Source organism: Spea bombifrons, chromosome 5 (genome assembly GCF_027358695.1).
Source record: "Spea bombifrons isolate aSpeBom1 chromosome 5, aSpeBom1.2.pri, whole genome shotgun sequence".
Taxonomy (NCBI): Eukaryota; Metazoa; Chordata; class Amphibia; order Anura; family Pelobatidae; genus Spea; species Spea bombifrons.
Genome location: NC_071091.1, coordinates 87,514,522 through 87,658,700, shown reverse-complemented (window position 1 = coordinate 87,658,700; position 144,179 = coordinate 87,514,522). Strand labels below are relative to the sequence as shown.

At 40.5% G+C, this 144,179-nt stretch overlaps 3 protein-coding genes and 1 long non-coding RNA gene across 6 annotated transcripts; 3 read left to right on the top strand and 1 right to left on the bottom strand.

The window, feature by feature from the left end:
- Window positions 1–38,993: 38,993 nt before the first annotated feature.
- On the top strand, window positions 38,994–80,558 carry PDE7A (phosphodiesterase 7A). Of its 2 annotated transcripts, none has more exons than XM_053468370.1 (13): window positions 38,994–39,830; window positions 70,553–70,613; window positions 73,829–73,912; window positions 74,379–74,530; window positions 75,300–75,363; window positions 75,775–75,870; window positions 76,358–76,458; window positions 76,770–76,901; window positions 77,102–77,193; window positions 77,569–77,713; window positions 78,055–78,151; window positions 78,839–78,919; window positions 79,966–80,558. In XM_053468370.1, exons 1-13 carry the CDS (start codon window positions 39,693–39,695, stop codon window positions 80,139–80,141), a joined length of 1,419 nt encoding a protein of 472 aa, XP_053324345.1. In that variant the 5' UTR covers window positions 38,994–39,692; the 3' UTR covers window positions 80,142–80,558. The 2 variants fall into 2 exon arrangements, with proteins under 2 accessions (XP_053324345.1, XP_053324346.1); XM_053468371.1 differs by lacking the exon at window positions 38,994–39,830 and adding an exon at window positions 65,498–65,590.
- On the top strand, window positions 41,545–41,918 carry LOC128498086 (uncharacterized). The gene is made up of 2 exons (XR_008354386.1): window positions 41,545–41,586; window positions 41,634–41,918. It is a non-coding gene; the product is annotated as an uncharacterized LOC128498086 (long non-coding RNA).
- A 19,372-nt stretch (window positions 80,559–99,930) lies between the features above and the next one.
- MTFR1 (mitochondrial fission regulator 1) lies at window positions 99,931–114,234 on the bottom strand. Its single transcript, XM_053468372.1, has 9 exons — window positions 114,126–114,234; window positions 111,035–111,103; window positions 109,594–109,739; window positions 107,712–107,810; window positions 104,701–104,813; window positions 103,133–103,368; window positions 102,636–102,921; window positions 101,757–101,925; window positions 99,931–100,639 (listed from the first exon to the last, which is right to left on the bottom strand). Exons 3-9 carry the CDS (start codon window positions 109,657–109,659, stop codon window positions 100,574–100,576), a joined length of 1,035 nt encoding a protein of 344 aa, XP_053324347.1. The 5' UTR covers window positions 109,660–109,739; window positions 111,035–111,103; window positions 114,126–114,234; the 3' UTR covers window positions 99,931–100,573.
- Window positions 114,235–116,490: 2,256 nt separating this feature from the next.
- ARMC1 (armadillo repeat containing 1) lies at window positions 116,491–128,610 on the top strand. Of its 2 annotated transcripts, XM_053468374.1 has the most exons (8): window positions 116,491–116,553; window positions 119,118–119,320; window positions 119,632–119,723; window positions 120,778–120,813; window positions 125,486–125,675; window positions 127,373–127,489; window positions 127,999–128,073; window positions 128,338–128,610. In XM_053468374.1, the coding sequence occupies exons 2-8, from the start codon at window positions 119,159–119,161 to the stop codon at window positions 128,527–128,529; spliced, it is 864 nt and encodes a 287-aa protein (XP_053324349.1). In that variant the 5' UTR covers window positions 116,491–116,553; window positions 119,118–119,158; the 3' UTR covers window positions 128,530–128,610. The 2 variants fall into 2 exon arrangements, with proteins under 2 accessions (XP_053324349.1, XP_053324350.1); XM_053468375.1 differs by lacking the exon at window positions 120,778–120,813.
- Window positions 128,611–144,179: the final 15,569 nt, after the last annotated feature.

Below are 144,179 nucleotides of genomic sequence, written 5' to 3'. Positions count from 1 at the left end.
AAACATGGTCGGTTAGACTTGGATGGGGCAGATGCTACCTTAACTAAGGCTTCAGGCATGGTAAAGGTAGGTAAGATGTGATGATGTTAAGGTGTAATGGAATTAATATGTTTACGTAAGAGGGTGTTTTAGAGGTAATGTGTATGTGTGTGTTAAATTGCTGACATGTTGACTTGTTCAGGTATCTTTTTAATGATGGGGAGGAGAGCGGAGGACAGGAAATTGATTACCAATCTCACACAATTAGTGTGTGTGTGATTCTGCCCAAATGCTTCATCTGCATTTGAGTTCCCCTCTACTCACATTTTCTATTTTGCAAAGTACCCTGGAACACCGGAGGGGCGATTCAGGGTGGTGAAATCCCAGCAGATGCTTATATACATTGCTCCTGGCATATAAAATCTTTTTCACACCAAGACTGGGAAACAAATCAAACCAGCATATATTTTTGCTCTCTCAATATTGTGTCCATCACATTGTCTTCATCTTCATCACACACATCATAACCACCAGCAATAAAATATCTCCACCCCCCCAAAATGTTAAAATATAGATTTAACTTTGTCACACAGACACAAACTCAAATATTCTCCCCATTCTCAGCCACACTGATGTCCACCCAAATACACATACCATTCTCTATATGAAAGCACACAGCGCCGCTGATGCAACTCTAAAAACAAGAAACGTTGATATGACTCCCTTTGGATTGGTAAGAGTCCTCTATAACACAACGCCTAAGAGGCAGCTCCTATTGGGTCCACAAAGACATAGAGACACAGTCAAGAGGAAGAAGTAAGTGTAATTAATGAGAGTTCTGATGGTGCAGAAGACCATGTACGTTACTGTTTTCCTACATTTTATAATTTGACTATGTGTAATTATTTCATTTATGACAAAAAAACAGTGTTTTAAAAAAATGTATTAGACATATAAATATACTACCTAGATCATGTGTGCATGCTGCATCTGCTTATAGCACATTGGAACCACAATGGAACGATAGGGCAGGTGTTTAGCAATCAGTGCATGGAACACCAGTGACAAGTACATTAAACAACTGCACAGCCCATTAATAATGATGATAAACATTTTCTTACCGGAGCCAAAGTATTCTGGATAGATAGATAGATAGATATATTTAGCGGTTTAATCTGGGTTACATATGCTTAAGGGATACACCAGGGCTACATTCAAATAATCAATGTCCTGCAAGATCTTTTTTAAATAATGTTTCCAGTTAAAGGTTCCATCACGTCACCCTGCTTCTGACTGCTATGCATTGGTCACCATCAGGCACTGATAAGGTTAAAAGAAGCAGACAGTTGTCACATTAACACACAGTTGGCTTTGAGAGCAATGTTTCTGTTACAGTACTCCTTAAGAAATTCTTCTAGCTAAATAAAGCATGAGCGACCATAATAAAACACACATAATTATTGGTGATAAAGTTCATTACTCATTTCCTTTCTTTTTTATGATCTATTAGTCTCTTTCCAGCTTAAACTGTTTTACATCAATTCAATTTGGGCTGTAAATTTTTATTCATGGTAATAAATCCCTGAGCCAAATCACTTGCGCTGTTCCACACATACAGATATGGACACTTTGTTCACATTCGAAAAACGAACATGTTTAGTTTGTTATTTTTATAAATATTTAAAAAAACTTTGTGGCATTTTGATCTATGTTCAGAAGCAAAACAAAATGGATCACAGCAAGGGTCTCCTTCAGTCTTATTAGTGAAGCATCAGCATACAATGGCTATGCCAAAAAAAACCATGTTGAGGCCAAGAGTCAAGGGGACCACAAAAATTAGGTGTGCTATTATTATTATTATTGTTGTTATTAATATTTATTGTTTTATATAGTGCCATCATATTCCATAGCTCTGCCTTTGCTTAGTAGGAAACAATGTAAAGTGGTAAAACACTGATACTACATAATCCAGATTATAATATTGGGTTCACGTTTAATGGTGACATAAAATAAGTTTCTTTTTGACAATCCCAAATCAGAGTTGTAGTTAGTTTTAAACATTACCTAGAATGTGTCTTTTTTTGTTGGAATGCATTCTGTGACTATCTCACGTTTTGTTGTTCTTTGTTTTCTGTTGTCAGAAACTTGATCTATTAAGCAGTAATTCATAATTGATTAACGACTGGTACTCAGCTACCACACAATAAGATATTGGTACTGTGTGGGGTTTTATTTCGGAGATGCCAACCGATGCACAAAAACAGCCACACAAAAATAAACAACCTAAAAATCATAAAAAGCATAAAAATTCATAAATATTCTGCTAGAATAATAATCAAGTAATTTAAAGCCTTTTCTAGACACCATTAATGAGGCACCTGTGTGGTAGGTGGGCTGCTCAACCCTAAGGTTTGACCGGAACCTGCAAATATACACAGCACAAAAAAGTATACAAAAAAAAAGAAGGAGCACACAACCTAAAAAGCATAAAAGGCATACAAATTCGGATTCCCGAGGTATTATTATTATCTTTTATTTATATAGCGCCAACAATAGCGCTTAATACAATACATATATTTAAGGGATCTGACAAGATGAGAATTGGCAGACTAAGACAAACCGATACATTAGGTGGAAAGAGACCTGCTCGCAAGCTTACAATCTTGACTATTAAGTACACAAAACAAACCAGGAATTCCTTGCATGCCCATTGGATGCCATTAAAAACACTAAGGCCCCAAAAATATTGGGGATTCTGTCACACTATTGAATATATATTGGTATATTGGTTCAGCATAATTCTGAGCAGTATGAACAAATTATGAGACTCCATGGTCCCTGCGCAAATAGGCGAACACTGTATGTGTGTTAACCCAAGGTTCTTCAAACGTTGGGTCAAAGACACATTCTCACTCCACTAAGCTCTGTGCTGTACAATAGTCATTACAAAGCATTTCTGATTTAAGGATCAGATTCCTCTAACTGATTATGTGTTTTAAGTGTTACTGGGCCACTTGGCTGGGCTTGCCACATGGGCCAAAAATCACCCTCCCTCCTCAGTAAGGACATGTGCGGTGTTCTGAGTATATATGATATTACTGCAAAGTTAGAAGAGCCCTATATTAACGAGTCCAAAGCTCTCTTCTGCCTCTCTCTCAAGAAATGCCTTGTTAATATGGGACTTGAAATTGCCTACAGGTCTGGGGAAATATGGATTGTAAATTTGGTCCCATATAGCAACATGTTCAAAAGAAGAAAACAGTCTGTAAATTAGCCTGGAACAATTTTCCAGCAAGATGCTGGGTTTCACCATCGAACACAAATTGAATGTTTATTATTGATTGCTTTAAAATATGTTCTCTTGATAAATATGGCTGGAAGTATTATGCGATGTTGTGTTTAATCACCAGCTCCCATATGTATATATTTGTGATTTGATTTCTCCTTTATCTCCTACACATACTTTAAATGCACGCACGGAACTAAACAAAAATAGTTGGAGACATAAACTCATTTCACAATACGAAGAAGCAAAACAGGAGCGGTAAAAAAAAAAATTCTGCATGTAGCTTGTGGAAGAAAAGCTTAGCTGTAAATTCATAAAAAAATATAAATTGACAGCATTGAATAATGTCAAAAATACAAATAGAATTAGATCTTACCTGGTACTGTCCCCTGATAACGGAATACTTCTGCTTTTATTCTACCCCGTTAAGGTGGAGGGAATCGGAGGAGCAAACAGAGTCACATTACTTTTTTTGTTAATTTGAAATTCTATCCATTAACTCTCCTGAAAACCTAAGAACCTTTCAAATATTAATGTACACAGGTGGCTATTTTTAAAATCCCCTGTACAAAGGGAATCTTCTGCATTTGGTGTTTGATCTCATTATTTATCAAATAACATAAAGGGCTTGATTTAAATGTAGTAGATTGAAACCAAGAGACGGAACAAACGTGTTTCTTAACAGTAATGATCACAGGGAGAAACTACCTTAAAGATAATTCAACAGCTTTATCACTTGCTGCCAAAGTCATACTGTCGAAAATGTTTATTTATTTTGTTTTTTTTTTGTAATTAATTTGTTACGCTCCTCTCTTTTACTCATAACGATGTTGCAAGAACACGCAGATGGAGCGTAAATATGCTTCTAGTACCCTTGCCCTTTGCAGAGTTTATGATAAAAACTGCTGCAAACCCAATTGGCCCTCACCCTTTCATGATCTGGCATTCTAACCACGTTCTGTCTACAAGTTGTACTTTAGGAGATCCTAAGTTGGTCTACAGATATTTAAGATGAAGTAACTAATTATAACATAAGTACATTTGAATGGTTGACCACAATAAAACCAACTAGGGCAAGGATATATGGAAAACATTAAAGGTATTCTCAATTTGGTCACTGCAGATGAAGAAGCGGAATAACATTATGGAGTACAGAGAGACAAGATTCATTTTGTGTTATCCACTAGTCCACTCACAGTAGTTTGAGGTTGCGATTGGCCAAAGTCTGGAAATATTATTCTCTTGTATTGCTAAAGCTCGAACAATTTACGCAGTGCTTCTTACAGTGTATACATTCAAAGGGTATGACAAAACTAGAAATGAAGACAAACCAATACATTTGGTAAATAGGGCCCTTTTGTAGTCTTATAATCTAGAGGAGATGGTGCAGGAGAAAGCAAGTGAGTGCCTCACAGGTTGCGTAACTCCTACGATATCCAGAAGCAGGTTGTATAATCTGGTATAAATAAAAAAATAAGACATTCAAGCATCTATCTGTTATAGATTCTACTATGTTCTTTCTTAATGTCAGGATGTATAAACCTTGGGTGCACTTTATGACTGTGTGTGCAGGTTTCATTTAGCAGGCGCACTTGTTCTTTTTCCAGAATAGCAATAAGCTAACGTATTTTTCAATGGTTCAGCTAAAACATTTGTATATATGTTTACTGCTGCATCATAACAATTTTTACATCACATATAGAATTATTTCCTGTTCAAGATAGTCAAAGATATCAAAAATCTTTCTTTCCCTTTAACGCTGCTCATCGTATTAAGTATGCTTATAGTTCCCTCTAGTGGTGAGAACTATGTATTAGCTTTCTCACCCAACTAATCTACCCCACTCAAAATTTCAGTTCCAATCTAAGTTTTTGACCTTATAAACTATGGAATGCATTTACCTATAAACTGTGAAGCAAAGCCCATAAATTCAGGAATTCTGAGACGCCCATATTACATTATTTCATACCAGTTTCTAAACAATGCACATTAAGTTCTTTTTCTTGTTATCTATGTTTAGGATCTTAAGATGTCCCTTACATGGCAGAAAAATAGTTTTTAATATACCAAAATAATAAGATTAACTAAAAAGAACTAAAAAAAAAATAAATTACACTATAGAAGATTTCACAGACAACAATAGGAGGGATTATTTACAATAAGGACAATTAAGGTGTGGAATTCACTGCCAAAAGGGATGGTTCTATCAAATACAATAGATGTCTTCAAAAAGGATCTGGACATATTTTTTTAGAAAAGCAGAACATACAGGGCTGTAACTAATACAATAAACATTAATATTTTAGACCGTCTTGATTTTGGGAAAAATTGCCTTTTGGAGTCATATAATTTTTACCTCTAAATCGCAAAATTTAAAAAAAAAAATCATAATCAGGAAGGATAGGTAGAAGGGTTGAACTTGATGGACTATCTATGTAACTTTGTTACTATGTAAGTGTCGAAATGGTGATTTTTTTTAATTCACAATATATATATATACAAGGCCAATTTACGTGACCACACAGTAGTAACAGGTAATTTGCACTGTGATAGCTGCCGTGAAGAGAGGAACAGCCTCCATGTGTGTTTGGGTTTAAGTGCGTGTTACAGTTTGTGTGTTAGTGTTTTTGTGTGTAAGTGTGTTAGTGTTTATGCTAGAAGGTGCCGAGCCTCCCCCAGTCTTCATAGCAGCAACCTAATAGGGCCTGAAAGCCTGCAGTGCAGAATAGCAAAGATGGCTTCTTATGCCATCAACCAATGAAGTGCTTGTGCACTTCATTGGTTGATGGCAGACAAGCCCCCTGCTGGCGACCAATAGAGTCGCTGGTACAGACTTTTAAAATCCTGGTGCCGCAACTTGGCACCAATAGAGTCGCTTGTACGGACCTTTAACTCTTGGAGCGGGGAGACCGTGGTCACCGTCAGGAGTTAAAGGACTCTATTGGTCGCCTGCAGGGGCCTCCTCTGGCATCAAAAGTGAACCGGCATTCACTTTCCCTCTTGTTTTTTTCAAAGTGTCTTTGAGGCCTTTGAGTCGCTAGTCTCTTGCTGGGCTTTTGCCCTTTAGGAGCCTGTGATCAGAGGTCAGGGTAGTGACATCAATGGAAATTTTGCCATGAGGAACAGATCTGACTTTAACTAACATTTCCAGCCATAAAAAGCAGAAGATATTATAAACATCACAGGGAGAAGATCTTAATTCTTCAGAAATAGTTTTTGGCCTAAATTTAATGAACTTACGTAAAACCATTATAAATGCATGCTCTGGCTATGCATTCTCTAGATTAACCTGTGGTAGCTGATTAAGCAATTTATTATACCTAATTATGTAATTAATGAAAATACATAATATCAAATAAATCAAGGGACCATTGGGGAGGGCAAAATATTCTCCCTGCCTTTCCCCTCTCCCACCCCTATTAGGATGATAAATGTAAAACACAGCAAAATCTGATTTTTGTTATTAACCACAAGATTCCTTGAATACAACAGTTCCTCTAATGCATTTTCCCTTTTAGCTTCTTCAGAGGGGTTAATAATACGAATGTGTAATGCTCCTATAGCAGTTCGCTTGAAGCTCAAATGAGGCCCAGGGTGATGGCTCTCCTTCAATTTGAATTCATTCGTTGCAGGTAATGTGTGAAGGAATTACCAGTAAGGATATAGTTTTCACTTGTTTTCACTGACCGCTCTGCTGTATGTCTCAAAATTTGGACCTATTTATAATTTACTGTATTGTTAGTATTTTATTTTCAAGAATATATTTACACCAATATATCTTTTATTTATACATTAAGAAATTTGTATTTTTTTGCAGTTTGGTATATATGGTTAGTAAATATGTATTAAAAGTTCCATTTCATTGAGAAACAATAAAAAAAGAGATGTCTGACATGTATAGAAGTAGCCAGTGATTGTGAAGATACTGAAAAATGTGCTGGCAAAAATAAAGTATAACTTTGATGCAAAGCACTCGTCAAAGTAAGTGTCCCTGAATGGCAGTTAGGAAATGTGGTCACCCTAACACCAATACCTCTTTACCTCCTCCCTATGTCCTACCTTTGTTGGCTCATGAAGTTCAGCCTGCAATATGGCAGCTGAGTATTATTGTACTAGCTACAATACGTATATGAAAAAAATTACCTTGTGCGTGCAGCATGCAAACTGTGTCTCTTCCCATACGTGGACTCTGTGTCTGTAGCAATAGGGGTATCCTTTATTACGGTTATTCCATTAGTAAATCAGTCCAGATTTTGCCACTTTATCCTGCTGTTCAATCAAGCTGCTTTTCTGGACAGAGGTAGAGCTTAGGGGAATTTGGAACTGTAATAGCTTGATCCCGATTTCATTTTCCGGCTTCTGGGACACCAGAGTATGCATACTGCACATTTGTGCACTTACCTCCTAAGCTTCACTTGGGTGTCCCAAATTGCCAGGGGGTGGAAGTTTGGATGCTCTGGCACCACGCCTCACCATGTCCGCACCTGTCCCCTGCCACGGCCCGATCCGTCTCTAATCGCAGTCCACCAAACAATGTCGGAGGTGTGAAGTTCTGTACAGCAATACAACAGTGTAATAGTTTGCTGTGGTTAGCAAGAAGGCTATGGTGGTTTAATTGAATCTATGTACAGATGTAGACCTCCTTGAGAACAATTTAGTTGCTGAAAAAAATCCTGTATAAAGTAAAGAAAAATATATCTATAAGTAAATGTGATTTGCTTATGTAATTACCATCATAAGATAACTTTTGACTAATGATTTTGTTTCCCATCAGTCTTTCATGTTAGGTATTCCCAATTAACCCACTGCTATTTAAAAATATGGTTTTTTCATGACATGACCAACCACAAATGTACTTCCAGATTTTGCCACACAGAGGCATTGTTTTCTCTCTAAATAAATCACCATTCTTAGATGTATTTTTATTTACAAGTAAAGTGGTTATAATAAAATAAAAAAGGAGTTTTGAAGTGACTTATCCATGCATTATACAGGCTCAGCTCTTCTTTCAGGAGATGACTACAATGTTGCCCCTTCTTAATGATTACAATGGTTATGTTTTTAGGATAGCCCCAGGGACATGCTAAGGTGAGTACATGCACACTGGCACCCTAGTAGCGGGGAAGCAGCAGAGTCATGTAACGTGTTAGAGTGAGTTTGTGTGTTCGTATGTGTGTGTGTGTTAGTTACATGCGGGGGGCAGGTGCCTGGGTAGGTGCTAAAGAATGACTGCACCCAGTATACACTAGGCTTACCCCTGTATAACGCCATCATATTTCACAGCATTGTATAACACTTAAGCAGGACGTACCAAGTAGGACTTACATCACATAACACTTAATAGAAACAAAAATGGCCTTACAATCTAAAGTAGGTTGTGATATTTTACACAACAGTGTGCAAATGTTTGAGGTGGACTGTATCTCTGTATACACATTGTTTCAATAAATAATATTGCTAAACTTATCTACAATGTTACTTTAAGAGGATATGGTGGGAGAACAAGATTTTGGCTAGGAAAGTTGAGGCAGTGGTAGGTGGGAGGAGGGCAAGCAGTGAGTGGGACATTGCAAAGTACAGTGGCAGTCCTTAAGACCTCTTGTACACCAACATGAGAGGTAGAGATGCTAGCAGAGAACAGGTGATGATCATTGTATGCGGGGGGAGAGTAGGTGTATATTTTCCATTTAATTTAAAAGTGTATAGGCAGACAGTGAAGAGACTAACTGGCGGGAGAAGTGTTATCAGTAAGAAAAATGAGCCTGGCTGCTGCATTCATAGATTGTAAGGGATCAAGAAGGTATTAGTGAGATCATCTAAGACATAGTTGTAGTAGTCAAGATAGGAAATAATGAGTACACAAACATGAGCTTTAGTGGCATATTTTGTTATAAGGAGGCAAATACAAGCAATGTATGAATAATACATTACGGTATTTGTAGTAGTTTTAGGAAAAAGACGGAGTGGTGAATTATAAGATGTCAATGATGACACAGAGGCTACAAGCATGTGTCATGGCTTGCCGGGGAACCAGGTGGTCCTTTTTGACAGGAAAAAAACGAACACTTAGAAGTCAGGCGAGGTAACAAAGGGTTAAATCCAAAGGCAATGTAAGCAGAGGTCGAGGCAGGCTGCAAGAATCACTGGTCAAAATCACAGAAACGGATCTGGTACACGGGTAGTCAAAACTCCAAACAAATGTTTAGATTATGGGGGAAACCCTGTCGATACCCGAGCAAAGGATATAGGGAGGTCAGGGTTTAAATAAGCTGTGAATTTGGCACCACTGTGATGTCTCCGCAAGAGACGCGTGCCATAGTAACGCTGGATTGCGTTCCTCTCCTTACCGGCCTCCGTCAGCAACGCAGAGGACACGTTGTCAAGGAAACCCTGCTCGCTTCCGTGTCAGCAAGCAGGGGAGGAGAGGAGATGCGTAGTGGCTCCATGACAGCATGAGGGGTGGTGATGATGGTTGCACTATTAGACCTTGAAAGAGAGTGAGGGAAAATTCCTATCACTTGAGTTTTAGAAATCCTGCAAACGTTAGGTAGGATAAAGAGATGAGGCAATAAGAGGAGAGGATCAAGGGAAGTAAGTCAGATCTGAATGACATCACTATACCAGTGTTACTGTAAATCAAATTAGGAAATTACAATATGAATATAAAGGGTCCTAGAACTGAAAAAGAGACCAAGAGAGGAAAGTGAGAGGATGAATTACTGGAAAAGGGGACAGTGAAATCATACATGTTAAGTGAAAACCAAGAAAATTGTCATGGAGAGTGGAGACCAAGATTGCAAAGGCTGTAGAGGGTGGTCAACAGCCTGAAAAATAGAATGTGGCGACCCTTAGATTTAGCTGTTAGTAAATCATTGGTCGCTTTAACAAGAGTGCGTCCCAGTAGAAAGTCAGCAGTTGGTTAGTAGACTTGTGCATTCGGATGCATTGTGCATTAATGAAAAATCGCCAGTGTCTAACATTTGTATGAATCTCCGATAATGAGGCGGGACCGAACAAAACAAACAAAAATTACGTTTTGTAGATTTGTTTGCTTGCTATAGATGAGTCATCTCTCCCTCTTACACATTTTTGCCTGCAATTATAAGATGTTGCTTTATCTGGTGTCATACTGGCTTAAACAAGCTATGATTAGCATTTTGGCAGCATTACCAGATATTGTGGTTAACCATTCAGAGCCCAATAAATCTTACAGGTGCTTCTTATTAAGTGTTAGCAAATGCAAACTCCACAGGAAACAATCAAGGATATGCAAAAGATTACCTACAGCAAAAGAAAAAAGGCTATAGAGGCAATGCCAGAAATATCTATACTGAAAAAGTGATTTCAGATCGCTCCAAAATTAGGCTTTCAATAATATCTTTTAAAATCTAAACCAAAACACCGACTTATATTGGAGATGTGTAAGATGAGAAAGAGAAAAATACAGATCTTAAGAGATTCTGAGGACCTTATTTTGCTGGGTGACTGTTCCATCACCCTCTTATTAAAGTAAGTCTTCCTTATATTAAGTGAGACATTACATTAAATAAGAGTAAAAATCTTAGAGTAAAAAAAAGAGTAAAAATCTCCATAATTAATATGCAAATGACAATTAATCATTTCAGTGATTAATTTACCTCTACAGACAAGCAAGGATTATACTCTACACGCTTTCTCCTGTCTCTTTTTTCTATGCAGCAGGACACAGTGTTACATGCTGACCCCCTCCTCCCGCTTCCTTTCAGCATGGTCTCTGCATCTGCAAAGAGATCAGAGGAGATAAGAAAACAGTAAAGGTAAGTGAGCAGATGGAGGGGCAGATACAAGGCAGGGGGAGGGTGCACAGACCGGACTGGGGACAGAGAGAGAGATTTTATTTTGGTAACAAATTTTATTTCTGAATACAAATTCCCCCCAATATCGTCCCACTCAAAAGGCAGGAAACAAAATTTGTTGTCCATAAACGAATGAGCCAAAAGCGCATCAAAACATTTGTTTGAAATTATTTTGGTCCCCATGCACAAGGCTATTGGTTAGGTATATATAAGCTGTGGAGGTGAAAGGAAGTAGAGCTATAGGGTGGTAATTTGACAATCAAGAAGGGTCCAGGGACGGCTTTTTCAATATAAAAACATAGAATGTGTCAGAAGTAAGAACCATTCAGCCCATCTAGTCTCCCCAATAAAGATGTGAGTTGCCCCCCTGCTACAAGTTTATGGTAAAGAATGGCATAATCTGGTATATTTATAAAGAACAAAAGTTTGAAAAGTTGTTTTATAGGCCAGAGACATGTTTAAATCGTCTACTTATCAGGTGACAGGTGCAGGTCATTAATACTAAGTGGCTGCAGGTGGTAAACTGTTCTGGAGAGCAGGCGGGTAACTGTAGTAAAAGACAAGCAACATGCAGGCAAGACTGAGAACCTTCTTATATCTGTATGGTTCTAAGTTTAATTCAAATGGCAGGCTTGACCCCCTTCAATCTGTCTACAGGTCTGTAATGTGGGCTGGGGCATTAAGGGACGCTGCAGAAAAAGAATGGCAGCTCCCACAGAGAGTGTAAGCTGCACTGAAAATGGGAGAGGAAGAGTGTGTGTTGAGTAAATGAAAGGTAGTAGAGTGAGGGTCAGCATATGGTATTGTAATGTGTGTATGGCAGTCTGTAGTGTTAGCATGAGTGTGTGTTAGTATTTACTGTATTTAGAGTATTTAGAGTATATGTGTGTTAGTGGATATTACTGTATGTCACGTCTGCCATCACAAAGGAGCATTTACCGTGGAAATTCTCTGACCTAGCAAGGGTTTGAGCCTCAACATAAGATGACAGGGACTTTGTTGACCCCAACTGTGTGAAAGTTCTGGTATAGGCAGGTATAAATAGGCACTGAGTAGAGTAGAAATATCAGGATATCTGTATAGGTAAAACTGCAGGTAGATCCCCTGAGCAGGTACATGTACAGAAAAGATAGTCAGACAGAGCCGGGTTTGTTACACTAAGCAGGTAGCCAGGCAAGCCAATGTCGATACACGAAGCAGGCAGTCAGACAGGCCAGGTATGGTACACAGATTAGGATAGTAAGGTACAAAATCACTAGGCAGAGAATGTTCAGGGATCAGTACACCAGATACACAGGACCACACCTGGGTGCCCCCGCATAGCAGTTCCGGATTTTTAAACGCCACTTGCTGGGTGTCACGTGCACTCTCCTGCTGCACGCCACAGGCTTCTCTGCCTTTCTGTTGGGACAGCACAACAGACGACCGGCGGGTAAATACCGTATTTGCTCGATTATAAGACGACCCTGATTATAAGACGACCCCCCAAAATCTGAATATTAACTTAAGAAAAAAAGAAAAAGCCTGAATATAAGACGACCCCAAAGGAAAAAAGTTTTCCCAGTAAATGTTAATTCATGTAAACTATTTTTTTTAATAAAAGCTATGATTGAGAAAAAGATTTTTTTTGTTTTTATTTCTTGTATTTTCCAACCTGCCCCCCTGTTACGCACATCTGCCCCCAGGCTTGCCACTCCAATATGGCACTGTGGCCCATGATATGCCTTTTAACCCTCTATATGCCACTGTGCCCCATGGTATGCCTTTTGACCCCCTATGTGCCACTCTGCCTCCAGAAATGCCTTATACCCCTATATCCCATTCTGGCATTTAGGGGGTTAAAATGCATATTATGGGGCAGAGTGGCATATAGGGAGGTATAAGGCATTCCAGGAGGCATAGTGGCATTAAGGGAGTTAAAAGGCATTGTATAGAGCACTCTGCCTACAGAAATGCCTTATACCCCTATATGCCACTCTGCCATTTAGGGGGTTAAAAGTCATATTATGGGGCAGAGTGGCATATAGGGAGGTATAAGGCATTTCAGGAGGCAGAGTGCACTATTAAATGCCCCCTTAACGCCACTCCAGAAATGCCCTATGCCCCCATTTAACACACACACACACCCTATACCCCCATTTAACTAACACACACACACACACACTCTCTCATCCCCCTTCCCCCGCTCTCCCCCCTCTCTTACCGGTGCTTCCAGCCGGGGCAGCGGGTTGACGTCGCCTTCTGCTGCAGCCGGAAGGAGGTGTGGCTAGCAGCGGGGGTTTGTATGCGTCCGTCGCGTATACTTTCCCCGGCTGTCAGAGATCAGCTCTCTGATCTCTGACAGTCGGGGAAGGTCTATGCGACGGACGCAGACAACCCCGCTGCTAGCCACACCTCCTTCCGGCTGCAGCGGACGTTGTCTACGCGGATCGTGTAGACGTCAACCCGCTGCCCCGGCAACACAGAGGAAGCAAGGAAGCACCGGTAAGTGTGTGTATGATGGGGGGGGGGGTCGGGTGAGACAGGAGGATCCAGGTCCCCTGCAGCGGTGCGGGGGATCTGGATCTCAGTCTCCTAATCAGACCTCTATTTGAGGTCTGATTAGAAGACGACCCCGATTAGAAGACGAGGGGTATTTTTCAGAGCATTTGCTCTGAAAAAAACCTCGTCTTATAATCGAGCAAATACGGTATATGCCGCATAGAAACCTTGCACCAGTTAGCGTGTCTCAGCAGCAAGACATTGTGGCGATTCTCCCTTTCTGGTAAACTCAAAGCGTGATCTTATGAATGCTATTTTGAAACTGAATATGAAGAATGGTTTCGTGGACCAAAATGTGGATGTATAACCAAACCATATTACCTGGACTTACTGTACTATAGTAAACAATTTCTAACCATTATAATAATAAATATAATAATAATATCAATGTTAACCCCTTAATGACAATGCATTGTGAGACCGGACATGTTTCAAAAGCCACTTATGATATAGTCACTTTAGGGATAGCATTGTTTCTACTGAGACAAGATTGTTTTGTAACACCTAAACGATGAGAATGTCTATGTGCTTATCCAGACACACTCCTTTAGTCAGAAAACTCATTCATATCATAATTGAGGCGTACTATTTCAAAACTGTACATTGCATTAAGACATGATTAACAGACAGATGTAGTCAAGGGGTCTGTTGTTACTCATAGCATTCAAACTTAGTCATTTGACTCATTGCTTAGCAGTTGAATCAACTTCTGGTTATTGGCTCTTGGGTTGTCTATGGTTTTGTAACATACTTCCTGTCATGACCTCATGCTTAGTTACAGGATTCTGACTTACGCCTTGGCCTCATGCACTGTGGCCCTTGTATCAGAGTCTCAAGTCAGTTAACTGACAAGTTTCCTGATATGTTTGTATCCTGAAAAATTCTTCTGATTTTTTCTGATATTCTGATAATTTTTATTGTAAAAACATTTACCATTTTAGCAGCACTTCTGGAAATTAGATTTGACCAGAAATCTGTAAAATCATTATGGTCCCCCATCTGGAGATAGGAATATAAAGTTTCTCAAATTAAGAGTATATAATAAAAATATTGTGATGCTCATCATGTTTTATGACATCACTGCGTTACTATGGATTTTATTTTTTTTAATAATATAATAATATTCCACTGACAAGCACCTACATTTTCAAGTTTTGAGGGTTGTTGACTAATAGCAGCCTAAGTCACCCCTACACAGCTTCTTTAATGTTCTTTTTAGGTATCAACATGTTATGGTGCTAGTGGTTGTCCTATTCCGTAATCTCTGATAAGTAGGAAATTGCACATACCTTTCATTACCCTTTTGTTTAATGTTGGCAAACTCATCAAATAATTATATGGCCTCTTAAACAAAATGTTCAAATTGTACTTTCGGCAACACCAGGAGCTGACAACTATACCCCTGGACCAAAATGGTACAAAACCTAATTTTTCATTGTTGGTTAGTTATAAAGATTGTTCAGAGGTTGTGACGCATTCCCTCGCCCTTCTACGAGCTCTCATCAACACAACAACAATGGAAAACACGTAGACAGCCCAGAAAATGCTTTCATGTAAATTGAGAACCCATGCTGGCAAAATAAAGCAACCTGATCCTGAAATTCTACCGGGCAACACGTCTTTGCTATTAGCTAGTTACGACATTTATACATTAATTTTAACAAGCTGGTTCCAAAGTCCAAGACCGTAGAAGATGACTGAGTTCTATAGTAGATCAATCCAGGGTAATTTTTCAAATTGATGTATTCTTTACATAAAACTCTTTTCACTCTTCTATTTCTCATTGATAACCAAAATTAATGTACACTACAGCAGCCAACATTAACATATGCCCATTCACACTAACACATGCACATAGGCATTCACACTAACACACACATGGATGCTCAAACACTAACACACATAAACCCAGACACACACCCACACACTAACATATCCAGACACACAGATACCCAGACTAACACACACAAACCCAGACACTCACTAACACATAGACACACAGAGACTCTAACACACTCATCCAGAGACCCACAGTAACACATCCACCCAGTCACTCGCACTAATACATATACCCACACATACAGACACTCATACTAACACATACTCACCTAGATATTCACACAAACACAACCAGAAACATTAACACACACATGTGACACTAACAAAACTGGACACACACAGACACTTACACACACACATAGTAACACAAGCACCCACACTAACAAACACACACACTAAGATGTCCACACACCCACACTTACATACCCACACATATATACATACACACCAGCACACTCAGATGCACTAACATACCTAGACACACACGCTAACATACCCAGACACGCACTAACTTACAGAGACAAACATAGACACCTTCTCGAAATTAGGGAAATAAAGATGTACTCGGGGCTTTCTTCTTTATGCCTATGACTGGAACGTACTGCCTCCTTTCTCAGTAGGGGCAATTGCCCCATTGCTCTCCCCTGGACATGCCCATACGTTACTATCTACGGGTCTTTAAAGACATAAATCTCTACCAAGATGGTTTTGTCAGAAAAGGTAAGCAACTTTCCCATGTAAAATTAACAATCAACAATTGCAATAGCAATTTCCAAGGAAATGTACTAGTATAGCAAGAATTCAGTTACAAACCACCTTACATGATTGGTTAGTTCAAGTATTGCAACAATCTTTTGGATCAAGAATAGGAAGGTTAGGTAGAAGGGTTTTTCAACCTTATGAACTATGTAACTATGTAATAAAATATTACAGAGGAATGTTGGACAATATGATTACCGTATTTGCTCGATTATAAGACGACCCTGATTATAAGACGACCCCCCAAAATCTGAATATTAATATTAATAGACAACTTTCCGCTTGAGTGGAAGTTGTCTATGCGATTCGCGTAGAGCTCTACACGCTGCCCAGACTAAGCACCGGGGACTCGGATGCACCGGTAAGTTGGGGGGGGCATAACACAGGAGGCTCCAGGTCCCCTGCATCGCTGCGGGGGATCTGGATCTTAGTCTCATAATCAGACCTATTTGAGGTCTGATTATAAGACGACCCCGATTATAAGACGAGGGGTATTTTTCAGAGCATTTGCTCTGGAAAAAACCTTGTCTTATAATCGAGCAAATACGGTACTACTCCTAGAATTAAAAAACTAAGATACAATGAAATTGGATACTGTATCTGAAATCAAAATGGAGTGAAATTTGCTAGAGATATGGGTATAAACTTCTGAACTTAGCTCTGTTCAATTTAAAAGTTTTAATAGTTGTGTTTCTTTCGCTGTGATTTCTTTGCACAAAATTTGGCTTAGTGCCAGAAGCATTCAATATTTCTGAAATTCCATGATTTATAGCAAAGTATATTAAGTCCAAAACATTTGCTAAAAGATGAGGCTTTGGGGGATATGTCTAAAAGCACATCAAACATCTTTCGCCACCAATGGGAAACTGGTGAGCTAAGAATATAAATTTAAAAAGAGTGCCCAGACCTCTATAATATATAATTTGTTCATGTAGTGCTCGTCTGGTGTTTTATTTATTTAGGATCAGATAAAGTTCTTGAATGATCTGACAATAACACAGGATAGAGGAAGCCATTTTACCTAAGCAAACATAATAAGCAAATCGAATTACATCAGTACTGAAATATAAATGAAAGTGTCCAAATTCAAACCCCATTGCCTGACATATCAAATGAACGAGGGCTAATGAAAATCAAAATGAATGTATCTTCATAATATAAATCATACATTGGAAGGAGATTAAACTAACTAGCACATCAAAGTTCTCGGGGCAGCCAAGGAGCGTAACAATGATGGCTTTGTTCTGCTGCATACATGCGTATCTTTGGTTCTTGCCTTAGGTCTTGTAACCTTATCTTAGTTTTTTTGATAATTAATTAATTCTGATTCGTTCGACAGGACCTATATTGTTTTCATTTATTTATTTTTTTGATTTGTATTCTGGTGACCCCAAAGCACCCTAGGTGAAATTCACGATTCCTCATTTTAACATTATACATATTCTTTCAAAGAAAGACGTATCATGGTTGATTAGGCTTATGGCGGCAGGTCCAGGTGGTGCCAATCACCCTACTGGATTATCCTCTTCCGTGATCAGGGCCACCTGGAGTCCCGCTGCTCAATGAGCTGGTTACAGGATCTCCCCAACGGGCCCATTTACACTATGAAGGTTACAAGCATTGGTATTTAAAATGGGTGGAAGTCATACTTTAACCCCTTTGCGTATTTGATATACATAGCATATACCTAGTTTCAAATTCAAAAAGTATAAAATGTCATATTTCACCATGGAGGTAATAAAGCACATTGACTGGCAAATATATGAAACATAGCATAATTATATGTTCAATAATTTTTTGTTTATTAAAAATATGTCATCATAATAATGTGGATGATGTTACAGAGGTGACATCATGAGGCACCCATAATGTACTGCACTAGAAGCATGCTTCAAAATTATTATTTCCTAAGATTTTTAGATTTATATGGGATGGGGATAAGGGATGGGCTCCAGGTAGTCAGAGCCACAAAATTCCCAGGTATGTTGGTAGCCCCTCTGATGCATGACAGAGAGTTGGGGGATCAGGCTCCCTATAACACCACTAGTCAATAGGCTGGTTAAAAGAGAGATCACTGATCTCCCCAACCAGCCCATTTACTCTATGCGCTCCATAGGCAGAGTCCTCCATGGTCTCCTTCCATGCTTTGTTTAAAAGTGGAGATCCGGAATATCATGTCATATTCACTAGATACCCACTAGACATGTAGAGAAGGCAGGCGCTGCTGCCTAGGGTTGTGCCAAAGGTAAATATGCCACTGCCCAAATCCCTTTCCTATCGCTGTCAGCACAGTATCCTAAAACTGTTTTTGGAGTTTCACCATTTTCCATTGTTTATGGATTAACTGCATCTGCCCCACTCCCCCCCATTTTTCCAACTTATTTAAATCATTCGCTATTTGGCTTATTCCGCTAATAATGTCTACCATGTTATTTACAAAAGGTCATACTTTTGAGACCATTTTTGTTGCTTCTCCTTTGTACACTTTGTAGAGAAATTCCATGTCTGCCTTTGATTGCTCTAAAATGTTGCTTTTCTTATCATTGAGGCATTTCTTACATTTATTAACGGAATACACTTTGAGGAGTTGAGGACACATTGTTGGCAGCCTTCTGTATCTTTTTTCCATAAACATGTTCTTCTTAACTAATGTGTCCTTGAGGCATATATTCCAATAATTATTTCACCATTACCTTTGTAAAAACTAAAAAGGATGCCAAAATAAGTTATTTTTAATAAAGTTAATTAAATTAGTATGGTGCACAAATATTGAGGTGTATTAACCTATAAAGTGAATTTGCAGTGTTTGATTTGCTGATTTAACTATTATAAAGGGCCAACCATGGCGAGCTACTCCTGCAAAAAAAAAAGGACTAAATTTATCCTTTACAATGCATAGGCACGTAGGACAAACCTCACTGATTTACCTATACATTATGCAAGTCAACAGTCCTGAATTTGTCTGGACAGTCTTGACAACTAGGCTTACTGCTTTAACAAAATTTAGAAACCTGGCAAAAGGTTCGGTGCCAGGATAACATAAGACATAAACAACATTTTTATGATTGCTCAACAATGTCTAAAGAATAACAAACTTCATGAGGGTGATGGAAACTTTAACTACGAGTATCCAAGGAGCTATGGGTGCTATGAGGCCAAGGTGACACCCAGCCAAATTTACTATGAACGTAACAGCCCAAAACACCTAGTAGACAGCATGCTCACTATCCAGTGACAGCCCAAGATCTTTACGTGACAGTAGCCTTCGGGGCTAATCGCCCTCTCTGCCACCTTGCCAGACATTCCCTAACCATAGTGAAGAATATGTAAAGAAAAAAAAAACACAAGAATTATTATTACAGCAGTGAGCCTGGGATAAGATTAAATATCCTAATAACATTAAAAACCCTTATGGTTTGTTTCATTGCATAATTAGATTTTTTGGAGCAGTGTGTGACAGTTTAGGAAGCTTTGTGGTTTAACTGACAGGAAACTGTACTTACTTATGAAAAGTAGTGACGTCAATGTCCTCACTTTCAAACCACTTCTCCCTTTCTAAAAGTCAAATAACTAGACACAGAGTAGGAATAAAGTGAGATGGCTTTTGTCTCTAATAAATATTATATTAGATTTAATTTCATAGATCTGATTTTAGCTTAAGATAATTATTTTAATCAGAACCCAGGATTGTTCTGGAACAAGCATGAATATTATTACTACTGAAACTCAGGCTAAGGCTGCACAATATGTTTTTATGCTCATGGAGCCTGTGGCAGAGCATATCAGCCATTGGCCACACGTTACAGCCCCCGCTGGAGAAACAGATCGGGTGAGTGTGAGGCACCGTCAGCCGGCGGTCCACCAAGCATTTGCCTTTCGGGCCAGTCCAGGCCTGCTTAAAGGGATAGCTTACGGTCCATGACAGCCCCACTAAAAGAGAATGCAGAGATGCGATTTCCCTCCTTCTCCATGGTCCGATGATTCTTGCCACTGATTGGCTGCTGGAAGCTTAAATGAAATCAATGGGATCGCTTTCCGTACATACGCACGGGGCACTCCGTAAACCCCTGCAGCATTTGCTGAGCCAGTGCTGGAGTTGTGTGGGATGTATAGATTCATGGAAGGCAACCAATTAGTCAATTATACCGCATACTGCAGGTCCTGGGAAACATGGCCGATGTGTTCTCAACACATCTTCTGTATGGGAAATAGGCGGAAGGGGCAAGTGCATATATATAGGGACTCAGAAATCCCCCAGTGCATTTGCAAGGGACATATCATGCACATTTAAAGCAACCTCTCAGCTATCTTTGGCATTAAACATCTTGAGTACAATTACGACGGCTGGAATGTATCTTTAATACACAGCCCTTTATAGCATCAAACTAAAACATTGCTAAAATAACCTCACTGAGTTTAAATGAAATTTTTGTGTACATTTTGTACCAATCAACATTATTGTGGTATAACTATCCTTGCTGTCAAGGGAGCCTGTGGCTCATTGTTTTAAAAACAAACAAAAACGGTCAATGGGCTAAGGATTAATCCCTGGAGGCAACTTAAATTACTGATAGCAGCAATTAGCAATTGGAAAAACCCAACTAATTAGTGACTCAAGTCTTTCTTTTTTTTTTAGAATGTCATTTTTGCCAGTACTAACACCCTATTTAGCATTTTGAAAAATGTTTGTATGGGTAACCAAGTGACAACTGCTGCCACATATATATATATATATATATATATACAGTCATAGAGTGTATTGTAACAGTGTATATGGAAGGGTAGTAGAGGGTCAGTTCTTAGGACCTAGGGTCCTCCATAGCCTCAACCCCCTCACCTGTGACTAATAAAAAGCCTACTTTAAATCCCAGGCTGCAACGTGTTAAAGGGGTATCTGTTTGATAGAGGAGGGGAGGGCGGGCAGAAAGAAAGAAAGGAATAAAGAAATCCCACAAAGTGTGTTTTTCTGTATTTGAGTTACTCAAGAACAATGTACAAACAGATTGAAATACAAGAGGAGTATAATTCACATACTTAAGTAGCATACATTTGCATGCACACAATGGCAATTTTCCACCTCCATCAACAAAAACATGTTGTCCATGCCCTCGTTTTTCTCATGTCTTGACCCGTCTTGCCCCTTTACAATCCATCATGAACACTGCTGCTAAACTTACTTTGGTCTTCCATTGTTTTACTAACACCTGTTCACTCTGCCAACCTCACTGGTTGCCTGTACGCTCCAGGATTCATTTCATGATCCCTACTCTTACCTTTGTAGCTCATCATAGGGGTTCCCCTACTTACATCTCCCCATTCTCTCCTCTCATCCGATAATGTTCATCTGTCCTTTGCTCCCATCGTCTGGAATGCGTATATGTCTTTCCCCCTGCCTTTGAACCTTAAAAAAAAATCCCGAAGACCCAATTCTTTAGGGACTCATATGAACTTACTAGTTAACACCCTTCCTTTCATTAGACTTGCGCATTAGACATTTGGATTCATAGGAATTGGAAATTTATCAAAATGTGCTGATTTTGTCAATTTGTATGACTCTCCGAAAAGGAGGCTAGATCCCCACGAAACGGACAATAATGAATCGAAAAAGCTATGATTTTTCATCCAAAATACGCAGGCTCTTTCCCTCCCACTCTCTTTATGTGAACTGCTTCCATTTCTCGCAGCTCCACTTCTTCTCTCTTTATTTTTCTCTCTTCTTTCTTCGTTTGCATCTCCGCGGACATAACCTCACAGCCAACTTCTGTCAAAAGGGTTGGGTTAGAGGACGTCACTTCCAATGCCAGAACTTCCGATGACATCTGCTCCCCAGTTCCTCCAATCTTGGAGGGGACGGCACAGAAATCCCCACCATTTTTGCAGGGTTATTTTAGGACAAAATGGCAGAGCTTCTGGAGATGTGCACAAAGAATGAAGAATGAAGAAAGAAAAAGGAGATTGGAGAGAGGAGAAATAAGAACAAAAAGCTGCAGAACAAGATGATGCAAGACACGAAAGCAGAGCCACGAGACACGGAAACGGTTGGTAGAGAAGGTGATGAGACATTCAGACAGCATGAGAGAGTGAACGAAACTGAGAGTGAGTGTCTGAGAGAGTGAATGAGCGTAAATGTGGGTATTGGACAATTAATTTTGATCCCAGAAATAAAATGGCCTCTGATTTTCTTCTGAAACAGACAAGAAACAGAATGGGTCAAAAAAGAATAAAAAGGTGTGTTTAAATTGTTTTTGACCCATTTGCACGTGTCTACTTCCCATATTCCTTTACCTCACACTTCCTAGTCCCTCCCCTGCTTTACGAGACTACTTAAATGCAATAATATTATTAAATTTAACTTAATTGGCATTTTTACCTTTTGTGTAATATACTCAAACTCCTTCTAGATCGATTTGCCCATTGTACAGCACAGTGGAATATGGCACTATATAAAACAATAAATAATAATAATAATAATAATATGCAGGCTCTTCTCATTGGGCATTGTGTATATTATAATGTTAACAAAGATATGTTCATCATATCAGTGCTATAGTCTTTGATGTGGTTGAGCCACGTGTTGTTAACACAAACATGATTATAAAAATATGCTTGACCTTATAAGTTTCACATTGAAGTTGAGGTCATTTACAGTTTTTTCAAAGATTCAAAGGAATCTTTCAACCCAACTGTAAGGTCCATCAACTCCAACTATTTCGCTTCATACAATAGTACATTTGATGATTTTTTTTCTTCCATGTATCATTAGAGAGTATTTGGAAAATTGAACCTTTTTGTAACAATGTGCCAAACAATATTGATGCTATTTATTTTTAATGAATATACATACATTGGGGTGTGCAGCTAATACAGTAATTGTGAAGTTGGGAATGTTTTGTTAAAGGGATATTCCAGCCAACATATGCACTTGAATGCATATAATAGTGTTCCCTTTAAATTACCCCCCCCTGCAAATGTTTGGATGGATTAAAACCCCCCTATGCATTTGGCCAACCACATCTCCTGCTTGCCAGTGTGTATGTGCGCTATACTCTCTATCAGCCAGCTCCAACACTGGCTCACGTCTAAATTCTCATGCATTTGCAGAAAGGACTCCTTGCCCCCCTCCAGTAACTAACATACATACTAGCACACACACACACATACTTACACTAACACACACATACTAACACACAGTTACATACTCCAGCCCCCTGCTCCACCTCTGATAAATACATAACATTGACACCTGAATTATATTTCCTATGTCATATTTTCCTATGCACCTTATATTTGTTCTTCTGTTTTTTTTTGCTTTTAAAAATTCTAGCAATTTTATATTACAATCTATGCAGACAATTGTCTACATTGCTTGCGGGGTGTGGTTAGGGTTAGTGGTGCCTGGGTGCATTACCCCATAACCAGGGGAGGGCTGGCAGCCTAAGGCCTGGGGGGCAAGTCAAGTGAAGTGGCTCCACCCCCTCGCACTCACCTTTCACCCCTCACGCTGCTCCCATCACTATGCGGCCATCAGACTGCTGGAAAACTTATCTAAACAGCCGCTGGGTGCTGATGCCACCGGCCGGAGCTACTTTAATCCTTTTTTTTATTTATTTAATATGCCGGATCGGTTTGCCATATTAAAAATAAATAAATAAAGTATTAAAGTAGCGCCGGCCGGCAGCATCAGAACCCAGCGGCCGTTTAGATAAGTTTTCAAGCAGTCTGATGGCCGCATAGTGATGGGAACAGCGTGAGGGGTGAAAGGTGAGTGCGAGGGGGCGGAGCTTTCACCCCTCACGCTGCTCCCATCACTTGGCGGCCATCGCATACGGCCGCTGGGTGCTGATGCCGCCGGCCGGCACTGCTCTAATACTATTTTTTTTTCATTTAAGAGCCGATCCGGCTTGCCATATTAAATTTTAAAAAAAAGTATTAAAGTAGCGCCGGCCGGCGGCATCAGCACCCAGCGGCCGTTTAGATTAGATTTCGGGCGGCCTGGGGGGCAATTGCCCCCCGGCCCAGCCCGCCCCTGCCCATAACTAAACACATGCATATACTAACATGCAAAACACCTACACACACACACTATTTCCCTCCTCATTGCTTGCAGGGTATGGTTAGGGTTAGTGGTGCCTGGGTGCATTACCCCATAATTAAAACACATGCATATGCTAACATGCAAAACACCAACACACACACACACTATTTCCCTCCTCACCCTCAGAGAAGGCCTGACAGTACCTTCTCACACACTTTCTTACGTTAACACCATACACTCACACATATGTGCTGCTCACTCACTAACACATGCACACGCAAATGTCATACAGTAACAAACACTCATGTTAACCCCATACACTCACACACACATATATTAACAGCATACACTAAGTCAAAGAGATGGTATAATGGCAGGAGCACGCCCACCAATTAATAATGCATATTAAAGTACCTAATAAGTAAATTAATATGTCATTTATTTTTTGAGGGAACAAAAATGTTTGGGCTGCTTAAAAGTGCATGCACACAGTGGGGTCTGCATGAAAGCACAAAAGCACTGGTAGTGACTGGTAGTGAGTATAGCCCTTGTGCACATTCGGTTGAAACTAGCATTTGGGTTTGTTTCATTGACCCCTTTTTTGAGTGAATGCAAGAGTATTGTTAGTCACAAATGTTGTTCATGTACTTGGCAGCTGCACGCCGACAATAGTGCTGGCGGTACCATCAGGTATCTAAATATATGTGCAGGCCCAGGCTGGCCTTCTGGGATACTGATCGAATGCCCTGTGGGCCAGAGCCAGATGGTATGGGTCATTATGTGTGTTCATGTATGTTTGTGTGTGCTTAAGTATTATAAATGTGTATGTGTGTTTCAATAAGTATGTTAGTGTCTGTGTATGTTACCTTGTGTTAGTGTGTGTAAATGTGTTACTGTGTATCTGTGTAAATATATTACTATACTGTATATTAGTAAGTATATTAGTGCATAAGTAAATATGTTAGCCGGGTGTAAGTATGATACCGTGGCAAAAGGGGGTCCAACCTGTACGTAATAACGTGCCCAGTGAGTGTATATACCGCGTATGTACGTATAATACATTTTTGTTACACCACTGCTCAAGATTGGTATGATCTATTTACATCTTTTAATTAAATAAGAATAAAAAAAGTGACATACATTCTGAGGTCCTATAAAGATACAGGCATTGGGGTGATATAGGGACTGTTCATCCTAAAAATGGGAAACTTGGAAGATGTATGCACAGCTAAATTTAGACTAGTTTATTTATACATAAATATGTGTGTATGCCTATCAATATACCAGTATTATACTTACCAAAATCTCCCTGATGTGTTAATCAGTTGTAAATTCACATACTATATACTACAAAATGTATGAACTTGTGATCTTATTGACCCTAAAAGATTAAACACTGGTATAGCCTTCATACATGACACTCTAGAATACAAGACATATTTACATAGTATTGTGTAAAGCAAGGCCTTGAATGATGCCAGTGTAAACTATGATAGGTAATATTTACATATAAGCTCATTAAATAGATTCAGATGTTGTTTCCCAGTCCATTTGACAAAGATGAACAAACAAAGCCAATTCAGCATATCGTATAAACAGGTGTGACACCAGTGAACACCTTTTGCTGTCCAATGCATGTTCCTTTCTACTTTCATTTCTTTTCCACAAAGGTCATTACAAACCAGGCAACTATAGGTCACGGAGCAGTTCATTACACTGTCATTGTAACTGTAAAAAAGGCCTTGATGAGGGCAGGTTTGGACTCTTGTTAGTTCAAAACTCTCTTCTTCAGGATAAGTGCAGCAACTTCTTTAGGATTTAGGTAGATACTGTTCTAACACAGTTAGTATCTGCCCATGCTGTACCTTTACCAATGCATTAAATAAATGTATTTATTTATTTATTATGAAATTCGTCCAAGGCTTATAAGACAGCATTCTTCAGACCTTATTGTAACTCCACAAAAGCATATTGGGATCCGGGACCCAATTGAGCTATTCTTTGAATTTTGCCACTTGGGGGGGGGTTATTTCTTGACTCCAAAAGACAATCAGATTTCTTCTTGGATCAAGAAGCTCTTTAATATCCTTAAAGAATATCTTCCTTCATAGTCTATGAAATCTTCACTCTTGCAGTCTCAGAGGATGACCGCTGTACATCTCTGTTAATGAACAGGTTCCTGGAGAGCCCCTTATATTGGCCCTGCATATATTTATGCAATGCTATAATATCCCCTACAAGACATTGTTTTTCTAGCATACATAGATGCAACATTTTTAGTCTCTCTTCATAACAAAGATCTTTCAATCCCCTTATTAACTTTGTAGCCCTCCTTTGCACCTTTTGTTGTGAGGTCTCACCATTGACTTGTAAAGAGGCAAGATTATATCCTCCTCAATACCCCCTTTTATACATGCCAATATCTTATTGGCCTTTGCAGCTACTGACTGGCATTGCATACTGTTGCTTAGTCTGTTGTATATAATTATTCCTAAAGTATAATCATTAGTAGTTTTTGCCAGGGAGATGCCATTATTTTTCCCCTAACGTATTACTTTACATTGATCTGTATTAAACTTCATTTTTCAATTGCCTGCCCAGTCTGTCTAAATTCCTTCTTCAGAGAATAAACATCAAGGTTAGACTGTTTGTACAGTAACCGTTTGTGTGGAATCATATCAAATACCTTAGTCCAAATAGATCACATCTCCTGCCAATTTACTGGCAATATAAGATCTACCAAGCACGTTAGAGCATGCTGATAAGAAATGGGGTCAGCAAAGAAATCATTATTCTGCACATCATAGAGGTGTGGCAAGGTTCCTATCAACTAAAATCAACGGAGAAGGGTAGGAAAAAGTTGAGTAGAGCCATGAATACATTTGGGGGGTTCAACCTGATTTGCACTCAAGATGCAGGACCTTTATATGGATGATTGGGACCACCTATCAGACACCTAGTCAGATCTTTTTAACAATGGCTTCCATGAATGATTGAAGAGGTGCCTGAAGCCTTTACAGTGAGTTGCAGTTTTGCAGTGGTAATGCGGTCTCCCCTTCTCCCTTGGCAACCAACAACTCGTTTGGTTTTTGTGAAGGCCAAAGCTGGGCACAGATTGTCAAAACTGTTGCGTGGCAATGACGTTAATACATCGGCTGTGGCCTTTCCATCCCACATTGGCGTCTGTGTTTTATTTGGGTGGTTAATTTGGGCATGGTATAGCCCATGAGTCGAGGCTACTCCTGTCAAGATTAAAAAGTTTCTAAGGACGATAACAGTAATTGTTGAGAAAGGGTCATTATAGAATCAAGAGCCAATACCAATACCAGAGTTTTAATTCAGGTCTCTGACAAGTATAAAGCATCTACACAGACAGGTCTAGACTGGCCAATGGGCATAAAGGGCATACTCTTCTTGTACTGCTGGGTCAGGGGTAATTTTTGCCTTACCCCGGGCAAGTCAGTTTGGAGATTATTATAGTTTATATACAGAGTGCCAGCAGATTTTTTAGTGCTTCTTCAATGACGGAAGAATGAATACAAGATCAACAATTTAAACAAACATAAGTCACACTGGCACAAAAGAAGAGATTCCACAGCTCCGCCGTGTAGGTCTTCCTTGTCAAGAATTCATTAGGTTGCAATTATAGCTGTCATTCACCCGGTCATTACCGAGACACAGTGTAAGGTGAGAAACAGACTCTTGCACACCTGTATTTATACACACAGAACTTGGTGAAATACAATATCTTTCACTCCCCGGTCTCACCCAGGGCAACTACTTTATTTGTCTGCCTGGCACTCCTCTCACGGCACCCTGCTGTCCCGGTGAACAAAAAACAGGGTTCTCCCGTGTCCCCCCATATGTCCCTAGATGCCTCTCACAATTGCCTCCCTGCTCCCAAAATAGCTTTATGGGGGAGCGGCAACCGCTCAATGTTTTAGTGGACCACAGCAGATCTTGGTTTGTCCCAGTCAGGTGCATAGAGACCTCATAGCAGGTTAGTCTGTAGAAGTCTGGATTGGACAGGCCAGACTGGGTTTCCTGTTCCCCGTGTGCTCCCCCATACATACAGGGGAACTTAGACACAAGTGTGACAGAATGACCTGTCATACAGGGCTCCAAGGTAGTCAGAGATGGCCAGACAAAGACAGCACAGGCAGGAACTCCATTGTGTAAATTAACCCCATTAATAAGATTGCTGCCAGGGGGAGATTGAGTAGCTAAAGGGGATTAAAAATTGGGCTGTCTACATATACCTGTTTATCAATGTTAATGTAATTATGTGGATATATAAGGCTATGTTTTACAACAATACAATGTTCAATTTGTTCTTCACAATCATGGTGGTCGTGACTACTTTTGTGATGTAAGACAAAGATCCATCTATTAGCCTCCTGAGGCTGGAGACTATCCTGAGGGACAAACAAAGGGTTCATAGGGTATCTATAGCCCTAACTAAGCAATCCGTTTAAGCATACCTAGGAACACTCTGGGTTAACCTCTTTAATGGACGCGATGTCAGCGGGAATACTGCCGACTTCAGCGGCAATGCCCCTGACGTCAGTGGGTAGCTGGATCCTAGAAGTTCCTAGGTATGGACATAAATGGGGACTTGGAAGCTGAAAAATGAGCTTCTCCGTGAATCTGCCATGGCCCCCTGCCACGCCAAAGGCATGAGTTGGTCTTTCCAGGCATTTGGCAAGCAAAGGGTTAAGCTCATTGTGTATATATTTTGTAGTCTATGATCCAGGATTTTCTTATATCAGTCCTCGGCAAAGTGTTAACACCAGGCCTGGGTCATAAATTCAATGCGCCGATAGCATCACCCGAGTGGATGTCAAAGAATCCACTGGATCATCTGCTCTGGGGTGGGTTATACAGGGGACAGTAACATAACAATCATGGAGGATATGTCTTGTTAGACACATATTCAGAAACCCCAGAATTATAAGATAGAAAATGTCAAATCATGATAGTTTAGGACCATATACTAACTCCCCACAATTAATAATCACCTAAACAGAAAAATTATCTATCCAAAACACATGTGCAAGAAATCCCAGAAAACTGAAAGGTAGATTTAGAATGTTCGATTGAGATCACTCCATTCTGGTGCAGGAAGGCAGAAGGGGTACTAAAGGAAAACTCCACTCTTGCTTATGCCACCTACAGTATTTTACTCAATATATAGGTGTTTTACCCATTCCCTACTTCTCATCAATGCCCTTCTCAAAATGCTCATTATTACTGTTATTACCATTAATATAATATTATATGAGGGGCACGAGTATTCTTTGTGCCTTAGGGTACTGCTGTACATCCTTCATGAGCCATCCCTAGTCATTGCCATCTAAAATATTCAACTAAGAGGCTCCTTTCTACTGAATTGAAAACCAAACAGGAAGACAATTTGAAAAACATGCAAGAAAATAATGACATAGCGTCCTTTTCCAAATTAGCAAACGTCTTACACCTGATACTTATAAAGTACTGGAAGTGAAGCACGTGAACAAAGTAAAGTAAACAAAGTCCATTCATGTGATCAAACAAACAACTCGCTGTACTCCAAGTAGCGGTGTGTGTAGTAAAAACAATGGTCTTTTCTCTCTTATTCTGTCTTCAATACAGGGTCACAGATGATCAGCTGCTTTCACTCTCAGTCGACTGACAGCATGGAAAAGTTAATGGATTTGATTACATTGCAGCCTACATCATTACTAGAAATATAGGCAGCACACAAGGCCTGGAGGTTCATTTCCTCAACCCAGGACAAACATTCTGCAAAAGAGTCATTGTTTATAGTTTAATGACCACACAGGCAACACAGAACCACGTCCTTCTGTCCTCGGGGAAATTGGGTTAAATGCCTCGTAATTCTTTCAACACAAAAGATAGTAAATTAAAAAATTTGAAATATACAACGTGAACTCTGGGTTTACAGAGGTAAAACATGAATACAATGAGTTAAGTAGTTGCAAAGCTATCAAGTTTATGGTGAAGCATACACACTGGAGAACGCTTAAGCCATTTTGCTAATCATATATGGTGTTTTTTTAATATAAATAGTAAAATGGACATAGCTACATACTCTACGGCTTTAATTGTATTTAGGTACAGTAGATCGTATTTACAAATAAATAACTGTGACTATCCTATAAACATTCCCCAATTTAGGGGTGTCAGGGGTGTGGCAAGGGGTAGAAGGGCTTGACTGTTTTTTTTTCACAGCTCTCTGGGCCAGTCAGGAGAGATCAGAAGACCTCCGCAACCAGCCCATGATACCACTGCCCGAAAACCAGTACTGTCCCACCTATAGTATCAAAGGTGACAATACCAACTCACAAAGGACAATGTATTGCAGTCGGAGTGTTTATGACCCTCAATTACCTAGATTTGTACACAAAAAACTACAAAACCACAGAATCTGAGATATTATAGTATATAATACTTGGCTTCACTGGATCACTCATCCCGGCATCTCTGCAATGTTTTAGTAGCTATTGTTGATTTGGGTTTTCTCCCATTTACCTGGAGAGGAGAAGATACCTGGCCAGTCTGACTGTGCTCATTATGCTATAACTAAGCATAATCCCAGTTTATGGTTCAGTAATTATAGCTGCCTATAGCCTCTGTATTTTTTGTCAATGTCAGTCTAATTGTTTTGCAGGTATTTAGTTTAACAGTTCATCTAGTTGAAATTGACATCTGTGTCTCAGAGCTGCAGGGCCAACATTATCTGATCAATTCCCTGTCCTGAAGTCTTTAGATGAAAGCCAGTCCCGTCATCAGCATGCAGCTACATAAACAGTACAGAATCTTTTATTTCTTAAAATATACTGCATTTACTCTCATCAAAATGACGTGTTTAAAGGAACCTAACACCAAACATTACATTAGATATTCTGTTTCTTTTTAGATTTAAGAGGTAACATAAGCAGCTGCTTAGGGCACTAAGTCAGTGGGGGGTGCAGGCATCTGGTTCTTCTCTGGGTTATAAAAAACAGAGGATGAAGAAGGGGGCATCAGAAACCCGAGGACTGGACCTGGATTCAAGGTTTATTTCCTTTACAAATATGGCTTCACAAAGTATTTGGCAGTGATAGAATAGGTTATGTCCAAAAAGTCCTAAATGCAACATGTAATAACAAAATAAGCACAAATAATACAACACAATAGAGGCTGTTACATGAAAACAAGTTGATTGAGGAGGTGTGCGGCACACAGTGTTCATTGTTTCCTACTAGGACTGGACATACAAAAGAACATTGTAGCCAACACAACGAGCTGTTGCAAATATTTATGTTTTTGTCATAATTGGACAAAGAGAGTTGGTTTGTTGCTAAGTACTGATAGGACTTAAATAGGTCATTATCACACTACTATTGGATTTTAGCTGCCCACCATATAGTATTGTAGTTCAACAGTAGTAATTGTGCAGAAAGTCAGGGAGATTATCAGTTTAATGGATAATAGGCCAAAAACCAGTCAGACCAGTTTAACATTTTAAGATATAGCAAATATTAACACCAGTAAATTAGGTTGCCCACAAGGAAACTAATAATACTGAACAGGAAACAGCTGTAGGGGTCTCAACACTATTCTAACCCTCATATAGGGGACTGAAAGCTCAAAATAGGACCTGTTGTGAGGAGATGACCTCTACTTGTCATGTAGAGAGCAAGAGACCCTAGACATAAAACTAATCTCACTTAACTTTCAAGTAGCTTTTTGCTCCCACTCTATCAAATATTTGGGAATAAATGAGCAATATTAGAGTGATTTTATCCAATCTTTTGCACTACTACCATACTGCCCAACTAGAGCAATGGCAAGCACACCGGTCTGCAAATGCTTGTTAGACTTAGAACATATTTTAATGTGTATGGATCTCCCATCTATTTATGTCTGGGTCACAAACGTCATTGCTCGTTACTCCTTACTTCCTGTTGCCTGAACTATTTTTTTAACTTGGCTAATAGATTAATTAGCCTTATTCTTTAACTATGATTTTTTTTCTAAACAGCAGGGCATTTCCACAGACCTATACAAATCTAGACAGAACTGGTTTATCTTATGTAATGTTAATACTACAACAATATCTTTTGAAATGTCTGCTGGTACTCAACCCCTGGGTGACTATATAGAATAAATATAAATAAAATAATATAAATACAAAAATCTGATGTATGTTGGAAACTGTGTGGGGGAAATAGGAATTATTACTCATGGTCAGGATGCCCCATGGTCTAGCAGTCCTGGTTTGAAATTACCAACCTAGCATCTCAAATGTTAGCTACCCTGCTCTTGATCCTTGAGTTTTTTCACTATACTGTCCAACAAGCTATGAAATCACATAGCCTTGGGTGGCCTGAAGGATTATGTCAGAGAACTGGGGCTACCTACATTACCTTCCTTCCAGGTAGTCTAAATTAAAATGAAATATGCTATGGGAATAGATCCCTCAATGACCAAAGTAAGGCATTTCATAAAATACAAACTCATTGGATTGGATCTGCAATGACTTTATCTTTTGCAAAAAAAAATGTCCTCTCCTTTTTTCTCTGTTTTTCCCTTGGTGGTCAGCTTTCTCTTTCCTTCAATCGGCTTTTCTGCTATATATATATGGCAGGGGGGATAGGTGGCAAATTGGGAATTTATGTTATAATTTGCCACAGTACTTATGTTTGTTCATGTGTTTTTTTTTCTGGATATGAGTTGGTTTGAAACCAAATGTATTTATATGCAAGAACCTTCTATTGCCAAAATATGACAATGTGCAAGACTTAATACGCAATTTAATCAGCAATCAGAAGCATTTCATAGAAATCTGACAGCTGATACTATCTTTTGAAAAATATATGTACTCTTTCTAATCACACTGCAATTTAGTTAATCCTTGTGTGCCTGTGGGGCATATTACTGACTTCAGTGACCTCAGCCTAGTAGTCTACTCCCAACTCTAGTTGGTTTTTGGTAGTGAGTTTCTTGCCTCTAGGTAAAGTAGGGAAGATATGATTTCATTTTACACCATGCAGCGGACTTCTGGAGTGTTTATCTGATTATTGGCACCATTAAATATTTTAATGCATTTCACCTTGTGAGTAGTAACCAAGTACATGCATTGTCTATTTAGGGGGCTTCCCTTGGCTCTAGAGTGCCCCTTTATTGAGATATTTTGGACTTAAGACAAAATATCCCAAAAGAATGTAGAACGTATAATTCAGTTACAATCTGAGGGAGGGAGTGGAACATCATGTCAGGTTACTAATTGCCAGAAAGTGCATGTTTGTTATCACATAGCTAGTTTATTCTGCAAAGCTGTCACCTTGTGTTAGTTTACCCCCCAATATAAGTACACATAACAGACTACAAAAACCTCTTATATGAAATGACATGTTCCAGAACACAGCTTGCAGGGGAACCCAGTGTTACTCCAATTACCTCCACAAGAAATACTAGTGCACATGCCCTGATATGGACATGCCCCTGCCATAAACTATGCAGATTCCATGTTGCTTCAACAGGAACTCCCATGGGTGATATGGTTGTGTAGTCAGTAGGGTACCTAGTTTTGAGAGCTTTGTAGGTTATTTGTAAGTGAAGCATTGCGCTGAAGAGCTTACCTGAGGTTTTGCATGGACGTCATACCTGGGAACTTTTAAGCTCCAGCTACCTGGAGCCTCCCTCGCAGGATGGGGCCAGGACTACCCACTGACGTCACAGGCTGTCCCACTGACGTTGAAGGACACACCGACATTTAAGGGGGAAATGGGCAGGGAGTGGGATTTTATAGGAACCCGCTGCCGCAACCCGGAGGATTCTGGTTTAGCCTGGAGAACTGGCACTTCTCTTGGAGTCTCTGGGCTAAACCCAAAGAGTTCCCAGGTATGATGGGAGCCCTTACTTCTACCTCCCCTCTGTTAATGAGCTGCTGTGTCTCTTTTTCTCACAGCATTGCCTTTGTCTGCCGGACTTCTGCTGATTTCAGACACCCCTTGTGTGAAGCTGTGTATTGCCGAAAATAGGGCCTGATTTAGTGGCCTTTTAGGTAATGCTTAGCTTTCCTGTGGTATTTACCAAGCTATTTGCATCCTATGTATTTGTGTGGTGATGTTCCATGCAACATTGTGTGCAATGTCATTTCTGCAGTCTTCCAAGCACTGGGAGACTTCCGTGTATTGAGAAGAAGACATCTATCCAGTGGATCATGGGTAGATACAGCAGAGTATTTACCTTTGGCGCTGCCTTAGGCCTCACCCAGTTCGGTGACCCCAGCTGCCCTCTCCACAGCTGCCATCTTCACTATAGGGCGGCAGGATATTACGTCATATCATGTATTAAAGGCACGCGGCCTAGGCTAGAATTCATCTCTGAGTAAGTGAGCAAATGTAACAATTTAAAACGATATATTTACTTACATGCTTGATGCTTTTAAAAAAAAAAATTAGGCAAGGTATTGGGAGTTCCCCTTTGATTTGGCACGAATGCAGGCCCTAAAAGGCTGTTGCCATAGGAACAAAAAAACACTTCTTAAGACTTTCTGTATTGTTTTTATGTGATTAAGCCTTGAAATGAAACAATAAAATTACATCTTTTATGGGTTTTTTTGGCTTAACATGTTAGAGAGCTCAATCTTTTGTCAAAATGGGACAGCACCTTTAAACAGTTGCAGCTTACATGACTCTGTCATAGTGCATAAAACATTAATATAACTAGAGATTAAATGTGAATAGAAAGTATATGCATGCATATGTAATCATACAATGTGTATATATTGTATGTCAGGATTGGTTGTTTTACATTTACTAGACCAGGACAACAAAAATAAGTGATATTTTTCCGGTTACTATGATAAGCTGCCAAGTGCAGGTTACTTTGGGGAAACATACAGGAAAAATAATAACATTTAAAGTGCAGTAGTGTCTAAGGCTGATAAGTAAGCAATTCAAGTTAGGAAATCAGGAGCCCGGACAGGACTTAGTAGGTCAAGATGCCCTCATGTCATCTGCATTAATGAATGTGCATCCAATAGTCTTTTTTTCCCAAAACATTCTATTAGATACACAGTTATCTGTACTTTTAATGGAAAAATTCAACAAACAAAATTTTTCTTCATTTTCTGTTACAACTTACATTGTAAGTGGATTTAAAAGTTATGCAAGTAATGCAACTTGTCAAGATTGGGGTACTTTGACATAGTGGTGGGCTAAGCAGTATATAACCATACCTAAGTACAATATAATAGTGTTACACACTGTCCACAGGTCTAGAATAGCATTGTACCCCTCCTTTAACAAACCCTTGATGCTTATGGCACCCTCGACAAAGCTCTTCCCTGGCTTAAGTCATACCTCTAGTGTCTCCTTAGCTGGAACTTGTTCCACTACCCTACCGCTATCTGTTGTTGTTGCCCATAGCTCAGTTCTTGAGCCTCTACTCTTCTCCATTTACACCTCTTCCCTTGGACAACTCATGTCTTCATTTGGCTTCCAATACCACTTTTGTAAATGATACCCTAATAAACATTTCCCCTCCTGATTAATCACCCTCTCTTCTAACTCGCTTCATCCACTGCCCTTCTGGAATTGCATCATAGATGGCATTGCACTACCTGAAGCTTAACATCTCAAAGACTGAGCTTATGGTTATCAGGCCATCTCCTCTGTCCAGAATTCCAGACAGAATTACTAATACTGTTGACAACTCCACTATACAACCGACAGGCCAAGTTTGCTGCATTGGTTTCATACTCGACTCTGTTCTCTCCTTCATTCCTCACATCCTGTCCCCCACCAAATCCTGCCCCTGTTCACCTGAAAACATATCTCGAACTCTACCATTCCTCGCACAAGAAACAAACAAAATATTAATCCACTCCCTTGTGATATCCCGTTCGGATAATTGCAACTCCATACTAAGTGGTCTCCCCCTCTTCCGCATTTTAATGCTCCAATCTATCCTCAACACTGCTTCTAGACTAATCTTTCTCTGTCACCGTTACTCATCTGCTGCTCCATTGGCTCCATATACCCTCCAGAACCAAATTCAAACTTCTGACCCTTACCTACAGAGCCCTTTAATATCTCTGCACCCCACCTACATGTCTATCCTTTTATCCAAATACACCCTAAATCGCCCTTACCATTTAGTGTCAGTCTTCTTCCTTGTAACCAGCCCATTGTGCACGGGGACACAGGGGGGCTTGATCACCCAAGAGGGAGATCTGTGTTTTTGGGGTTTTTTTTGTAGTAGGGGACTGCATGTCCCCTGGACCTGCCTAGGTCAGGTCACTGATCATACCTCAAAAAACTCTAATCTCAGAGGGACACTTTCCCAAGGTGTTTCAAAGTATAGCATTTGTGAGAAGAATGTGTTTATTTTCATGCCTTAGTTTAGAAACACATTTTTTCTCATTTATACACAGACACTATTGCGACTCTTAGGATTCTCTGAAATAAATAAAAGTTTGCTAAACACTTGTAAATAAACAAAATACGTTATGTTTTTTAAATCTCTCTTTATTATGTTTAAATTTATTGACACACAACTTGTGAGCCTTAAAAAGATTTAGCTGCAGAAGTTATGTTGCATATAATGTATACAATGTATAGGTAATACCTCTCAGTGACATTTTTGGTGCTTATTTGTTTTTTCACCTCCACTGATTCATCATATGGGCTTCAATTACATCTGCTATTTGAACTGTCAGACAGAAAACAGAAAGGAGTTTACTTGTGCTTTCAAAATATTTATTTATTAGTAACAAGGAGGAGAAATGTTAGGAATGGCAATCAACTAGAGAGTCAGAGGCTTACATGCAATATAAGGATGTTTTACTTTATTGAGAGGGGGTTTGATAAATGGAACAGCCTCCCATTAGTAGTGGTAGGGGCCAATACAATGAGGGAATTTAAACATACATGGGAGAGACATAAAGCTATCCTGAATCAAAGACAAGACCAAGGACTGATTAAGCGCCTTACGTCAGGAAAAATGGACAGACTAGAGGTGGCTCCTTAGGTAAGATGGGTGAATGGCTTTGCCTCCTGCACCACTTACTTCACGCCAGCTCTTACCCTCCCCACCTCTGGCCGCACACCCCGATAGAGGTGCACCGATTAGGACACCTGAAATGTTGGGGGGCCAAGCATGACCAAAATTCCTGTATGTGAGCAAGCAGTGTCATATACACAGTAGAGTACCAAAAGGGGGGCGAGGGTTGCGGTCTGCCCCGGGTGCCACTCACCAATGGCGTGCCACGACGGCCACCTAACGCGGGCCTGCAGCTCACTGCTGTGACGCCCCCGCGCACTGTGTGAGGGAAAAGAGTTTCCTCACACAGTGTGCGGCCCATAGACGCCTGCGCGGCCCCAGAGATGTTACTTTATTGTTATTTCTAAGTTAATAATTATTGTTTCATTTTTCTAGTTTTTTTCCAGTTGACGTAGTTTACAAATTTGTGAAATAAATATTCTTGCATTATTTTTGTGTGTGTGGGGGGTGCCACATGCAGGATCCGCCCTGGGTGCCAAATACTCTAGGTACACCCCTGCATGTACGCATACTTTGTGAACCCAGCAGTGTTGTCCTTCCCACCTTGACCTGTAACAATCAGCATTAATGTATCGGTAATGCTGGTGTGCCTCCGGAAAACACACCATCAATTACATTTTCCTTTATACAGCTCGCAGCCACATTCATTTCTAGGCTCCCCTCAGCTGTGTAGATGGCACCCCATCTCCCTAGGCTCCTTTTGCTCATCCTCTGTAGCAGTGTAAAAGAATGATCAGTGCTACAATGTTTAAGAATGAATATACTTTGAATTCTTGAGAAGTTAAGCACACATGATAAGTCTCCTTCACATAGTTTCAGTCTGAAGAGGCGATATCTGTGGTTCGCTGTGGTTTATGTAACCTTATATATTTTTTATCTTAATCATCGGGCCAAGTCTACTTATGTATTGTAGCAGAAGCACTAGGGGTGTATTGGTAGTGGCCTTAAATTAACACTCTGAAATTGGATGGAAGTACATTGAAATCAATGGGATTTCATGTTACATTCTTGTGAGTTGAACGGCAGCTCCTTGCAGATGTGAGTTTAACTCCCATTGCGTTCAGTGGTGCGCGTGATCTCAGCTCACACGTGTGTGAACGGCGTGATGAGCAGCAGCCACTTGCACATACGTCAGCTGAATTTACAAAAAAATAAAATAGGGAATGGAATGTTGCGTTAACTGGTTAAATCCTTAAGGGAATTTATTTTGATGATTATTTCTTGCTAAAATTTACAACTTAACTAAAAGCACTTTAAGATGTCACCATCAGATCTCCTGTCAGAGGTGAAAATATGTGTCTTCTGTTAAAGGGCACCTCTTGAAAATGTACTCAAATTCCATGCATTTGTGACTGCTGGCGATGATGTCAGAGAACTATCATTTAAGTAAAAAAAATAGTATATCTGTTCAGCATATCCTACAAACATGACTTGAAAGAGTTGAGGTGAGCACGTGCAGTGCAAAGCACGTGACTCATGTCTTAAGGGCAGGACAATCGCCTACTATGAGACAGGTCAGCATAAGGTAAAGCCCAGGGAGCTGGAATACCCCTGTTTGCGTCGAAACCTGCAAGAGGATCGCCTCGCGCATGCAGTGGACCAATCCCTATAAAGCTTACAGCTAGAAGCAGCTGCATTCACCAATCACAATCGCCCATTAGAAAGCCGGTAGGCGGCTTCTGCTCGTGTCACTTAGGGTGAAAGCGCCCCACCTCCAGCAGTAGATGCGTGCGGCCGTAGATATGAGCAGCTGCTCGCGCATATAAACACATTGTGCGCTGTGAGCCGTCACTCTTCTCTCCTGCTCTAGCTCATTGAAAGCGCTGCGCGGCCATTATTCTCCTCTGTCGGAGTCTGGTTTGTGGGCGGGGTCACGTCATTACGTCACTTCATTGGCGTCTGCGAAGCCCTGTGCGCATGGGCAGCAGGTGAAAGAAAAAAAAAAAAGAAAGGAAAAAAAAAAAGGACCCGTCCGTGCTGCGGGATCGTATGCCCGCCGCGCGGGACGCAGGGTTTATGGGGAGATCGCAGGACTGTCCCGCTCAATGCGGGGCGCCTGGCACCCTCACCTGAGTGCATGTCTCTGTATATACTCATCTATAGGGTTTTCTCGGCCAGGAAAAAGAAATCAGACACACAATCGGCGGATGATGCGCTAGAAATGCTTCCTTTATTGGACGGGAATACCACTTGTCTCTGGATTACATCCTGATTGCCGCTTTTTTGTTTTTAACCCTTTAAACGCCCGTCCTTTATTGATGCACAGGTGCGCGTTAGTGCGGCCACGCTTAGCAGATCTTTTGCCTCCTGGCCGTCTCCTCTTTGCGGTTATCGGTGGGTTGCCCCCCTGAGGCAGTGTTCAATGGAAGTATGTTACCAGCTGCCGGTGCTGCCCTTGGACAGGCCGGTACCCAAGCATGTTCTGAGCCGCAGAGGTGCCATCAGTTTCAGCTCCAGCTCTGCTCTCTTTGGATGCCCCAATCCCAGGCATCTGTCTCAGGTAAGGGGTGAGGAGGGGGCATTGTCTTTATACATGTTCAGTGCTGCTGGATGGGGGTGTATTCAGCACAGTGCTGTGGAAAGCATCGGTTTTTGACTGAAATTGTTATAATTTCAATATTTATTGGTTTATATAGCTCCATCATATTCCGCAGCGCCGTACAATGGGACTTAATAAGTAGCGCACCATGTAACAACTGGGGAGTACAGAAACAATAGGTGGCGAGGGCCCTGCATCGTGTGTATATGTATTTTTATTTATGATGTACTTCAAAGGTAGGTACGGTGTAGTCAGGAGTACGGAAGCCCGCAGGCGGTTTGATCGGGGTGTAATCGGTATGAATATAGTGCATTCTATAAAGCTTTTTACCTGTACGTTGTCACGCGTCGTCCCAGCTGCCCATGTTGGGTTTGGAACAATGTGCCTTTTGTCGAGTTGCTTATTTATTGTCAATTAGCAGCGCCCTGTCACAATCTTTATTAATTTTTTTTAATGAATTTGATCAACTGGGAGATGAATAATGTCATTAACCGGCCTGCCTCTGCCTTCCGGAGCGACTGATAAATTCTCATAAAATCTGAATTATTTAAATGCCTTTTTGATATTTTAATAGTAAACACAAACTTAATACTAGTTGGGTTTAGCTTTAGCGTTTCAAACAGGCAGCTTTTACGTATGATATTTTGGAAATGAAAATACAGCTTTACGTAAAAAAAAATAAATAAATAAAATCCCCTAAAATTATGATATTGTGAAAGTTTATTATTTGTTTACTAAAGGTTGCCCAAAGCAACGGCATGCGATCATCCTGGTTTCGGTCTAATATGATTTTGTCCCTGTGTGTTTAACATGTAAATGGGGGGGGGGGTTGGGGATATGATTTCGGCATGAATTGTCGAATTAATATCTTGTAGACCCAGCAATTGTTATGTATCAAGCTGGGCAATAATAAGACCCACTTATTGGGGATATTACTATTTTCAATCTGGTCTGTTCTGGCCATGCATGGGGAAAAAGTTAAGAAATACGTGTACATTTAAAGGGACCATGTAGCTATCGTAAGCATTTTAACTGATGGCTCGAGTGTCTCTTGAACATGGTTTTTATATGTTGGCCCAGTAAAACGTATCAATTAGTTGAGAAATATAAAATAAAATGTAGCTGATGTCACCAGCATGTCCGTATCAAAAGCCTTGATCATCCGGTCAGCCCTGGCTGGGCAAAGATATGGTTAGAATTCTGGCTCCACTTTATTAAGTCATATAAACACTTTGAGATTTTGTTCGACTTCTAACGTGTTTTCAGATAAAGGATTCCGGATGAATCTGACTGATGACCACGAATATAACCGGAACTTGGCCGGTTCTTTAGGTGACCTGGTTATGCACCTAGCAATCGGAACTGTCACAGGCTGTAAACATAGAATCATATAATTCGATGGCAGATAAGAACCATTGAACTCGTCTAGTCTGTCCATTTTTCCTGTAGTAAGACTGGGGGTTTTAATCAGTCCTTGGTCTTGTCTTAGATTTGTGATAGCTTTATGCGATTTCCTTACTTTATTAACCTCTACCACTTCACCACCTTCTTAGTGAAACTTCTATACCTCACATCTAAAACTCTCACTCTCTAGTTTGAAATAAATTTCCCCCTGTTACTTTGTTAGAGACACTTAAATACTTAAAGGGATTTATCGCATCGGCAGATATTATATGGGGGCTCATTGGAATTGGACCAGTGGAAGTGTCAACCTACCGTTATTTCCATACAGATAGAAATTTAGGTAATTTTAGCGTCTCTTAGAAGAGTGGAATCTGTTTTAGGCAGGTGTGAAAAAATACTGTAAAGTAAAAAATTTTTTGTCATTTAACAAAATACAAAGTGAGTTAACAAAAGAAAAGTCAAATCAATATTTGATGTGACCACCCTTTGCCTGCAAAACAGCATCAAGGTACACTTGCACGAAGTGAGAGATTTTGTAGGCATGTAGTTACGTGTATGAACAAACAATTTTTCCTAACGGGTGCTAATGATCATCAATTTTAATATGTAGCTTGGAACGCAATCAATCATTAACTGAAACAGAAAGAGCTGTGTAGGATAGGAACAGCCAAACTCAATAACAAGGTGAGGTTGCGATGATAGTTGGAAAAAGTCCTACACCATGGCAAGACTGAGCACAGCAACAAAACACAAGGTAGTTATACTGCATCAGCGAGGTTTCTCCCAAGCAGAAATCTTAAGGTAGGCAAGAGTTTCAGATGTTCTGCCCAAGCTCCATCGAAGATTCGGGCAATGTAGAGGACCGTGGATGAAGTGTTTGGCCGAAAACAATCAGTACAGCAGATGAAGACGCATCATGCTTACATCCCTTTGCAATCGGAAGATCTGCAGTAGTGCTGTTAGCTCACATTGATGGAAAACAGTGGGATCCTGGTACACCTATCTACTGTCTGGAGAAGTCTGGTCAGCAGTGGTCTTCATGGAAGGCTTGCGGCCATACCTAGCGTCTCGAGTATTCATGAAAATAGAGGAACTGGGGTGCCGAAAAATGGCAGCAGGTGCTCTAGACTGACAAGTCAAAATTTAAAAAAATTGGTTATAACAGAAGGCAATTTGTTCGCCAACGGACTGGAGAGGGGAATGAGTGGTGGGAACAGCGAAGCAATGTGGAGGTTCCTTGCAAGTTTGGAGCTGCATTCCTGCAAATGCAATTGGGGATTTGGTCAAAATTCTGAATGCTGACAAATACAGGCAGATATTTATCCATCATGCAATACCATCAGGGAGGCATCTGATTGGCCCCAAGTGTATTCTGCAGCATGACAATGTCCCCAAACTTACAGCCAAATTCAGTTAGAACTATCTCCAGCGTAAAGATGAACAAGGAGACCCTGGAAGTCCTTGGAATGGCCGCCACAGATCACTAATCTCAACGTTATTGGGTCTGTCTGGGATTATGTGGGGAGATAAGCAATTGAGGCTGCTTAATCCACAGAACAACTGTAGTTAGTTCTCCAAAATGTTTGGATTTACCTACCTGCTGAGTTCCTTAAACTGTGTACATAAAAAAAAAATAAAAAAAAATATATATATATAGATGCTGTTTTGAAGACAAAGGTTGTCCACACCAAATATTGATTCAGTTCACTCAGTTTTCATTTTGTTAAATTATAAAATTGAACATGTCTGTTTTTGAAAGCGTTCTCGCTCTACAGCATTTTTCACACTTGCTTAAATGTTTGCAAAGTACTGTGTGTATAATTGATATATATGTGTGTGTGTGTATGTGTATATATATATACATACATACATTTTCACTTAGATGATACTACAACTGATCCTGGATTGTTACACTAGAAGAAAATTGGGGATATCACTGTGAATATCCTCATGAAGTTTAGAACAGTCTACTGTCCCTGATGGCACCACTAAGGAAGAATACGTATTTCAGTACCCGGTCAGCACTTTAATTTGCATTCTTCAAAAACTAAAAATATTAGCCCTTGTTTGAATGAGACGTCGTGCTCTGTGGTCCAATGATTCTTGCCAGTGATTGGCTGCTTCAAGTCAGGAAAGGGGTCCTGTTGGAATTACTTTGCTGTGTGCACTTACATGGGTCCCAAAAACTACTGCCAGCCAGACATCTCTTGGACCCTATGAAAAATGTGAAGGGGACCATGCAGCTGTCCTATGCATTAAACTGAATATTCTGGCTCAGGGGGGCCTTTTTAACATCACTATGTTGACAGAGTAAAAGGTATCCACTAAAAAACATTTTCTTTTGGGCTATTATGGATATTTTTTTTCTGTGTTTACAGTTTGAGGATTATTTTTTTGTTAACCAGCTCTGCTGACACTGGACAATCTTTACTGTCCTGTTTTGTAAAATAGTTTTAGATTTATATTTACAAAAATAAATGCTAAAGAAGGACATTATGGAAGTATTGTGTACTTAAACTACACAGTCTTATTGCCTCATAATTTGTGACATCATATATACTAACAAACGGGCACACTGCTGAGAGCGGCCCCGGGGCTGCTTGGTGCAAACAGTGTTTGCTGCAGATAACTTACATAAAAAAGTGTTTGTGTTCATATCTGGATCAATTTAGTAAAAACTGTCAACTTCTGTCTACGTCAAAAAGCTTCTGAATATTATTTTAGAAAAGCAGAACATACAGCACTATAAATGATAGAATAAACGTTAATATTTAGTCTTAGCTTACTTTTTTTATTTTTTTTTTGGCCTTCTTTTGGATCAAAAGCAGGAAGGATAAGTAGAAGGGTTGACCTTGATGGACTTAAAGGAGTGCTGATTCAAACATGCACGCTGATTAGATCTGAGGCAAAGCCGGTTACACATGCATACACAGATGAAAAAGGGGCCCTAAGCAGAGCTTACATGGGGCCCCCAGTATTGTGTTGCACCTGTTTATTTGCACATACAGATATCATTCTTGAATGGCTCCACGATTCCAAATGACTTCTCCTGTAGTCACATTAATGTTCTCTTGGTTTGTTGACATTTCTAATATTTCCTAAATCCACCTTATCTTCTCTCTGCACGTAAACTATTAATCCGTTTTGTGCTTTTGCCTTTTCAGTTTGTTGCTTCCCACACCCTGTAATCTGTGCCAATTTCAGCTGCTTTAAAGGGATAGTCGGGACTCCTCGAGCCCATTGCTAAAATTTCAAGGGCTTACCTGTTATCTTTCTGCAATTGAGCTTTCTGGCTGCCGGCGATCCAAGCAACTGAGACGGACCGTTTAACCGTTTAGTTACAGTTGCCATGAAGTGGGCAGATTGTAATACGGATTGTATGAAAGGGCTCTGAAACCTCAACAGTCGCCTGAAAATAGCAGCCGATGGTATTCCCTCCCACAGCATGGCTTGGAGGGAAGGCCATGCTTTGTCGTAAAGTTTTACCGTGACCTTTGGAATTATCTGAGATAACGTTTGGAGCTCTGTTGTATATTTAGACTGTTTTTTATTACTATTGCAAGTGTGATTTCACATAGAACCTTATATAACGTTATACAATGTACAGAAGAGTGAGCAGTTGATTCAGCTGTCCCTCGTACTTTGGGGACTGCTCATCAAATACAAATTCTCAAAAATACATTTTTTTGACACCAGGACATACTGTAGGCTAACCTGTACTCTGCTAATCTAGTTTATACTTTGATCAAAATGTCCTGAATTTAGCTCTTATGGTATCTATAAGTTTATAGCCTAGGGTTTTCAAGCCTTTCACCAGGTCGCCATGACGACTAGAAACCGCTTACTGGCCAGGGCTGGCATTGTGAATCTGGCACCCTACGCGTGGACATTACGTGACCCTGTGGAGTGCCTTACTGCACCCTGCAGGAAATAGGGTGCCAGATTCACAATGGCAGAAGACAGACATCCATGTATAGTCTAGGGATGCACTGATATATCGGGCTGCTTACCTGCGTGTTGGCCCACAGTGTGCGAGCAGCATCTTGGCCAGGAAACGCAAGAACCCAGCAGATTCATGTGAATGCATGTCACATGACTCTGTTCCGTTCCTTCTCATCCTCTGGGGGCGTGCCCATAGAAGTTCGAGAGGAAGCAGCAGGGCCCCTGCAGTAGTCTGCGAGTGAGATCTGCAGTTCAGGTAATGGGGTGGGGGAGGGTGTATGAGCAAGTATGTGTAACTAAGGGAATGAATGAGTATCTCTATAAATGAATGAGTATATGTGTGTGTGAATGGGATAGGGGGCCTGTAATCACACTCCTATCATGCCCAGGTTCTTTTTTTATTTTATTTTTGTGTATTACTTTTAATAAAAATGGTTAACACACCAAAATTGGACAAAAATGCAATAACAATATTTCGGTTTCGGTCCAGAATGTCCATTTCGGTGTATCCCTATAATGTATACTGCTGGAGTCAGTGTGTGTGTGTGTGTACGCGCGCGAATGTATAGTGCCAGAGTCAGTATGTCTGTTGTAGTCATTATGTGTATGTGTGCGCATAGTGTGTATTTTTATATATGTATAGAATTGGCCAGTACATGTATGTTGGATATTTAGTACAGGTGTGGTGTTACTGTAAGGTGTTAGTGACTGTAAGGTGTTAGCGTGTGTCTGTTGCTGTATGGTGTAGTGTGTAAGGATAATAGTTAACCATGCAAGCTTGAGTCTTTATGGTGTAAAATACCTCTTGTCGTGAAGGGGTTAACTGTACGAAGAAAGTGTGTTTTCTGTCATATTGCCTTAATAAACACCCTTTAACTACAGACTAGGGGGGAATACATGAAAATAAAAACGTTGAAGAAATAATTTTTTTTTGTCTGTCTCCTAGATCCAAACCAGATTCGCCAACCCCCCGCGTTAGAGAGCGTTTTTCTAAGATCAAAGCTAAAAGGCAGTCAGAAAAATCGACACATAGTTATGTTTTAGAGTACTGTAGAGTGTTTTCTTTCTTATTTCCATTTTGCTTTAAAAGCAGCACTTAAGGGACACGGCACCATCAACAAGAATGTATACCAGACCTCCAACTTATAGGCTGCGGCAAAGCCTGGATGGCAGCATCGTTGGCAATGCTGCGCATGCCCAGTGCACTGCCCCCTCCGTGGTCTGGTCTGACATGTGGGAACACTTTCTGCATACACGTGTGGCTTGTTAAATCCCCTCGGACCTCATGGTAGTCACCATGACATGCCCTTTCAGTGAGGGGGAGATGTATTTGGCCAAACACGCTTGTACGCTAAGAAGCGTGGGGGGGTAGAATATGGAGGGGTTTCTGCAGAATCAGTCCACATGTCTGCAAAGAAGAAGACAAATGTGTAAAGGGGCCACGAATCGTACGCACGCATATGATGTCATATGTGTGTGCTGTGCCCTGTTATGAATGTATACTCGGGTGTCTCTACGGTTAATGTTTGTAAGTGAATTCTGTGTGTCTGTTATACTGACTCTTAGTAAATGAATGCCCGCATGTTTGTGACATCATAGTAAATATATAAACAGGTGGTCACAGTGAGGCATGCTACTCCTTTAAAAGCTGTGTGTTCACAGAGCTATGTATAATCTGGACGTGGGTATTTGGTGTCTACTTGAAGAATTCTTTTAGCTGAGATATATTGTTATAGCGGATCGGCCTATGAGATGTTAATAGTGTTCAAAAACATGTCAGTGTGACTTCGTCACTTTGTTGGATCAGTTGTTTGTTGGGAAGGCATACACCTGCCTGGCCTGATCACTTGGGGTATGGCATGCTGCGTTTTGCATAGATTACTGGAGATTTAATCTAATCTGTTTCCATTGCGGTTAGTCCTGCCTTATGCTATGGTGTCCATTCCTCATTGGAATTTCTTTAGTCAGAGGGTCCAGGTGGGAGGCTAAGACTGAGCCATTCTATTTTGTCTAGCCGATTGGGGTCCAGTAACAGAACTAGAACACATACATATGGCTAATATGCAGCTGCCTCAATACATAATACTTTGGGAAACCTAGAGCTGTGTTAGACACACTGCAATGTTTTGTTTATTTGTTTGTTTTTTTTAAAAAACCTATTTTTGCATCCAATGAAAATCTATTTTTTTAATCTGAAAAGTTTCCTTTTGAGGTTGTGTGTATGTCCTACTACCCCCTTTATGGAAAGATCTATTTATTTTCAAAGAATGAAAAAGCACATTTTAAAGCTAGCGTAACATAGCTAGAAGTGAAGGGCCGTCTGTAATGGGCACCACACTAAGTGATGAGTCATCCGCACAATAGGAATCTAGTTCTCTAAACTGCACAATTATCAGTATTTTACATCAAATGCCTTTTATGGTATAAAAGTGAATAACTGGACTTTGGGCCTTTTACCCCTTTGCATGTCAGGGTAATATTGTTTGGGTTAAATGCCATAGCATACCATAGAAGCAGAAATAGACGTTTGGCCAAGAATGATATGTGATTTGCCCCTCTGGTGCACCTGCTGCTTTGGAATGCATTCCCCTTGTTTTCTTTATCTTTCTGCCCAAGAATCTTGGGGCTTGGAATCCACAAAAAATCATGTACATATTCGTTTTTATGCTTTAAAGGAAATAAAATATAAATTTATATAAAAATATGTATTTTTTTTTAAGTTACTAATGGAGGGTGAAGGTTTGGCATGTGGAAGGGCACCTGTGATGTCACAATGTCAGATCCGTGCACGTTCAGAAACCTCATCTGAGAGCCTCCAGTTTTAAGTGTAAATTCTCGGCTTCAGTCTCCAGACAAGCACACGACATTATTCCGCCTCTAAATACCGTATTTGCTCGATTATAAGACGACCCTGATTATAAGACGACCCCCCAAAATCTGAATATTAACTTAGGAAAAAAAGAAAAAGCCTGAATATAAGACGACCCCAAAGGAAAAAAGTTTTACCAGTAAATGTTAATTCATGTAAACTATTTTTCCCTTGCCATTCCAGGTGGCACATGAGAAGAGAAGGCTCCGCCTACCAGGTAGGGCAGGAAATACTATAAAAAAAAAGGAGACCTCCCCCTTCCTCCCCAGTGTTGTTTCCTGCCCTACTCAGGTAGCGGTTAGGCTGAAGCTTACCTTTCCTTCCTTTTTTTGTTTTCTCGGAGCCCCGGGGGGGCGTCCTTTTCTGATACCCGGCAGCGGTCCCGTGTGGATCCAGGGTTCGTGCGGCAGCCTCGGAGGCTGCAACTCCGCGTGTATCGCGGCAACGCACACGAGGCTCAGTCCTCGTTCGGCTCTGCCCACAGCCCAGGGGGCTCACTGGGATGTATATCCCCGGGCTCCGGTTCACTCCGTCCCGGGGAATCCTCAGAGTGTGGCACGGCAGGAGGAGATCTCTAACCGGCTGTGCCGGTTTTCTCGGCACACGTTCAGATCTCCAATCGGCTTCACTTCCGGTGCAGCGACCCGGGGTCACGAGAGGTCAATTGGCTGGGAATTTCCGGATGTGAGGTTTCCGGCCCTGGGCACCTAAATGCCTCTGTATACAACGCCAGAATGGGTAAGATCTTTCCTTGCTGTTGGTTTCTGTGCTGTAGTTTTGCATCTACCTCTCTGCTATTGTGCCTGCCCGTGCCTGAGGATTGTCTACTGCCATTTCAAGTAGGTGTTGCCCTCTTTGCTTGGAAGAAGTTTTACGTTGCCTATGCCATTGTTTTCTACAGTTACAGCTTGTGTTTCTTCTCCTCAGTCATGTCAGATAAAAATCAGGATATCCCTCCTGAAGCCTCCCCACATAGGAAATATGTGGGAAAGTCAAAACACAAGCCTGTTCATCCTGCAAAAAGACCCTGCTTGACCCTTCGGTCAAAACGTGCAACTCCTGCTCTCGGCCTAAAGAAGTTTCCGCAACGGAATTTACCTCCTGGTTGAAGGGGGAACTTCAGTCTACCTTTGACTGTTTTCGAGCCATGGCAAGCCCCTCTCAGGCACCCCTGCAACAACCTTACCAGCAGGGTCCACCAAATTACCTCCCGGATAACCCGGAAGATTATTTGGCTCCTTTTTGAATATGACTACAGAAACAGGGAAACTCTACTCTGAATCTCCAGGAGGACATACCATTTGCAAAACCAGATCCTTTTCAGGGTCACTCTAGGAAACCGCAGACCTTTCCAGTCCACGATTCTCTTTCTGCCATTATCACAGAGCAGTGGAAATTTCCTGACAGGAGATTCTTCACATCCTTGAGAACCAAGAAGCTTTTTCCTTTCGATAATTAGAATTCTGAGGCCTGGGAAGTCCCCGAACCGAAAGTCGACACCGCAGTAACCAAGGCCACAAAAAAAAAAAAAAAAAAAAAAAAAAAAAAATAGCCATTCCGTTGGTAGACGCGGCCCATTTCAAAGACCCCATGGACCAGAGGGCTGAGGTCTGCCAAAAGGTCTTCTGAAGCAGCAGCGGCGAATTTCGTCCAGCGATTGCTATGGTGTCAACTTCTAGAGCCATTAAAATCTGGCTCCAACAGGCGGTGGAAGACTTTGCAGCTATTCGAGAGACTGAGCAGGTCGCTAGCAACCTGTCCGGCACCTGCTTAGCAGTTGATTTCATCTCCGATGCCTCCATTGAATCAGTCCGTACGTCTGCTAAAGCCACTGCGCTTTCAGCGGTTTCTAGGCGAGCACTCTGGCTTAAGTCATTGTCTGCTGATAATGCCTCTAAACACAAGCTGTGCAGCATTCCGTTCCAGGGGAGCCACCTCTTCGGCAGCGATCTCGACACGATCCTAGGATCCACCACGGGGGAAAAGCACTGGTTACCTCAGAGGGAAGGACCACCTTGTTTCAGATCGAGTTTTTACAGAGCTCCAAGAGAGAGAGAGTCCTACAGGCCCTGAACCTCCAATCAGGACTACCAGTCCTTTCGGGGTAGGCAGGGACAGTAAAGCAGGAAGGTTCTGATGCCAGCAGGCTTCAGGTAGAGGGCAGGTTGACCGGTTTCATTCATGCCTGGGGAGAGATCACCTCAGACCCCTGGGTCCTTCGTATCATAGAACAAGGCTATGCTCTGGAGCTTACTCACCTACCTGCCCGGAAATTCCTGCTGTCCATGCCCCCTGCAGATCCTTGGAAAGATCGGGTTTCTTCGCCACGCTCAACAACTTAATTCTCGAAAGAGCTCTGGTCCCGGTTCCTCATCAAGAGATAGGAGAGGGAACCTACTCCCAAGTCTTTGTCCAAAGCCATCTGGGAAATTCAGGCTAATAATCAACCTACAGGTGGTGAACACCTGTATCAGATACACCAGGTTCCGGATGGAATCCCTGAAGTCCGCCACAGAGATCATTTCTTCAGGGGACTTCATGGTCACCATAGATCTGCGGGATGCCTATTTACATGTTCCCATCAGACGAGACCACCAAGATTCCTCCGTCTGGCGGTTCCATTACCTCAAGCGATTCGACATTTTCAGTTTCGGGCTCTTCCGTTTGGAATTGCTTCAGCACCTCGGATCTTCACGAAGCTCATGTCGGTGGTCGTGGCCTTCCTGAGGCAAAAAGGCATAAAGGTGGTCTCATATCTGGACGATTGGCTCCTCGTAGCGGTCTCAGCAACTTTGCTCCAGTCCCATCTGGAGTTTTTTTCTCAGGACCCTCCACGACCTAGGATGGCTAGTACACAGACTCAAGTCACAGTTACTTCCAAACAGACGTCGTACCTTTCTGGGAATGATCCTCGATTCACACGTACAGAGGACGTTTCTCCCTCGGGACAAGATCCCAAGATTGAGGGAATTCACACAAGCGGTTCTAACGAACAAGTCAGTGTCCATTAGAGCCATCATGTCTTGGCTCGGCCTAATGACCTCCTCCATCTCAGCGGTTCCCTGGGCACTTGCTCATGCAAGACCTCCTCAACAGTTCCTGCTGGATCACTGGGATCGCTCCAGGATGTCCTTTCGCAAGAACGTCCAACTTTCCCCCTTCGTTCGGGAGTCACTCCGATGGTGGCTGACAGCCAGAATCTCTCACAGGGGCTCTCTTGGCAGACGAGAGTCTGGGTGGTAATTTCCACCGACGCCAGTTTGAGAGGCTGGGGTGCTGTTATGGGAAGCAATATTACCCAGGGAACTTGGTCTCCTCGGGAATCAGACCTGCACATCAAATTTCTGTTAGCGGTCTGGAGGGCTCTAAGGTTCTGGTCTACAATCCTGCGACACAGGTCCATCAGGATCCTTTCAGACAACGTCACCGTTGTAGCCTATTTGTCCAAACAAGATGGCACCAGAAGCAGGCGCCTGCAGACCCTGACCGCTCAGATCTGCCGATGGGCGGAGTTCAGTCTCTGCATTCTCTCCGCGGTTCATCTCAAGGGTTCACTGAATCAGGAGGCGGATTACCTCAGCAGGAACTCGGTACTTCCGGGAGAATGGTCCTTACACAAAAGGGTCTTCGCTTTCATCACGGAGAAATGGGGTACTCCTCAGATAGACCTGATGGCCACGCACCTAACCGAACAGGTACAGGAGTTTTTTTCTCTCTCTCCAGTTGGCCGTCCCCGAGCCCTGGAAGCACTCTCGCAGACCTGGGATTTCAATCTCGCGTATGTTTTTCCTCGGCTTTCCCTTATTTCCAGAGTGCTCCGGAAGATTCGAGAAAACCCTCAGTGTCATCCTGGTTGTTCCTTTCTGGCCTCGAAGAATCTGGTTTTCGGACCTTATCAACCTGGCCGTAGACGAGCACATGCTTCTTCCTCAGGTGAGGGATATTCTCGTTCAAGGCCCTGTTCTCCACCCAGATCCCTCCCGGCTCAACCTCTCAGCATGGCTTCTGAAGGGAGATCCTGACCTCAAGGGGATTACCTTCATCGGTAGTGGAAACGATTCTCTCCAGCCGCAAGAAAACTATGGCTGCTAAATACCAGAAGGTTTGGGAAACGTTCATCACCTGGTGCTATGGGCACGAAGTATCCTCTCCATCCATCCATGAGGTGCTACGCTTTTTACAAGACGGCTTTGATAACGGGTTACAACCTGCTACTATCAAGGTCCAGATCTCAGATCTCAGCTCTCAGCAACTGCTTGGACTCCAATCTGGCTTCCCATCCCTGGATCTCCAGATTTTCTAAGGGGATGTGCAGACTTCGCCCTAGGCTCCGTCCGTCGGTTCCACCTTGGGACCTTAACCTCGTGTTGCACCAACTCACCACATCTCCTTGAGCCTCTAGAGGATACCTCTCTAAAGCTGCTCACCTACAAGGTTGTCCTTCTAGTAGCACTCGCTTCTGCTAGGAGGGTGAGTGAGCTCCAGGCTCTCTCCAGAGTGGAACCTTTTCTCAAGATTCTGCCGGACTGCGTTATCCTCCGTTTACCACCGGAGTTTCTCCCTAAAGTTGTCTCACCTTTCCTTTCTGATCAGGAGATCGTCTTACCTACGTTATGTCCGGATCCCAAGAATCCCATGGAGTTGGAACTCCACTCGCTAGACCTGCGGAGATGTATCCTGTCTTATCTCTCGCGTACATCCGCCTGGAAGAAATCCAACGCACTATTCCTGTCCTTTGCGGGGACCCGCAGGGGCAGAGTAGTGTCCAGGGCTTCCATAAGCCGCTGGCTTAAGGACGCAATCACCTTATGTTTCATCTCCGCGGGAAGAGTGCCTCCCTCCGGCCTGAAGGCACACTCGACCAGATCCGTCTCGACATCCTGGGCTGAACTCTCCGGGGTGAATCCGTCTCTCATTTGCAAGGCAGCGACCTGGAGGTCGATTCATACGTTCGTAAGGCACTACAGGCTGAACCTTCATCTCTCTGACGAGTCTCAATTTGGTCGTCGTGTCCTGCAGACTGGAATCCTTCCCTCCCTATCTTGCTAAATCTTCTCATGTGCCACCTGGAATGGCAAGGGAAAGAGAGAATTCTTACCTGGGAATTCCTTTTCCTTGTCCATTTCCAGGTGGCACACTTTTACTCCCACCCATTAAATTTACTTTTGCTTGTCTATTATTTGCCTGAGTCTTTCTTTTTAACCACACTGGGGAGGAAGGGGGAGGTCTCCTTTTTTTTATAGTATTTCCTGCCCTACCTGGTAGGCGGAGCCTTCTCTTCTCATGTGCCACCTGGAAATGGACAAGGAAAAGGAATTCCCAGGTAAGAATTCTCTCTTTTTAATAAAAGCTATGATTGAGAAAAATATTTTTTTTGTTTTTATTTCTTGTATTTTCCAACCTGTCCCCCAGTTACGCACATCTGCCCCCAGGCTTGCCACTCCAATATGGCACTGTGGCCCATGATATGCCTTTTTAACCCTCTATATGCCACTGTGCCCCATGGTATGCCTTTTGACCCCCTATGTGCCACTCTGCCTCCAGAAATGCCTTATACCCCTAAATCCCATTCTGGCATTTAGGTGGTTAAAATGCATATTATGGGGCAGAGTGGCATATAGGGAGGTATAAGGCATTTCAGGAGGCAGAGTGCTCTATTAAATGCCCCTTAACGCCACTCCAGAAATGCCCTATGCCCCCATTTAACACACACACCCTATACCCCCATTTAACTAACACACACACACACACACTCTCACTCTCACCCCCCCTCCCCCCACTCTCACCCCTCTCTCCCCCCTCTCTTACCGGTGCTTCCAGCCGGGGCAGCGGGTTGATGTCGCCTTCTGCTGCAGCCGGAAGGAGGTGTGGCTAGCAGCGGGGGTTTGTATGCGTCCGTCGCGTATACTTTCCCCGGCTGTCAGAGATCAGAGTTCCACGCACCGGTGCGGGGAACTCTGATCTCTGACAGTCGGGGAAGGTCTATGCGACGGACGCAGACAACCCCCGCTGCTAGCCACACCTCCTTCCGGCTGCAGCGGACGTTGTCTACGCGAATCGCGTAGACGTCAACCCGCTGCCCCGGCAACACAGCAGGAAGCACCGGTAAGTGTGTGAATGAGGGGGGGGTGAGACAGGAGGATCCAGGTCCCCTGCAGCGGTGCGGGGGATCTGGATCTTAGTCTCCTAATCAGACCTCTATTTGAGGTCTGATTAGAAGACGACCCCGATTAGAAGACGAGGGGTATTTTTCAGAGCATTTGCTCTGAAAAAAACCCCGTCTTATAATCGAGCAAATACAGTATTTTATTCATGCGTGTCAAAATACTATTGAAAAAGTTTTCAGTTATGAAGTACCAAAATAGTTATAGGAATGAAGTGGATTTTTATCTCGGAGGTGAGAGAAAGGAACGTGATGTAATGAAAGGAAGTGTTACGTAGCTGAGGGAGTGGTGAATAAGTAGACAGCCTCTGAGCAGAAATGGTAGAGATGAGGGATTTTAAATATGCATGGGGTTGACATAAGCCTGTCCAGTAGGAATAATGGACTAGAAGGGATGAATGTTTATCTGCCACCAATACGTTTCTGTAAAAGAACAAAGCTGTCTGTGATCGAGCGCGGCCCGAGTCTTATTCCTACCCTTATTTTTCTGCTTGCATTGTTTACTACTTTTCTAAACCCACTTCCATGGCTGTGATTATTTGATTTCTGTAACGATTTGTTTTTATTATAATTTAGCCGCGCAGCAAAAAGACATCCAGCGTTCGTATTTGGCACAAAGTGCATTCAGTGCTGCTGATCAGCATGTTTTTGAGTTGGTTTCATTGCGTGTCCAGACAGGAGAGATTAATTCAGGTTAGCGCAGTCCATGTGATCTGGATGTTTACTTGCTGCCATTAACTGACTTTTATATTGTAACAAAAATGAGATCTTCGGTGTCTGTTGATGGAACGGCCTGGAGTGTCTTATAAAGTAGAGTCAAATATAATTGCTCTTTTCTACATCCATGGGCGAAAACCTTGTGTGCGCTCCTACCCGATGCATTATTCCTAATAACCATACCTGGAATTACATCTTGTAAATGTCATGGCTGGAGAAGCTTTAGAGGGGCAGATGCTGATAGATCCCTGATATAACTTTATAGAATCCTAGGTAACCTGTAACACCCCTCCCCCTCATAGGGCTAAGGTGTCAAAGCACCTATATGCATGAATAAATGGATAGCGCAATCTAGAGCCCTGCGCGGGACGGCTTTCTTAATCCCGCTCCCGCTGATTTTTTGCTCGCTCCCGCAATGTGGGTGTTCCACTCCCGCCACATTTGTGGCCAATCCCACCCGCTCCCGCCACATTTGTGGCCAATCACGCCCACCTCCTAACCTGAACTGCAGATTTCCCGCGCAGTCCCGCAAGGCTGCCTTCTCGCTGCTCCCTCATAGTATCTCTTTTCTTACTCCGCCCAGGAACAAGGCGGAGTCACAGGAAGTGACGTCACATCACGTGACTCTGTTTTGTTCCTGGGCAGAGCAAGACAGGAGACACTGTAAGGGAGCAGTGAGAAGGCAGCTGTGCGGGATTACCTGGGACTGCAGGTACAGTGCCTGACCGCCCGCAACCCCAGCAAGACAGCCCGCAAGGTTTTTGGCGGGACCCGCCTCCCAATGCAGTCCTCTAGCGCGATCATCTAACTTTAATCAATTTTATTAAACTATTAGATGTCATTTCTTTGGTTATCAGGACTGCTCCCGCCAACATGGCTGGCAAAATATAAACACATGCTTTTACGTGTGTTCAATATATAATATATATCTATCTAAAGATATTTATAATCCGTTTTTTGGGGCTGTACTAGAGTACAAAAGCAGCCATCCGTAGAGGTTACAATGTCGAATACGAAATGGGATTGAGAGCATTTAACTGACCGCCACTATAGACAATTATGCCATATTGCTTAGAAAACCATATGACCGCTTAAAAAAAATATTTGGGACATATTTTTTGTTATCCTTTATTGTACAGCGGATGGCATTAAGCTGGATAATAAACCGACCAGCTGCTCTCCTAATGCAATAGTACAGCCATGGGAGGCTTATCGTATATAATGCGTCATTCCAAAAATCCTTTCATGCATTTTTTTTTTTTTTTTTTTTTTTTTTTTTAAATAGCCTCGACACTTTAACATATTGAGTCATCCTGGCCTCGGTTTAATCGCCGTTTGACTCACCTTAAAGGGAAACTGTTAACGAACGCTGGAATTTTTTTTCGGGAGCGGAGATGTGTGGCACGATGTGGCATAACTAGAATGTCGGCTTATTGCGCAACTTTACTTTGTTTTAATTGTTAGTCTGGCAAAAGATTGCTTCCGTGGAGCAGGACAGCGTCGGGTTGTCTTCTTGTGTATCAGGGGCTGTTCTACAAAGTGTCGAGGTGTTGTGTTTCTTTTTTTTTAACTATTTAGACGTAACAAGCATATTTACTGCAGTAATGGTGATTTTGGCACGATATCAGTGAAAATCTACTGTTAAATGATGAATACATAATGCGTCAATGCAAATTTCACAATTACGTTTGTATCGTTAATTCTTTTATTCAAGTACAATAGGTGGAGGATCTGGCTTATAGCTACAGAATTCATTGTCTCCTACCTGAAATAAAAGGTGAGCTGACTAAGAGGAAAGCTGTTTTTATGAGCTTAGATTTTGAGTTTTTCATTGTGTTTGAAACTTTTTTTCATAGCAAAACTCTATTTTTCCTTTGTGGACTGATGCCTTCTTATAAATCTAATGTACAATTATTGGGTTCCTGAGTCTTATAGTTTATTTCACTGCCAGACTATAGCACTCACAAACCAGTTTGATCTTTACTTTATTTCTCTTACCAAGGATCAGTCAATTTTTACTTATTTTGTTTATCCAGCGACGGCAGATTCTGTGGCTCTGCACAGAGAAAAAGTTTTAAAACATTTAAGGATCATTGGCTGCCAGAGCTTGAAAGCTAAATGATTATTGTGTCCATAGTGTATATGGGCCTTTAGGGACAGAGATCTTTCTTGTAATGCGCATGGAGGACTTCTGGTTTGCGGGGCTGCTGCCCTAAGCCAATTCCGTCTGTTCCAGAACACACCACTGACTGACTGAGTGCTGCTCCAGAAATAACGTAGAAAATACACAGAGGGGGACCTCTTGGAGCATAAGTTCTCTGCGTATTCCCACTATTCTGAACTGAGCTACTATGATGAGGTGTCCTTGGTTTTCACAGCGACTTTGTTGCGTTTCTGGCTACTGATCAAGGCATTTGATAAAACCATAAGTCACGCTGATTATAGTAAATACTTGTATTTTTTGTTCCATGAAAGACCATAGAATTCGTTGTCATTCATTGTATATACCTTTTATACACCATATCCTCTTTGAGCATTAAAGCGACTCTTCTGTGTCCCATGATGACATTCTACAAAGAATAGCTCAGCCTGGAAACGATCTCTTTCGGAGAAGCTGCAGTGAGGCAGTTACCATGGTCTGACATTTTGGTCCACCGATTGCCTACTACCGCTGTGCATGGGGGGGGGGTCTCATTAGACAACCCATCTCTCCCCTGAACACTAAATGACTCCATCCACCAATGGGGCGCGCATGCAATTTAACTCATTTCATTTTTTTAAAAATTGTAGTTTTTGCATAATATGTCCTAATTTCTCTCTCTGGTATCTGAGCCATCTCTACTAGACAAACTCCCGGAACTCCTCATCGTGTCTGTGCTAAACAATAGAACATACCGATACTCTGACAAATGAAACTCCATGGACTTAATTTGCATTGCCATAAAGAATTAACTCGGTGTGTTGTGTGAGACCAGGAAAGTCACATGACAACAGCAGCATCCTCCAGGTCTGTAGACCAAGAAAGAAGATTGGAACAAAACCAGATACAGCCAGAATTTAGTCTTCATTACTGTATACTGCTATGTTCTTCCATGGAACTTCACCTTTAATAGGGCCCACTCAGCCGCCATATACGTGTTAAAGTGCGTGTGATGGCTGGTGTGTCCCCTTTTAAATGTTGCTGTTGGCGTAATACATTCTGATATTGTGTAATGAGCACAAGGAGATGGTTATATAAGTGAAAATGTGCAATCCTGACCTTTTGGTAGATGCGAGGAGTGTTCTTTCCTGTCGTGTTCATCGCAGGGAGATCGGGGGCTTCTTCTCCTCCTCGAAGGGGGATTACACGTGTTGTGTATTCACGCGGGGCGGCGTGCCTGTTGCTGTATAAATAGGCATTGCAGATAACTGTGTGCCTGGAGCAGTGCGTGGATTTCTTTGTAATAAACGCTTGAATGAGAACTGAAGCTCGGCAGTCCCGGTTCTCAATGCACGCGCTTTTCCCCAAGACAATAGAATGCCATCCTGCTGCTTTTCCAGCCTTTAGAGTTAAACATATAGCTGTTGGTAGTCTGACGTAAAAATAAAATCATTTGCCTTCAGCTACCGGCTCCGTTTAGATGACTCTCGGATCTATTTTTCTCACATCCTCTCTGAAATTCCGCAGGTTTGCAGCATGACTTGTGGTTCCTGGATGGCTCATTGATGATTAAAACTGCTTTCCATTTGACTTTCACCAACAACTCCAAAACCAAACATTTTACCGCAGGAGATACGTTCAGCCTTGATGTAACATTCAATGTTGGCACACGAGCAGCTTACCACTTGCTCGTGGATGTGCCAGTACCAACTACTTCTGCGGTCTTTGGGGTAACCAGACTGCAATGTTTTAATGGATCCATACACTTTCTTTGTGACCTCTCCTTGGTCTTGATGGACCATCCACGTTAGCATCCCTCTTTAAATCCAGTTTCAAGGAATTCCTACCCAGTAATCCAGACTCATCAGTAGACTCATGGCTTGGTTGCCTTTATTTTTTCATATGTATATAATGTATATAGATAACCCAAATGGGTACTTCAGAGTAACTAAAAAAAAAATATATATATATATATATATATATATATATATATATATACATATACAGATATAATTTAAAAAATACATTCTACACACCACCTTATTTTGGGGAAGTTAATGTTGCTGTTGAGAGGCAGTAATCGCTGTCTAAAATGGCACTTTTCATTGGAATTTCCTTTTATAATTATGTTTTATTTGCTTTCATGTATATAGGTACGTTCTGCTGTAGACAGAACGTTTTATGTTATCTGCCTGGCATTGCAGTTACATGGTATTTTTCAGCCATGCAAAAACACATAAAATGCCGTTTTGCAGACAGTAGTACAGCTGTTACATGAAAATAGTTAAATACTTATATTACATCATTAAAATATTTTATGCGACTTTTTTAACTGTTTGAGTTTTTCCTGATTTCTGCATGTCTCAAGAAGAGGCACTTTCATCTAAATTGCTGAAAATACTTTTACTTTTAAGACGGCTTTAGAAACAGCATTCCTGTTTCTAAAATTGGTCAAAATGTTGTATTTTGTATAATAAAATTGAGCTTTACTGTCCCTTTATTTTAATGCTAACATTTATTTTAACACATTTAAGGGGAAAATGTAGCTGTAGCCTGCGACTTGCATAAAGTAACAACCCCTTTTTAAACGAATAACTCCTTTTGAGTTTATTTGGTTGAATGACATTACCATGAAGTCACCGGGTTCCTGTAAGGAAGTTTCTCTCTTGGTTTCGATTGCCTGGTTAAATGACTGCATTGCGCAATATGTACCTTGGCCTCTCTACCTTTTTTTTTTTTTTCTTCTAGGTCATAGCTTTCTTTCAATTAACATAAAATAAATAGATTCTATCTACTGTTATCTAGCTCCTCGCCGGGTTTCCTGGCAAGTCTTTTCCATCTGTGTTCCAATTTTTTGGCAGACATGCCTCTTCAAATAAAAGTTTGCAAAGACTTGCCGTAGACTGATTACTTGAAGGTCGTCCAAGGTTACGTCGATGGTCAGGAACAAAAGAAGACCTCAGGTATTGTTTGAAAGGCACGTTAAATATTTGGGAAGGAAGGGTTTGTTTGGCTCTGGGTTGTGAAAACCTTACTATGTATCTTTTTTTGCCAAGCGGTACGCCCAGTGCGTGTAGTTTCTGTATTTACGCGTTTATACAAGTGCAATAAAGAAGGCAGCACTGAGTTGACAGATGGGCTACGAATGAATAATGGGAATGAGAGAATTGGAATATGAGGAATGTTTACTTGGTCTGCTTAATTGCCTCTCCTGTGATTCTCAGCCAGCTTTTTAACAAATGAAACCGCTATAATTTATATATAATCTAGAGAGAATGCTTGCGCTTACCTAATGCATCGATTCGTCTTTGTCTGTGAATTGAGAATGTATTGTATGAAGCGCTGCATAAAGTGTTGGCGCAATATAAATAAGCAATTATAATAGTCAGGGGTTAGGTTATAAAAGTCAATGAGGCCAATGTTCCAAAGGCTTGGTGTTTAGGCCGTCTACTTCAATTTAGAAATGAATCTCAGAAGCAAGCGAGTATAAAATGGCACTAACAGCAACAGTCTTTAAAACTGTTTTTAACATCTAAAGTGAAATGGCTCCCCTCATGGTGATTCACAAGTACTGCACGTGGATTGTGCCATCAAAGTTCCTAGTTTAAAAAAAAATAAAAAAATAAAAAAAATAAAAATAAAAAAAAATATTAGTATAGTATATTCTAGGACACTTTCTATTTTGTTATGTTCTATGTTTTTGTGTCCTTGAATAAAAGGCTGTTAGGGTGTGTTGTACCCCACCCTGGACTCTTATAGACATATTATAGTTGCGGCCTTCTAGATCATAATGTCATTTAGAAGGACCCCTTGCATATATTGTGTACATTAGGAGGGGGTTCAACAAATGCATTTCCAGAGGTCGTAATGGAGTTTTTCTATGTAGAGTGAGAGGCACTATGGTCTATAACATAATAGCTTTAAGTAGAACCCAGCAGCTGTGTAATATCATGGCTACTAGGTCCTTGCTCCTAACATTTGTGACATTTTAGAAAGATACCCATTGAGATTCTTTCAGCTGCCTACTGATTTGTACATCTCATTCTATATATTATACTATAATATAATTTTCAGTGTACAAAAGACACTATTTACTGTGTCCTCCCAATCCTTCAGTTTCATTTTCCTTTGCGGATCATCCATCTAATCTGAAGAGACATACTCCAATGCCATGACTTTTCAAGTTGTTTTCTAAAACACAAAATGTAGCACCTGTAATATTGTGAATAATACATATCCTTAGGTTGGACAGGGTGAAGAATAAGGTGTTACTATTGCTGTGAACAAACATTGTAATGTGCTAGTGTGTCACTGAACACAGTTATATAATAAAGGTCAAGACAGATCGCATCATATTAGTTTACCCCAGAGCTTTAGGGTAAACATTGCAAACTAATCTGTCCAAAGGGAGAAGTCTGAACAGCAAGTTAATATTTCAAAGCTTCCTACTTGATCGGGGAGGAAGAGATAAACTCGCTGCACATTTTGGATGCTGATAGCATGATATGTAGAGTCTCAAACTTCTTATGCCTTCTAAATTCCACTCATCATTAGATCCAAAGACGGTAGCTGTGATGACCCGACCCACTAAAACAACTGCAATCTTACAACAAAGCTCTACGCCTTTTTCTTCTGGTTATTATTATTATTACGGTTTGAAGCTGTGAATCATTAACTTGCCGTCCAAAATCAAATGGGTCAAAATGTATAGTTGGATGAATGAGAGGCCAATGTTTGACCTAATTCTGGAGTACTCGCTTTATCTGTACGATTAAATTGGAGCGCTGTTTCCCCATACCGTTTGCTTCCTGATGTGCACTGCCGTAGTAATATGTATGTATCTGTGCCTTTTGGTTGATACTTCCGGTTGTCTTTGGACACTTGCGATACCTTTTTTATCAGAAGAAGAATATTAAACCTTCGAGATCTTGTCCTAGATGTAGCTTACTGCTGGAACTAAGAAGTAAATCTCTTGTCCATAAAGGTTTATAATAACTACAGGGTAATAAGAGGCCATTTTCAGGCATAACTAGGAGGTAACTTGTGTGTGAATGAATTCGTTGACCCTGCTTGATTGGGTGCACATGCGTTTGGCACAGAAATACAGCTTCTGTAATATGTAGCGGAGAATAACAAAGCAGATGGACGTAGTACTTTATGGCTGAATAATTGCATAAGCGTATATATACGAGTGGTATGACACCTGGGCACCATTCCAAAGATGCACATGTTAAAAGTTTTTAGGGTTTTTTTGTGTGTATTTATAGGGAAGTAGTGCTGTGTTGGTCCGAGAGGCACTAGCATCCCGAGGAGATTGTGATATAATTAGTGTAAAATTAGCTTTCCCATCTCGGAAATGTATTGATTATAAGGATGATGATTAACAACTGTTTAAATATTTTCCACCTCGTGGAAAAACTGAGTAGTCCTAGGAGATTGACACCCCCCCCCCGGTCTTATAACAAATGCGATCAGAAACTTTCCTATATGTGTTTTAGTCAAATATATTTATTAATCAGCTTATTTTAATTAGCCTTCTAATTAGCATTAATGATTCCCAGATAAGGATCTCTGCACAATGTACACTCCTGTCTGAAAGTGTGCAAGAAGTACTTGCACATCCCTCTCCCATTACCCCAATGAACTCATTATTATAGGGATAATGCGGAACATATCCTTTTCTGCAGCCGCCCATTTTCTGGGCAACAAATACAACAAATCAGGGCAAGTTATCGTGTCTTGCATTTAAGTATGTTTTTTTCTTCTGAAACCATATTAAAAGGGGTTAAAGAAAGGGCTATGGCAATATCATTGGCATGCTGCTTGTTTTATAGGTTAGGAACCATGTGGTCTCTGCTTTCTCATGCTCCTGCTGAGTTCCTTATGTATTCCCTTCTGGGTCTGTCTGACCACCAGATGTCTCTGAACATTCAAGTCAAATTTACCGGCACCAGTAACTCTGGTACGTAAAACCATGAAGTTGTGCTAAAATACACTTAATAAAAAAAAGCATTAAAAATGTTCCCCTGCATTATAATTACGCCATAGAGAGACACCATAGCAGATACATTGGAAAAATGTCTTCACAAAATTCAGAGCATCAGGTAACAAAATTCATCACAGCAGCTGTAATTGTGAAGTGTGTTGCTGAATATAACTTGCGTGATAAATAATGTTTATTGACTGTGCTGATTGGAGAGGAGGGAAAAAAAAAAGTCCCAAGAACTAGCTTTTGAAATAGATCATGGGTAGGTGAGTGTTTGATTTGTCGCAAAAAGCCTTAAATGGATAACGTTGGCGTTTATCCCCACATTTCATGCACTTATTCCTTACAGCTATATGTCAATAACTCAAGGATATAAAAGTGTGGTGGGGGTTCTACCTTAAACACCTTGTTATTGTGCTTTTAAAAAAAGGCTAAAGAGTGTGAGCGGCCCAGCTGATGAAGAACTGTTCTAAAATAAGATCAGGCTTTTGACTTTCCTCTGGCTTAACTTTGGAACCTCCTATAAACCAACTGATCTTTACATTCATTTTAAGACAATTAAACTAGAGAAAAGATACCTTTCTTTGCACGTGTATTTGTCTTTTATTTATATGGCGCCAACGACTTACGCAGCACTTCTTACAGTACATACATACGGTACATACATGCAAAAGGTATGACAACTACAACTGACAAACCAATACAATTAAGTACTGTGTTGAAATGATTACTGTCATGTAAAAATATAATTCATTTTGCCTTTAATGTCTTAATTTATTAATGGCCCTAGGAAGGATTTTAGAAGCCCAGAAATGTTTCTGCAGCCTTTAATACTGGGCACGCCAACATAGTTGGCCTGCACACCGGAGCAGTGATCACAGGTGATTGTTGAGACGTACGCCATGGGTTACGCATGATATATAAATATATTAAATTAGTGTGTGTACACACACACGATATAGTGGCAAACTCTAATGGTTTTGTTTGCTCTTGTCGTTTTTTCGGTGTATTCTCAGTCCTCCCCTTTTTAGAGCCAGTCAAGTAGTTGGAAGGTAAGGGGCTTTTCGTGTGGGAGGGATAATTGGGCTATGGCTATGGTGTTCCTTCCTGGGATTACGTTTACTTCGGCAAGCGTACCTTGTGAATCCGCCGTTCTCCAGACTCCTCCATGCCTCTGTCTCGTAACAGGAAGGGAGCTGCTTGGGCAACTTTTAGTTTCTTCTGGGCTAATGAATTACCGTATTTGCTCGATTATAAGACGAGGTTTTTTCCAGAGCAAATGCTCTGAAAAATACCCCTCGTCTTATAATCGAGGTCGTCTTATCAGACTTCATTCTGCTTCGGCCGTGCTGCTTACCGGGCTTTGATCGCGAGCAGCGTCTGTGCTATTAGCAGCAGAACAGGAAGCTAGCACAGTCCTCACATAACTCTACCTCCCCCCACCTTCCTCTGGGGGCGGGGCCAGAGAAGTTGCTCGCACAGCCGGGCCCCTGCAGAAGTCTGCGAGTGGGAGATCTGCAGTTAAGGAAGGGGCTGTGTGTGTATGTGTGATTAATGGAATGAATGAGTATTTAAGTGTGTGTGTGTGTGTGTGTGTGTGATAGCATGGATGTGTAAGGGGGGTGGGGGTGGTAGCATGGCATAGGGAGGCTGTAATCACACTTCTAACATCCCCAGGTTTCAGCATGTACTGGCTGTCTATCTCTATCTCTCTATCTCTCTCTATCCATCCCTTTAAAAGGCATATCATGGGGCACAGTGGCATATAGGAGGGTATAAGACATTTCTGGAGGCAGAGTGGCATATAGAGGGTTAAAAGGCACATCATGGGGCAGAGTGGCAAATAGGGGGGTATAAGGCATTTCTGGGGGCAGAGTGGCAAGCCTGGGGGCAGATGTGCATAACTGGGGGGGCAGGTTGGCAAATAAAAGGAAATAAAAAATATATTTTTCTCAATCGTAGGTTTTATTAAATATGAAAATTAGTTTACATGAATTAATATTTACTAGTAAAACTTTTTTCCTATAGGGTAGTCTTATATTCAGGCTTTTTCTTTTTCTCCTAAATTAATATTCAGATTTTGGGGGGTCGTCTTATAATCAGGGTCGTCTTATAATCGTATTATTGCCGCTGCCAGTAAGTTTGTATAAAGTGCTTTTAGTAGAGTGTTCCAGAGTTCTAGGAATCCTCACGTTCTGTTTGTGGTCTCTCGCTTATCAGCGAGGTACGCGGGGCAGTACATTTTGATGCAGGCGCTTTCATGGTAATCAGGTGACTGTAACGTTAGTGCAGCTGCTTAAAGCTCGAGTCACTCAGAACCCTTCTGTTTAATGTCCCAGATTACTCGTTGGTTACATGCCCGAAAAGCTTTTGCTGTTGCCCGCGTTACGGGGGGCAGGAGAAGAAAGGACTATTATGATTCAGTATTTTGTGTGACTCGATGGGCATTGCATTAATCTGGTCAATAGCATTGATGATTATCAAGTGGATTACTTCTAAGGTAAGCATTCGTAGAGCTGTTTTATTTTAACTGGTATTCCGATCAATCGCGCACACTCTTATTCAAAATATTTGCGGAAAAATGGAAGTCTGCAGACTGTTGGCTATGGATTGTATGGCTTTGTCTAAGCAGCTGCTCTGATAATCATAAGACCAAGCTCTTGTAAAGAATTGGGCCAATGGGGATTGTATAATGTGGTCCAATATTAGAAAAGCAAAAGGAAGATTTTAGTTTAAAAATGGCTGTGTACATCAATACAAAGGATACAGTAATGATTTCTGATTGTGGCTGTATGGTCATATAATGTATAGGAACACACATAGCAAAATATGTAAAACGTTACAGTAAATTGATATAATCAGTGTTTGTATGAAATCAAATGGTTACCAAAGAGGTCACTGCTCCAAAAATCCCCCCCATCGTAATTAAACACAGGGTCACATGCACCCCTGCAATGAAAATGTATTGGTGTTTGGTTCTGGTGTGTAGATTGTACAGCGAAGCGGAATATGACGGTGCTTTATGCATCTATAAATAATAATAATTGACCCCATCCATGGCTTCAAAGAATAGGTTTTTGCATAAGTTTATTTTTTATGGTATATTAAACCTCAATGATTGTTTCAGTTGAAAAGTCAATTTTGCAGCCAATCGTTTTAGGTAAATGCAGTTTGTGTACATATGTGCACCGTGGTGTAAAATCATTGACGTAATCTGCTTCAATCTGTTAATCCTGGTGCAGGGAATCTGTGCCTGATAAATACTACATGTAAATTGGTGCAAGCATTCTGCGATTAGGATTAAATGTTTTGAAGCACACTACATGTCTGTGTCCTCTTATGCCTTTTTCTCTATAAAAAATAAATAAAATAAAAATTGTTTTAAAGCCTATCATAAAGTCAGTTCTCACTCGATGTTGGTTTCAGTTTTGAGCACAGTGTCACCCAGTGTGCAGGGCACAACAATGTGCTCCAATATGCATATAATGTGTTAAAAAGGGCTTTGACCTTCAAAACTGAGCCAGTCTATGGTGTACCACAACACTGTATGATAACGACTCAGGGTGTTTAATTTTGTTTGCGTAGTAGAACAGGCCAAGATAACAACGCATATTCGTGGCTTACGTACAGACGTCTATAAACATTGTATTGTGTGAACCCGAATTGTTTTAAAACGGAAAACAATATCCTTGAGCTCATTTTGGACGTGATAGTGTTGGTGGGAGCTCTCCCTTAAGCCATTTGATTTACGATATATTATGGATCCCTAAAATCGCTACACAACTTTTTCATCCCCCTTCCATATAGAGGAGCCAAAAATGTTGATCCTGGTGATGTGCAAGCAATTGGTTTGTAAATGTTCAGGTGTGTATTCAGTGCATCCTTGTCATAATAGAACTCCCCATGAACCAACACCTAACAAAAATTGTTTTTGGTTTTCTCACGTCTTCTCATTAATCAAAAACAAAAACCCTGTCTTGATTGTGGCCTTTCTCATTGACTGGAAGCACATGCATAAGGGGAAAAGGTTTTTTTTTTTCCCCTACGCGCAACACAAAAGTTTCAATCAGGATCTACCATTTCGAACAGGATAATGAAAAAATTGAAAAAAACTAGAATACTCCATTCTTCATGTTTTTGCGGTGGAACCAATGCTGCATGTTACAGCCCACACTTTTTGATATTAGCTGATTTTAATCAAAATCATTCCCTAATCAGTCCCTAAATGGTTCGATGCTGTATTGTCATTGGATCATCACTCGCGTACTAAGGGGGTCATAGGCAGGTGTGGATCCATGAGGTTTTCATATAAAGGGACCTGTTTCTTGGGGTTATATAATCTTGGAGATTTGGGTACCTGTCTGCTACTTGGCATATTCATGCCTATGGAAGCAGTAAGTGTGTGCTTAGTTTTTCACACATGGCTTCTTCATTTTGGCTTTATTTTTGTTGAATAAATCATAAGTGTAATATGTCATGTGTTTATCTCTGGTTGTATTTTACCTAAGTTTTTGACCTGCTAAGGAACAGATGATTGTTATTATTATGTCCTGATATGTAAGCCCATAGAATTCAGAAGATCTACCCCCCCCACACAACTATGTATGATGTAGATACAGTTGTGCACATTAGGGCACCCAGTCATCGAGCTTTGCATTGGACATGCTGTGTACCCGTTACAGGAACCTAGTAATCATCCCTTTAGGGTCAGCGTGCACCCTGATCTGCTCACGGTCCTCTATCCTGCCACTTTGTAATGTCAAAGAGGTGTCTATTTTAATGAATGGATGGGGAAATTTTTTTTTACCCTTCCTTCTGCCTCTGCACCTCCCTGCAATGCAATATGATATATACATTTGAGTGAATGTTATATTTTCTAATGGATTATATAAGTTGCTCATGTCCAAGATGATTTTAATGTCTCGGCCGCAGAGTGGAAAGTACTGTACGCAGCATGTCCTACAATCCACTAGCATTTAAATTGGCTGATAAGGCTATGAGCTGAAGCCCGAAATAGGAAGTGTGGTGCTACAATAACTGGCAGGGCATTCCAGGAGCTTCAGCAGAACAAATACGCAGCATAAAGTAGCAAATCTGCAGGGATATTTGAGTAGAAAAGCTGACATTGCAACGCGAAGGAGACTTTTTTTTATAAAGGTTGTGTAAAGCCCTTGACGTAAAAGAATTCCCCCCGTCAAGGCCATGTTTAAAGAGTCTTTTCATTTTCTTACATGCGTAACATAATTGTGTATTTGCCTGCGTCATTTTAAGCAAATCCTGAAATAAATGCTGCCTTTTTTTCTGTACTGTGGAAAGCAGCAGGTCTCGGACTGACGTGAGCGCTGGCGTTTCTTCTATTCTCTCCCAGAACACTCATATGACTCTTATCGCTATTAATTGATATTTATATTAAGTATATATATATATATATATATATATATATATATATATATATATATATATATTTTTTAACCCCTTAATGACAAAGCCCGTACATGTACGGGCTCAAAATGCATTGCTTTCAATGGGTTTAGGTACCGCCCATTGTCCTTAAGGGGTTAAAGTGTTGTATATTATATTGATAGATTGTTGTAATTTGTCTCATCCGGTGTTTTTCTTTAGCCAGAAGATGGTATTTTAAATGAGGAGAAGGCAAGGAATGTGGCTGGCTCGTTTTTACAATGGCCAGATGATCGGGTTCACGTTGGCTTCTACGTCTTGGCACAGCTATACATTTCAAGTTAGAAAGCTAGGCCTGCGTCATTCTCGCTGACTTAAATATCCGCTATAACGCTGGGTGCGTACATAAAGGGTAATCACGAGTCCTATTAAGTTTTAGGTACCTCTTGCCCCCGAACTGCTAGAGTATGATCTCCATGTCAATTATAATGACCTTGGGGTGAGATTTTTGAAGTCGGTTTCTTTAGTATCTTAAGTGTGTGACCCCGAGTTAATCGCCCGATTAAAGAAATGCTAACTAAATTAAGATGGTATTGAGCTCGGAGTCTAGGTCTGAAAGGCCGTCTTCTCATTAGTTACATCAATGAACTGAAAATGATTTGACGATTACCGGCAATTAGCTTTTCTGACGGCCGTGGAGTTTGAGTCATAATGTTGCAATTTGTTCTCTTCCACTTTTGAATAAACTGGAAATCTGTTATAATAAGCGGCGGCTTTAAGTCTCCCACAAGGTGGAATTTCGCTACACGCCTGTTTTCTTGAACGGTATCGAAGAGATTGTCTATTCACTAAATATTTTTCCCGTATACAGTAAGTTTATCTCTCGCTTGATGCTGGTTTCGGTATTGTGTGTGTGTGTCCCCGGTGTGCCAAAGACTGGCTGTCGCGTACAGTATAATGCAGGGCGCAATCGCTCAGACTTTCATTGCAGAGTCTGCACAGTCAAGTTCGTAATTTATTTAAAGACATGCTGGAGTCCGTGTAGCATGGAGTCCAATGCATCTTACTGTGGTTTGAAAATCGCACTACGTTCTCCTTCCCCAACCCCAGGTCTCCACTGAAACTCGGAAGTGTAAGCAGGAAGAATGCTTAAGTGCACGTCGTGCCTCGCCATTGACGTCAGCAGTAGCGTCAATCAGTCTGCATTCATTTAGAGAGGGTGGTAGATAAGTGGAGCAGCATCCCAGCAAAGTAATACAGTGAAGGAATTGAAACTCGCATGGGATAGGCAGGACACTATTCGGAATCGAAGACAGGACCAAGGACTGATTTAAGTCTCAGCATCCGGATAAACGGGCAGACTGGATGAGCTGAATAGTTCTCGTCTACTGTCAAATTCTGTGTTTGTCTTAATAACACTTCTGCTGGTTAGCGCAGCATGGAAGGAATGTTTAAAATATAAAAGGAGGTCAACGCTTTGTCAAACGTAGGAAACCCATGTACAACGATAAAGAAATGTGTAAAAGGTAGAAGCCAGGTGCGTATTTGGGAATCCCCAATATTGATGCCATAGGTGGTTCTTGAATGGTGTTTGCTGGATAGGTGCTGAATTCCTGCTTTGTTTTTGTAGACGTGTCCAGGAACCAGTTATACACCCGTTTAGATTCATAGAAAATGGCCTCGGCTACTTGGCTCCTGGGATTCAGGAGGTTCTCAGAGGCCTCCTTTTGCTGTTATTTATTCTTTGGTTGGATGTTAAAATTAATCCTCTACACAATACTGAACTACATAAGAAATTATGGCACTTCCATTGTATGCGACACCCTTACTTTAGGCATACCTGGCTTTAGGTTACAGTGGACAAAACTTCCAGGCGTCTGGGATACTGGCAGCAGAATGACCTTTCAAATGGTCCCACTTTGCCATGGCAAGGTCGATGGGCGTATGAGAACGTGACGCAAATAGGGACTGAATACTAACAAAAATATGTGCTCAGCAAGCCCACTTAATATATCTTAATATATCTTATTATAAATTTATAAATGTTTTTGTTTTCTTTCAGAGACGAGGTGCAATTTCCTATGACAGCTCAGACCAAACGGCATTATACATTCGTATGCTAGGTAAGAACAATCTGTTTCCAATATCTGTACTTATTCGGAGGGTAGGTTATTTGTGGATATTTTCTTTTATAGTACAGGTACGCGATGAATCTGAATTCCCTTACAGTTAAAGTTCATGTTATGTAATAAGTCTGTAATGCGACCAGAGGTTGTCTGTTGATCTCTCCCCACCGCTTGAGAAGTGACACAGAAAATCCTGGAGGTTTGCTGCATGACCCATGTGTGCTTCTTAAAACACAAAGGGTGAAAGTTAACCTAAAAAAGGAGAGAAATTCTCTATCAAGTCTTTTCTTGTCTTGTCTTGTTGAAAACTTATTACGTAGCTTGGGTTAAGCTTGCATCTGAGCGCCTCCATGTTTTCCTTGAGTTCATGAAATTAGGCTCTGCATGGGACACGCCGTGGTCAGACGTGATAAAGGGAGTCAGCGTGTTGTCTCTTGGCTTGGCCGGAGTGATGTAACAAAGGCATTAGCGGATACGGTGAATTTTCCAATGTGGTTACCTTGTGTTTATAACCACTAATGATTCAACCTGCCCTTTCAGGAGTATCGCAATTTAGAAATCTAGTCGGCAACATTGATATGTTTTCAGTGTATATGCCCATGCCGTCACACAGCAATGTGCAGTGGGTTGTGTGTATAGTTCTAAAGAAACGTATGGTCATCGTGAAGTTTATTCAAGAGAAGGCCATCAGGAGGGGCTGCCAAAAGGATTGGGACATTCATTATCTTAGCCTGTTTGTTTAAAAATACATTGGCTATTGTATGCCCTGGGATCTCGGGTATTAAGTGCTTTATATGGAATATTAGCTGCCTGTATTGGTATTGACCATTAAGTTCTCTGTTGAGTAAAACAGAGGTGTCTTGGGAAGCCGTGTCGGGAAAGTCCTTCCATTGAAATGAAATCGAGTGCTTTCCGCACAGGGCGCTTGGGATCAAGCCCCATGGGTTTACAAGGATACTGCATACAATTAAATGGGCCTCTCGCCTGTCTTATAAAGGGCAGAACATTTGCTGTAATAAGCTTGAGCACTGAGGAAACTGATAGTGTCAAACACAATTGTTACTTTATAACAACTGTTTTAACCCTTAGTTGTTGATGCCCTAGTCATTAAACCCCTATTTGTGTTCAGAGACCGTAACATCCCTTTTTTAATGCAGAGCCTTTGTCGATGTATAAATAACGGTAATGCTTAAACGACTCTTTGAGTTTGGGATTAATGTAGAAAGCACTGGCTGAGCATGATGAGTGGTGAGATTGTTGAGAGGGGCTCTTCAAAGGCTTGAGTCTTGTGGGACAGCAAATAATTCCCTTATGTAATGTGATTGAGAGGTTAAATTTGAGCAGGACACCACTAAGGGGTGGGCAAGCGACTTTCCCTTCCTGACCAGTGTGTCCTTAAGGGGTGTTTAAGTGCAGACAATAGCTGGAGCGTCCCATTTAACTTTTATTATAACGAAGGAAAGCAAAATGTGCATAACCTCGCTGCGGTGATAAAGTAACTCGCTAAATGCAGCACAACTGGGGGAGTAAGAGATCGAGTGTTCGTCTAACGCGCCTCCCGTTAAGAGTGTTTATCTTAGGTTCTGCTCTTTGTAGTTTTATGGATTTCGGTATTTTATTTACCGTTGTAATGAGGACATTGTATAACTTGTTAGTGTCTGCTTAGTGTTTAATGTATCCTCACACTTTACAAACCGCTGCCTAGAAATCCACTTAAAATTTTTCCCTATCAAGATTGTTTGCGCGAAGGTAAGCAAGCGGTGGCAAGTGACTTAAGCCGTGGCTGTCTACATAGGTGTGAACCATTTGATGATGAGTTTTTAGGACTTGCATTACAGGAGATGAAACCAACTGCCACACAAGTCTGTCTCTCGTAAGCTTCGGGGTATAGTTATTAGACCGGTAGATTGCAGGGGAGTTACACGGTTTGATTCCTTGATATCGCCGCACTACGAAAGGTCAGCACGTGGATAGCAAAATCTGTGAAATGTTTGAACGGTGAACCAGTGGGCTTTCTAACCTGGGAATATTTCAAGTTGTTAACTAGGACTAAATCGGCCTTGTATAATGCATAGTTGCACCAGTGAGATGGCTCATATCAACTATGCATTATACAGGGCCAGCTTGGTTATGGTGTATAGTTAGGGAACTGTAACCGCTGCCCTGCAAACTCACAGGTTAGTGAATACAACTCTACGTATATGGTAGTAAGGCATATGCTTTACTGGATCTTTAATTTTTAGTCTATTAACCACCGCGTGATCTGGTTCCGTATTATTGGCATGACGAATGTGTTCTGCTTGACTTTAGACATTATCCTGTGTTGTAATGTCTGCCACTAAATACATCCCAGGCATCTCCAAGTGAGCAGGTAGTTGACCGCTCTAATTTAAACATAGTTTAAGCGTATTAGCCCTTCTTTTTCCCTTACACAAACCATTTTATTCAGTGCTCAAACCAAAATGGAGCACATACAGTAAAGGATCAGAATACAAACTCTCCACCATGGCCAAGACCAAAGAGCTGTCCAAGGATGTCGGGACTGATGGTTATCTTCAGCAGTGTTGAAGAACGTTCCACTCGAAACGCATTTCAATAGCTTGGTGACTCTCGTGAATAGCAGAGAATAAGGGTTTAGGGTCTAACAAAAAATTGTATGTAGCTTTTTTATTTTTATTTTTTTTAAGAAAAAGATTGTCAGACATTATATATTTGCCACTGTAAAATGTTTAATACTGAGTTTTGGTATTTTGATAGGCTCTTGTGTAATATTCAAACAGCTGAGTGCAAGTAAGTAATTGTCAGCGGGGATGTGCTGTTTTCTGATATGGAATCAAATTAGCTGATCTGCTAAAAGCTACCATTTCTAGATGCTAAGCCTTGTATATTGTGCCAACTCCCCTGTCTGTAACCATTACTGCAGGGCAAGCTAGACTACCGAATGAACGTTAATATTCTGTCCGTGGAAGCGCCTTGTATCATTATCCTGTGAGAGCATACACTTTGGTTTCATCTGAATGCTTAGCACATGCTTTGGCCTCGTTTGCTTAGGCAGGGATAATAAATCCACTGACTTGGGAGCATGTGAGTGCATGTCTGAAAGTCCCGATGTGTAAGACGGATGGAGATGGTGGGCCGAGGGGCTTTGCTCACTTGCTGATCCGCACAAAGTTCCTGTGACGATAAGCCTTCCCCATTTGTCTTCTAATCAGGAGATGTCCGAGTGAGAAGTCGAGCTGGATTTGAATCTGAAAGACGGGGCTCTCATCCTTACATTGACTTTCGGATTTTGCACTGTGAGTAGCAATGGGCCACAATATCTTCATACATAACCCACACCGTGTCTCCGACTACAAATAAAGTGCCGCTTATAATATACATTTATCAGATGCCGTGTTGCCGGTACAGTATTTGATGTGGTTTTAAGCACATGAAGGATTTTACTGTTGACCGTTAGCACTAGAAAGCAGTAGAATCCCCTTTCGTATGTGTTTTAGCTGTGGATTGTAAATGGGGAAGTATTAATTTGTATCGGCTTGTATGTCTCTCTTGGGTTAGAGGACGATTTCCATTCATTCATAGCACAGCGAGAAAAGGTCTACTTCCTAATTTCTGTTTCCTACAGGAATAAATAGAACGACGCCATTCTTTTAGTTCACAGCCTTGTGCGTCTTAAGTCTTTGCCTTCTTTTTCTTTTTAATCATATTTTTTTATTCTTAATTAGGGAATCATTGTTGCTTTGTTCTCTTTTTTACCCGCAGCGCATTCAGAGATAGAAATCTCATTGTCCGCAAGAAACATTCGGAGGTTGCTAAGTTTTCAGCGGTACCTAAGATCCTCTCGCTTCTTCCGTGGCGTAAATGCACAAAACTCGTTGTACATTTTGGACGATGATTACAATGGACAAGCCAAGGTTTGTAGAAGTTTATTCCTTCCATTACCAGTTGTGGAAACTATGCCTAACCTCTCACTAGGCTAAACCAAACTAAAAGGTGGGTTATTCAGATCCTCCAAGGATTTACGTAGCTGCCTATTAGTTTCTGAACTTCCATTGAAGAATCTCACCAGAGGAATATTGATTAGATGTGAACACGCTATAATCCTTAAAGTACTTAATGTTAAGGTATGTGTTATGCGGAATGTATTTTAAATATCCTCATGGATTTATATAGCACGTTATGCTTCCTCGTAGCCTTAATGTTGGTTTGCTGCCAGAATTAGTATTGTGTATTGCGGATTGCTGGTGTGAATTCTTTATGGGTATTTGTAGTTTACATCTGACATTCGACTAAAGTCATACATACAGTCACGCTTATAACAAGCGAACAAAAATCTGATCTAAAGAATGTTTGTTTTTCCATTTCCGTTTTTAAAATTCTATGATTAGTTTTTTATGTCAGCTATGAAGATAAGTGTAAATGAAAAGCATGCACATTTGAGATTTGGATAGAATTCATGAAAATGTATTCAATTACCGAGTATGACCTTTTGGCCTTCTGATAACAGGAGCCTTGCTTAGTGGAGTTATCCAATGTTCATGCAGAATTTCATTTTTCACAGAGTACTTTTCTTCTAAATACATAACGCGTATCGACGTGCGTGTGAGAGAACATTTATGTGTGAATTACTTATAAAGAAAGTGTTGCCTTTCTGTGCTCAACCATGTTTGTTTTTCTTTTCAGTGTATGCTGGAAAAAGTTGGAAACTGGAATTTTGATATATTTCTTTTTGATAGATTAACAAATGGTTAGTAGAAGTTTTATTTTTATCATTGTTTTATCGTTTGGCTAAACGTAGCATATTTGTGCTATCAAAAAGGTTGATTTTGCATTTCCAGCTCTGAGTTTCCACCAACATATATCATTCTGACTAGTAGCATTGCAGAAATTTTGTGGGGTCACCGGGGTGAAACCATGGATATCTGTCCATTTTGTTTATTGGAGGTCATGTGACTTTTTTTCTCTGCTATATTTCCTAAGTGTGTCCCTGGTTAAAGAGACCACCCCGTAACCCTCTTCTGTATATAAAAATAACGCTCTGTGTTGGTCGGATGCTCTCAGTTTATATGGAAAAATAGATATTTTTTTTTCGACCTTTTCACTTTTCTATAAAACGCTCAGGACTGTATTTTTTATTTTTGTTCATTTTCTTTCCTAGGAAACAGTCTCGTTACCCTAACCTTTCATCTCTTGAGCCACCATGGTCTGATAGATCATTTCCACATGGACATGGTGAAGCTACGGAGGTTTTTAGGTAAGTGAATAGTCTTAACCTGCAGATCGAGTAAAGAGAGAGAAAATTATATATATATAAAAAATGCAATCTTAATTATATCATTCATAAGATTATAAAGATCTGTCCAAGACAGAATACCTGAAAGAATTAAGTATTTTAGGGAGGTTCTAAAAAGAGTAAGTGTGTTCATCACCTTAATTATTTATGACAGTTGGGAATGCTGGGTATAAATGTACTTCTGCCGCGCGTTCTATGGCGCAGGCCCTGTCTGGGCACCCAGTAAACTGGCCCAAATGTCTTGTAGGCCGTGGCCAGTCTTCTACGTACCTTCCGTGCTCCCTGTGCTGTGCAGGCGCATGTACGTCACTTATCAGATGCTGGCCTTTATATTGCCAGAGATTATCTTAATCCTCAATCCGTCGCTGGTACGGAGTACCATTAACCATGCGTTGGTGTGGTGTATAACTATATAATACTGTATGGCCAAAAATGTCTTTTTCCTTAGTTATGGTTCAAGAAGATTATCACAGTCAAAATCCATATCACAATGCAGTCCACGCTGCCGATGTGACTCAGGCCATGTACTGTTATTTAAAAGAACCTAAGGTAAGAAATGTTTTTCTGCTTGGAAATAGTGTGTGTGTGTGTGTGTGTGTGTGTATATAATATAATGTTACTATGTAATCCATGATTTCTAATATCTCTGTATCATGTTCCATATTACGTATGTGTAGTAAAGTAGATCTAAAATGGGTTTTTTTGGGTGGGGAGGGGGGTTTCAGTCTTGGATCAAAATGTTTCTATTATTCCGGGGTTGACGAGAATGAATGTAGTGCAGGCCAAATGTAATATGGGATTTGGCTATAAAATATGTTTTCTGTCACCGTGTTGATGATGTGCGTGTCTGCTTGTTTCAGCTTGCCAAGTCTCTTACTCCATGGGATATCCTGCTGGGTTTGATTGCCGCTGCAACACACGATTTGGATCATCCTGGTGTAAATCAATCTTTTCTAATAAAAACAAACCACTACTTAGCAACTTTATACAAGGTAATTGGCTGCAATAGACGGGGCAAATGTTTGATTAGATGTCGGTGACTTATTATAGGGGCCGCGCACGCAGTGTTTGATGGGACCTGTATACTAATCATTTCCCTGTACATTACAGTATTATAATATATAATTATATTATGTGATTGATGCCCATGGATGAGAGAAAGCATTGTGATGTTATACCTTCTGCTTTTCAGAATACCTCAGTATTAGAAAACCACCACTGGAGATCTGCAGTGGGCTTGTTGCGAGAATCGGGTTTGTTTGCACATATGTCTGTAGAAGACAGGTGAGATGTAATGGATGCTTTCTCCTTTTATGTTTCAATTTCTAATCCGAAATAAGTGTAAAAATAGGAAGATTCTTCACTATAGTATAGACTTTCTCTGTTTAGCATGTGCTAATATGGGCTTATTAGGAAAAATAATTAAATAGCACACCGTTCTCTCTGACGTCCATTCATTATCGTTATTAATCTTACGTAGCTTGTTTTAGAGCCGGTGCAAAAATCAAGAGAGGGAAGGGTCTTTGCCTTCAGCAGATCTACGTGATGTATTTTGAATGCATTGATAAAATCAATAAGTGACAGAGAGAAATGTAATTCCGACTTCTGCTTCGATGCAGATTTCTTGATGAATATTTATCTGGTGTCTTTATTTCCCAGACAACACATGGAGAGCCAGTTAGGCTCAATCATTCTTGCTACGGACATCAGTCGACAAAACGAGTACCTCTCCCAGTTCAGGACGCATCTGGACAGAGAAGACTTATGTCTGGAGAATGCTGCACACCGGCATTTCATATTACAGGTACCTGTTTAATCTGTGCTAATTCTAAATCGGTGTAGGTGTAATGCGCGTTTAGCGAGATTGGTCAGGAGACACGGGTTACTTTTTACAGCCTTACTGATATTCATTCTCATTGTATACTTTTAGAAGCCCACAAACACGTCTAGGTTCCTTCCCACTTGTCGTGGTGGTCTTTTTTGTTCGCCTATCTTTATTGTTTCAAGCAGCTTTATGAATCTTTTCGTGATCGCTGATTTCCTAATATATAATATATAAGTGCTTGCAAGGAATACATGGCTGCTGCTATTGATGTGTTCAGAACCCCTTGTAAAATTCACATTTGTTTTCCTCCACAACTCCAGATGGCTTTGAAGTGCGCAGATATCTGTAACCCGTGCCGGACCTGGGAGCTGAGCAAGCAGTGGAGTGAAAAAGTCACGGAGGAATTTTTCTACCAAGGTAAGTAACTGCAGGTTATAACCCCGTAGTGTATCTGTACACCAGATCTCTGAGATCTGCGAAACTCACATGATCCATGTCGATCCACTAAGAAGGTATCAGACGTCCCAGGGCTTGACCTTGGGTTCTTGATGGATAGATTTTCATCAGACAAATCACTCAATCAAATCATTGAAGTTCAGGGATTATCTCAAATATCTGTCAAGATGTTATATAGAAACACACAACTTCCTTTTCGCTTTCTTTTGCAACAGCCTATTAGTCTCTGCTTTTGTGTCGCATGACAAGCATTCTTTGAAACATTTTTGAATGAGGTAACATTTTGTATTAATGCATAATTATTAGAATTGCTAAGTACTGCTGACTGCACAGACTTTTACCAGGATTTTCTTTCTTTATTGTAAAAAGTCATTATCCAAGCAGATTGGTCTCATGGGAGCTCATCTCGTTTTAGTGAATGGCTTAAATGAGTATATGCCACTTTTAATGAATGACTCAAAAGGGAAAACAAGCATCAGGAATTCCTTATTTGTTTTCAAAGATGATAGGAAGCAAGTTATTAATTCCATGAAGTCAAATATGTCTAAAAATACATTATTGCAGCATTGTGTTTATAGGATTTATAAATACCATGACATTTAAGGGAAATATGCGTATTTTAAACATGTTTTAATTATTTTTTTTTAGGTGATGTTGAAAGGAAATATAAACTGGATCTCAGCCCACTGTGTGATCGGCATACATCTAACATTGCCAATATCCAGATTGGTAAGCATGCGAGATAAATGTGGTTACTCTCAAACCAGATTTTGTGTTATGTATTTTATTATGCATTGTATTTGCGCATGGACGTCTGCATTTATCTAGCAAATAACTGGTGACATTACAGTGAGGTACATTGGGGACAAGAGTGTACATGGCTGGATTTCTTTAAATCTGATCCACATTAAAGCTTCACATGAACAAAATCAGATTGTGCCCACGCCCAGACTGGTGATAAGGAAAAGCCCTGGCACTTTAAAGCTGGCGGCCACCTAGAGATGTAAGTGCGGCCGATGGCTGGACATGCCACACATTGTGTGTATCAGGCTGGCAACCACACACTGTAGTGGCAGATCAGTATCAGGAATGAGAATTATGGGGCATTGTTGGCTAGTACCCCACCAGCCATTTGCCCATTGTGCCTGATGGCTAGTCTGGGCCTGGACAAGAATCAGGATCAGTCTCTGCAGCTTCCTCCGTATGGAGGAAAGCTTAATCTGTCCAAAGCTTTAGTGAGTGTACGTGTACTGTAGCCCTATTCACAATTATCGGCCCACTGGTTGTTCCAGATGCGCGGCTCCACATGAAGCAGGGCAGTCTGAAGCAAGCTGAGTGTGCGTTCCCATTGCCTGTCGGTCCTTCTGGATCTGTACAGGGGCCTTTCCCTTGCTGCCTGTTTGCAAGATGGGCCTGCTGACTATATCATTTCATTATTAGACATCTTTTTTCTTACATTTTGCTAAAACACACAGTGCTGCCGCCGATGAAAAACGTTGTATTGTCATCAGTATCTCTTAAAAATACTTTAGGCCATAGTTGTAAAAAGTCATTCCAGGGTTTCCAAGTTTCAGATGTGGAGCAATCTCCATAGGGGCCAGAAGTATATCCCTGTTGATTAACATTTGCTACTTGTGAAGCTATAAAGCGGGGGTAAAGTTCTGCGTTTTTAGACTCCGATCCCCTGGACTAGAAAAGTAGAATGTAATGGCGAGCGCAAGCGCTTGATACTTTTTGCTTTAATTTAAGGCGTCTCTTGCTTTCTCATTTCCGAGGTTTCATCACGTACCTGGTGGAGCCGTTGTTTGTGGAGTGGGCCCGATTCAGCAATACCAGATTGTCGCAGACAATGCTTGGCCACGTTGGGCTCAACAAAGCCAGCTGGAAGGGAATGCTACAGGAGCGCTCGAGCAGCGAAGAGGCCGACCCGGCATTCGACGATACGGACTGATAAGCTTACCTCAGGAAGACCACGCACCATGAACCTACCAACCGCCGGACAACCTTTTTAAGCGGGTTTTAATGTCTCGTACGGAAAGAAAAGTTCTTGGTGAGAGAGAATCTATCCTGATTGCCAAGGTTTTTCGCGTAAATTTTAACGCCAGCATTATTCACAAGTTTTCCTTTAACGTTCACTTTTTTTTTTAAATTAGCGGAAAATAAACATCAAGACCTGAACATAGAGCAATATGCACATACCTCAGTTGGCTTTTGTATGAAAGCTTGATTATGCAAAGCACAGCAGTGACTGATTGCAAACTGCAGGACGTTCTTTATGTGCCACAGGTTATTTTACTTTATTTTTTCTTTATTCTAAACGTTAAAAGGAAACTTTTTTTTTTCTTTCTTTCTTAAGAAGAAGACAAAAAGAAAAAAAATTAAAAACCTGAATTCTTTCTCGAAGCTGGCAGGAATTTGCCGGAATTCAAAGACTTGACGTCAAACCTTCCACCTTGCGCTAAATTTATGTCTGGAAATGTGAAGTGCCCACTGCTTTGCTGCCTTGGCAAGACACGCTGTTTACAAGTACACTGAAAATACTGATTGAACCTTTGCCTGGTCGCGAAAGAACCACTAACTGAATTCTCCTTTTTATTTTTTTTTTTATGAATATTTAAGAGAACAAATTTTCTTTTTTGTTTGTTTTTGGACTGCGACCCCTTCTCCGTTCTCCCCGCGGACTCTTTTGAATGCCACAGAAATATTCCCGTTTGCAATACTTTGGCTAGCGCACAGCCAGGCTTCAGTGCAAAGTGGGAAACGAAGCAGCTTTTTTATATTTTTATTTAAGTGTTTTAATACAGAGTGCAAGGACCATGTGTGGCTTTTTTTTCTTTCTGTTTGTGGAGCTGCAGCGAATGCATTGCATGTTGTGTGGGTCCCCCCCCCTTTTTATAATTGTGGATTTATCTCTTTTTCACTACTGAACACTTGAACTGCACGCCAACGGTGGAATTAATGTTTTATACACCATAATCAGCTCAGGGTATTTGCCAATCTGAAATAAAGCGGGAAGGGAAATGTTTGTTTTGGACAAGGGTACAAATGCCTTTTTTTGCTGCAGTGTGTATGCGTCTGAGTGTGGAGGAGACGGTTGCGTGCGTGCGTGCGAATGGTTGTGTGTATAGATGTAGGCTGTTCCGTCTGTAGCCCTCCCAGCTATTATCGGACCGCTGCTTCCACCACCTTTAGCCAGCCCGCCAGCGGCTGCGTAGGACGACGAGGTCCGACTAATTTGGAGGCTCGGAGGCGGTCAGCCATTGGTATTGATCGTTATGTTCAACACATCTAGCGGATGAGTGTATCGTAACAAATTGCTACAAATGCCTTAATCTATGCACAAAGCTAAGTGACCAAACCTGTTTATTTTTATTTTCTTTAATTAAATGCATTTTGTTTTTTTTGTTTTTTTCCTCCTTGTGTTAGTCTTTCTGTAGCAAAATATAGGTTCTTTTGTTGTATGATACATTGTTTTTAAGACCAATGGCAGGACTAATTTTAAACATTCCATTATTTTGTAACCTGTTTTAAGTATAGTGAGCACAACTGTTAGATAAGAAACTGGTGCTTTTTAGTTTATTTGTAGTTTTCCTCGGTATCGCTGTTAAAGACTGTTTTATTATCTGTTTACATTTTTGTCGCAACAGACATTTTTGGGGGGAGAAGGCTTCAGGGCAAATGCCATACTCATTTTACTACGTGCCTGTTGCTGTTCAATTTTGATGAATAAAAAGAAAAAAAGGAATAATGTTTTAAAGTAGTCTTTTTGTGTCGCCCCTTCTCTTCGTCTTTCACAGAACCTTCTCCATTCTTTTAGCATTTCCTTGCAGGTACAAAGTTTGGGATCCTCTGTTATGTGATGTTGACTTTCAAAGTAAACAAGAACAAACTTAACCCCTTCAATCCCAGGGATTTTTGGTACCTCAAAGCCCAGAGCAATTTTGCCATTTTTGGGGTATGTCGGTTAAGCGATGATTCTCTTTTCCTGTGAATAGTGTACCCATGTAAACTATATATTGTTTTTTCAAGGAGAGATAGAGCTTTCGTTTGATACCATAGTTGGATGATTAGCTGAAAATTTAGAATGAGAAATTTAGTAAAAACTAGCGAAGATTAGAAAAATAAACTAATATTTTTTTACATTTTCCCTCTGAATCCTCACAAAATTAGGTAAAGTGATGGAAAATCCCCTCCAAGTTTATCAATTCAGGTGTCCTGATTTCAGAAATACCTAATTTATATAGATTTTCTAGACTTTCCCAGCACCAGGGAGCATACTATTAGGTGTACAATTTTGTATATTTTTTATGCCTATGGCGTAATGGGTTTGGGGGTTGTGAACGGGGGCAGGAGGGTTATACTGGCTAGATGTTATGCTAGGGCAATGGGATGTAAGGTTTTTTAAGAATTTTTTTTATTTTTTTTACATATTTTCTTTTACATTTTTTTTCTAATTTTTTTTACATTTTTTTGTATTTTTTTTTTTTACACAGTAATGGTTAGAGGTCCTCCTAGGGACCTCCTGAACATGCCAGTGATGTCACAGTGACATCACAGCTCACATTATATTTTTTTAGTATTATTTATATTATTATTTTAATTTATTTAATATTATTTTTAAATGACTAACGTTTTTGTTTTTTTCTTCAGCTTTTCCGTTACAGGACGGGAGGGGGAGTGAGAGAGATGGTTTCTCACTCCCCTCCCCGCGATCCCCCTGCACCGATCACACTGTGATCTCTATGCAGGTCCTCACAGACCTGCATAGAGATCGCAGCGTCTCTGTGCCTCATCGTAGGGCAGGATATCCCCGCAGGGGATATCCTGTCCTCCGATGACCTTCCGGGTTACGTCAGCAGTGACGCAACCCGGAAGGGAATGCCCGATCGCGCGTTTGAAACTGCGATCGGGCAGTTTACCGGTAACAGCTTACCGGCTTTCATGCCGGAAGCTGTTACAGGCGATCGGACAGCAGAAAGCCGGCAAAGCTTCTGCTGTCAGTGGGGAGTCCAGGCTGTCAAACGACAGCCTGGTCTCCCGTGCAGCGGCAGGGACGTGTCCCTGACGCTGCACGAAGGGCTGGACGTACCGGGACGTCCATAGGGGTTTCTTTGTGGGCGTCTTTTGGACGTCCTGGTACGCCTATAGGGGATTGAAGGGCTTAAAGGAGCTGTCCAGCCGTATTTTCATGTGAAATGCATAGTGGAGTCCAATCTGCATGGTCGCACTTTACCGAATGCAAATCTCAAGGCACATGCTTTGTTGTTCTTTGTGCACGTTCTTCGTGGAACTCCCATTTCTCTCAATGGGAGAAGCAACAGCCAATCACGTGCTTGCTATGAAGTTGTGGGGATGTACTTAGAATCTGCCCATCAGTCCAATATAACTCAGTTTCTTCCTTGTGGGATCTCTATATGCCAGGTTTATCTGCCTGCAGACTTTATTAATGGCTGTTCAATAAAAACACTTGAGGTGGTTCTTCTGGTTGCCAAACTTGTAAATTGCCAACTCTGCTGTACTAAATTTCCACAATATTAAAGTCAGAAGACTACCCAATATTTTCCACATGGATCCAACTCACGCGTACTCTGAAAAACTTTGAAAAGGGTTAGTTCCATTCCAGTAACTTCATTTCAAATGGCAGCAGTGGTGTAAAGTGACCACATGGGGTTTATTCACTGTAGGGAGAAAAGGTGGTTACGGAAAAGAAAGTAAAGAAGAATGTGGTATAAAGAATTCGACACGACGTACAATACTGTTCAAAGGTTTGGGATCACTTCGCTGTTTTCATAGAAAACAAGGAAACTTCTTGCTGCAACATAATTGTAAAAGGGTTTTCTAACTATCAATTAGCCTTTTAAACTTAACCTTGGATTAGCAAACACCATGTGCCATTGAAACACAGGAGTTATAAGGAGCCTCTATGCCTATGAAGAGATTTCATTACAAATCAGCTATAATAGTCGATTACAACATTTGAGATGTTAATTCACAAAACTGTACTTTTCTTTCAAAAACAAGGACACTTCTAGGTGAACCCAAATGTTTGTATTCATTTTATAAACATGAGACTCATTCTGGTACATACACATAACCCATAAATACTGTTTTAGATTCACTGAGAATGCCCTGTTGCAAAGGATTATGTTCTTTGGTAAATTAGTTTCCCCATCACGCAGCCCCTGAATGTGCGTATGTATAAGGGTTCCTGTTTCCTCCACAGCTTTGATTAAATATATATAAAAAAACATTCATCTATGACTAATAGTTTTCAATCTGTCCCAACCAATGATTCCCCGGCTCTGAGCTCAACCTCCACTAGATGGGGCCAGATATCATAATCCAAATCCTGGGAAGAGGTTAAATTTCTGCTATAGATCTATACATAGGATGGATTTCTAATGCCTATCATGTGTATTTTAAAGTGTAACTGCCCTTTGGAGATTTACCCAAGACCTGCACTTTAAGATGCCGGATTTGCAACAGATCGCTTTTCAGTGCATCTCTGTGTTTGATTAATAAACCGGCTCCAATGCAGCTGTTTGGAGATGTAGAAGTCTGTATAGTGTCAAACATCTTCTGGTACAATATGACAACATATGATATGGATAATTTAACAGACACGATGTGCTTGTATGCAGTAGTTTTGTCTTTTTATGAATATTGTGAATAAAATGCACTATATGAGCACTGCTGTAGAATTGGGGTGAAAGCATGTGTTTCTTTGTAGTATATATATATATATATAATCACTCAGTAATATCACACATTGTACTGCGCCGCAGTATATGATGGCGCTATATAAATCAGTAATATCACACATTGTACAGCGCTGCACCATATGATGGCGCTATTTAAATTAATAAGATCACATTGTACTGCGCTGCAGTATATGATGGCGCTATATAAATCAGTAACATTGCACATTGCACAGCGCTGCAGTATATGATGGCGCTATATCAATCAGTATATATCAGTCAGTAATATCACACATTGTACTGCGCTGTAGTATATGATGTAGCTATTTAAATTAATAAGAACACATTGTACAGCGCTGCAATATTTGATGGCGCTATTTAAATTAATAAGAACACATTGTACTGCGCTGTAGTATATGATGGCGCTATATAAATCAGTAACATTGCACATTGCACAGCGCTGCAGTATATGATGGCGCTATATCAATCAGTATATATCAATCAGTAATATCACACATTGTACTGCGCCGCAGCATATGATGGTGCCATATAAATCAGTAATATCACACATTGTACAGCGCTGCAGCATATGATGGCGCTATATATATATCACTCAGTAATATCACACATTGTACAGCGCTGCAGCATATGATGGCGCTATATATATATATATCACTCAGTAATATCACACGTTGTACAGCGCTGCAGCATATGATGGCGCTATATATATATATATCACTCAGTAATATCACACGTTGTACAGCGCTGCAGCATATGATGGCGCTATATATATATATATATATCACTCAGTAATATCACACGTTGTACAGCGCTGCACCATATAACGGCGCTATATCAATCAGTAACATCAGACATTTTACAGCGCTGCAGCATATGATGGCGCTATATATATATATCACTCAGTAGTATCACACATTGTACAGCGCTGCAGCATATGATGGCGCTATATAAATCAGTAATATCACACATTGTACAGCGCTGCAGCATATGATGGCGCTATATAAATCAGTAACATCACACATTGTACTGCACTGCAGTATATGATGGCGCTATATAAATCAGTAACATCACACCTTGTACAACGCTGCAGTATATGATGGCGCTATTTAAATGAAAAGCAACACATTGTACAGCGCTGTAGCATATGATGGTGCTATATAAATCAGTAATATCACACATTGTACAGCACTGCAGTATATGATGGCGCTATATCAATCAGTATATATCAATCTGTAATATCACAAATTGTACAGCGCTGCAGTATACGATGGCGCTATATCAATCAGTATATATCAATCAGTAATATCACACATTGTACTGCGCCACAGCATATAGCAGCGCTATATCAATCAGTATATATCAATCTGTAATCAAAAATTGTACAGCGCTATAGTATATGATGGTGCTATATAAATCAGTAACATCAGACATTGTACAGCGCTGCAGCATATAATGGCGCTATTTACATGAAAAATAACACATTGTACAGCGCTGCAGCATATGATGGTGCTATATATATATAACTAACATCAGACATTGTACAGCGCCGTAGCATTTGATGGCGCTATATAAATCAGTAACATCACACATTGTACTGCGCTGCAGCATATAATGGCGCTATTTACATGAAAAATAACACATTGTACAGCGCTGCAGCATATGATGGTGCTATATATATATATAACTAACATCAGACATTGTACAGCGCCGTAGCATTTGATGGCGCTATATAAATCAGTAACATCACACATTGTACAGCACTGCAGCATATGATGGCGCTATATCAATCAGTATATATCAATCAGTAATATCACACATCCTTCCCTTCATTCTCAGCTTGGTGTTATTATAATGAATATATACTGCGGCCGGCTAACATTATCCTTTTATGAAATGGTGGAAAACCGTAGCAAATAACTTCCAAAATACTTTAATAATCTATCTATGCTGGAAGAAAAGCTGAAAAAAGTGAATACATTTCTGCACAAAAACCTACAGAAAAAATACAGAGCAATGCGTTGGTGGAAGAAGCCCAAAAGATCATGTTTTGGCTAAATTTATAGAGATTGGCTGCCAAATAGCTGCCTCCCGGTTGCCCAGCGATCCCAATGAAACCCCCCGGGCTGTCTGCTTTCCAGAAATATATATCTGTTTGGGTGATAAATGCTTCCAACGGTCATCATTCCCATTTCAAATCAGCAAAATACCCATAAAACCTGCAAAAAAGCAGCGAGTAACACTGTATCCCTCGTAATGTTTGCCCCATTACTGCCAGAAAGAGAATAGAATTCCGTCTCCTGTGTATCAGGTGCTTCCCAAATCAGGACGCCTCAAATACTACATCTTGGGAGAATTCACTTTAACAACAATTAACTGAACAATAAACGGATCGGCTCCCTAATTCCCTGCAAACGAACAAATAACAAGAAAATAATAATCCTCACAGCGCCCAGCAATAGACTCTGATCCGGCCGGAAAACACCTTAAAGGTTTCTTCTATCTTTACTGGATTTTTATTTTGTATCAAAAGTGTTTTTGTAACATTGCAAACGTACAAAATTGTTTCATTACCTTGAGATCACGGAACACGATGATGTCATGTCTTCATTGTGACATCATAGGTGCAGTACACAGATAGAGCACATCAGAGAGCAGAAGGACACTTCTACTGTAGACTCCTAACAGAGAAGATGCGGATCGTAGTAGCTTTGCTATTTGCTATTTGCTGTTTGACTTCTGAGACTTTTCCTGTTCCGCGCCCGAAAGGTAAAGAATCCGAATAACTCGAGATCCGGATAAAACTGGGGAATATCGGCTTTCTGGGTTAGATTTGAATCGCTCCCGGTGACCGCAGCAGATCAGCGGCAAATGTTTCCGTGAACTATTTCTTGCTAGCGGTTATATTGTTGAGTACAAACAGCGGTATAATTCTCTTTGTATCAGTAGCTGCCGGAATCGCTGCCCTGCAGCTGCACTCGAGGCGGTTTGGTAGAAAAATATCAGTTAAATCCGTTACAAATCCAATGAAAACCGGGCTCTCCACCTTACACCGGACAGCATATGATATTTAGAAATGTTTTTGGGACACAGAGGAATTGTGCGTCTCTTCCCGAGGTTCCTATGAATGAAGAAGTTCGTTGGCAGTTGATGACTCCGGTGTTGTTTTTTTTTTTTGCAGGGACCGACGGGAATTTCCAGCCACGAGAATCCAACCCAACATCTAATGGTAAGATACAGACGTCTCTCAGATGGGCGTCCGTGCTTCAGAAGCGTGTGATCCGTGTTATGTGTGTTTGTGTACGATGCACACGCGTGATTTCATTACCCGTGAGAAAGATGAAATGTGGAATATTAGATAAGAGAGGTTACAGTATCCGCTCCTCATGTAACTGTCATTTGGGGCTGGCTTTATCTGTAACTCGGGGATAATAGAAAGATATTGTATAGAGAACATGCAGCTAACGCTCCTTTTTCCTGTTTATGTCACAAAGGATCTCTGGCGATTGGAGGATTCCTTTCACTGATTACACGAATGGCGCAATCAGGTACGCTATGTGTTTTCTTTTAACATTAATGATAACCGTATGAAATAGCAAACTACACAATAATAGAAAATGCTCTCATAGTGGAGTAACTGGACCCGGAAAAAGAAACGCGTCATTTCTAACTCCTCTACACTAAGATAGAAGCGCAGCGTTAGAGATAAAAGACGTTCTATTAATGCCTTCGGGGAGAGGAAGGTCTGGAAGCGACAATGTGTCCTACTTTCAGAAGAGGACAGCAATGACCATTTTCTCGGATCTCGTTTAGTAGCAGATCCTATTTTTCTTTAAGCTTTAATATAGAAATCTGTCTGTGTGTGGATATAAATATGTATTTATCTCCACATTCTTCTCGTGCTAAGAAATATTTTTGCTCTCTCTACAGTTTATTCACGAACGGTGTTGAGGATCGTGCAGAACGCATTCTTCTGTGTTACATGCGCGATGGTCGCCGGACTGGGGGTCTATTTCTACGTACGGTAAGTTATACAAATTGTTGGAAATTCAAATGCTGCGGAGAGACATCCAACGCAACGCACTATATAAAAAATGACCAAACAGCATGTATACTATACACGGGGAGAAACACCCCGATGCTGCTGGAATCCATTTCTTCCTTAACGGGTTTATTATTCTTATTTTAGGTTTCGCCGTTGTAGACAACAAAAAAACATTACTGAACGGTATGCAGGAGAAACTGGACTGAGACCACTGGATGAAGAGTCCCTCCGCTTCTTAACTTCCTTGGGTAACATATATTAACAATAATGAATAATAGAAAGAGTATAAGTTTATTTTGACCGTATGATGTCATCAAACTTGGACTTTTAAAATTCATTGCTGGAACTTAACTCACCCGTCTTAAAAAGAAATGATTTCACAATATAAATAGAATATCAATTATTTGCTACTGTTAAAAAAAAAGAAAAATAAGGTTGAAAGTCACATTATAGGAAACATTTCTTTGAAACTTGGGAATCATGGGGTTTTTATGTTTTTTATGTACACGTTGTCATGGGACTATCTATAACATATTAACCGATTTGCTTTCTTTTATTTTTATTTTTTAGTAAGTCCATCAATTTCCAGTCTCCAAGAACAGGAGAGTGAAGAAAGAATTGAAAGGAAACCTAAAACATCCAGCAGTTTCTTTCAGAACTTGATGGCATTGTCAGGAAGAGAGCACACTGACAGAAGGAAAAAGAAGATTTATGATGAAGAGAAGGGTGGAGAGGAGAGTGAAGAGGAGGAATGGGAGAGAATGAAGAGAAAGAAGTCCTATAAGGAAAAGGAGGACTATAAAGAAAAGGAGGAATGTGAGAGAATGGAGACAGAAAAGGAGAGGAAGAAAAGGGAGAAAAGAGAGAGAAAAGAGGAAAAGGAGGACAGGAAGGAAAGGGAAAAATGGGAGAGAAAAGATGAAAAGGAGGAAAAGAAGTACGGGAGGAAAAGGGAGGAAAGGGAGAGAAAAGATGAAAAGGAGGAAAAGAAGGAAAAGGAGAAATGGGAGAGAAAGGATAAGAAGGAGGAAAAGAAGGAAAAGGAGAAAAAGGAGAGAAGGGATAAAAAGGAGGAGAAGAAGGAAAAGGAAAAAAAGGAGAAAAGGGAGGGAAAGGAGAAAAAGAAGGAAATGAAGGAAAAAGAGAGAAGGGAGAAAAAGAAGAAAATGAAGGAAAAGAAGGAAAAGGAGAAAAAGGAGAGAAAGGAGCAAATGGAGAAAAAGAAGGTAGTGAAGGAAAAAGAGAAAAGGGAGAAAAAACATACAATGAAGGAAAAGAAAAAAAGGGAGAAAAAGGAGAGAAAGGAGCGAATGGAGAAAAGGAAAAAAGAGCTTAAAGAAAAAAGCATCAAAGAGATGAAAAAGATGCGAAAGAAGGTGAAAGCAGAATCTAAGAAAGCCAAAGCCAAACTTCAACGCGAACAGCGGAAATTGAAGTCAAAGGCAAAAACGAAAATGAAGAAAATGAAGAAAATGAAGAAACCTAAATTGAACATCGCAAAAAAAATGAAAAAATTTAGGAAATGAACTTCATGGAGGGCAAAGCAAACAGACTCTAAACTTGACTATGGTTTCCTAATCATCAAGGAAGCCAGAATCTCGTTTTAATGATGCCCGGCCCACATGCCAACTCTTCATTTCACTTCATTTACCCCCTTTCTCCAGTTGGATAATTCTCCATGAACTCTTCATTTCACTTGATTTACCTCCTTTCTCCAGTTGGATAATTCTCCATGAACTCTTCATTTCACTAGATTCACCCCCTTTCTCCAGTTGGATAATTCTCCATGAACCCTCGGACTGCTATCATTTGGAGAGTTTTCTATCCCAGCAGCGCTCCCTAAGCCGACCTCCTTCCATTCGCTCGATAACCTTGTATGTGGATCCGGATCACCTGCTTTCACACAATCTGAATAAATCACATCCACTGAAACTCTCTGTTCTGGGTTTTACTCAACACTTCATAGAAAGCAATTAATTTCGTCCGGCACGATCTCTGCTTCATAAACCTGAGTTAAATAATAATAAATAGTTTTTTTTTTTTTTTGAATATTATCCCTTAACCGGCTTCCAAAATGTCCCCGCTACTGCTGGGTCTATAACCACCTGGCTGAGATTTTGGTCTGTATTGTTAACGCTTCTGCTTTACGCCAAGTGGTTAAGTACCAGAGGGTATATAGCATCCGGCCCCGGGGCATTATCTGTTCTACTTTATTTATTTAGCAGATCTGGCACTTTGTCCTCTTTCAGCCAATCATATGTTTGCTGCCAGCTTTTCTGTAGAATGAATTAGCAAACCTGCAGCCGGGAGCAGGGCCGGCCGAAGACTAAACGCCGCCTGGGGCGAAGTTTAAAACGACGCCCCCCCCCCGCCGCCACCGACGTCGTCGTTGGGGGGGGGCATTTTAAACTTCGCCGACGCCATAATCTACGATTCCCCCTCCCCCGGTACTTACCTTTAAACAGTCCTGCAGCGAGTCTCCCTGCTCTGCCACGGTGCCGGCTTGTAATGCTGAGCGCCGGAAATTGACGTCACTTCCGGCGCTCTGCATTACAAGCCGGCACCGGGACCGAACAGGGAGACTCGCCGCAGAGGAGAGAGAGAGAGGGGCGCCGAGCGGGTAAGCGAAAACCACTCGGCGCCCCTCTCTCTCTCCTCCGCTTCAAAAAACAAACAAAAAAAAAGCGCTTGGGGCGGCAAAGTGCCGCCCCTTCTAAAGTGCCGCTTGGGGCAATTGCCCCAGTCTGCCCCATTATAGGGCCGGCCCTGGCCGTGAGTGAATTATTGGTAAATACCAAGAAAAAATATTTAGAATGTCTGCCTTCCCCTGATCTTCATGAACCGGATCACCAACAACCTCCTTCGTTTATCTAAATTGTTGCCATTAATGTAGTTGAGCCGCTTGCTATGATTTACACTTTAGCAATTTTCTTAATATTAATTAAAATTAAATTAATTAATTAAAATTAATTTTTGAAATTATTTTCTTAATAATTTTCTTAATTATTCTGCGAATCCATTTGCCAAATTTAGATAGAAGGGGGTAGGGATAGGGTAGATAGCCTTAGAAGGGGGGGGGGGGTAGATGGTGTGAGAGGAGGGTAGATTGGGTTGGGGGGCCCTTAACAGATTCTCGCACCGGGGCCCTGAGGCTTCTAGTTACGCCCCTGGGTCTGTCTATTACATTACTTAAATCCCTTAGAACGCGGGGGTGAATGCCATCTGGTGATTTGTCTATTTTGATATTTTTTAGGCGGCACTGCACTTCTTCCTGGGTTAGACAGGCGACATGTACTGGGGCATTTATCTCATCCTGCTGTATATTACCTGGCATTTCATTTTCCTCTGTGAATACAGCAGAGAAGAATATATTTAATAGATTAGCTTTTTCCTGATCCCCGTCTATAACTTCTCCCTCATTACTTTTTAAGGGGCCAACGCTTTCATTTTTAACCTTTTTACTATTTATATAGTTAAAGAACATTTTGGGGTTTGTTTTACTCTCTTTGGCAATGAGTCTTTCTGTCTCCACTTTTATCTGATTTTTACATTTTTTTTTTCCCCGATAGCTTTTTAGTGCTTCCTCACTGCCTTCCTGTTTTAGTAGCTTAAATGCCTTTTTTTGCCATTTATTGCCCTCTTTACATTTTTATTTATCCACATTGGTTTTCTCTTGTTCCTGACTCTTTTATTCCCATACGGTATGTACTTTTCACAGTGAGAATTTAAGAGATTTTTAAAAATCTCCCATTTAGTGTCTGTGCTTTTGTTTTTGAGGACATTTTCCCAATTTACAGTGTTAAGGGCTTCTCTTAGTTGATCAAACTTTGCCTTCCTAAAGTTTATAGTTCTTGTGGCTCCTCTGAGAGCTCCCTTATTGAAGGCCAAGTAATAATGTATTATATTGTGATCACTATTTCCTAGGTGCCCCCTGACCTGCACATTAGTTACTGTCAGGTCTGTTGGTTAATATTAAGTCCAGTAGAGCGCCCCCTCTGGTTGGGTCCTGTACCATTTGGGACAGATAATTATCTTTACTTATAGTCAGAAAGCGGTTTCCTTTATGAGATTCACAGGTCTCGGTTTCCCAGTTTATGTCGGGATAGTTAAAGTCCCCCATAATAACCACCTCATTGTGATTTGCTGCCTTGTTTATTTGCTTTAATAACTGATCTTCTGCTGCTTCCATTATATTTGGTGGCTTATAGCAAACCCCGATCAGTATTTTATTATTTTTCTTTCCATATATTTCTACCCATAATGACTCCACACCATCATTTCCCTCACATATATCCCCACGCAGTGTGGCCTTTAGGCTGGACTTTACATAAAGGCAAACTCCTCCCCCTTTTCATTTTTTTTGATCCTTCCTGAATAGACTATAACCCTGTATGTTAACCGCCCAGTCATAGCTATCATCCAACCAGGTCTCTGTTATACCCACTATGTCATAATTGTATTCAGACATTATTAACTACAGGAGAGATAACTTAATGGGGAGGAATAATCCTGCAGTTCCTGAGAACCGGAAGTGAATATGGCTGTGTTTTGCAGTTGCTTAGCAGGAGATCATCTATAGGTTTCCAGCTATACATTTCTCTGTATTTTGTTGTCAGCAATGAGGTCATTTGGTTACGTCAGCAAATCTTGGGGAAACTGAACAACAGAAAGTGTTTCGTGCGCCGCTGACTCCCATCTGGCGATCGTCCCTCCGGCTGCCGTCAACAAATGAGGTTAAGTTGTGTGATTTATTAGTTTAATGCATCTTAATCTCTTCCATTCCTGCGAGTGACCAAAGAGACCGAACGTGTTTTTTTTGTTCCTTATAGATTCTAATGTTTGTCCTTAGTTTAGAAATATCTAATGTTTTGTTTTTGTTTTTTTAGCAATAGCACATTGCTAGTACAAAACTCTATTTTCCAAATGTGGCCATCCTGTCCCCATGTCCTATTTGGGACATCTTTGCAGGCGGCTACTTCAATTTTCAAGAACTGGGGGAGCGGGGGTAGATAGTGAGAAGTGGGGCAGAGGGTGTACATAGTGAAAGGGGAGGGAGAGGGGTAGATAGTGGGGGAGAGGTTGTAGATAGTGAGAAGGGAGGGAGAAGGGTAGATAGTGGGGTAGATAGAGAGAGAAGGGGGAGAGGGTGTAGATAGTGAAAGGGGAAGGAGAGGGGTAGATAGTAGGGTAGCTAGTGAGAAGTGGGGAGAGGGTGTAGATAGTGAGAAGGGAGGGAGAGGGGTATATAGTGGGGTAAATAGATAGAAGTGGGGGAGAGGGTGTAGATAGTGAGAAGGGAGGGAGGGGGGTAGCTAGAGAGAGGGGGTGATCTATACCTGCATTGCTGGGTTTGCGTGTTATTCTGTTGCTCTTTACCTGCGATGCTCTGTTTCTATACATTATTATTGTATGCCTGCAAATACAGGATTTGTCGCTCTGTCTACAAACACGTTCCCGGCTGCTGTTTGTCTGCATGATGCCGCAGTATATGATGGCGCTATATAAATCAGTAACATCGCACATTGTACAGCACTGCAGCATATGATAGCGTTATATATAGGGTTGCAACAACTAATCGATATAATCGATAATAATCGATAATGAAATTCGTTGCCAACGAATTTCATTATCGATTAGTTGAATCGATTATCGATTATATAATCCGTTTAGTCTGACTCACAGCAGCAGCTCCTACTTACCAGTCCCTCCCTGTAATCACTGTGACAACTGGCCCCGCCCCCTTCCTTCTCCCAGAAGGCCAGAACCACATGGCTGTGACACTCATCTAACTGTAAGTATAAAATTAATATTTGGGCTACTGAAAGTTAGGGGAGGTGGGGGTTAATTTAGGGACAGTTATGGTAATGGGGTGTTTAGGGAAAATTTAGGGCCAGTTATGGTTAATGGGGTGTTTAGGGGCAGCTATGGTTAATGGGGTGTTTATGGGCAGCTATGGTTAATGGGGTGTTTAGGGGCAGCTATGGTTAATGGGGTGTTTAGGGTTAATTTAGGGGCAGCTATGGTTAATGGGGTGTTTAGGGTTAATTTAGGAGCAGCTGTGGTTAATGGGGTGTTTGGGGTTAATTTGAGGCAGTTGTGGTTAATGGTGTGTTTAGGGTTAATTTAGTGGCTGTTGTGGTTGACAGGGTCTTTAGGGTTAATTTAGGGGCAGTTATGGTTAATGGGGTGTTTGGGGTTAATTTATGGTAGCTGTTTTGATGGGGTATTTAGAGTTAATTTAGGGGTAGTTATGGTTAATGGGGTGTTTAGGGTTAATTTAATGATGAGGACTGAGGGTTAATTTGATTAATTTAATAAAGTTAACTTAAGGTGCAGTTAGAGATAAAGGGGGGCAGACTAACGGGAATCTAAATCCTGGGGGCCATGAAGATTAACCCAGTGCTTATTTATAAAAGTATGGTGTCAGTGTGATGCGAACGGGTCTGTGACTCTATGAGGGGACTATGAGATATCGGGCATATCTAGGGAGGACGGAGTGACATATCTGGGGGTATAAGGCATATACATTATATAAGGCATATGTGGGGAGGGCAGTGTGGCATGTCTGGGGAGGACGGAGTGGTGTATCAGGATGTATAAGGCATATCTGGGGCCACAGTGGCATATCTGGGGGTAGAGTGGAGTGGCATATGTGGGGAGGGCAGCGTGGCATGTCTGGGAGGCAGCGTGGCATGTCTGGGGAGGATGGAGTGGTGTATCAGGGGGTATAAGGCGTATCAGGCACAGTGGCATATGTGGGGGTGGAGTGGTATATGTGGGGGTGGAGTGGTATATGTGGGAGGCAGCGTGGAGTGGTATATGTGGGAGGCAGCGTTGAGTGGCATATGTGGGAGGCAGCGTGGAGTGGCGTATGTGGGAGGCAGCGTGGAGTGGCGTATGTGGGAGGCAGCGTGGAGTGGCGTATGTGGGAGGCAGCGTGGAGTGGCGTATGTGGGAGGCAGCGTGGAGTGGCGTATGTGGGAGGCAGCGTGACATATGTGGGAGGCAGCGTGGCATATGTGGGAGGCAGCGTGGCATATGTGGGAGGCAGCGTGGCATATGTGGGAGGCAGCGTGGAATTCATTTTTTTTATCCGATTAATCGACAAAATAATCGGCCAACTAATCGATTATGAAAATAATCGTTAGTTGCAGCCCTAGTGGTATGCATAATTTCTTAATTGTATCTAAGCACATGATTAGTCTGAAAATCACTTTTGGGATTATTTAACTAATCTAAGTTAATTTTATGTATACTCTGTTTAACGCTTAGATCCTGCAAGTGTTGAGCTGCTCTGCAACTTCATTATTTACAAATAAAATGTAACAAAAAATAAATAACCGAACACTTGGGCCATTCTTTATTAACTCTGCAAACAGAAAATGGTACCTTTAACAGAATTTACATTCAAGGAAATAATGATAATTTATACAAAGCAGACACAATTTCCTTTCAAATATTTAAATATAACACAAAACAAAAAGCATTGAAAAAATCCAGTTTTCTTTCTGTTCTAACATTAGAAAGTGTGTCGTTCTAGAAATATAAATCTAAAGCAAATACTATATGTAACAATGCCTCTTCTGAAGAACAGGGCCAGGTTTTACCTGTATCTCTTATTTCTCTATTTTCATATAAAAATTGGGAATATGTTTGCAGATTTCAGCTTACCAATGTCACCCTTCAACGCCCCTCTTACCAAAGTAACGTGTAATAATTTTGGATATCATCTTGCATGCGCTTCGCTGCATTTTTATTTAAGATTAGAATCTAATTTCATCTCCTCTGGAATCCATTTTGAAGCGTACAGTCGTACATTTATGTTCAGCTTTCATCAGGAAACGGAGATAAAATGCCTGTATAATGAAATTAATAATGCTGATGTGCATGAATGAATACACAAACATTGGGCTGGAATGCATTTTTAAAGTAGTAGTCCGTCTTTTTCCATTTGCTTAACTCTCCCTCTCCTCTGCAAACAGAGAAATTATAGGGTGATCCCGGTCTGATGCCTGACCTCTACAGCAGCACCGGGTATCCGCATCTGCGCTAGAAGCACACGTTTCCCCGCTAGGGGCTGAGTTCAGCAGTGAACCCCATGCATGTCCATATTATCGGCATTGAATCCAGTGAAATATCTAAAGATGCTACCAACATTAGTGTAGAAGGACAAAGTAGATCTCCCAGTACTTTTCCCAGTTCTATAAATCCATGTGATGGTGAAACACTTTGTAGTGTGGCCTAGTTCCACCGCTCAGGTTAATGGCGTGCAAGCCTGTTCAACAAATTGGCATGAACAGGCCTAGGCAGGATTTAATCCTCCGTCCTGCCCTATAGAAGAAAGCACGGGGAGCGGGCATGTCTAGAGCTGCATACCAGGAAAAAGCCAGCAGCTTCCACTTAACTGAACAAAACACCCTTGAGTGAAAGACAGGGATCACTTAGGTAAATATGGTTTGCTTAGCTGATCCCTGGGAAAAGCAAACCTGGTCATGGCTGCCCCTTTAAATGACAAAAACAAAAGTCTAATATGTAAAAAAAAAAAAAAATATATATGAAATGAATTGTAAGATATGCTCATTAGTTAATTAACAATTACTTACTGAAGGCTATCTAAGAAGCGTTAGAAAGTAAGTATTGGGCTAGGACTTGCATGTTCCACAACCCAAACTTCACACAAGTAATATCTGACTTTAACAGCAGGTGGCGATGCAGCAAAGCCCCTCATTGCTGAATTCCTTCAAAAGATACATTTTCACCCTTATCCTCGGTACGTTTAACCCTTATAGTAACCACTCACCAGTTAAGCCCTCATTCGTAACACTTCCTTTAACACTAATCCTCAGCACATGCAACTCGTTCAGTGAGTAACCACCCAATTGCCACTAACCATCAATTAAGTCATCATTCATCTCCAACACTTTCTGTAACACTTTAGTATTGAGGTATTTCACTAATTGGCTGGAACCCTTACAAACTGCCACAGAAAATATGAAGCTTATCTATTACTCAGAAATTTCCACTTAGAACGTGAAAGCCGTCACCTTTTTGGAATCATCCAGTTTCCATGTATACTGCAGAAAATAACATTTTTAAAACATATTTATATTTGTATAGCCATACATCAGAGTGGTGTAACCTTATCCCGTTACATGCCTTCGCAGAAATGTGACGCTTCCTTTGTAGAAGGGATTTTGCCATTTTTAAATGTATTTAACCCCTGCACTGATTATTAATATTTGACCAAAAAGGTCATACGCGGACTTTAGCAACAAACTACGCTGCAGGGTATGATTGTTCGATGAGATATTACAAAATAGACATCCTGCATTAGCGAGAGCTTTGGTCCAGAAATTAAAGGGTTATTACTTGCTTTACCAAACTTTGTCAAACACTTATTCTAATAATTTACTTTGAATTTAGAGCCTGCCAATAATGTACATGCTTACAAAATATATATTATGACAGTTTAAATGCTAAAAAACTAATTATACTATATTTTAATTAAGTGACAGAAACAAGAAAGGAGATTTTACTAGTAGAACAGAGACCCTCTCCTTACACAAACTTACCCTTTATGGATGGTTTGGAAGATAAAAACATTTTGGTGACACCTTTCATTGTATAGCGGAGAGCTGGGGGTCGAACAAAAGGAACGAGATATGAAAATTGTATCGCTTTCCATGACCTTACTGGTCAGCAGCTGCACCAAGACACAGAAGAAAGAGACCTCTGAGGTCCACAACGTTCATGTGACACTACAACCTTTTCCTATGCTAGGGTATGAGTTGGGCAAGCTGTTATCCGAAGGTATATGCAAACATACCATGACACACTTAGAAGTTTATTCACTAATATAGCCTACACTTCAATGCACTACGATGGGCTCATCTAGATAAGATCAACCTGCATAAAGGACCAAGGCCCGGTATAATGAATTAAATCACGAGAGGAAACATCTCATGTTGACTCAAAGTTTGATTAATGAAACCACTTATTCAGTGCCATTAGTATATCCAATGCCTTGTGCCGTAACATGTTATTCAATTTAAGAATAAATCTGAAAAGTCCATTTTAACCGGAGTCCTTCGTACCTCACAATTGTAAAAAGTCACGAGAATCCAGCTAACTTGCTTTTATTAAACATTTCTGAGAAATAGGTTTCTGGTAAACAAACTAAAATGCAGTGTTGGCCATTTGCACACCATATAAGAACAGTATATAATCAGGTGTGTACATAAAAACTCAGATAAAAACTGGCTAAACACACCAATACACTTGTTGTAGGGTCATTCAGAGAAACAATATACGATAGTCATAAGGTGGTATTAAATAATTCATAACATTACATATTACATCATCATGACAAAACACTAACACTTCTCCAACAAGACTGCCTTGCAGAAGGAGCGTTCACATGAAGTCTCAATGATGTAGCTCTAGGTATTCTGGGAATTCGATCAAGGGATAACAGAAATCACAACGGTACAGTGCCATAAACACATTAGATATTTGGGTGTAATTACGGATATTTTGCAATTTACAGCTGATACGGCCTTAGAGCGTGCTACTTATGACGTGCAGAACCTTCTGAGGCTGACTCATCACGCTAACAGAAGCAGTCACGTTGTGAGGCATCAGTATTTTCTGCTAACAAATTGTTGCATATAACTTAGGCTGGAGGAGAAACAGAACGTTGGAGCGACACAGAGTGATCCAGCTGCATTAATACTTAATCAGTTTAATTAGTAAATGCATCAGAAGTGGTCACTCGGACCTGTAGTCGCTGGAATCGTCCACAAAACAGGAGGTATTACAGTTGCACTTTCCTAGGGCCAACACGTGAAAAAAACATTGTATTCCGCAACTGATACTTAACCATAGGTATTCAAAAATGAAAGATCTCCGATAAATATCAAAATAAGATAAATATGTACTGGTCCAGGTGAGAATATATTAACAAGGGAGGAAGGGCCAACTTTTTATTTTTTTGCTCAGAAGGGTTTTATTTTTGGCTATTAAATTACTAGCCACAGACTCGTAAAATTCGCCACCACTGACATTATATATCAAACTATATATAAGAGAATACTCTGAGGGCCAAATAAGTACATATTCCTAGAACATTATCTTTACCTAAAACCCAATAAATAACTACATCTGTCACCATAACATTGTTGTAAATTTGTAAAGCCCTTTAAATGTACAACATAACTTTCTATGATACAAAAATATTCTTACGGTACATGAGCTGGGAAAAGCACACATTTTTGGGCTGTTAGCGGGTATTAAAAGACAGAAATGTGCTTTGGTCCATACCCAGAAGGCCAGCAATACTATACAAACGATTCCTCATGTGACCTAGAACGGAGGTATCACCAATACTGCTTTTTCAGCCAGTATTCTACCCCAACAGTTTTATTTAACAAACATTTAATAAGATAAGGCATTAACATTTAGTGTTACAGGAACAAACAGTTCGAAAACCGTTTCCCTAAGGAAGCACAATATTATATTGCTTTATACAGAGATACCAAACACAGCGGGTATCACTGTAAATACTGACACGCAAATTCATCTTAAATTGCATCGTTTGAGGATCCTGTAAAGAAGATTTTGTACTCAAGGGTTTGATGAATCAATGAGGCTCTTCATTTTTCCCGTGGATTTCAGCATGTGAGGTCCAAACTGAAAGACATAAGAGAACAAAGAGGGATTTTGACTTACATTAACGAGAATAAAAACAATCCACCCGCTAGAATCCATCATACAGATCAACAGAAGAGAGACACAAACTCACTAGCTGAGCTTCTCCTAGATCAGGAGTGTCCAACCTGCGGCCCTCCAGCTGCTGCAGGACTACATCTCCCATACTCCTCAGCCAGCCCCTTAGCTGAAAGAGCATTATGGGCGATGTAGTCCTGCAGCAGCTGGAGGGCGGCAGGTTGGACACCCTTGTCCTAGATGATGGGTTGACGTGGTCCCGCATAATTAAGCAGGTGACGCAAAAAGCTTGCTACACAACATCTAGGGCAAAAAGAAAATAGTGTAATATGTAAAACAGCTGGGAAATGTAATCTATTATGTATGTCCTAAGGGAGGTCCTTAAAACCTTTTCTTTTTAATATCCAAATCTGTGAAAAACAGAAAAAAAGCTCACCAATGGAACAGTAACCAGAATCAAAGGAGTAAAAAGAAAAAGAAAAAAGGAAGATACACTCACAAGTCATCCGATCATTGAAGCTAAACCGCATTTAAATAAGCAGATAATAGCAAATAGACTTTTATCTACTTATTTATATGCAGTCTGCATGTTTTACTTCTTTGACTCTGGTTTCTGTACCATTGGTGAGGCTTTTTACGTCCTAATTTGTGAGTGCATTCCAAGCATATTCCCATCTGTACTATATTGCCCCCCCCCTCTATATTTTGCACATTTCCATTTTCTACTATTCGCTTTGGATTGGCGAGTTGGGGTATCGCTCTGGAGATTGCTCCATTTTTCAAGAGGAGTATAATGTATTCTTTGATTGTGTACTAAACATCACCCATTGTGCTTCCTAATGTATTTGTTACACATCCACTGGTGTTTTCTGACCTTCAGAATAAAGTAGTGAGGTCAGCAAGACTCTTGCATTCCATTCACCTGCAGAATACTACTTAGTTAATAGTGCCCATATGTAACACGGATATAGCAAATACCAAATCTTTATTCAGCAAGTATGTGTTGATGCAAGTAATGTATTAATCATATGTAACAAATAAACCTTAAACTATAAAAATACAATAAACTGTGTGCACCCACCAGAGGAGTTTCTGTTTGTTTATTGCATTCCGGCTTCGCAATGTTCTTGTCTGACTCTCCATGGCTGTCGCTTCGGTACCTATAGGCAAACTTCTTCTTTAAAGCTTCTGCTATTAGTGCGGCTGGATCAGCTGGATCACTTGGTTTACTTTTATAATCTTCAGGTGACCTGGGAAAATTAAACATAATCATAAAAGTAAATACTATTTAGTTAAAATACACTGAAAATTAGTAAATGGTGAAAATAAGGGACACTATAACAAATATCAGTCTATCTTTGTGCATAAAGGGTGTGTGATATAAACAACTACCAACCCTACCTTATTTTAAGACAAGAAAATAATGCCCTTTCTTAAGCTGGCATCAGCTAGGACTAAACAAGTGGTTTTTAACTCATAAATACCACTTTTACAGACAGGTGCAGTACATCCAGAAACGGCATATATCAAAGTTGGCAACACAAATACTGCCTGGTGTACTATGCATGTGCCCAGCGTGCGCTCTCCCTAGCCGCAGGGCTCACGGGTGAAGTTGCCAAGCTTGCTGGCCCGCTACGATGCTTAGGGAGCTCTGTAAAATGTTACACATGGAAGAATTGACATGGACTGTTCCTTTCACATCTAAGATGTACAATGGACAATATATCGATTGGCTGGATGATGGGAAACCTGGTTATGTAAACAAAAAGCAGTGAAAACATTGAGAAATCTCTGGGATTGCCTGGAAAAATATTACAATGAAATAGAAAAAAGGACTTTTAGTAGCACGACACCTAAGGTACATGGAAGAACTAACAAAATTAACACAAACTACAAAGTACTTCACAACTTATCCATACAGCCACAAGCTGTCGGCCTGCAAAACCACCCATATGAGTACCTTTTTACTGAGCGTAGTTTCACTCTGTTCATGTCTTTTAGGACATCCAGCATGCTTGGCATCTCAGGCTTCTTTGGTGTGACCTCCGTATGGGAGATCTCTGAACTGCTTTTTTTGCCTTTACGCTCTTTAATGAGATCAATGGCTGAGACGCTTCGATGAAGCCCAGGTGGAGGCGGTGGTGGAAGCGGTGGTGGAAGCGGTGGAGGAGGCGGTGGTGGAGGTGGTGGGGGAGCTGCCAAGGGAGGAGCTCCATTGGAAAAGACAGGGGTAGCAGGACTTGGACCTACGAGGAAGGGTTGAGAAAGAATAATGAGAATGAGAAACATACTAGAATCACACATTCAAGCAAGGCTGCTTAATGTGGATGTTTAACATGAAAGGGGCAGTAAACACTTTTTTTGTGGTTGCAATCCTCATTAGTTTCACTGCCTAAAACGTCAAGCAGTATATATCAAGTGTTGGGGTAAAAGAACATTAGATGAGTATGTAAATACCTGATGTTAAATGCTGCTGCTCTTGAAGGGTAACTATTTTGGCTATCTGAGCTCTTAAGCTGGCAAGCTCACTTTCCAGTGCATTTATCTTTTGTAACGCTTCTTCGTTTGCTGCCGTCTTAGGTTGGACTTCTGTCTCTTCATTCGTTAGCACAGGTAAAGAGGCCTGTCTATGGAATGGTCGTTCCAGATACAGCAATTCATCTTCCAACACTACATTTGATCGCATTTCTGACCTGAAGACATCATTTAAAATAAAACCGCATGTCACATCAATCCAAACACACAGAAAAAGACCATATTTCACAGAATACTCACAGATATAGACTGTACCTACTCATGGGGTGAACCATTTAGCTTTCAAAAAAAGACCATGATAATCTTACAAAAAAGGTGCAGGTAAAAAAATGACAACTGCTCAAACATCTAACAAGCCTTTCTTGATAAGGGGAATGGAAAGTTTTAGTTATTAGTTTTGTGGCCCTCTGAACTTTCTCTAGTTCCATAATGTCTTATTTTTTATTTATTTATTTATTTTAAAGAAAAGGCGCCCAGAATTGAACTGCATATTCAAGGCGGGGTCTTACCATGGACCTGTAAAGAGGCAGAATAATATCTGCCTCCCCTGAGTCAATACTGCTTTCAATACATGCCAATATCTTATTTGCTTTTGCAGCCGCTAGCTGGCACTGTGCACTACTGCTAAGTCTATGGTCTACAATTCCAAAATCATTTTTCATTTAAATGATACTTTGCATTTTTATTATTATGCCCAAAATGCATAATTTGACATTTGTCTTCATTGAATCTCATTTGCCATTTATCGCCAAGTTACCCAATTTATCCAAATCCTCTTGCAGGGAAAACACATCTAGTTCAGCCTTTATTACTCTACTTAACTTTGTGTCATCGGCAAACACTGAAACCTGGGAGAGGTACTCCACTTATCACATCTGTCCAGTTTGAGAAATTTCCATTTACCAGCACTCTATGTGTTCTATCATTCAGCCAATTCTCAATCCACAGACAAACATATGGCCCTAACCCTTTAATTTGTACAGTAACCTTTTGTGTGGAACAATATCAAATGCCTTAGCAAAGCTAAATATAACACATCCACCGCAGCACCCATATCTATATTTCTACTCACTCCTTTATAGAATGCAATTAAGTTAGTTTGACAAGATCTGTCTTTCGAAAAGCCATGTTGGCTCCTGCTAATGAAATTCCTGTTCAAGATGAAAATTTGAATATCTTCCTTTAGTAACCCTTCAAACAGTTTCCCCACTACAGATGTCAAACTTACAGGTCTGTAATTGCCTGGCTGCGATTTTGATCCCTTTTTTAAATATGGGCGCCACATCGGCTTTACGCCAATCTGTGGGCACCACGCCTGAAATAAAAGAATCCCTGAAAATCAACAGCAGTCTGGCCAGGGCCTGGCTTAGTTCTTTAAGTACCCAATGGGTGTATACCACCCAGCCCCGGGGCTTTGTCTACCTTAACACCATTTAATTGTTTGAACACTTGTAAGAGGACAAAGGACACATAAGGGCAGCATATTTTACCTTAGCCTTGAGTGTACATCCGCCTCCTCTCTAACAACCCATCCAACATCAGCAAAAGATGCCACTGCTCCATTTTGATTGCTGGGATTTAATTCTACAGGATACGGTATCAACTGGAAACAAAACGCATAATATGAATCTACAGTCAGTAATATCCATTATAACATGAACTGTATTGGGTTAACTTCACCGCAGCTTTCTTTTCCTGGACAATTGACTATTATAATGTGTCCAAGTCTCGAAACAATATATCACATTAAAAAGAAAATGTGCAATAAACTACATAAACGTACAGGAAAAAACAAATGGTATACGGAGAGAATGATATTACCATTCTATTACAGATATAGGTACTTGCTTCTAATGGGTCTCTGCACATGCAGTTATTTAAACAGAGAATAATTACTTAGTAACTAGCAATTTGTTATCCACTATGAAAATATTGTTAACTGTTCATGCTGTGACACGTACACATGCAAAAAAACCCCCAAAAACCACAGAAAAAAATAAAAACAACATGCACTGTATTCTGAAAGCGACTAACCTACAGTAGGTTTGAAGCTTCTTCTTTATAGAGGAAAGAAGACGCAAAGAAAAAGAAATAAGAGATTATAGCACAGCAGAGACAGGAAAAAGACCAAAGAGAAAGCTGAACAACAGATATTGTTTAGAGTTGTAAATGCACAATTTAGAAGCTACATAATGTAATGTACCAAACATACTAACATAACAAGTATAAACAGAGGCTTTATAGCAACATACTTTAAAGCCTCGATCTATATGGTAATCAGGACTTTTATGTACAGTTAATGTCATCTATGTGGGGGATGGTCACAAATCAGTGTGTGCCTATAATGGGTTAAAGGGGCAGTAGTGGCCATTTAGGAGGGCTCAATGACGCACACTGTTTGTGTCACTGCTCTCTGCCTAAAAAACTACCATTCCTCTCCAAACACTGCTTGCTGGCTTTCCAGACCCCAGTTACACACCGCTGTCTGGCATCTGTATGTAAGGCATGGCACTGGAAATGCTCCAACGCATTATCCCCAAGGGACTGGACTCAGGATTGATTAAAACTACCTGCTAAATAGGCATGCATGGCTTGATAAAGCCCACAAGCAAGATAGCTGTGGCTCCTAGATCTCTAGATCTGGCTGCTAACTTTTTGTACCATTTTATATTGAGCTCTATGGAGGTACCTCTTTCAGTTTCCTAAAAAATACCAAGCTGGCTCCGATATGTCTGTCTGGCTCCTTGGACCTACTCAAGTTTATCCATCCTGGGCTAACGCACTTGAATAGAAAATTAGCCTTAGGTCGACCTATAGCCAGCTGTTCCCGTAAACGCGAAAATTGATGTAAACAAGGACATCAGAAGATACCTTAGAAGAGAATTATTTAATAATTTTAAACAGTATATATATATATTATAAATTTGTATTACTAATTTTGATTGCTTCGCTAGTCATTGGAAGCAAACTGGGTAACTTACCAAGAAATAAAATAGGGTTCAAACTACCCATTGATCTAACCGCTCGATAAAGTCAAATCTACCAACATGCTTAGATGTACTTTTCTGTTTTGGAAGTGAATATTCACAGGGAATATTAAAAAAAAATGACCAGCATTTCAATTAATGCTAGTTTAAACAATGAAAAGGTTTTTTTTTTAATAGTAACATAAACTTGTATAACCAGTTCTTCAGAACTCTGCAGTGTCTACCAATTCTTGCGTGATCACCATATCAAGCACTTTATTTTTTGAAGACATGCAGATCCACGGCCTTCACGAAGATAATTTATTATTAACAAGCAGGGAGCATCCGCTTGTGGCTTTTCACCAATAATTGGGGAAATGAAAAGGATGAAAAGTGTCTCACAAAAAAGTAGTGGCTAACAATGAAAGGTTCATGAAAGAGTGAAAAAAAATATTATTAATTTTGCTTCTGGTAATCACTGTTCCGATGCAACATTAGGTCTCAAAAAAGTGTTAAAAAGAGTATGTGTTACAACAGCTTAAATCCATCACTAATGAGAGATACCGGATACCGGGCATTGCTGCGCTGCTGCATCATTGGTATAACGGATGCATGCCGGTGAACAAACTACTGATCAGGATGCATACAATGCCCTGTGTATCCCCAGGTGATGTATACATTATAACAGAGTTACTACATATACTAATAACATTCAGAACTACAGGGGGCTCAGCTTCAGGGCCCAAACAACATGCAATTATATGTGAAGAAAGAAAATACACGGATTGATGTGTAAAGGCAAACTAACTTATCAGTTCCTTCGGCCTGTGCAATCGTTCCATCTCTGGCGTTCAAGTGGTTAAGCTCTCATACTTGCAGCCATCCCACTCCGATATTCCTAATGACTGCGCTCTTTGTCAGCCGCTGTTCTCCTGGCGCTAGTCACACTGTGGCATTGTGTGTTGCGGTTGGACCAGTAATGAAACCTCTAGTGTGGGACAGAAGTCTGACAGCATTGTATTAAGGCTCTCAAAACTCAAAGAGATGTACACAACAGTGTCAGCTACTGGATTGGTTGTGTATATAATACAAAAAGCTCTACGATAAACAGGAAAGCAGAGCAACACCGCACAGAACAATTTGCAAGATACAATGTATTATGTAGATAACGACAGCATCATCTCCTTCTCCTGATCAATGGACAATTACATAAATTAAACTCTATTCAGCACCGCCAACATCACCTGTTCTAAGCAAAAATAACACTGACAGTCCACTGCTCAACACGGTGTATAGTAGTTGGACCAAATCACAAACCAAACTATATATATTTTCAAATATTTACAGATTTTCAAAACATTAAAAGCTTTTTTTGTGAAAGGAGTACTGTTACACCAAAAAAGTATTGATTTCCCAGATATCTTTATTATCCTAAGCAAGGAGTAATGTCCAAGTGACCGCCGAGTAATGTTAAATGGATCTGGATTGTGTCACAATGAACAGCACGTAACATTACATTTGTTACATTAACATACCTGAAAGTGTACTCTGGGAGATTGTATAATGGAAAGGTTAGATCCAATTTTCCGTACAATACTTCGAGATGATCCATATGGCTTTCCTGACCAAAGCATCTAAAATTTACAACAGAATATATGTAAACGTGGGCACACGGTGTAAAACAACTCAGCAGTTCAGCATACGCATTCCCATTTGTTCATCAAACCGAAGACAGAAGGCACAATAACAGCCTTGTGTTATTTGGTATTAAAAAGGTGGAACGAACAGATAAACAAAAGCATGATCTGTCGTATATATTATAGGGCTGCAACTAACGATTATTTTAATAATCGATTAGTTGGCCGATTATTTTTTCGATTAATCGATTAATCGGATAAAAAAAAACAATATGCAAATTTTTCGTTTATTTAAAAGAATTTAATGAACTGGATGTTAAAAAACAACTTAAAATTTACATTAACATTCTTATTTTGTTATGATGTAATAAAAAACAATATTTTCAAAGTACAAGAACCCAAACACAATATTTATGAAACAAAATAACCCCAAACATTCTGAAAAGAGGTGGACTATTACTGTTCAAGAAACTTTGCCCCAGCACTTTGCACTTTGCACCCAGCACTTTGCATCCAGCACTTTGCACCCAGCCCTGGCACTTTGCACCCAGCACTTTGCCCCAGCCCTGGCACTTTGCATCCAGCACTTTGCACCCAGCATTCAGCACTTTGCACCAGCACTTTGCACTTTGCACCCAGCCCTGGCACTTTGCACCCAGCACTTTGTACCCAGCACTCAGCACCCAGCACTTTGCCCCAGCCCTGGCACTTTGCATCCAGCACTTTGCACCCAGCACTTTGCACCAGCACTTTGCACTTTGCACCCAGCACTTTGTACCCAGCACTCAGCACTTTGCGCCCAGCACTTTGCCCCAGCCCTGGCACTTTGCACCCAGCACTTTGCACCCAGCCCTGGCACTTTGCACCCAGCACTGGCACTTTGCACCCAGCACTTTGCACTGTGCCCCTGCACCCAGTCTCCAACTCTGCCCTGCACCCAGCCCTGCCCCCACATTCTGCCCTGCCCCCACACTCACACTCTGCCCTGCACCCACTCTGCCCTGCACCCACTCTGCCCTGCACCCACACTCACACCCTGCCCTGCATCCCCACTCTGCCCTGCACCCAGTCTCCCACTCTGCTCTGCACCCACACTCACACCCTGCATCCCCACCCCCACTCTGCCCTGCACCCAGTCTCCTGCCCTGCACCCCCCACCCCCACTCTGCCCTGCACCCCCACCCCCACTCTGCCCTGCACCCACACTCACACCCTGCCCTGCATCCCCTGAAACCCCACTCCCACCCCGCCGTGGACCCCCACCCCCACGAATCGCTCTGTGCGAATGGAGCCACTCGCACAGAGCGAACCGCTCTGTGCGAATGGAGCCACTCGCACAGAGCGAACCGCTCTGTGCGAGTGGCTCCATTCGCACAGAGCGATTCGCTCTGTGCGAGTGGCTCTGTGCGATCCGTGCACATAGACACGAAGAATACTTACCTCCGGAACACGTCACATCCGTCACGTAGCTAAAAGAAGGCGGAGACTGCAGAGCGTGTAGCAGAAGCGGGGAACGCTCGCGGAGGTAAGTAAAAGGAGCCGAGTGCTCCAACAACGAATCGATCACTCGATTAATCGATAACGGAAATCGTCGGCAACGATTTCCGTTATCGATTATTATCGATTTTATCGATTCGTTGTTTCAGCTCTAATATATTACTTTAGCTCATGATATAAAATATAAACCGGATTCTCTCTGTAAAACCATGCTTAATGCCGTTCACGATCATCGCGTATACCCCCTGCAACAGCATGAAACATAGCAGGCTAGAGGACTTACCGATTCCATATTATTAGTTACTTGCTGCAGCACCATCCTAACGAGACGTATAAACCACCGCAGCATCGCATACTTCTAAATATCGCAGCATCGACGGCTCTACAAACATTCCCAGGCTGCCGAGGATCTGCACTGCCATAGTCACGCTGGAAAAGACAGATGTAAACCATTACAAGCGCTTTCCCTATATGGAGAGAGGACAGAGATGGCGGAGTGCACGTGACACGGCGTGATTACTTGGAGGAAAAAATGTACTGTAGCCCATGATACTATATTTACTTTACAATATCCTTCAACCTGAGAATAAGAAAGGTGGGGGTGCAAATGCTAAGAGGGCAGCTGAAGGTCTGTTTTTTTGATTTTAGTAAGCTAGCTGAACACTAGCTCCACCTGACATCACCAAACCAGTGGGGGACACAGCTAGGTACGGAGACAGAGCATTGAGCGAGACCTCTTTCCCCCTTTCAAATCTATCACTAGGTCTGAATAAGCCAAACAAACCGCAGAAGGCCCACCCCAAGTGACTTATTTGCCTGTCCACGTCTGGTTATTTCCATGGAGAAGGTGACCATACAGCCAGTAAAACACATGAGTTGAGCAGATCAGGACATCCGGTGAAGACACTTTCCCGACTCACATGCTGCACATATTGCTAACAGAATTTCCTTATTTCAGATATTATACGCAAAACCTTCCTGCACCTAAATTCCAAATCAACGTGTCATATACCCATGATTTCGAGTTTATTGCCTACCCAAACAATAGCACCATCGCTATACACTATAGTGTGCTTAGGTAGAGTCCCAAGTGGCTATATAACACTCTAACAAGACTACTCTGAAAATAAGGTTAACATATCTGTCCTAAAACTAACGTCATTAACTTCATGTAACTTGTTTTGCATTTTTTGGCTACCTGGTCGCCGAGTCCTGAGGTTGGACTGCAAAATCAAATCGTTATTTTTTTTCCCCTCAAAGCACTTACTGTATTCTTCAAATTGTTCGTTAGAAGCAGAGCATTCTTATTATAAATTAAAGCTACTGCGTGCAAAAGCAGGTGAGGCCTATTGTGTCACGACGCTGAGGACTATGGAACTCGCTTCTGAACATATGGAATTTTGGCAGAATTCAAAATCTAACTTGAACAATTTGCATAAACCAACGTCAAGTTAACAACCTCGTGTCACACCCAGTACAATAGTGCAAATTCTTCATAACGTTCACAATAAAAATGTCCGTATTACACATGGTTACCAAATGCAGCAGGAACGAAAAAAAAACAACATAAAAAGCAGTTAGTAAAGTGAAATTAGTTAGCATTAGGCACTGGTTTGCCTTGGAATAACCCAGGGGACACATCTCCTCATACTGCATCTTGTGTAGATTTATTATTCCATGAAGCTAGAAGATAATAAAGAAGATAATAAAAACGATTCACATACCTGACAGACAGACACGCCGGCCGCTATGCTAGCACCAACAAGCTCCCATACTGCGCTGTTTGCCAAAATCTCTAAAAAGTCATGAAAAACAAGTTAATCGACCACATAATAACCCAAATGCACCGAAAATGTTTGAACAAATAAGCTTCAAACTACCCATTTCCCCTGTTTTTGTTTTACATAGCAAGTAAAAACTGCCAACCGCGATCCCGGGGCAAAGTTCTAAACATGGAGCAATCACAGTGCTGGTAACCTTCACTAAAGTATTAAAAGCTCACATTGTTAGAATATTATTATTTTTCAGTATTCTATGTAACCAACATCATTTTTAAAAAAAAGGAGCATCAGATAAACCTGGTAACTATTCAGTAACGCGTTTAGCCAGACCACGTAGCTTGGGATAGCCGTGTTAGTTCAGTAGTGGAAAATGAAGAAAGAATAGAGAGTATTGCTATACAAAATACCTTTTTTTGGACGAACTTTCCATTTTAAGGACAAGCTTTTTACTTTATCGGGTCTATGCAAGACTAACCACCAAACATGGACAGCAGTATAGGGGCAACGAGGGTGACAGAGACTGATAAACCGCCGTGACGTGTGGCTTAAGTCGCTTTAAACGACTTTAGCCAGCGTGTGAAGAGGGTAAAGGCGGTGAGGGGTAACGGCATTGTTAACCCCTTTACAATTTTTCATGGACCCACACAAATTCTTTCGATACCATTTTTAGATATACCATAAAATACATGAATGCAAGTGTCTTGAACCTGAAAAAACTCCACATGTAACTTTCCTATTTTATTTTCCGAAGCCAATGCCTCATTTGGTACGGTTTAGTAAGCCATCAGTTCTAAATACCCCCCATAAAAGTACATATTTTGTTTGTGGTCAGTATTGCTTGTGACGCACTCGATAGCTCGTCCTTAAAACGGGTTGTTAGTCCAATAAAAAGGTGTTAGTCGATATTCTCCACTTTGAACCTGAATAGAAATGTTCAGATGAAGGCAAGCCGTGTCTTCTGTTCAATGACTAATAAGTCATCCACTGATAATAAAAACTACAGGAATACTGTTCTTATGAACAATCCAATCTATTTAAATAAAATAACACGCTATACACTATCATGGTTATAAACCAAAAATGATTTGATTATAAGGAACATGCTGAAAAGCAGACACACAAAAACACGTGATGAGAACATGTTTCGCCTCAAACACACTGCAGTGGGACAGTCTAAAAAGGACTAATATTATCATGCAAATAGTCCGCTAATCAGACGGCGACCGCTGAGAAAGCTCTAAAAACAAAAACCTTTCTAGTGTGGAAAAACCGAGACACTCACTGGGGAAAAGCAGTCACACAGGGCGTCCAGAAATACTTATTAAAAATGAATCACCAGGGTGGAGGCAAACAGCCCAAAACACGAATGCCCAAAAAAACAGCAGAAAAGAAAAGAAGCTCATACCACGGAAGGGGCCTTAGCACCGATGAGACATATCGTAAGGCTGGCGATGAAAACTCCCAAAATACATGATTTATATGCGCTACGGGATATGATGGCGCTATATAAAACCATAGATAATATAAGCAATAAAGAATAGGTGATTTCCTTCTGTTTTGCTCACTAGCCCCATCCTAAATAAGCAATTTAACTAAAGCTTCAAATGTCATTGAAAAAGGAGTTCCCGCGGAGTTAGAAGTGTTACGAGTGATTCCGATTTTACCTAAACGCTCCCCATTAAACTATTCTGAAGCCACAATCCTCTGTTAGGAGAACAGTAGTAATCGATCAGACAAACAGACCATATGTCATGCTCTGTGGGTCGGACCTTGCCTTCCCTCATGTGATATAAGGTACAGAGTTAACCAATGTGCGGTGACATCACTGCGTGTTTCTATGACCCCATCTGTCAGTGACTGCTGCATTCACCTGGCTATGACATCAACTATGGAAAATATATGTTTTATCAAAGGCCGTTAATGTAGCCAGCTAGGTGTCCATATTTAAATTCATCATCTCTTGGTCGCTCTCGTTCTATAAACTCATACAAAGTCATATCGGGGGGGGGGGGACTAGAATGTTTAAGGGACAGCCAGTGGATTCGGTTTGGAAACAAACCCAGCAATATAAGTTTAGGCGCTCAGTGTAGTATTTCTAATAAAAGATCATTGTGCGTGTATACGGGAAGCTTGCATCTAATAAATAAAACAGTAACACACACAACACGAATGTTCTGTTTACACCGGCACAATGTAGCTATTGTTTTATTATTGTTACAATATATTTAATGTGTAAAAAAAAAACAAAAAAAAAAACCCTTTAAAACACACAATTACCAAAAATATATAAACAATTGGAAAATGATACAGAAGATTCAATAATGTCGGTGATCAAAGGATTAAGCTTCACAAATAAGGGGACAATAATAATAATAAATACTTTCAAAATCAGATGTTTGTCACAATAGATCCGGCAGTACTTCTGTCTCACTAAATAGCTGATGTGACGCTTCTCTAGCGGGATCCGATCATCGCGCATGCTTAAGAAAATCTGCATATTTTACGTACTTGTATTTTTGATTGCGGATCATTGAAAACTTCAACCGGGTCAACTCAGGCAGAGCTGGCACGGGGAATCCATGAATGATGCGAAAGCAGACAGCATCACCGGTCACTGCAAATGACCCATGAACTATACTATAACGCGTATGCTGGCGACGAACGCGGACTCCGTTTGGTGGTGTGAAATGGATGCTTTGACACAGGTCCGGAGTGAGTCCGGGGCAGTCTACCCCGCCCCTGTATACTTCATACAGGGTGACAGGGGCACAAATCTGCACCTGCGCTGGGAGAGATCGGTCCCCGGTACCCTGCTAGGCGGGATTTGACCTTCAGCATTTACCCCCCGCCGCGACCCATAAACTTCTAGTATGAGCTGCGTTAACGCTTTGACAGGCCCGTGACGTATTAAAACTTAGCGCCGCGCACACAGTCAGTAACCGTTTCCATATGCGCAGAGGTCTACTCTAACACACTCACACCTCAGAGCTAACAACGCAACTGCATACTAGCCCTCATTAAAGACAATCATTACCTTCAACCGGTCAATTTCGCAGGGCCCCTCGGCGCCGGTCACCTATCTCTCCCGGTGACAGTTCACGCGGTACAAAGATTCACCGTCACAACCGGCGTCAAGCCTTCGCCGCGTCACGTTGTGTGCGCGCGCATCAGGGATACTGCGTGTAGTGTATGCGTCTGACGTGAACCCGAGCGCCATTCTGGATACGGGCATCGCTTTCACATTCATATAGCAGCAAACACACATCGGCTCAGGTCCTGTTCTGGAGCTATTGAAAGGTATCACACTTTCTTCATGCCCTGGCGTGTCTTTTATTCTGGGAGGCGACAATTTTCCTTCTCAGGGAGGGAAATTCCTCCTGGTAATTAACTGAATCCATGCTGCTCTATGAGCTCAGAACATATGTATAGTAGAGCACTTGCCCTTAATAAATATGGATTCCCAAGTAGAACAGCACTTAATGTACTATTCCACACAATCTTTATGGAAATCATTCTTCTCTGTTACTGGTCAAGCTGCAGCTATATTTATTTTTTACTGAATTTAGAGACACTATAAAATTAAGTGTTTTTTTTCTTAGAGCACTATTTAATTCATATGTTTTGAAGGCTTTCCAACAGATTTGTAGAATGTTTCCCACTCTTTTACCCGTTCATCCAGTAGAGCATTTGTGAGGTCCGGCACTGATGTCTGGCTCACAATTTCAGTACCAGTTCATTCCAAATGTGTTCGATAGGGTTGAGGTCAGGGCTCTGTGTCTTTTTAGACCTTGCTTTGTGCACTGTGGCTCAGTCATGCTGGAATAGAAAAGCATCTTACCCAAACTGTTCTCATAAAGATGGAAACAGAGCAGTGTCCAAAATGTCTTGGTATGCTGTAGCATTGTTTTTCCTTCACTGGAAGGGGTCCAACACCTGAAAAACAGCCCCATACCATCACCCCTCCTCCACAATAATCTCCAGGTATCCGCCAAAACCAGACGTGACCATCAGACTGGCCAGTGGCGGCGTGCTTTACACCACTAGAGCCAATGCTTGGCATTCTACTTAGCGATGTGAGGCTTGCCTGCAGCTGCTCGGCTACAGAAACCCATTCCACGAAGTTCCCGCTGCTGATATGAACGCCAGTGGAAGTTTGGAATCAGCAGCATGTTGGAGGCTTTATGACCCAGCTCTGTGACTTTACACAGCTTTACACTTAAACACTTCCACATTCCAATAATACCCCTTAAAGGTGACTGTGGAATATCTAGCAGGGATGATATTTCACAAACTGACTTATTGCAAAGGTTGTGTCCTATCACAGTACTGCACATGAATTCACCAAGCTCTTCAGAACGACCCATTTTTGTCACAAATGTTTGTAAATGCAGGCTGCGCGGCTAGGTGCTTGATTTTATACACCTGTGGCAATGGGTCTGATTGAAACACCTGAATTCAATAATTAAGAGGTGTGTCCCAATACGTTTGTCCGTATAGTTTATCCCATCATAAAAGTAAAATTTTTTCATATATATATATATATATATATATTAATATTATATTTTGGCCGCTGTGCAGTGTGAAGGAAACCCTTCCTTACATGCAGGGGCTAGCCTTAACGGGTTCAATCCAGTTTTGTGGGAGCTGTGAGGGGGAAAGCGTAACCACACGTGTGTTACATTGTTTGCTCCTGGGGTCCACGTTCCCAACCATGCATCACATACGCAGTTGGCAGCGACATGGTTCACATTATCAATCTCCGGCTTGCTCGCTGACCTCTTCCACTATGTGCAGACTCAACTAGTCAGTATGTAGAAAACTGGCACTGACTGCTAGGCATGGTGATCTAAGACAATCTGCTTTGTGTTATAAGCAGCTCCTGCGGCGCAACGAACCCCGATATACATCTTAATTTCACCATTTCCCCGTGGAATGACTGGATGGCTGTATACTATAACGCCCAGCACTAAATTAAAGCCTTTGGATAACCATAAACCCGGCTCCTATAACACTACATGCAGCAGCGACAGTATGCTTATATAACTTGATTTCTAGAAGCATTGCTATGCCCCCTCAAAAAACGCTTATGCCACGTAAATGCTTTCCAGTATTTCTTTACAAACATATGGCCGGCGTTTTCTGTTATATAACCCAAATGTCCCCAATCATTTTCATCTCAAGAATAAGAACCGCATGGTTTGTTGTTGTTGTTCAGAAATTTCGAGCAACTGGGAATATTAATCATGACTAAATGTTTCCCTCGTCAAAAATGGCTGCTAGAGCCTCACACCTCGTGTCTCGCTTTTCCGAGTGGATATTGCTCCTAACCAATCAAAATCGACTTCTAGAACATGACTATTGATTGGGCTGATCTACTATGACTTACTAAGGGCCAATCAGCGTTGTAGTTTGTGGGAAGTGGCACATAGGCTGCGACAGGGGAGGACGGGGAGCCGTGAGCGGTGAGTGTTTATTATCAGCCCCCGCCTGTCCCGCTGGGGCGCACTAATAGTGTGTAGGTGTTTGGCATGTTCCCGTTCATCCGTCCCTGGTGCGTGCGGGGTGTGCGTGTTTATACACAGACATCACGCTGCTGGTGCGGGGCAGGCCAGGTCACCGGTACACGCTGACTAGGGGGATGTTTCGGAAGTTCATAGGTAGCCGCGCAGTCACTCGCTTATCTACGTGTCATCGGAACATTCTACGTCTTGTGTATCTTACAGTTTTACAACATTACCCAGAAACATGATGACATGAATGTGTTTTTTTTTATTTTATTTATTGTATGTCTTTAATACTCTCAGACTCATTCTGACCCAGACTCTGGTTGCCTTGATAACCCGTAGTAGTGACAGCAGGCAATTTTGAATTAATTGTGCATCATTCAGCTGGAAGATTACCCTGGCTGCCCCGGTTATTGGCCCGCCGTTGGTGTCTGCCCCGGTTATTGGCCCGCCGTTGGTGTCTGCCCAATTTTTATAAAAGCAGAATTATACTGAGACAAACGGATCTGGATAAAATGGGTCTGGTATTAGATTAGATTATTTTCACAGGCTGGGAATTGCCACACGTTTGTGTGCTGTAATTAAATGCAACGCTCCCAGTGTTAGATTTCACTAGTTTCTCTGGTTTTCTAATCCCAAAGTGTCACAGTGGTGAGACATGTACCATAGCATTAAAACCACAGTCAATTTATTCTGGTTAAGTAAACTTTATGATGTTCGTTCTACTTGGACTCCGAAGCATTCACTGTGTGCATTAAGAGACTTCTGTCTCATTTTATACACTTTTGTTAGTGTCCCAGGGCTGTAAGGAACATGTATATTATATACATAAACTGTAGACTTGTGCATTCGGATTCTCTGGAATTTAAAGTTTAAACTTCGTACAAATCCCTGAAACCGTGGAGGGACCTCCAATGAGACAAACAAAAACGAAGACCTAAGAATTTTTGTATAGTTTTTTTTTTTGTTCTTTCACTCACTCTCTCATTCTTGCACTTACACTCTTTCACGCTCTCTGAATGTATCCCTACCCTGTTCCTGTCTCTGCGCTGTCTCCACTTCTGAGCTTGCATCTTCTTGTTCTTCTCTCTTCAACCTCTGCTCCAATATATCTTCGGTCTTCATTGACTTCAGGACAGGGACATAAGTTCCTGGTGAGCTTCTGCAAAATGGCAGATCTTCCGAGCACATCCTCTCTCCTGATTGGAGGATCGGGAGGAGAGGATTGCTTTTGGTCCATTTGCGCAAGTCGCGTATATAGTAAGTATCATTTATTTCTATGTTTCGTGTAAGCACTCGGCTACCCATGATCTACTATTTGCGAAGCTAGTTCTTGCGAAGCCTCTTGGACGTGAGAACGCACCGCCGGTTGCATGGCGCAGGGTGTGACGCAACCACATGAGTATTTGTGTTGCAGATGGCGCCTGATGTCTTTAGGCAAGCCACGTATTGCTTGTGTAATCCCCATGATACGGTTTAAGCTCTTTTTAAAATATTACTGATCCAGTGTAACAGCGCTAAAGAATCTACTGGGATCCTATAAATGTCTAGAGTGAAAGCTTCTTTGAGTGGGACCCTCCTCGCATTTTGCTTCCGTAGGTCCGAGTTATTGTTTGATGCACTTTGATCACAGGTTGTACCGTGCTGTGGTATATGATGGCACTATATATAAATAAACACTGATTGTGTTCTATATTTGAATCGATGCAATGTAGTGTGAGGAATTTTTCTGATTTTAGTCTAAAAAGTCGTCCGTAATAACTGTGCCGTATTAATCGCAATAATGGATCAGCTGTATGTCGTCTATCGGAAACATTGTTCTCTTATCTAGCGTAATCTTGTTTTCGCTGGGTTTTGAGTTTTAATCCGAATGGTATTTAGCAATCGTATTCTAAATAAAAGCTCCAATAAATGTTACGACTGGTTATTGGAACTAGTGTAAAGTAGTGAGTTTGGTTCATTGTTTTGTATATTTATACACAATGTAGTGTGAGAGGAGTTTTGGCCCCCGCAGGATACAGCACTTTATTAGTCACAATACAGATTGGAGCCGGGTTTTTCTAGGTCGCTTCTAACATGTCTTTAAAGTGCTATTATTTATATTACGCTAACAGAAACGTTGTTCATATGCAGCAGCTCCAAAGAAGTAGTATATTTACGTAGCTGTGTAGCCAATGTGAGCGTTGTACCATGCACATTGGGAGTGCAACTGAGCGTGTGCAAGAGGTGTGCAATACGAATGCTCACTACTTTCACTAGAGGCATCTGGAGGAAGAGGAAAATGACCCAGAAGTCTTATTTTCTAACTCGGATAACAAAGAAATATGCCTGCATCGATTTGTCAACATACAGATAGGATGGTCTTCGGTTTATTATGTAAGACATCTTTTCAGAAAGTTCTAAATATTAAAAAGCAGAAGTAGAATGCATTTTCATTGTGAAGGGATCGTCCATTTCAGCAAAGCTTGCATAATTGTAGTGACTTGATACTAACATTTTGTCTGTACCCCCCTGTGTTTTAGGTATTCTTGGCGTATGGCATAAAAACACCCCGAGCCGTACCATGAGTGGGGAGCCCGACGCACTAGCAGTTGTTAACCAGCTGCGAGATTTGGCTTCGGACCCTCTAAACCGACGAGCCATTGTACAGGACCAGGGCTGTCTTCCTGGCCTCATTCTATTCCTTGATCATCCCAACCCTGAAGTTGTCCATTCTGCTCTACTGGTAAGTGATGTATATGTGTTCATGCATGGTCAAAAAACTGCATTTTTCAGTTTATGCAGTTGAAAACGGTTTGAAAAAGTAAGTTTAACCTTTAGAATGATGTATGTGATATAAAGCATGCCACATGGAAACAACAATGAAATCTACAGCAATTCCAGCAAAATATGTGCTACTAAAAATACACACTTCTCCTGCTTTAGTTAACGCAACCCCAGATCATAGGTTTTGTATTTTGTGTCCAGAGCCAAAATACCCACGGCTCATGTAAGGCTATTGCTCATGTTCTAATTTTTAAATGTTTTTCACTTTAGGCTCTCCGCTATTTAGCAGAATGCCGCGCCAACAGAGAAAAGATGATGTGCGAACTGGGTATGATGTTGAGCCTCCAAAATGTTATACAAAAGTAAGTGGCGGATCATGTTCTTTATCGATTTTCCAGAATTGTCTTTGTGTTAGGAAAGGAAAGCAATTCCTTGAAGAAGTCTTGTTAAAAGATAGTTTGTTTTTTGGGTTTGAAATAGTCAGTGTTGCGTAATGTACTTGAGATTTGAAGAAAAATCTATATTTTTTTCACAATGTTCCAATAAACGTTGTATATCTGCAGATCCAAAGGTGGCCGTTGTAGGCAATTCATGTGATATTTTGGGTACATTGCCAAACTCAAATGCCACACTGAGACGATTTTTATTTATTTGTCCCTCCATTCTTCTTCTTAAGACATTGGGTCCCTCTATGTGATCGAGGCACACATTTTGGTATTTGCCACAAGGTATATTAAGGAGTCAGGTTGTTTGTCTAGTATATAGGTCCAGTATATCATACCTAAAGGAAAGGCTTCTCTACATTTTGTTTAAAAAACATTGTATTTTGGGATAACTCATTGTTTGAACAGAAAAATACCGTTTTAAGTGACAGTAATATGGAAAAGAAAAACCATGATTGGAGTTCCTCTTTAAGTAGAGTTAAAATAATAGATACTTTTTGCCTGCCTACATAGCCTGAATATTACTGCTTTGGGTGGTAACAGTCTTTCTTTTTCTTAAAACATTGTCCCTGCTTTGAAGTACTGTGTAAATGTACCCGATAAGGGCAGTCCAGTGAAAACTTGATCCAGGATGTTCTGTTGTTTCGGCTTAGTCTGTAACACAAATGGAAGTTGTGTGATCTGGCTCTTAATGCTAAGCCTGGATCAGCTCTGGCTTAGCTCTACCTCTGAAATATGTTGTTTCCCCACCTCCGACAACTACCAGAATCCACATCGCAGCTTCGGAAATACAGCCACCTCCTAGCATTCTCAAAAACATAACCGTGTAAATATGTCATTTTAATACTTAACACAATTTACCTATGTCAGCTAAATGTTTAATTCACTTCACATGTGTCCATGTCCCTTTCTGTAGTTCAGTTTCCATTCTCTGATTAACCTATAGATTCCCTCATGCCATTTTTATTTAAAGTGCCGGAAGCAAAAACGTTAACCTGCACAGTTTAAGGTGAGAGATCTGCAAATGGTGTGTCTAAAACTTCTGTGTGTGGGGTTTATTTTAAGCTGGATTCCTCCCTAGTGCTTGCTTGCAGCTATAAATACATATAGGTGAAAATGCATGAAACAAAAAAAGAATTCCAAATACAAATATAATTTTATTGGATTAAGTTTATGAATCCTTATTGGCCACTTGTCAAATATTTATGAAGCATAGTATTCTCAACCACTGTACTCTGCCCATTACTTGTTGGCCATCAGTAGATGTTCCAAAGGTGCTTGCAAAGGACACAAATCAACCAACAGACTAAATTATTTGGTAAATCTCACTTTTCCCATACAAGTAAAACATCCTTACAAGGTACATCTTTATATTTATTTATAAACCACCAGGTTCATTAGCGCTATCTAAGAGCAGGTAGTTAACTTGGTAACAGAAGGAAGAAACTAAGAAGAATGTGACGGACACATGGAAATGAGATGTGGGAATTGTATGCAGTGTGTTTGCCCATAACTCCACACTATGTCATCCTTACACTAGACACGGCATGCTCATTAGTGGAATGTTCTAATATATCACTTTGCACCCTTATCTGTCACACTAACACGCCATTGCTACAAATCGGGCAAAAGATAGGTGCTGGCATAACAAAATAAATGACAGGGCTCGTGAAGTTTAGTCAGTGAGTTAATGCGGCAAAAGGACAGATTGGAGTCTCTGTAGGTCCCACAAATCCCTGCCACATCACAGGGATTCTCCAGCCACGTCATTGCTGACATCAAAAGGAAATGACTGACCTTGTATTTTGTAATGTATGAACCCCAATGCATTTTACTATACGCCCATTGAAGCATGTATTCTTAGTGCTTATCTGGCTACCTCTACTGAAACCACAAAGCGTTAGCATGTCAACTTTGTGCACATGCTCAGTACCACTCCTATTGAATTCAAACTAATCATATGCCAGAAAAACATTGCAGTTGAGATAGCATACGTGTGTTCTGAGCTTGTGGAAGAAGCAGACCTCGGTATGCTCCCGGCTTTCAGTGGAGGGCGTTCGGAGAGGCGTTAAATGAGTCCAAAGAATTCCAATGACTAAGGAATGTCTGCGCAAATTTGCCTTTAGTAAAATGCACTGGACTCCCAATGTGCGTTTAACATAAGCATTCCCGGTATATAACGGCTGCAATGAGAGGAAGTATAGACAGTCACACAAACGTAGCCACAGTAAACCATCTTTATCAGAATGCGGTAGTCACCTGACTGGTTTCGTCATTCCAGTTTAGGAGTAGGTGTTGGACTTACACTGGGGCTTATCTGGGAACAGCTGTTCCACCTCACAGCATTATTACCAGAATAATATTTAAAATACAAATGTATACATAAAAACAAAGAATGAAATGTGTGTGTATATGTGTAATATATATTATTATAAGTTTCATAAATATAAAAGAGCACAGTTGGATACAGGGATATAGATGACTACATCCCATTAACAAGTAAATAATTATATCTGTAAACAAAATCAGTGAATGAATATAGAGCAGCCATAAATACAATTTATTAGGTATCACCAAAGGAGGGAAAATGTATAGTAACAATAATAACAGTTCATAATAGACATCTGATATCTAAGACTCAATAGGAAAACGAATCAAAAACTGAGCAAAACTAAATATATATGTGTTTAGTCACGTTATCTGTATGAATCCAGTATTGCTTATCTGTAGAGCATTTTTTAGCATGTAATAAGGTATTAAGTGCTATTGGTTTGCAGTATACTTCATTTCTAATTTCCTGTCCCTCTCCTTGCAAAATATCCAAATAACTGCCTAAGTGATATCAGAATTATGCGTAAATGTCAAATTCAGTTTTAGTTATGGTACTCCACAAATGCAGAGGCCTAATCTTGACTGCCCTGTCAAATAAATCATCAATATACCTCATATACATGACAATAGATGATCTGAAGGGGTTCCTAGCTCCAAAGACATGAGACTCCTCTCACCACCCTAAAAACAGATTGACAAGTTCAGCACCCATCGCTGTCTTTGCAGAAATTAGATTTTGGACGCGCGTTGGAATGCCGTATACATGAAGAAAACCTCAATACCAAATCTGCTCCAGAAAAACATTTTAACAGCATGGTGAAGGTGCGAAACCTCTGAGGTTCCAAGTAATTGAGTGTTATGCTCAAGGTTAGAGGAAGAGATTTGCATAAAAAGTTGTCAGCAAGACGTATTTTGGATTTTTGCTTTGGAACGTAGATACCCACAGGGTTTAAACCATGAATGGGATGTAGGATACTTCTTTCAATAAGCTAATTTAGGGTAATGTTTGTTAAACTTATAAATGTAAAAAGTATTAACCTCTTGACCGCAATTGACGCCAGGACTTTTAACGGGTGTAGAAAGTGATCTATGCGATGTCGAGGCATTTAGCAACACAGAGATTGGCATCACTGGCCATGTTTGCCCCCTCGCTTTTTAGAAGAACTTAGGGGGTGATTGATAGCGAGGCATTAAGCGACACCAAACCCCGGAGAGCAGTCACAACCGCCACTGCGAGGGATGTTACCACTCGCAAGAGGGCAGCACTTCCGTTACAAAAAAAGTTTCTAAGAGGGTCTCTCCAGACCTTCCTGAGAACTCTGGCTCACCTTGCAGGTTGAATACAGGTACTGCATTCAGCCATGGAAGGGGAACCTTCCAGTTCCAAAAATTAAATGTGAAAAACAGGCAAAATACTCGCATGGAAAGAGTTAAAATACTGGCATGTTAAATGCCCATGGGGTGTGTACTTTAAAAAAATAAAAAAAAATATATATATATATATATATATATTTGTTTGATGGGGTTAATTGAATCGGCCATGTTCAATGTCCCAATTAACACAGGATGAAGAATGACCACATGTCAAATTTCCAATTTGAAAAATGCACCCAATGCGGCCTTTTAGACCCAAAACAACCCAACAAACCCACGCATGGGTGGTATCACTGAACACATATTGAGGTGTTGTGTGGCATATACCAGGAGCTGTAAATTCACACCTAAAGTACAAGTGGAGAAAAATACACACAAAAAAAATACTACTGCAAACTTTGACAAAGGCTGGTGGTAAAATGTATGCATGGAAAGAGTTAAAATATCAGCACTAGAAGATGATTTCATTCTGGTGTCTTAAGACACTACAAGCCAATGCATCTTAAGTAAGGCACCATTAGAGCCATATAACACCCACCGCACAAGCATCTTAGAAGCCATTAATAAACCCATTGGCAGGTTAAAAGGTTAGAAGCACCTTCTGATGCTGATGTCCTTTAAAAAAAAAATGTAACCTGCCTCAACTAATTTATGCTTTATACAGAGTACATATTTAAAGCCCATCTGCTTCTTTCCCGAAGCTAACAAATGATGTATTAACCCCTTTCCATCTTCCTAAACAGCTTGCTTGGCTGCAATCACTTGTATGTAATTTTTGCAGGCCCCCGGCAGTGAAGGGCTAATCCGGCTTTCACAAGGAAACTAAACTTTAAAGACATTTATGTTATGTCAACTTGAGAACTCTTTGTCAGCAGAAACATAAAATGTCAAGTCTGACTTCAAGTCAAGCTTAAAGACATATTTACTTGACTTTTTAGCAGACAAAAAGTGACACGGTACACAGTTCCATGTAAAAATTACACTGAATGCACACGATGCTGAGCATAATAGAGACGGGGGTAGTTTGTCAGTGCTGGGATTCATGCATGCTTCACACATTTTAATGTGTCCATATGAACTACATTAAAACTAGCGGCTTCAACTGTTGTTTAATAATTGAATTTTATGGTCTGTAAAGAACGACTTTCCCTTCTGGCAGCATTTTTTTTTTGTTTCGTGGTGTATAACAGAGGCCAAAAACCTTTTTATTTTTTTATTTTATTTCTTATTGCTCAAGTTGGCTTTAGAAAATAAAGAATTTCTAAAACATTTTACCTACATTTTTCTTCTTTCTAAGATTATCTCCCTTTAACAAGCTAAACACAATCCAAACTAATCTGGTTTTCCCAATCAGGATACCCTTAATATGATTACGGCACTTTATGCAACTTGGATTACTGTCCCTTTAAGGCTCTGACATGCGCTGTTGGAGTTGGAAGGCGCCAAACAGCAACGGCAGTCTTTTTCAAAATAATAAACTTTTCAACACCCATTCTGAATCAGTTAAGGAACTCTTAGGAATAATCTTTTGTGTACAAGTAGAAACTGTAGCATTGTTTTTTTTTTTCTTTTCTTTTCTTTACTGATGGGTTAATCAATTCAAGATGTTGAACCAGTAACTATGACGACATGACCATTTAAAACAGATTCACATAAAAAGGACCAAGAGTATCTGCCAAGCTATTTCATGGAGTTTATCACTGAAATGTTACTAAGCTTTCCAAAAACGTGTTTCATTTAAATAAAGGAACAGGGATTTTGAACACGGTGCTTAACGTCTACACCAATGATTTCCATAACCAGCCCTCTGACCTGTCTAGTATAGTAACGTGCTAATGGCTTGGATGGAGTATTGCTCTTTCCTTGCATACAACTGTGAGCAGTGGATTGGGAATGCTGTGGTATACATTGCATGGGATTTGTGTGTTTTGTTTTTTGTTGTTGTACATTTTGTTTAATATGTTGCATTGTTTTAGGCCTAACACACCAGGAGACACGCAGCTGCTAGCCACCGAGGTTTATGAATTGCTTCAGTCATCCAGCACGGCAGATGGCGATTGTATGAATGAGCTGAACTCACGTCGGCGGAAAGCACAGTTTTTCCTTGGTGCTACAAATAAACGCGCCAAAACTGTGGTTTTACATATCGATGGTCTTGATGACACGGTAAGCCTGTTGTACATCTCCTTCCAAAACCATGGACATTAATATGACCATCTAGGAAGGCTTTCCACAAGATTTTGAAGTGTCTGTGAGAATTTGTGCCCATTCAGCCCAAAGAGCATTTGTGAGGACAGGCACTGATGTTGGACAAGAAGGCCTGGCTTACAGTTTGTGTTCCAAGGTGTTCAGTGGGGTTGAGGTCAGGTCTCTGTGTGGGCCACTTGAGTTCCTCCACACCAAACTCGTCAAATCATGTCTTTATGGACCTTTGGTTTGTGCACTGGGGCACAGTCCTACAGGAAGAGGAAAGGGCGTTCCTCAAACTTGTCCACAAAGATGGAAGTGTACATTTTTCTAAATGTATTTTGTAAACTATAGCATTAACATTACCCTTCACTGGAACTAAGAGGCCCAAACCCTGAAAAACAGCCCCAGACCATTATCTCTAATTCACCAAACTTTACAGTAGGAACACGTTTCTACCTTGGTTCAGAGTCCAGTGGCGGTGTTCTTTGCACCACTTCAGCCGACGCTTTGCATTGTGCATAGTGATCCTTGGCTAGTGTGCAGCTGCTCTGTGAGTGTGCTTGGCTTGCGGCTTCATGGGTGAGCTGTTGTTACTCCTTGACGCTTTCACTTCACAATTAATAGCCCTTACAGTGGACCGGGGCAGAAATTTCAAATTTGCAAAGGTGGCATCTTATGAGCTCTTCAGTTTGACCCATTCTGCTGCCAGTGTTTGTCTATAGAGCTGGCTGTCCGTGTGATTGATTTTATATCCCTTTATCAATGGGTGGTGCTGAAACACCTAAACTCAATAATTAAGATGGGTGTCTACAAACTTTTGGTCCTATAGTATACTTGAGAATGCTTTGCTAACAGGCAGGTTTATGAACAATAATGTTCATTTGGTGGTAGAATTCAATGAGAACCTACTTTATTAGTACAAGTACATATTCTGTTCGGATACACAAGCAGATAATCTAGATTGACAGTTTGCCAGCATTCAAGTAGAATGAATTCACCATCTAGAGCTTGTGATCCACACTTTGCTAAAGGGTTACAGCATCTGCTTTGATGGATTCCGTCAGTTTGCATACAAGGTGCTTAGTAAGTAGGGACCCAAACGCTTACTGCTTGGCGATGAGCATGCCAGTCAGTCAAAGCTTAACCAAGGGGAAATACTATTCTTATCATCATATGGAACGGACAACTATTGGCTTTTCTGCTCTGTTTACTTATGATTTACAGTTTGTTTTATGCAGTTGGATTTTTTTTAATGTAAGCATTTTACCTGCCAGCAATAAGCAGCACAGATGTCAAGGTTGCTTTCTCTTTATCATAACATTCTTTTGTCTTAACAATTTTTCCACCAAAGAGGGATGCCCTTCCCCTGGCAAAACTTTTTGAAGAAGTACTGAATTTAAGAAGTTTATTTCTTGTGTTAATGTACATTGTTTGTTTATTTGAGCTTCTAGAAGTAGACCTTGTGATAAGGCATTTAACTATTTAATATTAAATAGAAAGTATACAATCATTGCCGTCCACTGTCTATTCCTGCGTTCATGTAAAATGATTATATTTATAATCTTGGCCAAGGATCCTTGACTGTAGTCCATCACAGCTTGCTTTTGTGTCACAATTTTTTCTCATTGAACCTTCAGCAGGGTAAATTTGATTTCTCTTTGCTTTTTTGACAGTCTCGGAGGAGTCTTTGTGAAGATGCCCTGTTGAAAATCAAAGGAGTCATTAGCTTCACATTTCAAATGGCAGTACAAAGATGTGTAGTGCGAATTAGATCGGATTTAAAAGCCGAGGTAAGGTGTAGTAGAAGCATAACACATTCTAGCTGAAATGTTGGTTTGTGGGTATAGTCTCAAGTATTCCTTTTTTGACGTTAAGTCTAGAACTTCACTTGGAATCGGGAATTAAAACAAATATGGCGTAGTCACTGCTAGAAGTACCTATTCTTTCAGCTGAAGATTTGGAGAATTCTAAAATAAAGATTGGATTTGTAGTTAGACTTGGGACATCCAGGATCTTAGCAGACACACTCAGTGCCTGAAAACCTGTGTATCTGCGAACATTTCAAACGTTCAAACATTTTTAGCTATTGAGGTGTCGTGATCTATTGACGGCTGTCTGTTATATAGCATTTTTTTTATCACTTTATAAAACTGCATGTACATAATTGTTTTAGGGCTCTAGAACACTAAGGTAAACTCATACCCAGCAAGCCTCTTTAAAATGTAGTCTTGTGTCATTTGTCACCCCCCCCCTTAAAACATATTAAGATCATGCAACCTTTTGTTTTATGCTCTTCCAGGCTTTAGCTTCAGCCATCGCATCCACCAAAGTAATGAAGGCTCACCAGGTCGTAAAAGGCGAAACCGGTGAAGAGGTAGGATATATATGAACATGTCGTTCTTTTTCACAGAAATAACCGGCTTTCACATGTATAAGGGTCTAACATCACTGCAGATTGGAACAAATTAAGGGGAAAAAATTAGTACTATGCAGACTGTCTAACTTGCAGTTCCTGTCCAACATCAGCCCACTTTATGTTATTAAAAATATTTATTTCATATATTGTGGTATTTTCCTTATTGTTTTGATATTCAAATACTGTTGATATAAAACATTATTTATTTTTATTTTTGGAAAGCTGTTGGTTCCGTTTCAAGACACTCCGGTAGAAGTCGAGCAGAACACAGACTTACCAGACTACTTACCGGAGGATGAGAATTCTGCGAAGGAGCAAGATAAGGCAGTGTCTCGTGTTGGCGTCCACCAGGACAGTGCGAGTAGTTGGCTCGGCACGGCAGCAAACTTTTTATCACGGTCCTTCTACTGGTGACATGGGCTTGTTAAAAGACTGCAGAACCATTACAACACAGGTTACTATAAACCCAGTGGACTGCAAAGTGCAATAGAATAATTAGAACAAAATGTTAAATCATGCAAATTGTGCTATTTTCCATTTCCTACCAATAGTTCAACTTGCAAAAAACACTTTATGAACAGCAGTCAAAGAACATGTGGCTTGATTTTTACTGTGTGTTGCCTCACTTTGTAGTTGGATCCACACTTTGCTAGCACACAGTCGTTTTGTAAGCCAAATAATTAAGCTTGTGAACGCGTGTCAGACACAGCCTTAAGGTCACTGATGCATAAACTACACGGGATGTCCATTTTGCCTCAATTCTCAGGACCTCTTCATTCTAGTTAAATATAGATGTGCATGGGCACCTTTTAAGATTTGTTAATCTGCCTTATTTTTGTTTTTGCGGAAGTGCTTGATTTTCTTTTTGTGACCTTTTGCTTGTCAACAGCCAATCAAATTGTTTTGGTTTTGTCACAATTTTTTTTCCCAAATTGAAGGTTTTCTGACTTTTTTTTATTCAGTGATAGAGTTGCACTGATGCAGAATGAACAGGTGTCCATAGGCAGCAAAGAGTCATTCATTTTAACAGAGCAGAGAAAGATAGAGGCTTACATTTCGTTTCAGACGTGCCAGACGTTTCTCCTTCCGCAAAGCATTCTCTATAATCACCAACTGGACAGTGACGTTTGGATTTGTATATACATGTGAACTTTGTGGGACAGTTTAGGACGGTTTAACCAACTACCATGCCGCTTACTACACTTTCTGCAATCTTTGAACGATCAAAAGTTTGAGTAGGAAATGGCAAGGAAAATAAGACCACTAAATAAAGTATTACAAAAGAAAGCTCATTTTTGTTTGCCTGTACCACCGTGGTGCCATTTTGAGTTGTAGGTCACCTCTTGACAATATTAGTGATTTTTATGTGTGTTCTTTTTTTTTTTGTTATTGTTTTGTATTTTTTGAATGTAGTGTAAGGAGTAAGATGTATTGTTTTTAATGTCAGCATTATGGCTGCTTAATCTGATCTCCCTGAAGGACCAGGCTCTCCAACATTGAATTGATTAACCAGTAATTCTAGACCCATGAAAACAACCATTTGGTGTGTTGATACACTGAGAGTGCCTGTTTTAATGCAAAGGATATTATTTGGCAAGTACTGTTAAAATTGTGACCTCTTCCTTCCCAAATGGACAAACATTTAAAATGCCCCTGCGTGATGGGTTAAGATTCCCTTTAGTCAAAGAGACTAAAGTATGGTTTCTGGCTACTTTACGCATACAGATTTAGCACAGAAGATGGGAGGCAGGCAAGTAAAGGAATCTGCACTGCAACAGTTATGCTTTTTGTATACATTTCTTGTAGGAGCGAGAGAGCCGGTGAAAATAATGTTCTAGTTACAGCAGTGGTGTTTCCTCCTTTATTACGCCCTGGAGACAAATCTTTTCTGAAACTAAACTACCTTCCATCACGATACCTCCGAAATCAAAGTTTTCATGTAATCGTTTGGGACTAATATTTTCTTTTAAGTCAAAACCGCCTAAATGTCTTTATTTTTTCCTCCCCGCTTGCAGCAATTTCTTTAGATTCGGCGATCTATCTTCTTCCACGATAATCTTTATGTATTTTGAAAATGTTGTGCAGCCAGTTTACGGACCTCGTCGGCGAAAGAGACCAGTCTGAAGTAATAACGTCATTGTATCTTTAACTGTAAAAAGAAAATATGTAGTTTCCCTGCTCAATAATAAACAGTGCCTCTTCCACGGCTGGATTGTGTCTCCTGAAAGTTCATTATTATATTTATGAAAATGACTGATTTTGCAGAGCATTACTAAGTACCATGCTTTTATCCAGCAAACACAAAGCTTACAGGTATTTGTTTTTCCATATTTCGCGATATGTTTAATTAGTGAAATTTTTTCCTTTAATTTCTCCACTATTACATACTGTTCGGTGTGGTGGTGCACTTTGAACGCATTCATTTCTGTTTCACACTGGGAATTTTTTTATTAAATATATAGGTTATGATTAACAATAAGATGGCTATTTGCAGTCTGAAGACAAACCAACAAAGCATGCCTTACATTTTAATTGCATTTAAGTTGTACGAGTGACACGCTCCACTTCTTTGCCAATCTATTGGTTGTGCTTATAGTAAATGGTATTTTTTTTTCTCTTTTCATCACTAAAAATATATTTTCTGCTGATGCTGCTGGTGTAAATTAAAAGCAGTCTGTAAATTGAACTTTGAAATAAGTTGTGTAAAATAAAATAAAATTGTGTGTATTTTCTTGCTTCTTTCTTTACAGTGACTGTACAGTGTTTTGGAAAGTAAAGGTGCTGTCCCGCCTATTCTGCCGAATTTAACACTTTTGTAACTAAATACAGGATTAAAAGCAATTTTTAGTACTGCTAGATGGCCAGGCGCTTTCCCAGAAATGATTTAAAGGGACACTCCAGCCATCTTCTAAGCTTTAATGCATATGACAGCAGAGTGTCCCCTTCAATTTATAGGGACAATCGAATGTCCCTGACATCTGTACTATAGAAAAAATCTATATGAATAAATCATGTTCTTTCATGTGCATTCTTCCAAAACAAGCAAAAAGAAAAATAAAGCACTTACTTGACACAGAAGTTGGGCGCATGCATTTCTAACTCTATACTGTGCTGAAAAGCGGTGTCTAAAACAGCAGGCAGGTACCTTATGTGCGTAGCTTAATCATAAGTGTATTTAATTTTTACTTATACTAAAACATGGCTTTGCCATTCATATTTGAATTTAGTTTCAGAATCACAGCATATAATGGCTGCATATTTTATTTTGTGTGATAGATTGTCGCTGGATTCAGTGGTGAAACGCTCTGGGACATGTACGATGAAACAAAATTGGTTTTCGTGATAGGTCTGTGTATTTCCTACAGAATGTTTTGTAGACAGTAACATTTTTAGAGGCACTATGATCATTCCATGGGGTAACCATCGCTAATATATATATTGTGAATGTCGGCAAGAAATCTGACGACACCAGTTCAATGAGTTGAGTAAGCAAGAGCTTCTTTATTCAAGTGCGCACAGGGGAGAGTCCAGTTCGCAGACTTCTCTCTCCCTCCTTAATTTTCTAACAATATATAGGCAAAGAAGCGCAAACAGTTATTAGCATATTGTCTAGCCATCTGTTGGTATATTTACTTTGATTTGCTGACACACGGTTTAAAGAGGTGAAGAAAAAATAGCCCCCCCCCAGACATGTGCAATCTTTACTTACAGAAGGTCAAGAAAGGGACAACTTGTCCTTTGTCGTGGCGGACTCTGATTCTTTTGCAACAAGGCACTTAGAGCAAAGAAAACATACGAAAACATACCATATGTACACATTCTTCCGAGACACAAACAAGACATAAGTAAACTAAGAAATGAGGTAGACAGGTGATTGTAGTGTTATCTTATCTGCTATCAGCAGAATAAGCAATGAGGTTAAGATCATTGTGCTGACATCCAGAATCAGCAAAATTCAACTTCCACAGTCCCCCCTTTTTATTCTTACGGACTCACTGTAAGAATCAATTTCTTCAGAGTCCAGTGGAGTTATAAGTTGGCCAATTCCATGAGCCTTGCTCCTTCTCATATTGATCTTCCAACATGTCACTGTACAAAGTCTCTAGGGGAAACTCATCAAGTGGGAAGTCATCATCATATTTCTCCTCCTGTATCTGTGGCATTGCTCTTGTTGGTCCGAGACATTTTTGAATAAGTGTTTTGCAACAAACAACAATTACATAGACACATACAAAAGCCACAAGCAACAAAAACATACCAGACATCAGCTTTGCTCCAAGTGAACCAAATAGTCCGCCCAGACCAAAAGGATCCCAAGTAGTCTCCCTAGATCTAAGTCTTTCCTGAAGTTCGCTCACCTTTTCCATATCATGTTCTATGGATACACTATTGTCTGCAATGTAAACACAACATTTATCTTTTAGAAGCGCACAAACCCCTCCCTTTGAAGCTAATATATAATCTAATGCCATTCTATTCTGCAAGGCAAGCACTCTTATTTGTCTTTGTTCATCATTTAGTTTCCTTATCGCAGCAGTAGTATGATTAAGCATATCATCAAGTACATCAGCTAAAGCATTAACTTTATCATATAATAGACCCACACCCACCATAGGGAATAAGGATCCCCAAAATTGTTCTTCCCAAAGTCCTGACTTAATGTGCGTCTTGGATACAGAGGAAACATCCCGATAATTTCTAACTCTACCTGCCGGTAAAGTATTATGCATTGTAACTGCGGGTACTATTCTTCCTAATAAACAACATCCTACCCAACCTAATGGCAATACTCTATAGGCCCATTTTCCACACAACCAATAAATCCCTACTTGCAGATTGTTTCCAAATGTTTGTAATGAGATGTGAGTTTTCTCATTAGATACCATCAGATTAGCAGTATAGGCATAAACTGCAAGAAATTGTGCGGCGACCCAATCACTGGTATTTCCGTACTCTACTGATTCCCAGATGTTATATCCTGTCATATTTAACAATCTGGATAGGCAACCTACTTCTTGACGGGGAGCACCTCTAGACTCATTCCGCCTCATCCATAGGGTCCCACCCGCTGGTCCTACATCCATTAATGGTATTCTCTCAGAACTAATAGGGGCACTAGTTCTACTTGTGCGGATAGTGTAGCTCCTATTAAAATTTATTCCAAAATCATCTCCTGTAAAAGGTATTCCTATCCAAGGGCTCTGCTGAGTATGCGGAATATATCCACAAACCCAACAAGGCTCCGAAACATTAGAAGCATTATACACCTTTCTCAACATTTCTACAAAGGTATTAAAAGGAGAAGCGTGCAGATCACGTTTAATTCGTGAATGTATCTTATTCTCTGCCATATTTTTAGTAGGTTCTGATCTGAACACCTGAAAAGGACTGCAAAGAAAAAAGAAACAAATAACAAATACACTTAGTATAAAACAGGTAACCATAATATATTCAAACATTTTTGCACCTCCTGATGACCTCATTCTTCGTATCTTCACGAGGGGCTCTTGCCAATCTCGTCTTATGTTGGTTAACCAGCTGGGATTATTGTGCCCGATGGAATGGTTAACTTAGGAGCGTGGATTGGGTTTTGGCACCAATTTAAGATGAGTGCAATGAATCCATGGTGTAATTTCAGCTACCTTTACAGCTGTTTTAGTGCTTTCAGTACTTGGTATGGACCTTTGCACCTGGGCTGAAGAGTCTTTTCCCGTTGGAAATGCTTTACCAGGACGTAATCACCTGGTTGGATGTGATGAATTGGTTTTTCGTCCTCGGTGTTCGTGCGCACAGCAGCAACCTGGGATTTAAATTGCTCAAGAGATTTTATTAGTTTTTTACAATATACTTCTATTGTGTCATCAGTTAGAGCATGATCATGTCTTAGTAACTCTAGAGTATTAACAGCTATCATGGGTCGACCCATTATGAGTTCATGAGGAGAACATTTTAATAGCTGAGTGTCGGGCATTTCTTATTGACATTAATGCTATAGGTAATGCATCTGGCCATTTTAAACCTGTCTCGGCACATATCTTGCTAATCTTATTCTTTAAGGTGCCGTTAGCGCGTTCTACTTTTCCTGCGCTTTGTGGATGATAGGGACAATGTAAATGGTACACAATTCCTAGCCTATGTGCTATCTCCTGCACTATCTCAGCAGTAAAATGAGTTCCTTGATCAGAGTATATATGCTGAGGAATTCCATACCTAGGAACTTTTTAGCAACTGTTGGCAAGGATAGGCTTCTATCCAGCGGGAATATGTACACACCACCACTAGTACATATTGATAATGTAGAGATCTAGGCATTTCAATGAAATCAATTTGCAAATTTTGGAAGGGTCCTCGAGAACAGTGAGGTTCTGATGTAACTACAGCATACCCAGTACAACGCCTGCCATTAATATCCATAAATGAGGAACCATCTACAAAGTATTCGATATCAGGGTCAGTTAAAGGTCGCTCATACAATCGGTCGCAAGTAGTTTCTAATTGATCTGTCAAAATCACACAATCATGATCTGGCAAAAGAGTGGCAGGGTTTAACACTGTGCACCAGTGGACGGTGGCATTGGGTGTACCCTGCAAAACAATCTCGTATTTAGTCAGCCTACTATTAGTAAATTATGTCGATCGATGGGTTAACAATGCACTCACTGCATGAGGAACCATCACTTTCAGTTCCTGTCCCTGAACTATGACCTGTGCTGATTCCACTAAGGCAGCAGCCGCCGCCACAGCCCGCAAACAAGGGGTTAATCCAGCTGCCACAGAATCAAGTGGAGTGCTATAGTAGGCAAGGGGTCTCTGTCTCTCTCCGTGGCTCTGGTTTAGTACTCCAGAGGCATTACCCTGTATTTCATGACAAAACAAAGTAAATGGCATATCATAGTTAGGGAGCCCAAGAGCAGGGCACTACACAAAGCCTATTTTAACTGAAAGGGTAAACCAATTCAGCATCGTCAGTATTAGGTTCAATACAGCCAGCATCGGCAAATTGTTATCAGTTTGTCTAGCAGATCTACAATTTCTAGCCAAATGCCCTGGCTTGTTACAATTAAAACAAATAACATTCTTTCTAATTTCCTTTCTAGAGGAAGATTGTCCCTTTATCTCCCACTACATCAGACAGAGAGTTCTGTGAATATAACTGTCTCTGACTTTCCATCAACATTCTCTGTTCTTTCTCTCTAACTTTCTCTTGACGTTCCTTATTCACTTCCTTTTGCTTTTCAAAATGTTTAGCAGCTGCTATCATTTCAGAAAGCGGCTTCTCTTCCCATTGTAAAACATTATTAGTGACACCCTTATGGAAGTCTGGTAACAACCCTTTTACAAATCAAGATACAATCAACTGTCTTGCATTCACCTCTGGATCTCTCACACCACTATGTCCTATTACAACTTTTGCTACTCTATCAGCAAATTCACTTACTGATTCATTCTTTCCTGGCATTGTAGAGTTAATCTTTCTCCAGTCAGGTCACTGTAGCCATGCAGTCCCACAAGCTTGTATTATACAATCTATTGTCTGCTGTCTCTCAGTACTCTATCTCTTAGTAAACAGTTCATTTGCTCAAGGTGTTACATCAGGAATTCTGTTATAAGCTTCAATTAACTGTTTTCTCTCTGCGTCAGTCATAACCAAATCAAACAATTGCATAAAATCCTTTTTCGCTGGATCATAAGGAATAGACACACTATGTAATTCTTTACAAAACTGACCAACAATTTCAGGTCTGGGGAATCGATCTTTCAACAGCAATAATTCCCCTGTGTCCATGGATGATGGACAGATAGAGGTACACCTCTCTCATCTCTAGCCCCCCCAGTCTCTCTCATGGGCATAGCATGCACAAATGTTTTTTCCTCAGCATCAGAATCTGAATGAGGATCTAAATTGGGCTTTCTGGATCTGGTTCTACTTGATGGTCCTGTGGGCTGAATGTCGGACCTTGATATTCTAGGAGGATCAGGTTGCCTTTCTTGGTCTAGGGGTGAAATAGGAGCTGGTGGTACAAATGGGACAAGCTCCAAAGTAAGTGGCAACTCTGCTTCTGGACCTGCAGGGTGTTGATTAGAACCAGGCATATTAGGGTCTGCTGGTTGAGGTCCATTATATGGGGGTGGGTCAAATAATTATTGAGTCCATAGATCAGATGGATCTAAGGATGGATATAGCGAATTATGGACCTTAGGTGGTCCTGGGGTTACAGACACCTCCTGTGCTTTCTTAGAAGTCTCAACAGGTTGAGGTGTTTGAGAACCCTTAAAGTTACCTGCCGGACGGCAAGGATATTGGGAATTGGCAGAACAGGTGGGATCTAGTAACTTCTGCTGTTTCTGTATTTTAACGTTGTCCCACCCTTCTTGATACCATTTCAAGAAAATCATTCTCTCATTCCTTTTCACATCACACATATTCAAACATTCTTTCAAATTATCTAATATTTCTACATTCAAACTATCACCAGCTGGCCAAACATAACGGCTTTCATTCCAATGAGACATATATTTTCCTGCCTCCTTTCCATGTTTCCTTATCATATATTCTAAGGGCGTCCCCTTAAGCACATTTTTTGACAACAAACTCCTCATCTCCACCGCTACAATAATCAGTGACTATGTACTTCAAAATATTTACACTAGTTCTCACCACTAGGTACTTTACAATAGCCCGTGATTATGTACTCAAATAGCTACACTAGTCTTTCACAACTAGGTACTTTACAATGGTCCCTGACCATGTAGAAAACAATAATTACACTAGTCTCTCACAACTAGGTACTTTACAATGGTCCCTGACCATGTAGAAAACAATAGCTACACTAGTCTCTCACAACTAGGTACTTTACAATGGTCCCTGACCATGTAGAAAACAATAATTACACTAGTCTCTCACAACTAGGTACTTTACAATGGTCCCTGACCATGTAGAAAACAATAGTTACAATTAAACAATTCAAGATCTTATAGGTCTTACTTACTCAACTCTGGATCCCGTCACCCGGATGGAATACCGAGGACGACCTTACCCTCATCCACCCAATAATTAAACTATAGGCATTTCAAAAGGTGCCTTACCTCTTTTTGATGGCCAAGGATTAGGTGGATCAAGGTTTAGTCCGCTCCTTCGGTTACCGCTTCCGAGACTGTTGGGATCCCGGACGAGCCCCCAAGTGTGAATGTCGGCAAGAAATCTGACGACACCAGTTCAATGAGTTGAGTAAGCAAGAGCTTCTTTATTCAAGTGCGCACAGGGGAGAGTCCAGTTCGCAGACTTCTCTCTCCCTCCTTAATTTTCTAACAATATATAGGCAAAGAAGCGCAAACAGTTATTAGCATATTGTCTAGCCATCTGTTGGTATATTTACTTTGATTTGCTGACACACGGTTTAAAGAGGTGAAGAAAAAATAGCCCCCCCCCAGACATGTGCAATCTTTACTTACAGAAGGTCAAGAAAGGGACAACTTGTCCTTTGTCGTGGCGGACTCTGATTCTTTTGCAACAAGGCACTTAGAGCAAAGAAAACATACGAAAACATACCATATGTACACATTCTTCCGAGACACAAACAAGACATAAGTAAACTAAGAAATGAGGTAGACAGGTGATTGTAGTGTTATCTTATCTGCTATCAGCAGAATAAGCAATGAGGTTAAGATCATTGTGCTGACATCCAGAATCAGCAAAATTCAACTTCCACAATATATATATATATATATATATATATATATATATATATATATATATATATATATATATATATATATATATATATATATATATTTTTTTTTTTTTTTAACACTTTCTATACCTTGGCATTCCCTGGATTGCCTAGATTGTGTTCATTTTGGATTTGGCCTGTTAACAACTTTATACTTTAAATCCTACACTTTTTTCATATATCAGCTGTATCTAACTGCCCTTGAAAGTATCAGATTTATCGTTAGAAATACCTTTCATTATTTTATTTTTTTACACGTCACAAATTTGGTGTTTGAATGAGTAGTGCTGCTGATTAACATGACGTGTTTAATAATAGTTCACATGCAGATGAATGATGTTTGGAAAGAAAAGGCAAACATGGAGGGTGTTTGTAGGGCAACAACTCCTCCCTTTTTATTAAAGTTTCCTATCCATCATGTTGTGATGTGTCCTGAAACATAGTTAATTATGATCTAATTGTCATTCATTTTCAATAAAAGTGATTGCATTATTACAACTCTGTTAGCTACTGCAGCACTAAACAGCAAAGCCAAAAGGAGTGTGGTGTGACTTCAGCCAAAATGTAAAGCTCAAAAGCAGGTGATCCATGGGTACAAAATGCAAAGCCTGAGTAAAAAGGGTTAGTTAACCCCCCCCCCCCGAGATGATGCACATGCGAACATATTTTCTAACACCCACCTTTGTGAGTATATCCCTCAAGATTGTAAGCTTGCGAGCCAGGCTCTCTCCACCTAATGTATCGGTTTCTCTTAGTCTGTCAATTCTCGTCTTGTCATACCCCTTGAATATATGTGTTGTATTAAGCGCTGCATAAACTGTTGGCGCTATGTAAATAAAAGATAACAATAGCTCATCTACCACTACAACCACAGGTTTACATAACCCTACTGTTGCCTCTGTTTCTGAGGCACCTGCCTCTGTGTAAGCGCACCCCTGCTTAGGTTTAGGTGTTTCAGCCACACCCAATCGCTTACAGGTGTATAAAAATCAAACACGTAGGGATCTCCATCCATTAACAGTAGTATAAGTGACTTCAAATGTGGCTCTGTCATAAGGTGTCACCTTTGCCACAAGTCAGTCTGAAAGTCTGATGTATGAATCTGGGTTTGATGGATGCCAATGCCTACTGTGAAGTTTGGATAAGGGATAATGGTATAGGGGGCGTTTTTCAGGGTTTGGGCCCCTAGTACCCCTGAAGAGTAACATTAATGGTACAGCATACTAAGAATCTTTGGACAATGCTCTACTTCCAAGTTTGGGGAGGCCCTTTTCTATTCCAGCATTGTGTCCCAGTGTACAAAGCAAGATCCATAAAGAGACAGCAGAGAGCTCTGACCATAACCCAATGAACACCTTTTGCTAAGAATTGGAACACTGAATGCTCTTTTGGATAAATGGGCACAAATTGACGCATACATACCCCAAAATCTTGTGGAAAGCCTTCCCAGAAGAGTGGAAGATGTTATAGCCACAAAATCCATATTAATGCCCATGGTTTTGGGGTAGGATGTCTAACAGAATTATATTGGTGTGATTGTCAGGTGTCTACATTCGTTTGCTCATATAGTGTATACATTTGCTAAAAGGCGGGGTCAAGGCTTTTATATTAAGCTTATGTTGATTAGTATTTCTTTTGGAATTTACAGACAAATAATGGGGAAAATATGTTTTCCGTCAGTCCGTTTGTATTATTATATCGTGTGATCAGATATATATGGAAGCTCATATGCCATGGCAATTAGGAGGAGAAAGAATAATAAAAATATAAAAAGTGAGAAACTCAATAATGAAAATGTGGTTTCGGTGTAATCAAGATGTTTACAGTTTCATTATAGCTACTTGACTTACAGCCTACTTATTTTATACACCTTGCATCTGATACCTTCCTCTGAAGCTCTGCACCGCTGAATCAAGATACACACTGGTACAGCATACACACTGAGCACATGAAAAACTTGTACATTACTTTTCTTTTAATTTGTCTATTTATTGTTTTGCAACAATTATGCCTTCTACTGGTCACTGGAAACTGATCATAAAATATAGACAACTAACCTTGACAACATTTCACTATTTCAGTGATAGCAAAGTATTATTATTTGGACTATTATTTTGACAATTATTTTAATGTATGTTGCTTTAACAGAAAGAAATAATAAATAAAAAAACACTAAAATCATTCATTTTATTTAGAGCAAGTCATTTTTTTGCGTTAGTTTCCCTTTGTATTGATCCACTAGATGGCACTGCGGAAATATCATAGATTTTAAAACGTAAAATCCAGAAAGCTCCTGCGATGTTTGCTTTATGCATAAAATGGGCAATTGCCAAAATCAAGCAAACAATCATCAGGAAATAACTTTATAAAGTGTATTTAATTTAGGTAAACATGTTTTTTTCTTTTAATAACTATAAGATTTATGCTGAATTTTTGCTTCATACCTGCTGAGAAACCATTTTTATGTGAAAGACTACTCGATTTGTTATACAAGGTACTCTGATTACCTTTCCTTCTATAGAATGAGCTTCTTTCAGACCAAGAGATGTGTAAGGGCATTTTCATACTTTTTTCTAAGGGTTTACAAGTAAAACAAGTACCAAGTACAATGGTACAGAGTTGATCGTGTCACACAGTACACTGTGAGCTAAGTATAGACCCGTGACAATGAAAAATAGAGAAAGTATAAGCAAAAAGGGGGAAAAAATAGGAAACCGGAGAATCAACCTGGTATCAACGCCCAAAGAAGCAGTCCCATTTGCAATAGAAAATGCACAGTTTATAAACTACAAAGGTGCCATCGCTCCGTAGATAGGTTAATACAATATGCATACAAGTAAAATGCTGAATCGTGTGGCTATATCCAACTTAAAGTGCTTATTCGTAATGTGCGGTACTGGAACACATACAAAAAACCTGACGCATTTCGCCTTACGGCCTCATCAGAGGTTGTGGACTGTTTATATATGATACAGTTTGTTACCGATTGTCATAAATTAAATATAATCTATATAAAACAATAAACAGCACAGTATCGGAATTTAAAATATACAAAAGGAATGAAAAATCTGCATTTTACTTTATACACTTTTACTTTATACAGCTTTTCTGAAATGTATACTTAGAAATGAACTCAAGCCACTGACAACTTCAATAGATCTGTCACTAATTTGGATAGTGTATTTTTGCATAAAGAACATTTTTAAAAAAAAAATCAATAAAGTACACTTTAGGGAAAAATCCATGATGATAATAAAATTCCATAATTATGCATTTTTCAAAGTTAAAACATACCCCTAAAATATTATAAAACAGAGATCCTAAATTAGTACTCTTGAACGCCGAGATGCTTCTTTAGTGGTGGGATAGTGTCTATGGATAACTTGCAAATTCAGAGCAAATAGTTTAAAGATATTCCTGGAAGACATGTCGCAGTACACCTACCGGAACCCAAATAATAGTACCTACAGCATAATAAAATGTGTACACTTCATATACTGGTATATTGATAACAGTGGCATTTGTTTTGCAAGTAGTCTGTTTTACTTGGAACGTGTAATTTTACCACTCTCATTGCTGCAAGTAGACAGTAAAAAAAATCCAGTGAGCCAATTTCATGAAACATGATGTTTTTTCTCATTAATCAGCAAATACATAATTTGCTCGTAACTCCTATGCTTGGCAATCAGGAGAAAAGTGTGAAAAAGGACAAGGACAGAGTAGTTAAGAATTGTTTACAGTTGTACATCATATTTTTTTTAACAATCTTTTTATTCATAAACTTTCCACAAAGAAAAATACAATACCCCCCCACAATTGTACATTCACAATCATCATTTTGACAAATTCTTATCTTCAAAAGAACAGCCAAAATGTCTACAATTACAGCTCTTAAAACATACTTTAGATATTTATATTTATTGCGTGAGATGCACCACTTTGCACATTTTCATTCACAGATCTACCTTTCAGTGTGTCTGCCCCATTATGGAAAAAAAATAATATACTGGCAAGATCAGTGCAATTTTGCCCATTGTTTTGTTCAGTTTTTCCCCCCCAACAGTAACACTTTTTTATGGAGGAGCAAGAAATATTTTTCCTTTATATTATTTACATAAAATAAGAGAACTTAAGTTTACAAAGACTTAGTAATAAGACATCACATAGTACAATGTAATCACTAACAGCAAGTCTCCTATTGACAAAACAGTAAAATAAATATTTATATTTAAAAGTAATATATATTTGGTTCTTCCTTACAGAAACTATTTGGCTTTTGTAAGGAATTAGTAATTATTTACTCATTTTAATGACACAATACGTTTCCTGTTACATATCCAGACTTACTTTTCATTTTGTGCCTTAATTTGGTTCTGTCTTCTAATAATATATATATACAGTATACAGTATGTCTTCATGGTACACAATTGTACGCACAACAGATAAGTAAATAATCAGGTGATAAACTGAGTAACACAAGTAATACTGAAAGAAGCAACCATATAATTCCCTTTTAAATAGGCTGTTTTTGTATTTCTTTGTAACTTTTTTACATTGTTATCTTTTCTTTAGAAAATCAGTACAGGAATTAGCCAGAAAAAAAAAACAGATTTAGAACAGCTGGAGGTTATTTATTGTAAAGTGTCATCATTTTGGGCTTCTCAAAACAATTCCCTGTATAATGCTTTCTGTTTGGACCCAGTGACACAAGCCAAAGGGCACTATTCCACTCCACATTATTCAGCTGATTGTCTTGTTTCATAAAATATGTTGTCCTTAAGTATTATAGTTACACAAGTCGCCAGCGATTTGCAAAAAGCTAACTGGAGGACCCTACGTCATTCCTCAGAGAAAGGAATCATTTTCTTAATTTTGGCCCAGACCAGTAGCGTCACTAGGGTTGGTGTCACCCGGTGCGATGACACATGGTGTCACCCCCTCTCAGGCCCGGGGCCTGATACTGGGACAGAGCAATCTCAGGGCCCCCTGAAAAAATTATGTGTATACCCATGAGTGCCATTACCCCCAACAATACCTGCTTACCCCATCCTCATTACCTACGTTTGTTCTCCATACCAACCCAGGCAAAATATGACCATGGTAGTAGTAGCTAACAGACCAGCATCTACCTGCATGATATGAAAACTTTGGTTTACCATATCTGAGGTGATAAAGATTATTCACAAGTACTCCAGTGCTCAATTCCTATGGTATTCAGCCGTTTATCATGTTTATCATGGGAGCTGCAGTGTAGGCCACAACCCCAGTCTATAACTACAATTTCCATGAAATTCAGCCGGCAATATGGCTGCTGAATATTATTGTAGATGCAGTCAACAAAAGTTAGTGTTTGCACTGAAGCCTCCCCTGTGCCCAATCAGTTACCAGCCACTATTCCTACTATTGCTGGTTTAACATCAAGGGAGTTGCATACAAGAAATGTTAATGTGTTGCGTAGTGAGGTATTACAAAGCAATGGTAGTTAGAGGCTAGTAAACAAAGGGACATAAAGGCCTGGAACCAGAATAGGACACTTAGTTTCCAGAAAAATAATAAAACATTGTAGGGCTTAAAGAATATTAAATACTGGAGCAATGATCTACACTGTAGAGGCCTGTAGACTGCACCTTTAACTGAAGCCTCTCAGTAAACCCTGCCAGCAAAATGCAAACAAGTGTAACAAAATGTTGCACAGCCCAGTTCCCCCACCCTCTCCGCCGCCATCCCCTGATTGGCCGGCTAAGTTCTGGTAGTAAGTGACTCAGACACTACATTGTGAGGCTTGTTAGGGCAGAGCAGTGAGGGGTTGAGGGAACTAACCCACTTTTCCTCTTGGCGAGCTGGTGAGCACCTCTAAAATACCAAAACATTGGCTGAAGATAGCCTGTGCATTGAGGCTGTTCCATGTGACCGAGGCCTGGCTTGTTACTGAGATTATTTCTCCTCAACTCTGGCTCCACCGACCACAACTATGTCCCTTTTCATGGCTCCACCCTTCGTTGCCCTTCCCTTTGTAGCTCTGCCCTCATCGACCCACAACTATGGCCGGTATTTTTTAGGCAAGCCTATGTATAAGTATATGGTGTAAGAGTGGCTGTGTGCGTGTGTTTGTATGTGTAAGCTAATAGAGTGTGTATGTGTGTTTGTATGTATGGTTAAACGTAGAGCTGTCCTTGACCATCATCATGTCCACCCCTATTATAATAAATTCCAATCCCTCACAAACGTAATCCCCAACCACCATATTCATACCCTCCACCAACATCACCATATTCCTCTCCACCATCTTTTCATCCCCTACCCTTATTCTCCCATATTTCTCCACAATCATCC

What these genes read in the sequence shown, in the direction of transcription:
- PDE7A (XM_053468370.1), top strand. Translation starts at nt 39,693, where the DNA reads ATGGAAGTATGTTACCAGCTGCCGGTGCTGCCCTTGGACAGGCCGGTA. An exon ending in ATCCCAGGCATCTGTCTCAG is followed by an intron (nt 39,831 to 70,552) that starts GTAAGGGGTGAG and finishes GTTTTCTTTCAG; the next exon opens with AGACGAGGTGCAATTTCCTA. An exon ending in TTTTGATAGATTAACAAATG is followed by an intron (nt 75,364 to 75,774) that starts GTTAGTAGAAGT and finishes TTTCTTTCCTAG; the next exon opens with GAAACAGTCTCGTTACCCTA.
- MTFR1 (XM_053468372.1), bottom strand. Translation starts at nt 109,659, where the DNA reads ATGCTGCGGTGGTTTATACGTCTCGTTAGGATGGTGCTGCAGCAAGTA. An exon ending in AAACTACGCTCAGTAAAAAG is followed by an intron (nt 101,926 to 102,635) that starts GTACTCATATGG and finishes TAATTTTCCCAG; the next exon opens with GTCACCTGAAGATTATAAAA. An exon ending in AACAAACAGAAACTCCTCTG is followed by an intron (nt 100,640 to 101,756) that starts GTGGGTGCACAC and finishes TATGTCTTTCAG; the next exon opens with TTTGGACCTCACATGCTGAA.
- ARMC1 (XM_053468374.1), top strand. Translation starts at nt 119,159, where the DNA reads ATGAGTGGGGAGCCCGACGCACTAGCAGTTGTTAACCAGCTGCGAGAT. An exon ending in TTGTCCATTCTGCTCTACTG is followed by an intron (nt 119,321 to 119,631) that starts GTAAGTGATGTA and finishes TTTTCACTTTAG; the next exon opens with GCTCTCCGCTATTTAGCAGA. An exon ending in TCGATGGTCTTGATGACACG is followed by an intron (nt 125,676 to 127,372) that starts GTAAGCCTGTTG and finishes CTTTTTTGACAG; the next exon opens with TCTCGGAGGAGTCTTTGTGA.